The sequence below is a fragment of the Durio zibethinus genome, chromosome 7 (genome assembly GCF_047325235.1).
Source record: "Durio zibethinus cultivar Kanyao isolate XHJ-2024 chromosome 7, ASM4732523v1, whole genome shotgun sequence".
NCBI classification, from domain to species: domain Eukaryota; kingdom Viridiplantae; phylum Streptophyta; class Magnoliopsida; order Malvales; family Malvaceae; genus Durio; species Durio zibethinus.
This window is the reverse complement of record NC_143168.1, coordinates 22427598-22532923: the sequence shown is the minus strand read 5'-3', so window position 1 is coordinate 22532923 and position 105326 is coordinate 22427598. Positions and strand designations below refer to the sequence as shown.

Below are 105326 nucleotides of genomic sequence, written 5' to 3'. Positions count from 1 at the left end.
ATATTTTTAAAATTTTTAATTTATCTTTTATTCTCCATTTTTATTTCTTTAATTAAAAATTACGGGACAAATTTTTTAAATTCATAACCTTCAAAATCTTACCAGCTTATAGACTATCCGAATTAATATTAAATTAGCATGCAATCAAAATATTAAATAAATTATCTAAAAAATTAAACAAATAATTAGTAAAAGAAAAATCACAACAAAATAAATAAAAATCTATTACTCCATTTTTGGAACAACTTGAAACGAACAAAAAGAAAAATCTTAAACACCTTTTTGGACTGTGATGATTAATTAATTATAATTATTAAACAATTTTTTATAATACTATAATACATTTTTACTTAAATAAGAAAAATGTCCAATTAAAAATCTTATGTAATTTTTTTTGTTGATATTTAATCATAAGAATGAATTATTGAAACTATAAAAATAATTAAATTGTTTAATTTTGAATCACATGATTAGTTTTTATTTTGATAATAATTTTTAGAAAATAAATCTTTGAATATAATTTGATTTTTTAAAAATATGTAATATTATTTTTATAATTTATAATGACTAAATTATATTTATTTTAATAGCAATCATGTGATTTGTCAATAACATATTTAATTTTTAGTTTCAATAATAATTACTATTTTTAATGTATTAATTAGACCTAATAATTTAAAACATAACATGATAATAAGACATGAAAATAATATTAAAAGAGTCATAAATGTGATACGATTTAAAATTTTAACAAAAATTATATATAAATTTAATAAAAATATATATTATATTTTTTATCAACACGAATTATAATGTATATTTTTTATATATAATAAATTATTAATATACAAATTATTAATATTTTATACGATATGAAATCGAATTATTACTCTAATATCAAGCTAACCGTCTACTAAAAGTCTAGACAAAAAAAGATAAAGAGAGCATATATAATTGATGTTCAAAGTGAGAAAAAGGAAGAAAGTAAAGGACTAATTTAAAGCACAATCATTGGAATGTTTCCTAATATTTTCATAAATTGCACATAGTTAATTTACTTATTTTCAACATCTTCAAATTCCATTAACAAAGATTACCTTGTTTTCGTCTATCTAAAACAAAAACAATTTAAAAAAAAAAAAAAAAACTCTTTCCCTTTAGAGAAATTATCAAAAACGAATTCTTCCCTATAAAATTTTCTTATTATTATATATACAAGTTGGCATAGCCATCTTAGGCTATTAGCCATCTTCGTCTCTTTCTACATTGAGTACTTTCTCTCTTATCTTTCATCCTTTTGCTTCCTGTTATATACAACCCTAAACTTTTCGTCTCTTTTCCATTTCCCAGCAAAAAAACCAATCCGAAAGTGACCACATATCAGCAAAAAAACCAACGAAAATTTCAGAAAAGGGTCATACTTCAAGAAATCATGAGGAACCCAAGTTTATTAGGTACATCAACAACAAGCAAGAGCACACCATGTTGCAGCAAAGTCGGGATAAAGAGAGGGCCATGGACGCCGGAAGAAGATGAAGTCTTAGCCAACTATATCAAAAGAGAAGGCGAAGGAAGGTGGCGGACGCTGCCTAAACGAGCTGGATTGCTTAGATGTGGCAAGAGTTGTCGTCTCCGGTGGATGAATTATCTCCGACCATCTGTTAAACGAGGTCGTATTGCTCCTGATGAAGAAGATCTCATTCTTCGGCTTCACCGCTTGCTAGGAAACAGGTAGCTCGATCCTGCTTACAATATAATAACAATTCACATCTCAAAATACAAGATCAGCTTTCATAGAAGTTAATTTTTTTGGGGTTTAGTTTTCTCTGCTTTTTCTATGGTGCAGCTCTCTTTCTAAATATATTAAACATAAAGATTTGTATAAATTAATCATTTACAAAACAATTAAGTTAAGAACGTGCTGATATAGATTAATTTTTTTGGGTCGTGTATTTTATACGTTATCAAAATTGGAGATCATGTTTAGATTCGTTAGAAGCTATTTTTTTTAGGGTTTTTTTCATTTGTTTTAGGGTTTCTTTCAAGTTTGAATGTTTCATTAATGGGATTTTTTCGTTTACCTTTTTTAATCCTTTTTTGGGTTCTTAAACTTTGAATTTTCAGATGGTCTTTGATAGCTGGGAGGATTCCAGGGCGTACAGATAATGAAATAAAGAACTACTGGAACACCCATCTGAGCAAGAAGCTAATCAGTCAAGGAATAGATCCAAGAACCCATAAACCACTGAACCTTGTTAGCCATGCTTCATCACAGGCTAACCATGATCCTGTCCCAAAATCACACCCCAACCCCCCAAACTCTAATTCTTCCGAATTAGGAGAAAAATCTATTACCATTACTACCCAAGATTTTACACCAACTAACCAGGAAAATCATCAGCAATATCAAAGCCAACATGTTGTTGATAACAGTATGGCAAATTGGTATAATTCTGAGGGTGCTAGTGCTACTCATATCATGGGGCAACCAAGCAGCAGCCATGGAAATGAAGGAGATTATATTGAAAACTACAATGAAGATATGTTCTCTTCATTTCTGGATTCTCTGATTAATGACAATTACTTGTTTGTCAATCAGCAGCAACAGCCGCAGCCGCAGCCGCAACCTAATAATGTGGTAGCAGATGCAGCATCTGCTGATCAGAATTTCATGAGTCATGGCAACATTTGGGAAGCTGAAATCATGTCTTCAATGGTTCCCTTTGGGAACGAGCAAAACTCTTTCAATAATCATCACCAGCATCACCGGCCTTAGCAAAGTTACAAATTTATAGATGCATATTGAAATTAGATGGTTTTGATTACCCTATCATTTTTAAAGGAAAAAGAAATAGAAATGATAGGTTTCATTATAGTTTTATGCATTGTGATTTTTTTTTTTTCCTTTCATTTCTTGGGTTGTGTTAATGTTATGCGTAGAACTCTTTGTTGTAAGGAAGCATTGTTTTTACTTGTATGGTTGCACCTAAATGCAATTAATTATTTTTAGTGTCTAATTAAAATGTATCAGCCCTTAATTCTATAATCTTCTATAGAAATTAGCAAATCAAAATATTTGAGTAGTTTAATTTACTTCCTATGATTTCTATCATCCCACTGCTATTTTTTCCCTCTTTCTCCGTGAATATATATATATATATATATATATATATATGAATTTTAACCTATACAAAACGGAGATGAAGAAGCTTTGTTCTATCTATTTTGAGGAGTTCAGCATGCATGCATGCACCGTTCCATTGTTTTTGTTCTGTTGGCATGCCTTTTAGCTTTGGTTTGCTCATTTAAAATTTTAATTAATTACATATTAGAGTTAATTTCCCTTTTCGCAGTTTCAGCTAATATATATGCTTCTTAATTTGATTCCTTATCTTAGCAATTATCTAATCAAAAGCAGACAATACACTGAGCTCATGCTCAATATTCTATATTAATTATTGTACTTTATCACCAGTATTATATCATGCATGAAGTAAAATAATTAGGTACCATATGAATTTTTTTTTAAAATTTTATTTGCAATGTAAATTATATTATATATATATATGCTATTAAAATCATCACTAACTTCCTCCAATACTACATTTCTTTGCTCCTATTGTTCCCTTTCAAGTATATCTTGTCGTTTTAACTTTTATTCTCTTAATCCATATGTTGATCACTTGATTTTTTTTTTTTTTATATAGCTGGTTGTTTTAAATGTTTGAGTGAGTTATTAGATAGTTGGATTTAATTAAATTTTCATGATATAGATATTTAAGATTTTCAATCAAACGATTGATCAATTGCATGCCAATTTTCATTCCGATAATCGTCTTTTAATCTTAGTTAACACTAAAATAATTGTATTCATATATCTACTCACATTATAGGTAAAATGGTTTTTCACTCAGAAACATGTATAGTTACTTATTTTTCTTTACGTTAAATCAAAGCTAAGTGATTAAGGCAAAAATTCAACAATGTCTAGATGAATCATGAATCCATATTTGCTTAAGATCGTGGTTTAAGTTCATGGTTTATTTTGAGAAATGACATCAACGGCATCTGTAATAATTTCAACAATACCCTGGACAAACAATCTCATAATGATCAGTACATATACATGATCAGTGAGTTAATGTTTGGAAGAAAAAAATCATCAGCTAATAGTTCTCAATTCTAGTTGGAATTTTATATTTAACATGTTATATATCTATCTATCCTTTTTCCTTTAAGTTTAAGTTCTTTTAAGAAGAAAATTAAATTTTAAAATTCTTTGTTCAAAAAAAATAAATATTCATGGTTTTTAAGTGTCATGCATGTAAAACTAGAAGTAATTTTGTCATGCTGAACCCTAGCTTTAGTGGAAATTGTAATTAAGTTGATCCTCTGCCATGGTGATTGGTGAGCTTAGTTATTTTTTACTTAATTAATCGGTTTTCTACATTATTTTGCATTTCTTTAATTTTTTTTCGAGGAAATTGTCATCTACTCTAAAAAATTAATCGGCTTCTACAGGTATACATGTATGAAAGAAAATTAGCTGTCATAGAATTAGAATTTTGAACCAGGAGAGATATACTATTGATGTTGAAAAACTAAAGGATGTGCTGCTCAGCTCAAGTGGTCAGGGTAAGGTGAGATCGAAGTAGAGATTTTAGCTTCAAACCATAGTGTTTTCTTTTAGATGATGTATCACACGTGTTTCAAATGTTGCTGCAATATCTTTGAATTCAACATCAAGTACATTCATGGCTAACCAAATTTTCTTCGGTCAAAGGGAAACTCGATAGTTTAAAATATGATATAATATAATACAATATAAAATTGATATAAAATAAAAATACAAAGATAACATGATTTAAATTTTTAATAAAACCCATATACATATTTAACAAAACTGAAAAAATATATTTTATGTTTTTGTGTTATTAAAATACTACACGAATACACAAATTATCAATATTTTATTTTGACTCGTGTACTCCAATTGTCAAATCTACTCAAAAGTGAATTTGCCAAAACCAAATCATCGGATAGAATGATGGTTTGTAATTTGATAACATATATAGTGGCCAAAAAATTACACTGAACTATTTTATGTATTTTTCATAAAAAAGAAAAAAAAAAGTGGAATAGATACATGAGTTCGATAATGAAAATTATAAATATGAAAAATGTATGCATGACCCGGCTGATAGATCATTGTGAAGTACTTGCATTATAAATCAGGGTCAAGCAGTAAGATTTTATCTTGAATATATCATTAAATTTAAAAGTTTTAGCATAAATGAGAGAAGTCAAAGGGAGGGAAATGTTCAAACCTTAGACTTATATTTTTCTAAGGAATAAAAGCTTGACTATTGATAAATTAAACCTAACTATAACTATAAGTCTATCACTTTTTTTTTAATAAAATATCAAGTAAACACAAAGAAGAGAGAAACATACGAAAGTATGTTGGGAAATTCAAGCCTTTCAATATTTCTTATTAATTTGAAACCTAAGGTTATTGATTTATTTTCTTTAATGTACTAGAACCATCTTCTAAGTTTAATTTGCATTGTTTTGGGTGCTGTTCAGTTCGATATTTTTGTGGTTTTCTTGAAGTCAGTTTGGCCAAGAAAAGAGCAGAACTTGTTATTAATCAAGCTCTAAGGTGGCAAGTTTATGGGTGTGAGTTTAACTTGGAAGCATTCATACAAAGTTTACCTAGAGGCAACATTGATATATTCTACAAATCCTGCATTTGGTAAACTGGGAAAACTTTAGAGTTGGCGGGTCGGGTTCGGGGTCGGTTTTGCTTGCCCCGAACTTGATCTTATTCGATTTTTTTTTGTTTTTTCATACCCGAACCCGACTCGATGCTATATAAACAGTACCCAATTCGACTCGATCCGAAATTAATAAAATATTATTTTTTAAAATATAAAATATTATTTTTTAAATATAAATATTTAAAAATATCATTATATAAATATATATAAATAAAAATTTAAATAATTAATTAAAAAATAATTTTTTATATAATATCAGGTCGGGTTGGATCAAGTTTACTAAAACCCGAACCCCAAATCTGAATTTCAAAAAAAAAAAATCGATCTCATAAGGTTGGATTGAGTCGGAACCCGTTAGAGACGGATTCGATTGCCGTCCCTAGAAAACTTGGAGGTATTGGATTTAAGTAAAAATGAGCTTATTCCTGAGGCAGTGTCCTGTTAGTTTGTTTTTGAACTTGCACATAGAACAATGTTCTTTGCTTTACTCGGTCTTTGTTGGTTGTATAATCTCTTAATTTCTAAACAAATTCGTTTTATTTAGAAAAAAAAAAATTATCCAATCTAGATGTTCAAACCTACTTAGACCTATTTGGTGTAATAACAGCAGCTTGTGTATAGAGTTTGACAAGCAAATGGTATTTCGTTAACCCTCAAATGAATATCTTTGTCGGTTTGCGGCTTTGTCTGAATTTGACATCATTGTTCATAAAAATTTCTTAATTACATTCATTATTTATTTTTTATTTTCAATTACAATTGAGATTTCAACTTAAAACTTGCAATCTTGAAATTAATTCCATAACATCAAACTAGAAACTCATTGATCTTTTTTTTAAAGATTGCCTATTTACTTTTTCCCAAGCAGAAAAAGAGACGGCGAGTCTTCCAAGGACGGCGGAAGCGGGATATGGACGAAAAACATGGGACATCATCAATTAGCTTTCTTTAGCATCTTTACTTAAGTATGCTCTAGACTTCTAGCCAAACGAATCATCAGTTTATGGTAAAATAACAGTGTATAATTCAAATTAAGAAAAAACATGCTTTTATCATGCATTTTCCTTCACCTGAACAAATCAATAACTAATGTTTTAGCTTTATAAAATTATAGTAATAAAGGACTAAATTAATTTAATTTTTCCAAATTTTTTAATAATACAAAAAAAACTGTAATTTAAAAATTATAAAAATATTATAGTATTAATATTAAAAAAATTGTTTAAAATTTAAATACCAAGGATAAGCTTTTCTACTCCTTTAATAATTTTGCAAGTGAATTTGGTTTAATTTTATATATTAATTTGATGTTCGGTATTATGTGATTTTTATTATAAATTTTATCTGCATACGTAATTTTATTAAGAAATACGAGAACGCTCATTGGACCGATGATCTTCATGATCAGCACTAGGAAAAGACTAAAGCAATTACTTGGATTAAAAAAAAAAAAGAGCACTACTTTTCTAGGTTGCTGGGTTTAAAAGCTAAGAATGGCAGATAATGGGGAGGGCATGTGAGAGGTTGCTGTGTTTGAAGTAGGTGGCATGCAGGCAGGGCCAATGCCCCAGCACATCCAGAACCACAGAGTGAATTTTGTATTTTTATTGAAATCCAACCCCAGCCAAAAGTACCTAGCTTTTTGAACCCCCTGAAAGTGCTCCTGTATCTCCATATCTCTATGTTGTTAGGTAAACTTTGTACTTCCTTGTGGACCCTTTTGGCCATAGGGTAAAATATTTATTGTAAATTGACATAGCCAATTTCAATTGAGAAATGAATTTGGTCACTTTATACCTGTATATGGACCCAGTCAGTTTTGGTTGGCTCTTCAAAAATTCTGTCTCAAGCTGGATCAAGTCCTATTAAGTTTTAAAGGTTTAGGAATTTTAAAAATTAATTTTTATTAATTAAATAATGCATCTGATCAAACCAGGTTAAGCTTGAAAAACTTTGTCCGGACGTATAGCCTGACTCTTGGACCACATGTTCTAATATCTTTTTGAAAAGTATTTCATCTATAATTTTTTATTATAATCTTGTAATTTATTAATTAATTATAATAAAAAATTATGTAAAGGTGAATCCCTGAATTTATATAATCGTAAATTTTGATTGAATAATTGTAATGCAAGAATTATAAGTGATATGTTTTTTTTAAAATATTTTTTAATACTTAATTCTACTTTTTTTTGTTGTAAATTAAATTATCTCTATTTTTTTTCTTTTGAATCACTTCAAATATATGTTCACTTGTTTTTTACGTTTCATATTAATTTTTAATTTTTTTGGCTTTTGTGAAATTAAAATAAATAGTTTATCAATAGTATAAAAAATAAAAAATTAATTAAAGCCAATTACAATTAAAAGTTGAGAGTATATAAACATAAAAATCTATCACTTATAATTATTATACTACAATTAACTAATTACAATTTAAATAAAATAGTATCGATCAATTAATCAAGATTTTAAAGATTTTCACCTAAAATGCAAAATGAAATGACTTGGAAAATTCGGAATACAAAATCTCCAATATCAAAACACTCAAAAAGGGTAAACTTCATAAATTTTTTAAAGCCTATAATTAAGGAAGAGAGAAACATGACTATATATGCAAAGACTAACCTTCTCACTATCATGACATTATTTTCAAGTAAGAACTGAAACGAAAATATAAGAAACTGAAGAACAATATGAGCAAGCTATATGTGTGTGTGTATGTGATTGATAATTTAACTAACCTGGAAACAAGAAGCAGTCGATCAATGCCACTGCAGCTGTAAATGATCACCATTGAAGCTCCAATCAATAGCAAGTTCCAAAAGGATGAAGAGAACTATTTTATTGTGGGGGTAAAATCCATCGAAAGATGGTAAGAAAAAGTAGAAAGTAGCCAAAGATTATGTTTAAATTGCAACAGAAAAAAAAAGAGAGCAAAAATTGGAGATTAAGAGTGTGTTTTTAGCTAGGTCAAGGCTCATGAGGGTTAGATAAATTGACATACATCAACAACCAAACCTTTGGATGACCATGCATGCTTCACTGGCCTGGACCTACCCTTCTCTCCTTCCAACTCCCCTATATACATGCTTCTGTCCTTTGTCTCAACTGCCCACCCAATTTAATGGAGGGCTAGTCATGATCTTTGTGATCTTGTCAATTTCAAATTAATAATCTGGGCACAAAAAATCATACAATTATGAACATTTCATTATCATTTGATGACGACCTTTCAAAAGAATGAAATCTTCATTATTACTAATCATAACATCATTTTCAAAATCTTCTTTGATATAGAAAATGGGTTAGGCTTTTAGCCCAATCCATTTTCCTATTTGGTTGAAATGGAAAAAAAAATGAGAAAAATTGTAGTATCAGAAAATAATCAGGGAAAATCAATAGAAACTTTTTTTTAAATAAACTTTTTTTCATTATTCTTTAAAAGATGTGAGAAATAGAGGAGAAATTTTGTTGGGCCCCCTAAGAGTTAATGATCTGTGTGACTTTAAACATTTGATTCATCAAGAAATGAATGTCGTGCTTTTATTTTTATGATTGTATTTTTTATTTAAAAGATTACTACTTCATTTGATAAAAAGAAACGAAAAATTTCTTAATTTATGGTTAAATTATATTACAAAATGTGTTATTTGGTAGCTAGATCATTAAATTAAAACAATTTTTTTTTCTTCTGCCTTTCTTTTAGTACAGAAGTGGGAACCGCTTCAGTCCCAATGGAATGTTGTTTTGGCATTGAATTCATACATCTGTATAAGTATAATCGAATCCATTGTTGTCAATTATTATAATCGTATCGATAATTGTTGCTTTACACATCATGCATGCATTGGCATTTCAATGTCAAGAAAAACTGAGTCATATTTTTTCTTGTTAATTATTGTGTTATAGAAACAATAGCAAAATTATTTTAGATATACAAAGAAAAATCTGTGAAACCAAACAGAATTAAAAGATTATTACAGTCCAAAAAGAACTTACAAAAAGGAAATAAGCCAGAAGGCTCCAAAACCTTAAATAAGCCAGAAGGCTCCAAAACCTTACAGATAGTAATGATAAGTTTTCTTCCTCCAATTGAGTTATAAAATAGCAATTGCGATTATTCCAGGGCGAGAACCAAATTAAAAAAAAAAAGAAGCTAGAGGCGGGGTTCTTCACCATCCCAGCAGAACTCCATTTTCAACGATTGGCCTTTGCAACTCTCTCAATCTCATCCTTTTTCTTGATAGCATAGCTGTATATATATAGACATCCAAGAAACCATATATCAATTTTGAAAGAGCAAACAGGGAAAAAAAGAATTGAAAAAAGAAAATTAAAGAGTACTTGAATTTTGTTTATGGGATTGATATGTACCTGTTAGAAGAACCCTTTGCAGCATTGATCAATTCATCAGCCAAGCATTCAGCAATGGTTTTGATGTTTCTAAAGGCACTTTCACGAGCACCTGTTGTGAGAAGATATATTGCTTGGTTCACTCGACGCAATGGAGAGATATCAACAGCTTGCCTTCTCACCACACCGGCTGATCCAATTCTAGTTGCATCTTCTCTTGGTCCACTATGAAAAAATTTGAAGCGAAAAAACCTATCACCATTTTTGTTTATGACTAGTCATGTAAATGAATCTATCATCTTTCAGAGACTAAATTTCCTAAAAGCGATATATATAGGATAATAATCGATTTCCAAAACTAGATTTAAACTTCATAACAAATGATATAGTTTTTAATTACCTGTTTTTCACGGCATCAACAATGACTTGAATGGGGTTTTGATCAGTGAGAAGATTAATGATGTCCATGGCATGCTTAACAATTCTCACAGCCATCATTTTCTTACCGTTGTTGCGGCCATGCATCATCAAGGAATTAACCAGCCTTTCCACAATGGGGCACTGAGCCTTCCTAAACCTCTTCACTTGGTACCTCCCGGCTGTATGTGGTACATAAATAGCATGCTTGCCTGGCTGGAAGCTAATGTAATCCGTCAACGATTGATCACTTAGCTGCAAAATTAAAGAAAAAAAATGTATAATTAAACCAAAATAATCAACATCATAAAATGGACCAGCTAAGGTTTTATCTAAACAACTGAATATTTCAGATTTAACTTTAATTTGTTTTTAGACTTATTAATTCAACTGTTATAATTAAAACTCTTTAGAATTGAGAATAAGATTCAAGATTCAAATCCAAAGAAACAAAATCTGAATCAAACATTTTGAAAGCTAATTATAAAGTTAAATATTTTTTTCTCAGCCAAAATAAAAATTTTATTAATAAAATCTAGTCATAAGCATACTGAAATTTAGAAAACATGTTTATATATATATAAACAACTCATCTCGATTTTGCTAATGAATTAGCTTTCCAAAGGAATGAATTTATATATATATATATATATATAAATAGATGTAAATGAAACAAAAAAAATTGTAGGAAGACGAGCTCACAATAACTTCATCATAGCTCCATTTGTTAAAGAGCTTGACTTCATTGAAGGGTAGTTGATCAGATTGATCATCAGAGGCTTGGTTATTGTTTGAAGTAACAGCCATCGCTCTTTGGGTGGCCATGATTGATGTTTTGGAGCTTGATTTGCAAACTAGTCGATCTCTTATACCTAGAAAAATTAAGTAGGCGTCGCCATTGTTTTACAAGAGACGTGCTAAATGTACATATCTAGGCAGAGATTTTATTGAGATAAAAGGCAAACAATATTTTCTGATAAGGTCAAAAAAATCTTGTCAAACCTAGAAAATTTAGGCATAATTAAAGGATTGATGAAGATTTTTTTAATAAGATAGTTTTTTTACCAAGGCAGATTAAAAATTTATAATTTGAGTTTCATTAATTTTCGGAATTGACTTGAAAATTAATAAAAACACTACATATAAATTACATAAATAACAAATTAGAAACTTGAATTTCGGATTTGAAAACCTTGGGGATTCAAATCTTGAAGAAAGAAATTAGAGTTGATAAAACCCAAATTAATCATATTTATCTTCATTTGAATTTAATATAAGTACATAATTCATTTTTCAATGCAAATCATATATATATATAAAATATTATATTGTAATATGTATAAAATCTGATAAAGTTTACTTAGGTGGATGCATAGGTGGATTTTTTTTTTTGACACATAAGCAAATTTGTAAAATTTCTCTTTATAATGATACATAAGATATTTTTTAATTTTAAGCTATTTATCAAAAATTTTATTAAAAAATTTATTTAATTATTCAAAATTTTTAAATTTTAAATGGAAAATCAATTTAGTTTTAAAACAATTAAATAGATAAAATTATTATTATTATTTTATTTTGGTAAGATTTTATTTAAATTATTTAAAATTAATTTTTTTTTTTTTTTACTTATAGATTAAATAGATGTATTTAAAAATCACTGGTTATTCAAATCTTTTAAAGATATATTTATATAAAATTTTTTTAATTATCTAAAACTTTTCTTTTAATTGAAATAAACACATCTTTAACTGTCAAATACACATTTAAATATATCTTTTTATTTTTAAAAATTAATTTTTTAATAATTTGCTATACATACTGAAAAGGGGAAAATCCTATCATTAATGGTCCCAGCCCCACACATGTAAATTCTTATCAATCTAATCTTACTCATAAATGCAAATATAATTACTCATTAATTCATTATATTATATAAAAAAAATTTACATATTCAAACATAAAAAATTTAATATCTTTTTTTGACCATTAAAATAAAATTGAAATTTAGTATACTTTACTTTCTTATATGTTTACTTTGTTATATATAATATGATTAATTTATAATCAATATTATGTGATAGATGTTATTAATTATTAAAACTTGGTCTCACACAATCTCAAGAGGTGTTGTTCAGTTCTCCGGTCATCCTAAAAATAATAAAATAAAATATTATTATTAACAAATATCTCGATTTTTAAATGAAAACTTCACCTATCACCTTCAATCAAGGCGATAATATATATATTTTATTTTTTAAAATTAATATTTACTAATTTAGATATATATCTTTTAAATTTTAAAAATATCAAATATAGTTTTATCAAATATTTACTAATTTGATTTATTTTTATTTTTATTTTTGTGAATATTTCTTCTTTCTCCAATATTTTTTATCATATATTTTAAATTTTATCAATTTTTTGATTAAAAATTGTTTTTATTATGATTTGATATTTTAATTATATTATTTATATATTGCATATACTTTGAATATATAAATAATTAATTAAATAATTTTAATTTATATTTTTATTCACATTTAAATAAAATAAAAATAATTCGTATATCATAGGTAACAAGCTAATTAGTCATATTTATCTTCATTTGAGTTAAATTGATTACTCATATATTAATAGATATTTGTATTGAAGAAAACATACACAAAAAAGAGTTATCAAAAGTTATGCATATATTTTATCAAACAAGAAGATAAAGAATGAAAAAAAAATGTATAAGATTTTTTTAAAAGAAAAATATAGATTAATATGGATCCTATTAATAGAGATGCCAATGGGTAGGGTATGGTATGGGGAGGGTAGAGCATTCTCTATCCTTATCTTTAGATTTTTATATTATATCCATTCGTATTCTCGTACTTAATGCGTATTTCAAATTTATTCTTATATTTATTCTTGTGAATATTTAATGAGTAAGGATAATTTTTATTCCCGTATCTTTTTTTAAAAAATAAAAATAAGAATTTGTTTTTTCAATTTTTTTTATTTTTATTTTATCTGTTTAGGTAATTTTATTTATAAATATTTATTAATATATATTTTTTGATAAAAATATATTAATTCTAGTTAATTCAAAAAAATAATTAATATTATTTAATAAAAAATTTATTTGCTAAATAATTTTAAATATATATAGAGTATGAGTATGGGATACGTGCCATATTATTTGTTTTTATTCCCATAATCAATAAAAATTTAAAATTATACTCATCTTTATATCTATAATATAATATTTATTTTTTATCTCTATTTAAATAAAAAATTAAATTTCGGAATTTGATACGAATAAGATTGACATTTCCACCTACCAACTTGTCTTCATATAAAAGTGAAAATAAACAAGCTAAAATATAGTTACTTGGAGAAAAGCATGAGTGTCTTTCTAGAAATTACAAAATGATGTTCTCCTTTCTTTTTCATTATGAATCAGTGTGGGACACCCCTGAATTTGATCTTGCTACAGAACAAATTGGAAAAGTTCTTCATTATCACAAGGTTCTATCCACCTTTTAAACATGAAACCCTGGTGTAATCTCAAATCCATTCAAGATACAGCAACAAGATTCTTTGTTAATAACATGTGCAAAGGTCTTTATAAATGGTTAATTGGCTTTTATTTCTGAAAACTGCAGAAGAATTTATCATAGACATGTTTAAGACAAGTTTTCACTGCAGAATGAGAAACAAAATGTGACAATGGCTCTCAATACAGACTTTCAATTTAATTTTTCATTTTTTTTCTGATATAGACAGCTTTTAATGGATGTAGCTATCTGTTAATTTACTGAACTATATATACTAATAGATTGAATTGTCAATCTCCATTCTTTAAGCCCCTCCTGCTCCCATGGGAAAGTCTTCTTCTTTTTGCTACCAATTCTCTAAGCACCGTTTCTCAACATCTTTTGGGGGTCCTTTCTTTTTCTTACCTTTAAGTTTGGCAATTTCTACTGTTCTTCTTATTTGCTTATACATATTTTGCACAACCTCAAAAGTGTTCACCAATACACAAAACAATCTTTACCAAGAGTCTTCACCAATATCTTCTTTAATCCAGCAAATGGTTCCATTTTCACTTGAAAATGCAGCTGAAGAATTGTTCTTTTCACCTAGATCTGCTCCTTTGTCGAGAGGGAACCAATGGTCTATCGGAAGCCTTTTTGGCTTATATGGTAAGTGAGCTTGCTATAGGAATATGTTCTTTTTAGGAGATATAATGTTAGTTTAGTACCCTGTTAACTTTTTTCTCATAAAAGTTAAATCATTCAGATGGAGTGGATGATTTCTTTTCTTGAACTTATCTTTGTGATTAATATCATGCTGAAGTTTAAGACCAAAATTTCAAGATTCAGACATAAGTAATCAATTTTTTGAACATAATGCTGAGAATGATTTGAGCATAGTGTTTAGCCTGGACTCGTACAAAATCAATAATGCAACAAGAAAATACCAACCTGGAACTAGTAAACCAATCTGCATTGTTGCTATCATTTTGTTCAATGTTCCTTCTGAAAACTCTAATGATATTTCCCTAGAAAAGTTGGTTCTCAAAATAGAATTAGCAGCACATCGGCCCTCTGGTTTATGCTTTGAACTTTATGCTTGAAGACCTCTGGTTTTCTTTTAGCTGTGATCTTAGCACCTGTAGAAAATTTGCGGCAATCCAATCTAGCCTTTTATGTACTTTCCCTCAATCTGTTCAACATTCATTTTGTTTAAAATCTTGGATTTTGTGGTTTCAGGAAACTATGTAAATAACACAGAGGTCTACCATGATAAAGATTTCTTCCTAGAAGATTACAAGGAAATGAATAGGAGCCTTAAGATATATGTTTATCCTCACAGCAGAGATGATCCCTTTGCTAATGTGCTCTTGCCGGTGGATTATGATCCCAAGGGTCATTATGCCAGTGAACTTTATTTCAAGAGGATTCTTTTTAAAAGCCACTTCATCACAAAGAATCCAAGTGAGGCAGATCTCTTTTTTATGCCTTTCTCTATAGTAGAAATGCGGCATGACCCTAGGATTGGTCCAGAAGGAATGCAAGATTTCATCAAAGATTACATCCACAATATTAGTCACAAGTACCCTTATTGGAATCGAACAGACGGGGCTGATCACTTTTATGTTGCTTGTCATACCATTGGGCGTTTTGCAATGGATAAAGTATTTGAAGCCAAATTCAATGTGATTCAAGTTGTTTGCTCTTCATCATATTTTGTTGCTGGATATATTCCTCACAAGGATGCTTCTATGCCACAAATTTGGCCTAGACAAGGAGATCCTCCAAACTTTGCTTCATCAAAAAGGTTACTCCATTTATTTGGATCTGCTAGTTATTAGATGATGAGGATAATGTATTGAAATACTTTATGATCTTGAAAATTACTACAAAAGAATTCCCTCTTTGCTTGCTGCTTTCAAAGTATTCTTATCTTACTTTGACAAATGAAACTGCAGAAAGCAGCTTGCCTTTTTTGCTGGGACAATCAACTCACCTGCACGTCTAGCTCTTCTTAAACTTTGGGGAAATGACACCGACATTTTTGCTCACTTTGGCCGGCTCAGAACACCTGATGCTGACCAGCTTCTTGGTAGCAAGTTCTGCCTTCATGTCAAAGGCTTTGAAGTAAACTCAGCTCGTGTTGCAGATGCAATATATTATGGTTGTGTTCCGGTGATTCTTGCCAACCACTATGATCTCCCATTTGGTGACATATTAAATTGGGAGAGCTTCTCAGTTTTGGTTCATTACTTGGATATCCCAGTATTAAAGAATATACTTCAAAGGATTAGCTTAGAAGAGTATTCCGTACTACAAAGTAACACGTTGAAGGTTCGCAAACATTTCCAGTGGAATGATCCTCCAATAGATTATGATGCATTTTACATGACAATGTATGAGTTGTGGCTCCGCCAGAGTTCTGTGAGGGTCCGATTAAGTGCTTGGATGGAATAAATGTAAATTGCTTTAATGCTTTGGGGTCTTTAATGGCATTAGGCGATCATGTACTTTTTGTTCCCCTTTTTCATTGATCTTATTTTATTTCTGTTTTGTAACATGAGCGACACACAGAAATTTTTCCGAAATTAGACGGGGTTGATTTACTTATCGATTGGATGTAAGTAAAACTATGTTGATAACATATTACACAAGCATTTATGTCAAATGGTTGGTTCTCTGCCAGACCATGATTCTAAAAGCCACTGCCTTGTATTCTCTTTACTTGGATGTATAATTTCAAGCTTCTCTATGCCCCCTTTTACCAAGGAGTGGTTCCAGCACAAGTCTATGCCTTTGATTACGCCTTTCTTTGATGATTAGATTTATGATATCTGAGATAAAGGTTCAGCTTCTCCGGCATTTTTTTTTTTTTATTTCATTACTAAATCTCTAGACATGGTTTTACTTCTTAATGTATTCTATAGTATACATTGGTTGAAAGTGTGTTCCATTAGTTTTTGCCATATGTATTTGTTCAAAGAACTTTAACCTTCAATCCAATCATATCAGCGGAAACAAAATCAAATAATAAATCAAACACACAAGACAACAATTTAACGTGGTTCGATCTAATCAATCTACGTCCACGGATGAGAAACAAGATCCACTAGTTGTAAAAAATTACAAATATACATCAAATCATCAACCTCACTCAACAATCAATACTCATAAGAGATTATCAATCTCCTCTAGTCCTATGGAGTATTCTCAACCCAAATAAATACAAACTCAAACTCTTGTGCACCCTTTCAACATAATCAAACACATACTCGTATGCTCCCATACATCATACCTATGTGGACCCTCTCAGTCTCCTCTAGTACCTATGTGGATCCTCTTAGTCTCTTTTAGTTCACTCACAAATAAACATACACACCCATAAGACGTAAAACCCAATACTCTTATAAAATGTTTTGTTGCTTACTTGGAAATCAAATGAAAGAAATCATTGCCAACCAAGGTCCTTGTGTCCGGTTTCTCCAACTTTATGTTGACTTTCCTCCAGCCATATGGCTGCATAACTAGTTGGATTAGAGGAAAGTATTGTGGTTGTTTCTCGACCACAATATGGCTTTACTTGTAATTTATTAGAGCTTCCTTGTTTTATCTAATTCAGAAAAAGTAAAAATGAAAAATGAAAAAAAAAAAAAAACAAAAGAAAGAGAACAATTTGGGGCAGGTTATTTTTAAGTAACTGAGTGATCTAGGCAATCCTGCATTCCTTGTTTGACAATGTTCATAAGTTTCTATTGCTGATGTCAAGATGAAACCTTTGGGCTTGTTCTGCTGATCAGGTAATGAGCTATTGTTTCAAAACCAGAAATCAGAACAACCAAAAGGTTAACTGTTAATTCATTATATGCTCACTTCTTCTCCATAAAATATATGTAAACTTCTCGTTAATTCTTCATGAAAAATCGTTAGCTGGTAGGTCTTCGAAACTTCTAAAGATGCATGGAACACACACATATTTTGTTATATATATTTAGTATTAACTAATATCCTTATAGATTGCAGGTTTTCATAGAACCAGATGTTAAAGCCATCCAACTAAATGTTACCATATTTATCACATTTTATGGCAGTCTTGTACCAAGCATATGGCTTTGAGCAAAATTTTCTTATATGAAAGTGGTGCTGATAGCTTTTATCAAACAAAAGTGAGCTTCTATTGTTGACAATCTGATGCAGTAATAGGAATAAACAAATAAGTTTTACTATTTATTATGTGCTGTACTTGTTTATAAAGAGTTATGTGAGATTTGTTTTTATCTTTATTTGACAATATTTGCAAAGAAAAGACCTCTTACATTTCTCTGGGACCTCCCTTCTGTTCCAAGAAACCATTCACTCACTTCTCTCATTCCCATATTCAAGATATTGACATTTCCTCACCTGCTTCAAAAGTATGATTGCAGACAAATCAATACAGAAGTCAAAATCTTGAAACTTAATTACAAACCGGTGACTTGCTATGGACTGAAAGCTTCAACTTTGAGGTGAACAATTTGTAGTTTGAAAATTGCAGAAAGCTACACTTGCAACATGTTTTGGAAACAAGCCTACCTGATAAATATTTCTGTAAATTGTACATCATCCACATTTTTTGTCTGATTTTTTTCATTATTCTCACTTCATGACCATTTATAATTGATGTAGCTATCTGTCAATGCACCCCAAAACCATAAGATAAACTATATAAGGATATTGACAAACTTCATCTGTTCATTTTTCTTTTTTAAATGATCAACATTTGTTTAGAACCTTGCCTTCTAACTCTTCATGGGGAAGTCTTCTGTTGTTATTTACAATGTCTCCAAGCAGCAGTATCCCCCTACTTTCAAAATATTTTTCTTTTTGTTACCCATAAGTTTAGCCATTACTACCTTTCTACTCATTTTCATTTACATATACACAACCTCAAGGGTCTTCGCAAATCCCCAAGCTAGTCCTTTCCTAGAACCTGCAACAAATTTATCTTTATTTGATCTGATAATCCCTGTTTCAACTGACAATGAGGAGACTATACCATTTTCAATCGACAACACCGCTGAAGATTTATTTTTTGATCTACCGCGAACTGCCAGTTACGCAAAGCAGAGCCAATGGTCCGTAGGACTAGGAGATCTGTTTGGCTCCGGTGGTATGTAGCTTTGAGTTTTGAGCTTCATCTTGTTTAGTTTTTTTTTATTATTGTTACATATACATTTTTTGAGTTAGACATGATTTTCAGATTGCTCATTTCTTCTCAGTATAATTCCCTTAAAAAGTATATAATAGCAGACTGCTGGTATTCATTTTAGCCATAAAAATTTATGACGAGTAATATAGGGCTTTGAGATAAGGCAATCTATATAACCTCATATCAGCAAATTTAGACCCACTCCATAGTATCATTGCATAGAGACGAGAACTTTTCTCATCAGGATATGCTGGTATGGGAATTAAACTGTTGGTTTTTTTTTTTTTTTTGTTTGTTCAGGAAACAATATGAATAACACAGAGATATATCATGATACTGATATCTTTCTGGAAGACTATAAGGAAATGAATAAGAGCTTAAAGATATTCGTTTACCCCCATAAGCCGGATGACCCCTTTGCGAACGTGCTCTTGCCTGTGGATTTTGATCCTAAGGGTCATTATGCCAGTGAACTTTACTTCAAAAAGGCTCTTGTCAACAGCCACTTTATAACAAAGGATCCGAACGAGGCAGATCTTTTCTATATGCCTTTCTCCATTGCTGATCTGCGCCACGATCCTAGAATTGGCCCTGAAGGACTGCAAGATTTCATCAAAGATTACATCGTCAATATCAGTCATCAGTACCCCTACTGGAATCGAACTGGAGGAGCTGATCATTTCTATGTTGCTTGTCATTCCATTGGCAGAATAGCCATGGATAAAGCCGTTGATGCCAAAGAAAATTCCATTCAAGTTGTTTGCTCTTCAACATATTTTGTAGCAGGGTACTTTCCTCACAAAGATGTTTCTATGCCACAAATTTGGCCTAAAGAACAAGATCCAAAAAAACTTGTTTCATCAAAAAGGTGGAGCTCTTTACCTTTCTAACCATAAATTGTACACTTATAATCCACTTTAGATGAAGCATCACTTAGCTTCACAAATTAAAATTTATTGCAGGAACCAACTAGCTTTCTTTGCCGGACAAGTTAACTCCCCGGTACGCGCAGCTCTTTTAAAACACTGGAGAAATGACACTGAAATATTTGCTCATTTCGGACGACTTGAAACAGATGATGGTGAGGAGCAACTTAGAAGCAAGTTCTGCCTCCATGTCAAAGGCTTTGAAGTTAACACAGCAAGAGTAACAGATGCAATACATTATGGTTGTGTTCCCGTTATCCTTGCTAATCACTATGACCTGCCATTTGCTGATATTCTCAACTGGAAGAGCTTCTCAGTCGTTGTACATTACATGGACATCCCAGTGTTGAAAAAAATCCTTCAAGGAATAAGCTTGGAAGAATACTTATGGTTGCAAAGCAATGTATTGAAGGTGAGGAAACATTTCAAATGGAATGTTCCACCAGTTGATTATGATGCATTTTACATGGCTATGTATGAGCTGTGGCTTAGGAGAAGTTCTGTCAGGGTTCGGCTAAGTGCTTCCAAGGAATATATATAAAGATTCAGAGCTCTCAACAATTTTTTCCCACTTTTTATTTGTTTTTCTGGTCTATCATTTCTTGCCTGGGAGATGGACCATGATTGTTCAGCAGAACCTCCATAATGCTATACCTTTAATTTCATCAAAATTTTCATGTTGATTCATTTGTGTAGACATATAGAAAAAATCTATAAATTTTCAATATATGCAGCTGAAATCTATGGGTGGTATTGTGTGTATTTGAAGTTTACAACCTCACATGGCCAGGTTCGCTTTATCCAATGACAATTCTTTCCAAGTTGTCCTAAAGAAGACTGGGTCTTTGTCATTTATATCACGTTTAAATAAATGGAGACGGGTCAGAACCAGAATCTGACATTATGAATGCAGGGGTCAAATATATTACAAATTTCTTTTAGCATATGGGAAATGTGAGATGCAATCATGGTTCTGGTTCATATCAATGGCCCCTTGGAAGTTGGAACTCTCATTCAATATTGTTCTTCCATTATATTTGGTACCACTTGAATATGCGAATCAGTTAAGCAGCATTAAATTTGAGGTCCCCCCTCTCCTATAGTAATTTTTCTTACGAGTTCAGAGAATCTTTCATTTCTAAACTATTTAGTAATATCTACGTTTCATGAATTATGTCTCGTTTGTATATCTTAAGTTGTCTCAAAAAATATATATATTTCTTTTGAAACGTTGAAGAAAAAATCATTTTTATTTTTTTTTATTATCCTTTAATTATAATATCTTTTTTTTTCTTACTTTTTTTTTTAAAATACGGGTAATTTGAGAAACAAACTTTATAATAAAAAAAGTCCAAATCCAACTCAAAAAATTTTTAAAAAATTTTGTGCAAAGTCAAAATAAGACATAATAGACATGAAATAAAGTAGTATACGAAATAATAAAGATGGCAGCAAAGAAACCAAGTGGAAATGAAAATTAACATATGGGAATTAAATTTTCAGACAAGGTCGAAAGCGAATCTTAGTGGTTTGGACTTGGGGCATTGAAGACAAGATAATGACTTAATGCTGGGGCCAACACTGGCTCGGGGCCCATAAATTTGTCAGTCAGGTTGGGTTACAGGCGGACAAAATTTGTCGTATTTCCACCTTTCTTTTTCTCTCCTTTAAGAACACAAATTTCACTTGAATCTAGCTTAAAAGTAAAATTATTTTTTACACAATCGATAAAATTTTAAATTATTATATAAACAGAATTAGAGGGGTCACATATCTCATATATATATTTATAAAAAAATTAAATAATTAAATAATTTAATTTCGTTTAAACAAAAGTGAAAGATTGAATTAAGTTATTAATTCAATTGAGTAGGTGATAGGCATGCAGCTTATTTGAACTTTAATACATTGAGTTAATGTAGGTTATGGTAATAGACTGATTCGACACAAAATTAACTCATTCATTTTACTTTAAATGTAGATAGATTTGGAATGAAGTGAGGGAAAAAAAAAGAATTTGAGGTCCTTTGATTGCATGATAAGTGAAAATTTCACCGTGTTGTAATTAAATTTTATGATTGAATTTTTAATTCTTTTTGTACTAAAAATTCGGAATAGATATATTATTCGATTACCTATATTAAGGTAAAATATATTGTATCTGATAACTTAAGATAAATAACTACAAATTGTATATTTGAAATGATCACAATAAACGATAATTGATATGATTCAAACTCAAAATTTTTTTATTAAAGAAGAGGAACTTTAATCAATTAAACTAACCATTTGTTAATAATTTTTAAAAATTCAATCATAAAAACAACATGTACAACAGGATGAAATAAATCCCACCGCACAACCAAAGTATCCTTAGAAAATATCCAAAAGAGTTAAAACTAGTGATATAGATGGCATTAAATCTTTAATAGCGAAAAAAAAGCCATATTTAAGTGGTTGATTTAGAATTGTATGGATAGAGTAGAAAACTTGAAAAGAAGAAGAAAAAGATATCTTATAAATGGTTAATTTGAGGAGAGAAAATAATAAAAGCCGCATTATACAACATGTTTTTAGTTTTAAGACAAGCCTTTTCATAAATTAATGAAAGAAAATTGCTGAAAACAGCCTCTTATTCACACATTTTTTCTTTTAATAGTTCACCATCTTTTGATCTTGATTATTTTTAATGGATGTAGCTGTCCATCAATTAACCTTAACCATCAACTAAACTATACATATATAAACCATTCATTGGGAAATTCCAATCTTAATTTCTCCTTTTTTTTTGTTCTTAATGGGGAAATCATCTTCTTTTCTCTACCAAGTCTCTCAGCATCGTTTCCCTGCAGCTTTGAAGGGATTTTTCTATTTTTTACATGTAAGTTTAGCTCTTACTACCCTTCTTGTCATTTTCATTTACATTTCCACTACGGGAAATGTCACAAACGATCATGCCCAAACCACTCTTTACCTCCAAACTTTGCCTTCCACATCCTCTATTTCTTCTTTGATCGGTCAAACCATCCCAATAGTTCCATTTGAAAATAATGACAATGACGACTTGTTCGCCGACCCTTCGAGAATTGCTCGTATGACAAGGGCTAATCAATGGTTTCTAGGAAATTTGTTCGGCTTAACTAATGGTATGAACTGTTCAAGTTTTGCACTTGAAGATATATACGTTTTCAAATTCTTATAATTTTAATCGTTGAATTTATTATATTACGTATGATAAAAAAATATGAAAGAAAATGCAAAAGAGAGACGTTAATTTATTTGAATATAATTTAGCATGACCAGCCAAAGAAAGAGAAGTTTTGAATTTTTATATATTCATTCAATTTCGTTTTATTTTTCGTCAAAAATTTCAAGAATAAAAAAATATATTATTCATGCATTGGAAAATTTTCAGGAAATTACACTGATAACCAGGAAGCATACCATGACGGTGATCTCTTTCTACAAGACTACAAGCAAATGAACAAAAGCTTGAAGATCTATGTTTATCCTCATAGCAAAGATGATCCCTTTGCAAATGTGCTATTGCCTCCTGATTCTGATATCAAAGGAAATTTTGCAAGTGAACTCTTGTTCAAGAAAGCTTTGATGAAATCCCATTTCATCACCAAAGATCCTAATGAAGCTGATCTTTTCTACATGCCTTTCTCAATCTCACCAATGAGAACTGATCCTAGAATTGATGTTGATGGAATCCCGGGTTTTGTCAAGAATTATATCTCCAATATCACCCGTAAGTATCCTTATTGGAATCGAACTGGGGGAGCTGATCATTTCTATGTTGCTTGCCATTCCATTGGGAAGATTGCCTTTGATAAAGCATTTGTAGCAAGACTCAATGTCATTCAACTTGTTTGCTCTTCAACCTATTTTCCCTCCTCTTACCTCCCTCACAAGGATGCATCTATGCCTCAAGTTTGGCCTCGACAAGGCGATCCTCCAAACCTTCTTACATCGCAAAGGTAAGCAATTTACATTTACATAATTATAAAATGGAAAAGATTTTGACACTGTCAAATAAGCATTTTTTAGAATCAATTCGAACCCTAAATCATTATTAGGTCAAAACATGCATATCAAAAAATTCTTATCATCTCTTAGAATTTATAACTAATAGTACCTTAAAACCTAGAAAAATAGTGTAAGAATAGGGATATGTAATTAAAATCATTATTTGACATAGCAAAATGAAAATTATACAGGAAGAGACTTGCATTCTTTGCCGGGGCAGTGAACTCTCCGGTACGAATAGCTCTACTTAAGGTTTGGGCCAATGACACTGAAATATTTGCACACTTCGGCCGCCTCCAGACACCCTACTCTGAACAGCTGCTCGGCAGCAAGTTTTGCATCCATGTCAAAGGGTTTGAAGTAAACACCGCCCGTGTGGCAGATGCCTTATACTACGGCTGCGTTCCTATAATATTAGCTAACCACTACGACCTTCCATTCACAGATATACTGAATTGGAAAAGCTTCTCAGTCATTGTTCACCATATTGATATCCCGGTGTTGAAGAAAATCCTTCAAGGTATAAGCAATGACGAGTACTCAATGTTGCAAAGCAATGCATTAAGAGTTCGTAAACATTTCCAATGGAATGTTCCTCCAATTGATTTTGATGCCTTTCATATGTCAATGTATGAGTTATGGAAACGTAGAAGTGTTGTAAGGGTTAAGTTAACTCCTTCTATGGAGTTTATGTAAATGAGGTTTTTTTTTTTTGCCTAAGTTTCTCAATTGGGTTGTATTTTTTTTTTCATTTTTAGTTTATTTTAATCAATAAAATATCATCAATAAAAAGAAATTTTTTAGATTTTATTTAAAAAAATGGTTCAAGTTCGAAAGTAAAAAATAAAGAATAAAGGTAATATGTATTTAAATAATTTAATTTTAAAAAATTATTCAAATTATTCAAATCGTCTAAACCTATCATAATTAAGGGGAGAATATGAACCAATACGTTAATTTTAGGTTGTACTTTTCTTTAATTTTGTATAAGTGTTCTAAAAAATTCAATCTCTTATCATTTTATTTTATTTTATTTTTCTAAGAGCAATCTCTTTTTATTAAAGAAAATGCATTTATGTGTAGTTATATAAATTCTGGTTTAGTCTTTCCAGCCATTGCAGTTTTGCTCGGATCTAAAGATTTATGTGCTTTTTTTTTGTTTTTTTTGAATTTAGTCAATAAAATAAGATACGAGTATAAACTTCTTAGGGCGTTTATTTTATTAATATATTTTTTTTCAGAATAAAAAATTACTTTTCTAATAATTTAAAACGAAGAATTAGAGTTTTGTTTAGTGACATCAATTTTATCTATATTTAATGAGGAATTTGATTTTTATTCAAATAAGGACGTGAATGGATATTACATTGTGGGAAGAGATAAGCATGGGTATCTTTGCAAGAAATATTGACATCATTGACAGAATACCAACATAAAATAAAAAAAAAATTTTATTGATGGATTACCAATATAATATCAATAGAAAAATTTGTCAATATTTCGTAGGTGAAGTTGTAAATATAATTTTTTTTATTTTTTTATCATTATTATTATTATTATTTTATTATTTTATTATTTTATTTTTTGTTTCTTTTTTTCTTTTTCTTTCTTTCTCTTTCCTTATCTAGTTTAAATCTAATGCATTAAATGCATTATCACCATAGTTCAAAACGTCAGCCACCGCCGTCACCGGCAATCGCCCCATATATTGCCTAACTTGGCAGTGTGGATTTTTGGTTAAAAATATGGGATTCAAATTTCAAAAAATCTGATATTTGAATCCCATAAAGCTCTATAAATAGAGCTTGTTACTTGCAATAAAAAAAAAAGGAGGGATCGATTAAAAAAAATGAAAGGAGGATGGAAAAAAAATTGCCAAAAAAAATTTCTGAATAAAAAAAGTGTTTTGTCAAAAAGATACCCTGCAAAAATAAAAATAAAAAAAGTAAAAAAATCAAGAAAACATAGTCTTCCCCAAAAATGAGGAACCTAGTGCCAAAAGATTTTCTGTAAAAAGAAAAAAATCAGCTTAGCTATTCAAGAAAAAAAAAAAGAAAAAAAGAGGTTTAAGCTAGGGCGTTCCAGTGATATTCAAGAAAAACTAGACCCAGATCTATATTTAAGGAGTCGAGGAGAATTTTTTAAGATTTTTCAGCCGTTGAAGACGGTGACCAGTGAACGACGGTTGATGGTCTGAGAGACGGACGACCATTGTCTGGCAGGTTCTAGAGAGAGAGGGTCTGAAAGTGTAAAGAGAGAGAGGGAGAAGAGAAAATGAGAGAAATTTTTTTTTTTTATAGAAAGCCTCATAGCCAAAACGACGTCGTTTTAAGCCTTGAGAATCCACGCGTCAACCCATGACTCGATCCAGTATCCGTGCAACCGACCCGATAACCCGCGTGTCCTTCAGCCTTTGATCGATCTAGTTGAATCGACCTAGACCTAACCAGATCGGATCGAGCGTCGATCCGACCAAACCCTTTTTGATCGAATCGTTGACCGGTCCGGTTCAGGTAAAATTTTTTTTTATTTTTTTATATATATTTTTATTAATATTTATACATATTAAAATATTTATATTTGTTAGATTAATTGATAAATATATAGTTAAATTTTTTTATAATTTTGTTAATTTTTAAAATAAAAAAAAACTTAATAATAATACAAAAATAATAAAAATGTAAGAAAATAAAAATTTTTTATCCGACGATGAGATTCAAAAGTACTCCGAGTAGTAATGCCTACGAAATCTCTAGGTAAAAAGATTTTTTTTAAGTACTACCAATGTATTGAAGTATTTATAAAAGTTTTCAATACAATAATTTTTTTTGTTAATAAAAAATAAAAATTAATTTATAAAATAATAATAATAATAATAATATAAATAAGAAAAAAAGAAATTTTATCCAATGATGAGATTCTAAAAGTATTCCGAGTAGTGATGCTTTACGAAATCCCTATGTGAGAAGAGTTTTTAAAAATATTTCAGTGTATTGAAATATTTATAGAAAAACTTCAATTTAACAAAAATTTCTTTTTCCTTCAGAATTTAAAAAATAAAAAAATAAAGTAAAACAATTTCTAAAATTTCTAAAAAAGAGAATAAAATGTGTGCATCAATACGATAACATTCTACATTGCATACACGACATAATTTTTTATGAAAAGTAAATTTGAGCCTCTAAGGATAGGATTCTAAGGTATTTCGAAAAGCGGTGCTTAAAAAATCTCTATGTGAGAAAAAGTTCTTCTAATGTTACCAATGTACTCGAACATTTTAAGAATTATTTCAATAAAAAGGTTGTAATTTATTTTTCTTGAATAAAAATGAAACAATAAATAAAAAATAAAAAATAATTTTTAATAAATAAAAAAATCAAGAAAATTATTTTTCAAACATCGAAAATGAGACTGTTTTTTATCAAAATCAAAGGATAACACATAGTTAATTGGTACCATTTTACACAGGCGCTGTGGGGTGCTAATCATTCCCTACGCATAATCGACTTTCGAACCCAGACTGTTACGCAGACCCTAAAATTATCCTTTTAATAAATTTTAATTAATTTTAAGATTTCATAAAAAGGATATGTTTTAAAAGGTGACTAATCGCACCTAGTCAAAAAAAGATTGGTGGCGATTTCGTTATTTTTTTTTATTTTCAAATTCGTCAGACAGACACAAAACCGTTACAACAGCTTGGCGACTCCACTGGGAACGTCATTTTTTTTGGAGAGTCAGGCCAAAATTGACTATGTGTTATCCTCAAATTTTAATTTAAATAGTCTTAATCGGTTTCTTAGATTTTTATTTTTCACTTTCAACAAAAAGTCAAAAAAAAAAAAAAACAAATCGAAAACAAAAAGAAAAAATTCACACACGTTTCTTTTACTATGCCTTTTATGCTTTATTTTTCTATATATATTACTTTCAATAAATTAGGATATATTTGCACACACAATAACATGTTGCATCTCATGCATGAGCTCTAGACCCGAGCTTCATCCTCTATAGAAGGAAGTAGAGTACATATGCCCTCGTGAGGTGATAACCTCCACAATGGCAAGCAAAATACTTTCATTCAAATTGAATCCTTTCCACTCGTAGCCTGTAATAGATGAGGATCGGGGTGCCTTACTAGTCCAGTTGGACGACAGTGAGAAACAATTTGAGAATCTTTAGACACGTGTCAATCTAAACCCAGCATGTAATAAACCTAGGAAGCTAACCTTATGTAGAATTTTGCCCACCCTCTTGTAGAAAATACCTAAGTCCAAAGCGCATAAGAATAAAAGGTTGTGTGTAATATAAAATAAAAAATATATATCAAAACTCAAAAAATGTTTTTATTTCAAACCACATTCTTACACTAACTCAATTTTGTTTCTTTTTTTTTCTTTTTGCATTAATCATATCATACAGTTCTCCATCTAGATATTTGCTCTAGGACATATTTCTCCTAAGAAGTTTTCATGGATCTCATAAAACTACAGATTTACTTATCCTTAGTCAGTATCTCATGTGAGTCGTATAATAAAGTACATGTTTGATCCAAAGAAGCCCAACAAAAGAATGAAGATTACTTGCCTATTGGCTATATGTCTGAGTTACCTGAGAATGTGCATTTGGATTTCACACAGAATGATTTAGAAGACTTAATTGCTATCTGGAGTCAGTTAAATGAAGAGAGAAAAAAAAGCTTTTGCAAGAAGTACGAGCAGATTACATCTCTTATTTCAGTAGTAATGGATGAACAGTTGATTAGGGCAGCTATATAGTTTTGAGATCTGTCCTATAGATGTTTCACTTTTAATCAGAAAGATTTAGTGCCAACTATCGAAGAATATTCTATTTTTTTAAGATAAAACTACAATATCCAGATAAAGTATTTATTCGAAAGTTAAAATCAGGTTATCGTAAAAAGTTGACCAAGCTTATGGGGGTTAAAATGAAAACCATTGATTTTTTCACGAAGCCTAAAGGTGAACATCTCGGCATTCGTTGGGACTTTCTTTAAAACTTCATTCAAGAGCATTTAAATGATTATCAAGGCATGGTTGTGTTTGCTCTATCATTATATGGCATAGTGATCTTTCTGAAGACTTTGGGTTACATTAAGATAATTATGGTAGACTTTTTTGAACAAATTAAAACCCAAGCAATTAATCTTGCACCAGCAGTTCTAGTAGAAACTATTCGATCATTGAATTTTTGTTAATGAAATAGAAAGGGACGATTTATAAGATATGCACCGCTGTTATATGTGTGGGTTATAAGTCATTTCAAATACGAAAAGAGTGCATTTTCAAAGTCGTATCTATGAAACAAAGCACTAATTGAAGAGTTTTACAAAAACCAATGGCCAACATTGAAGACTAAAAAAGAGTGGGTCTTTTTCTTGCGAAGGCTTACCGGTGATGAAATTGAATGGATGATGCCTTGGATGCCTAGTGTGTCTTTACTGTATTGTAGAGAAAATGAGCCATGGATACCGCTGTCAGAGTTATGAGACATTGTGAGTTATGTTTCATTGATGGTGTTTGGGTAATCTGGTATAAAGCATTTTATTTCTGTCACTCATGGTTTGGTTCAGGTAGAATTCATTTACGAGGAACCAAGTTCTCTACGAACCTTAAAGTAGTTAATCCAAGCATGAAAAAAAACACGAAAAATGAGATTATGGCCTCTCATTGACAAAGTCACTCATGATTACTAGATTTAAAAAGCAAAGTAACCTAGAGATATAGTATTCTCTTCTGATGATAGCTCACACAAATCGACTAATCTTTCTACAAAAGTGTAATTATCAAAAATTGAGCTTGTGAAGAAAGAATTAGAAGCTAAAAAAAAAGAAATAAGAAGAAAAAATTTGAGACTTTGCAAGAATGTGGTACAATAAAAATATGAAGTAGAGATACAAGGGAATAGATTGGAAAAAATCATAAAAGAACGAGATATGACCAATAATGATTTGAAAGATCTTCACTAGAAAAATAAGAGGTTACAAGTCCAATTCAAGACTGGAAAGGTCACTAAGTCTTATATTAGTCGGCAATACGAAGTGGATGAGTTTCGAAAAGAAATGAACCAATGAAAAGGCAAAGCTCAAGAAAAGCAAGATGAGGCTACCAAAATTTCTCAAAAATGTCAAAATTGGAAGAGGTTATACTCTACAACTTCAGTAAGATTGGTGGAATGCCAAAAAGAAAAGAAAAAGTTGAAAGTCCTGTTTGCAAAAGAGAGAAGAAAACACTTTGAAGTACTGAATGAAAAAGAATCACTTCACCAGGTGATCCAAGGTTAGAGATACAATTGCAAGACCACAAGAGCCATATTTTAGCAATAATAGATGAGTGGCATAGAAGGAAAAAAGATTGAATCTTCACATGTGATTCAGAAAAGGATGCTTGCTTGAGATGAAAAATAAAAAGCTTAAGAAGGCAACAATATGTAAAGCACTTGACTAATCAAGTTTGCAAGGTAGTAAAAAAGGCATGAGAGATGGTTGAAAAGGTAGAAGCATTAAGACAAAAAGTCAATCTCATAGGAGAATATAGACAACGCCTAGTGAATTTTCTAAATGATGCGAATGATCATTATGAGTAAGTCAAACGCTTCTATGGATATAATTCTAGGATGATAAATCTTATGTAATCAAAATTATATGGAATCAATAAAAATTTATAGTGTTGAAATTTATCCAAGAGTAAATATTTTTCACTTGCATTCATGCATCAGTTATACCATTTTTGTTCAAAAAAATAAAATTTTTTGACATATGGTGTTCTAATTTTTAAAAATTTATGGTAATAAAGGTTCAAGAATAACTCACCCTTCAAAAATTTTGACTCAACCCACTCGCCATTCATACAACACCAAGACTCAAACAAGAATCATTGAGCAAGAACAAGCTAGTCAATTTGAGATAATCGAGAAAGTTTAAGAAGAACTAAGAGGGAATCTTAGTACAATAATGGATATGCTCAGAAAACTTGATAAGGGAAAAGCAATAGAAGAAAATCTCAGTTTTTAAGAGTAATCACCAGATATGATAGATCCTGTTTATCCTCTAAGGTTTAAGCCATGATCGGCTCAACCTTCTTAAGAAACTAGAGTATAAATTTTTACTCCCGGTGGATAGCCTAATCTTTATTCAAGAATGACATCTACACCTGTTCCAGGATAATTTTAAAATTTTGTTAATCCCATTATGATGGAAAAACCATATGAACCAATCTTGATCCTTGACTTGGATGATCCTAATGAAAGAGAAAAGCTAGGGATAAAGACACTCGAGAAAGTAGAAGATATTAGTGCCTAACAGAAGATAAAAATATTAAAAAAAAGACTTAGGCCCATAGAGAGAATGAATTTTTATGGCTCCATGGATGCGGCTGCCTTTGTTTGGTCTCAGACGTAGTTATTTCACCTAAATTCAAGGTCTCTGAATTTGAAAAATATGATGGCATAAAATATCCGATGACCCATATCACCGTGTATTATCGTAAGATGATAGCACATGCTCGTGATGAAAAGTTGTTAATGCACATATTTTAGGATAACCTTACGAGACTGCAATTAGATAGTATGTCCAACTAGATAGAACTCATATTCATTCCTAGTAAGAGCTCATAAGGGCATTTTTTACATAATATCAGCATGTCACGGATCTGGTTCCAGATCGTCTATCTTTACAAACTATGAAAAAAAAGATAGCAAAAAGTTTTAAAGAGTATGCACAAAGATGGAAAAATATGGCTGCACAAGTTTAACCTCTTCTCATCGAGAAAGAGACAATTATCTTATTTGTGAACACTCTTAAAGTATCATACTATGAAAGATTGATAGGCAATGCAACCAAGAACTTTATAGGTATAGTGATATCGGGTGAGATTATTAAAAATACCATAAAGAATAGCAAGCTTGATGCAGGAAAAATGAGTGGAGCAAAGAAATGTGAAGTTTCTAAAAAAAAAGAGAATAAAGCTCAAGCTGTGAACTATGTGGGGCAACAGTTTAGAGGTTTCACGTCTTACCTTGCACCAGTCTACCAAACCCATTAACCTTCCATAAATAATATTACATCCACTCCTCATCCATATCAGCCATACCAACCATTACTACAACCAACTTATCCACTTCAATTTCAGCCATCTTTTCAAACACCCACCTATTCCTACAACCGTCTTACTATACCTACCAGACCAGAATGAAAACCTAATAATGGTCCAAAAGCCCTAAAAACTACCTAAAAAAATCTATTTTTGACCCTATTTCCAGGACATACACAGATTTGCATCCCCGACTTATTGAGAAACATTTACTTGCTCCTATTATTGTTGAATCCTTGAAACCTCCGTTTTCCAAATGGTATAACCCCAATAGGCATTGTGATTATCACTATGAGAATCCAGGTAATTCCACTGAGACCTGTACTACTTTGAAGCGTAAAGTGCATTGGTTAATCAATGAAGGGGTGTTAAACTTTGATACCAACCAACAAGGGACTCCAAATGTTAATAAGAACCCTCTACCGAATCATATCGACCATCTAAAAAGCCACGTGAAGAAAAAAATAGATAAAGTTAATACTCCGATGGCTAAGGTGTTTGAAGTCTTGGTTAAAATTGATATATTAAAATCAGTAGAACTTTAAAATTATTCTGAAGTGATTAACTCAACTAAGAGCTGTAATTATCACAAAGGTGCTTTGGGACATTCTATCGAGAATTGTCATAAATTCTATCAAGAGGTGCAAAAGTTGATGGATATGGGCCAAATAGAGTTTTAAGAAGAAAGAAAAGAGTTGGTGAAAGCTGAAGTGTCTACCATTGATTCAAAGAATAAGTTTATGCATAGATCAGTAATAATTTATTATAATGAAAAGTCAACACCGAGGCCAGAAAAACCCATCTCTTGACCAATAGTAACAATTAAAGTTTCTAACCTTTTTTCATACCAAAATAAAAGTACGATTATGATGTGGTAGTTAATCTAGATACTACGAACATAATGGACGTAGAAGATAACTCAAAGTGAAAGATGTTATACTTCAAAAGCCTTAGAGAAAGCCAAAAAAGAGAAAGCCAAGGTAAGAGATGAAAAAAAAGTCAGAGTAATCCTATCATAGCCCCAGAAAAAGAATGTCAGAAGCCAGTATCTGAAAGTGAAACTTGTGAATTTTTAAAGTTAATAAAACATAATGAGTATAGCGTGGTAGAACAGCTTAACAAGATATCAGCTAGAATTTTACTATTATCATTATTACTAAGCTCAAGTCACACCGTAATGCTCTACTGAAAGTGCTCAATCAAGCATATATGTCTCACAATGCTTCTATTGAATATGTGAAACAACTTGTTGGCAATCTGATAATTTCAAACTATATCTCTTTCAGTGATGAAGAGATTCCTCTTGAAGGTCGAAAATGTATCAAGGCCCTCTATATTACTATTAAATGTAAAAGTCATATAATGGCTTATCCATCAATGTTATACCTGTAACTACTCAATTGAAACTCCCTATTGATGGATCTTATAAGAAGCCTAGTCATATGATAATGAAAGCCTTTGATGAAACTTGAAAAGAGGTGCTGACAGATATAGAAATGCCATTACAGATTGCCCTATGCACTTTCAACGTGAAATTTCAAGTTATGAACATCTCTCTTTCATATAGTTGCTTATTGGGTAGGCCGTGGATTTATATGACAGGTGCTGTTCCATCCTCATTACATCAAAAAGTCAAATTCATTGTTGAAAGAAAGCTAACAAGTATGGCAAAAGAAAAAAAGATTTATTGGTAACTCAACTGATAAATACTAATTATGTGAAATCAACAAATGAAGCACTAGAATACTCTTATAGATCCTTCGAGATTGCCAATGAACATATGTGACCGAAGGATCTAAATTATATTTGCCACACCTATCTACGACAACTAAAATGGTTGTCAAACAGCTTACCAAGATGAGATGGTGACTTAAAATTAGACTGGGAAAGAATCTGCAATGAATCATAAAGCCACCAACAGTATATGACAAGAAAGATAGATTTGGCTTAGGATATAAGCTAACAAGAGGGGACTGAATGAAATTAGTGAATGAGAAAAAAGATAAGAGGATGGCTAATCTTAGGAGATATGAGTCGGAGTCAAAGCCTATGGTTATCCTATATACCTCTATGTTTCCTTTCATTCATGAGGATATATTTACTCAGATTTGACTAGAGTCCTAAGTGTAAGATTCGTGGAAGAATTTTCAGAGCTGACCATTTAAATGGTGGATGATGAAGAAAAGAAGAGTCAAGTTAAAGAGATATTCGTGCACCTTTGTCCTCCAGATTTTGAGCTAGATAATTGGAAAGTCATAGACCTGCTTATTGTCTTTAAAACTTCTAAAAAGTAATGTATTGTGAAACTTTAAATCCCTAATTACTTTTATGAGCATTGGGTGATTTTTTGTGGTGTCTTTATATTTGTCGTTTTAATAAAAGACTTAGAAGATGCATCCATATTTCTTCTATTATTTTCATCTTTATTTTGCTTTCCATTTTCTCTTTCCATCATTTCTTGCCATTCCATTTTTGTGTGCCAATATTCTCATCATCTTACCCTTTATAGGGTCTTGAATAATAAATACGAAGATAATCATGGTAATAATTTCGGATTTAATTTTGAAAATCCAATTCATGTTGATGAACTTGATAATGAAGAAGATTCAGATAATTACACATTGCCTCATGATTTGTTAAAATTAATAGAGCATGAAGATAAACCAATAGAACCTCACCAAAAAATTATCGAATTAGTGAATTTAAGGGATGATGAAAATAGAAGAGAGGTCAAAGTTGGTACATCCCTTTTACCAACTGAAAGGCAGAAGTTAGAAGAGTTACTCCGATAATATGTAGATGTGTTCACATGGTCTTACCGGGATATGCTAGGACTCAGCATTAATATTGTAGAACACAAATTGCTTTTGAAATTAGAATGCAAGCCAGTACAGGAAAAGTTAAGGCATATGAAGCAAGAGATATTGCTGAAAATTAAGGAAAAAGTAAAAAAATAATTTGATGCAAGATTTTTAGAGGTGGTAAAATATCCTGAATGAGTAGCCAACATAATGTCAGTTCTCAAGAAAAATAGAAAAGTAAGAATATGTGTCGACTATTGAAATCTGAATAGAGTAATTCTTAAGGATAATTTTTCTCTGCCCATATCAATACCCTAGTGGATAATACTACTAGGTATTCCAAATTTTCCTTTATGGATGGCTTCTCAAGCTACAATCAGATCAAGATGACTCGAGATGATATGGAAAAAATTACATTTGTGACCATATGAGGGACATTCTGTTACAAAGTCATACCTTTTGGATTGAAAAATGTTAGTGCCATTTATCAAAGAGCAATAATGACTCACTTTCATGATATGATGCATAAAGAAATAGAAGTATTTATGGATGATATGATCGTAAAATCTTGTGAAGGAAAGGATCATATAGTCAATCTCAAAAAGCTGTTTGACAAGTTGAGAAGATTTCAACTGAAGTTAAATTCTGTTAAATGTACATTTGGTGCCAAATCAAAAACATTATTAGGCTTTGTGGTCAATAAAAGAGGAATCGAAGTGGATCCAGATAAGATACAAGCCATTCAAAACTTATCTCCTCCTCAAACCTTAAAAGAAGTGCGAGGTTTTTTAGAAAGATTGAACTATATTACTCGTTTCATCCCTCAACTCATCTACAAGTACGATCCTATTTTCAAGCTTCTTAGAAAACATGATCCAAGAGAATGGACAGATAAATGCCAAGAAGCTTTTGATAAGATTAAAGAATACTTGTTAAATCCACTTGTGTTGGTGCCATCAATCTCAAAAAAATATTTGATTTTGTACTTAATAGTGCATAAAAATTCAATGAGATGTGTGCTGGGACAAAGAGATAAAACTGATAAGAAAGAACAAGTAATTTACTACTTGAGTAAGAAATTCACTGATTATGAGTCCAAGTATTCATCATTAGAGAAGATGTGTTATGCATTGACTTGGACAACTCGAAAGCTTAGACACTACATGCTTTACCACACTACTTGGCTCATAGCGAAGTTGGATCCTATTAAGTATATCTTTGAGAGGCCTTCATTGACAGAAAGAATAGCACGATGGCAAGTTATACTTTCAGAATATGACATTGTTTATGTGACTCAAAAGGCTATTAAAGAGAGTGTAATAGTTGAATTCTTTGCTGATCATGCAGTCGAAGATTATGAGCTAATGAAATTAGATTTTTTTGATGAAAATGTGATAGCCATTAAAGAAAATGAGCTTGTTGAAAAGTCTTGGATAATGTAATTTGATGGAGCTATTAATGCTTTAGGCCATGGTGTTAGAGCAATTTTAATATCACCCGATGAACATTATTATCCCATCACAGCCAGGTTGAATTTCAACTATACAAATAATGTGGCTGAATACGAGGCCTGTGTTATGGGTCTACAAGCAGCAATTGAAAAAAAGATCAAAGTGTTAGATGTTTTTGAAGATTTAACTCTAGTCATTTATCAGTTACAAAGAGAATAAGAAATAAAAAATTTCAAGTTGATACGGTACCATAAATACATCTTCGAGTTGATTAAACAATTCGAAGAAGTTCAGTTTAAGCATTTGCCTAGAGAAGAGAACCAAATTGTTGATGCACTGGCTACTCTAGCTATAATGATTAAAATAGATACGAATATTGAGATTCAACCCATAAAGTTAGATGTGAAGGATGTACCAGCACATTACTTAGGCATTGAAGAAGAGTTGATAGGAAGCCATGGTATCATGACATTATGCAATACATTAAATGCTAGCAATACCCAAAAAATGCAACAGAAAATGATAAAAAGACTATCAGAAGATTAGCTATGAGTTTTTTTTTAGATGAAGATGTTTTCTGTAAAAGGGGTCAAGATCAAGTACTCTTAAGATGTGTGAGTGTAGCTAAAGTAAAGAAGATTATTAAAGAAGTGCATGATGAAGTTTGTAGGGCACATATAAATGGTCATATGATGGTTAAACAATGAGAGTTAGCTGTTATTGGTTGACAATGAAGAGTGACTGTATTAAGTATGTTAGAAGATGTCATAAGTATCAGATCTATACTGATAAGATTCACACTTCGCCATCAGCATTACACGTTCTAGCTCCTCCATGACCATTTTCTATGTGGGGCATGGATGTCATTGGTCCCATCACTCCAAAAGCTTCGAATAGACATAAATTTATTTTTGTAATGATTGATTACTTCATAAAGTAGGTAGAAGCTACATCATATGCTAGTGTGACCCGATATATGGTATGTAAGTTCATAAAAAATGAGATAATATACAGATATGGACTTTCAGAGATAATTATTTTTGATAATACTAAAAACTTAAACAGTAAAATGATGAATGAAATGTGCATTCATTTCAAGATCCATCATCGTAATTCAGTCTCATATCATCCAAAGATGAATAGAGTAGTAGAGGCTGCAAATAAAAATAACAAAAGAATCTTAGAGAAAATGACTGATACTTACAAAGATTAGCATAAGAAGTTACCTTTTGCTTTGTATGCTTATAAAAAATCAGTTCAAACATCTACTAGGGCCACCCCATTCTCTTTGGTATATGGAATGAAAGTTGTACTACTGATCGAAGTGAAAATTCTCTCGTTAAGAGTCTTGATGGAAGTAGAGTTAGAAGAAGCAGAATTCGTTTGGAATAACTACGAGTAATTGAAGCTAATTGAAAGAAAAGACTCGCGGTACTTTGTCATGGTTAATTATATCAAAAGAGAATGATGAGAGCACATAACAAGAAAATCTATCTTCATCGCTTTAGGAAAGGAGACTTAGTGTTAAAAAAGATCCTTCCAAATTAACATGACAATCGAGAAAAATCGACAACAAATTGGAAAGGTCCGTACGTAGTGAAAAGGCCTTTTTCGATAGGGCATTGGTAAAAATAGATGAAAGTGATTTACTTACTCTAATAAATTCAGATGCTGTAAATAAATATTTTACTTTAAAAAAAGAAAAAAATGAAAAATAATGACTCATTTAAGCTGAAAACCTAAAAATGTGACTTAGATGTACTTACAACACAGGAGTAAGTGTAGTTTGACGAACTCTGAAAGATCAAGAAAATCATCTGATTTAGTTTTAGAAAAAGAATTTGAGAATATTTTGTTCGTGATTATCTCATTATCATTATTTGGGGCATCTTTGTTTCTACTCAAACACTTTGCCATGTACTTATTATCAGTCTAATGAAATATATTATATTTTCTTTGGAAATAACGCCTATCCATTTGTTTATTCACATTTGATGTTTTTTTTCATCGTATAAATAGGAGAAATGTGTGATTGCATTTTGTTTGTCTTGAACTTAAAATGATGAAAAGAAAAGCAAACACGAAAGATCTCAGCATTACTTTTTTAAAAGTTGACAAAAAAAAATGAAAAAGGATGAGAAAACCATGACAAAACATTGATGTTGCAGACTTTTAAAGAAGAAAAATATTGTTAATGAAGAATATAATGGTCGGATGTTAAGAACAAATTGGTCATATGGTAATTTATGAAGAATTTTGATAAAAAAAACCTAAAAAGTGAGAGATTTTGAGAATCTTTTTACTACAATGAATAATTTTGATTGCATTACATGCATTACATTTAGAGCACTTAATACTTGCATCCATGAGCAGTTATAATAAAGACAGAGACTTTTCATTTTGATATTCGAATAAAGATAATGATCAAACAAAAGATTTCAAAAGAGAGAAATTTATTTATTCAAAGATGAAAACTCAGTTTCAAGAGCAGATGAGATTTTTAAAGTTGTTTAGTCTGAGCTTTTCCAAGATGAAATTTTAAAATTGTTGAGCATCTACTTAGAAGAGCTTTTTCAAGATGAGATTTTAAAGTTGTTGAATCTCTGCTGAGAGGAGCATTTTTCAAGATGAATTTTAAAGTTGTTAAGCCTCTTCTGAGATGAGCCTTTTTCAAGATGAAAATTTAAAGTTGTTAAGCCTCTATTAAGATGAGCTTTTTTTCAAAGATGATTTTTTAAAGTTGTTAAGCCTCTGTTTAGAGGAGCTTTTTTTTTAAATTTTTTTTAAAGTTGTTGAGTTTCTGCTCAGAGGAGCCTTTTAAATTTTAAAAAATGTTATTGAACTTCTAGAGCCTCAAAAAAATTTTGTGCTCAATGTTTCTTCTTTCAGAACAAAATGGTTATTTGTTTGTCTTTGTCTTATTCCTGATTTTCAGAAATAAGCAAAGAGGAGTAGCTGTAAACACCATTTTTTATTTTTTTTATCATTATTATTATTTTTTTATTTTTTTTATTTTTTTTATTTCTTTTTTCTTATTCTTCTTTCCATATCCAGTTCAAATCTAGTGCATTAAATGCACTATCACCAAAGTCCAAAATGTCAGTTGCTGTCACCACCAACAGTTGCCCGACACACTGCCTAACTTGATAGTATGAATTTTGGGTTAAAAATATGGGATTCGAATCCCAAAAAATCTGAGATTTGAATATTAAAAAGCTCTATAAATAGAGCTTATTACCTGTAATAAAATGAAGGGAGATCGATTAAGAAAAAATGAGAGGAAGATCAAAAATTTTTTTTTTTTAAATTTCAGAATAAAAAAATGTGTTCTGTCAAAAAGATACCCTGCAAAAATAAAAATAAAAAAAGAAAAAAAATCTAGAAAACACAATCCTCTCTAAAAAAGAGGAACCTAGCGCCAAAAGCTTTTTTGTAAAAAAAAATAGCTTAGCTATTCAAAAAAAGAAAAAGAAAAAAAGAGATTTGACCAAACCTTTGAAGTTCGATCTAAGGTGTTCCAGTGAGATTTGAGCAAAACTAGGCCCAGATCTATGTTTAGGGAGTCGAGGAAAATTTGTTAGGATTTTTCAATCGCTGGATCCGGAGGTCGATGAATGACGGTTGAAGGTCGGAGCGACGGACGGCCACCATCTGGTAGGTTCTAGAGAGAAAAGGTCTGAGAGTGTAGAGAGAGAAAAAGAGAAGAGAAAATGAGAGTTTTTTTTTTTACTTTTATAGAAAGCGTCATAGCCAAAATGATGCCGTTTCAATAAACGTTCAAAATTACGTCATTTTAAGCCTTAAAGATCTGTGCATCAATCCGTGATCTGATCGGGGGTCCACGCAACTGACCCGGTGACCCGCGCGTCCTTCAACCTCTAACCGGTCCAGTCAAACCGACCTAGATCGAACCAGACCGTCCTCGAGCCGAACCATCCTCGAACAGCCAGACAGAACCAGATCGAACCGAGTCACTGATCTGACTGAACTCGCGTTGATCGAACCATTGATCAGTTCGGTTCAGATAAAATTTTTTTATTTTTTATATATTATTTTATTAATATTTATGCATATTAAAATATTTATATTTGTTAGATTAACTGATAAATATGTAGTTAAATTTTTTATAATTTTATTAATTTTTAAAATAAAAAATAAAATAAAAAATAAACTAATAATAATATAAAAATAATAAAAATATAAGAAAATATAAGAAAATGAAATTTTTTTATCCGACGATGAGATTCAAAGGTACTCCGAGTAGTGATGTCTACGAAATCTCTATGTGAGAATATTTTTTTAAAATACTACCAGTGTATTGGAGTATTTATAAAAAATTTTTAATACAATAAAATTTTTCTTTTTGTTAATAAAAAATAAAAATTAATTTATAAAAAAATAATATAAATAAGAAAAAAGAAAATTTTATCCAATGATAAGATTCTAAAAGTATTCTGAGTAGTGATGCTTTACGAAATCCCTAGGTGAAAAGATTTTTTAAAAATATTACCAGTGTATTGGAATATTTATAGAAAAACTTCAATATAATAAAAAAAAATTTTTCCTTCAAAATTTAAAAAATAAAAAAATTAAATAAAACAACTAATAAAATTTCTAAAAAAGAGAATAAAATGTGTGTATCAACATGGTAACATTTTGCATTGCATGCACGATATAATTTTTTATGAAAAGTAAATTTGAGCCTCTAAGGATGTGATTCTAAGGTATTTCGAGAAGCGATGCCTAATAAATCTCTAGGTGAGAAAAAATTCTTCTAATGTTACTAATGTACTAGAACATTTTAAGAATTATTTCAATAAAAATGTTCTAATTTATTTTTCTCAAATAAAAATGAAACAATAAATAAAAAATAATTTCTAATAAATAAAAAAATCAAGAAAATTATTTTTCAAACACCGAAAATGAGACTGTTTTTTATCAAAATCAAAAGATAACACATAGTTAATTGGTATCATTTTAAACGGACACTGTGGGGGTGCTAATCCTTCCCCACGTATAACCGACTCCCGAACGTAGACTATTACGCAGACCCTAAAATTATCTTTTTAATAAATTTTAATTAATTTTAAGATTTCATTAAAATGATATGTTTTAATAGGTGACCAATCGCACCTAGCCAAAAGAAAATTGGTGGTGACTCCGTTATTTTTTCATTTCGTTCTCAAATTTATCGGGCGGACACAAAACCATTACGACAGAAGTTATTGTAGGAAAAATTATGACTTGGTATTTTTTTTACTAACAAAAAAATCCATCGGTAAAAGCTTTACTGATAGTTTTTTGACATATTTTTTCCATTGATAAAAATTTTTTAGTATAAAAAATAAATTTTTTTTGGAATTTAATTGAGAGAAAAAAAATTTTATTTAGCGATGGAATCTTTCAGTAAAAGTAAAAAATAGTAACGGATTATATCGATAATCCATTGCTAAAACTTAAAAAAAAATTGAATTACCAATGGAGTCAGTAAAGATAAGTTAAATCTAAAAATCCTTATCCCCCTTCCCTTTATTTCTTGATTGAAGCCTTAACTTTAGTTTCTCTTATCCCCTCTCTCTTCTCCTCTTTTCTTTTCTCTCTTAGCTCCTTACTATAAACCAATGCTTGTGCTGCTCTGTTCTTGCCACCACTAACCCTTGAGCTTGTGAGCTTGTGACCTTGAGCCTCTCTTTTCTTCTATTTCATCCTTTTTTTTCTCTCTTCTCTCCTCTCTCCATTCCTCGTTGTTAGCCCATGTCTATGCCACACTTTCCTCACTTTCATGTTGGCCTTTAGGCTTGTGAGCCCACAACCTCAAGCCCATAACCTTGAGCCCAAAATTGTGCCCATGACCGTCTGCACCTGTCTTTGACCACTGGCCTTTTAGTTGGTTTGACACTCATTTCCTTTGCCAATGTATAGTTTGTTGGCATATCAGTTTTGAAAAAAAATATATAAATTTAGCATTCTCTTTTGTCTTTTGATAGCTTTAAAATTCAATTTGTCATGATATTTATAGTCTTAATTTATTGTTTATGTGGTGCTTGATATATAACTAATTATTTTTTTTTACAACAAAAATTATAGTTTGGCGATAAAAAAAAATATTAAAAGTATTTGATTTGAATTTTAAATTTGCTTAATGCCATATCTTAAATGTCATTGTATGAAGTAATAAGATTAATATTTGAATTCAACTTAATCAATACTTTAATTATAGTCACGTCTTTACTAAAAAATATGGTTTTAATTGGGACTTGTTATCATATAATCCAAAGTTCAATAAAATATAATTTAAAGTTAAAGTTTCTGGTGGATCATGGATGAAATATAATCTAAAGATGAATTTATGTATTTATGTTAAAAAGTAAAATCTAAATCTCTAATTGTAAATAATTTTATCGCATATATTCTTGTGTCAGAGAATTTGTGTTGAAATAATTTATTATTGTTGTTTATAAAAGACTATCAATTCAAACTGTGTGACTTTTGAACCTTTGTTCATGTACATACCTCCAAAATATACTTGCGTGCGTGCATGTGTTAAAATTCTATAATTTTTTTTTAGGACTTTAATAACTTAATTTTCAGTTTAATATACTAAAAGTAATTTTTTAGATGTTTATTATGATACAATTAGGGTTGAAAAAATCGATAAAGATCATTTTTTAATGTATTCTCGTTTAGATGTAAATAGATATCTTAGTTAAAACTTCTGTGATGGTGTAAAAGAATATATTGGATATATTTATTCTTAATCATGCTTTGTAAGTAATGGAAAGATTAGGTATCCTTGTACCTAATATGAGAATGGATGGTTTTTAAATGCTGACACAGTGCGTAAGCACTTTTATTATAAGAGATTTATTATTAGTTATATGAGTTAGGTCTCACATGGAGAGTTACATGTAAGATAACCATCAATAAATAGGGATACCTTTGAACCAATTAATGAAGTTAGATTAGAAAATTCATATACTATAATGGTTATGGATGCTATCTATCTTAATTTTAGAGTAGATGCTTCTCATGCTAGTGATATAAGAGTTGAAGAGGAATGGTTAATTATAGGACGAATAGTATTGAACTATTTATTATTTTGTGCTTATTGAGATGTAATGACTTTGTGAATGTGAAAACTATTACATATTTTGTTTTGTGATTTTGGTTATGTATTGTGATTGCTGATAAGCTATCTTTATAGTATATTGTGATGATATCATTTGTGAAATATGAAAATATTGCTTATTTTGCTTTATGATTATGGTTATGTTTTATGATTGTTAATGAAATAGATAGTGTAATAATTAAAAGACTAAACATTGCAAGATGAATGGTATTGAGCTATATAATATTTTGTGCTTATTGAGATCTAATGATTTTGTGAAGGTGAAAACTATTATGTATTTTACTTTGTGATTCTAGTTATGGATTGTGATTGTTGATGAAGTAGATAGTGTAGTAATTGAAAGCTTAAACATTGTAGGATGAATGGTATTAAACTGTGTCATTGGAATGATAGTGTACTTGTGTTGGAATGATAATTGTTTTAAAAATTTTGTAGGAAAACTATGCTGCTATATTATCTCAGAAAATATAGTGACAACTCTTCCAATCATTCAGATTTTAATCCACAAGCATAGACTGAAACTATTAGAGGGACTGAAGCTACATGCACTTATGTATATAGCTTCATATATGTTGATAGATCTAAGGACTTATTTTACTTAAGTCAGTTTACTACCACAGTAGCAATATCTCACTTTATTTGTGGTCCATCATTAGTGCCTTTTCAGCCTCCATTTTCTTAGCCTCAGACACAAGAATAGATTAATGAGTTAAAGATTTAATTTAGGTCTTTTATGGATAAGATGATGCAATTGTTAGAGTCTAGACAATTTCTGCCAACACAATTTTCTAAACCTGATGATAACAAGCCCGATTTTGGATCAAGAGATGTAACAGCTCAATGAGCTTTTTTTAAGGAATTTCGTGGATGTTATAGATATTTTTATAGATGTTATGAATTTTTTTAGTATTATATTTTATTGATGTTAGAGATGTTTTAAATGTTAGCTTTATAATTTGGATTTATGAAATGGTTATTATGTGGATTTGATACATGGAATTTTTATTTTTATTAATAATAATAGAAATAATAAGCTTTTTAAATAATTTCATATGTTTTAAATTTAATTTATAAGTTTCTTAAATAATTATAAATGAAATTAATCAATTATGGATGAGATTATAATTTTATCAATGGATTTTACTAATGAAATTTGGTTATTACTGACAGATTATCGATAAATTTTTACTGATAGATTTTACTTATGAATTTTTTACTTATGGATTTTATCGATGAAAATTTAGCTTTATCGACGAAAAGGCATTATTAACTTAGTACCAACGAAATTTTTTTGTTGATAAAAGTATTATCAATGAAAAATTCCATTGATAAAAGTTATATTTGTAGTAGTATATGATTTTAAATTTTTTATCTGATTCAAGGATGACGAGGGATAATATAGCACCACGTCCTGTACTCGTACCCATATTCTACATATATATTTTTTATATATATTTAGTAAATAAAATTTTTTGGTAAATAATTTAAATTATTATTTTATATTAATTAGAACTAATGTATTTCTATTTAAAATATATATTAATATATTTATAAAAAATTACATAAAAACACAATATAAAAATTTAGAAAAAAGTTAAAAGAATAAAATTTTGTTTTTATTTTTTTTTAAAGTTATGGAGATTATTCATCCATTTTAAATATTCGTAGCAATGAATATGGTAATAGATTTGAAATATCCATTAAGTATAAATATGGAGATGGGTATAATATAGAAATCTAAAAATAGACATGAAAAATATTTTAATCATCTCATATCCTACCAATTGACATCCTTAATCTTGTTAGGACTTAATTGGATCCACAATTTTAATAAATCTCTTTATAATATATTTCTTCCAAATTAATCTTTAGTATTTTTGGTTTTTTGAATGTTTAAATTTTTAAATAAATATTTTTATTGTTTGAATAAATCAATAAAAATAACTTTGTTATTTTATTATTTTTGGAAATCTTTTTTTTTTGAAACAAATAACTATTAGATAATTATAATTTATAATTATTAGATAATTTTTCAGAATTTAATCAATCAATTTGATTATTTGAGTTTCATTGTAAACAAAAAAAATCTTATATAAATTAAATAACTATAAGAAAATTAAAACTCTATCAAATTATTTTATTTTATAATCCATATATCCCTTATCACTTAATATTAAAATTAGTAAAGATTAATTTAAACATAATAGAAAAGACTATATAAGTTTAATTAATTTTTTAACAACAAATTATTTACTATCAAACTTTTTGTAGTCTCCTAGCTTTTGAGTTTTGTTGAGTACTATGAATATTATAATTATAAAATAATCAAATATTTTATTTAATCTTATAATTAGATAATCCTCCCCATTTAACCCGATAAGCCACTAACCTCAAAATAAATGTTTTCCCAATAAAAATGAAATCAAAATCAGAATAAAAGAAATAAAAAAGAAAAAAAAAAGTCTTTTAGCTTAGATTTGGTAGGTACTTTTTCAAGTAAAAAATACCCATGTTTAGTTGAATCACTTCTCTTCTGTTCAATCTTTGCTAACACACAAAAATACGAAAAAACAAATACAAAAAACGTAAGCTTTAAACAAACCCTTGTCTCAGATTTAAGCTTCCATAAATAGCACTTAACAATCTTTTGCCTTTTTTTTGTCAGTTTCCCAGGAAAATTCACAAGTTTATTTTTTTTTTTCTCAAATTTGCTTTCCAAAGAGACAAATCTATGTTATTATATCGTAATGTGGGTCTTTAAAGTTTTGTGTTAAATCCTTTGCTTCCTATCCAGATTTGAACTTTACCCACTTCCCAATTCCCTGTTTGTCAGCCAAACAAATCAAGGTAAAAGGAAAAAGAAGGTTTAAATCTTTGATTCAAATCTGGGTTCTTTATGTTCCTAAGTGGATTTCTAAAACTGGGTTCTCTTCACTGGGAGCTTATATCACTTTCCAGGTAACAAAAACAAAAAGATTGTTTCTTTATTATATTTTATTTTAATTTGATTTGTTTTAATGTGACTTTGTTTGGAATTTTGATAGATATTGGATTTTGGATGTAGGGAGAATTGGGTGTTAAATTCAACATCCAAGAAGTAACTTTTTTTATGAGCTAATATGGTGTTCAAATCTAAGATAAAATGGGTTGCATTATTTGTGTTGACTTTATCTTTGGTGTCGTTGGTGGCTCATCTTTCAATGACAAAGGTTTCTAGTATGAATTTAGTCCAGTATAGCGCAAAAGATGCTTTAAGCCATGATTTTCCTAATATTGGATCACAGGCAAGTTTTTTTGGAGTTCGGATTGTAAATGTTATATCTTCATCTATTTGCATGTATGATGTGTTGGTTTGATGATCTTTATTTTGTTCTTGTATGTTGAAGGGTGGCAGAAATAAGAGGCTATGGGGTGCTGTGAGGTCCTTGGAGTCTTTGCAGCCATATGCAAACCCAAGAAACAGCTATCCTGGTAAAGGGTTTTGCTTAAACTACCAAATTATGTATTTATGCTTCCATACTGCCAAATTTAACTTAATGTGCCCATGTGTTTCATTAAGGAGTTTGTTCAATTGATATGATTTTAAAATGAAATGATTATAGATTTATCTTGTTGTCTAGGTGATGATAATAGTCTAATTAGAATTGCACATTCTTTTTAATTAAATTGGATCATATTTTGAGCATTCTTAATTATCATGTTGCCCTTAATTGGCATCTGAATGAGAGTTTGTGATCAATAGAAGAAGCTGGAAAGATGATGATTTGTGCAATTTCAAAAATGTTGCAGTACCATGACTCTTTGATGTAGCATCAATATTTTGTAATGCCCTAGTTCAAGTTGGTAGATTTTTATCTCCAAATCAGTTGAGAATTAAATATCATTATTTGGTTTGTGAAGGATAGCTAAATGTGTCCACATGAAGTTGACTAACCACAATTTTTTTGATATTTTTTCTTGTTATCAGCAATTGAACTCTTTTTCTTTTTTAACAGTTGTTGATGGTTGAGGTGTATGTGATATCATTTTTGTTCTTGTTTGAAACATGGAACTCTGCTATTTCATGAGTTGGGACTGGGGAATGGGACAATCTCTGTGGCACTCGTACCAACATAGCACTACATATTGAGTGTGTATAAGAAGTTTTGCTTTGATGATGGAGATTAGAGATGCACATAAGGCTTATCTTTGTTTGTTTAAGTTTAAGTTTGTGACAAAAGAGGTACATAACAGGGGCAAACAATCTTAAGAAGTAGCTGATTTTACAATTTGTTTGCAGTTTCTATGATAACTGTTAATAGGTTATGTATAAGAAAAAAGAGAGGTCGAGATCCCAATGATTTGTGTAATCTTGAAAGAACTATCAGGGGAAAAGTCAGTGATTATTGATTTTTACTACATAAATTTGATCAGAACTGCAATCTTTCTGTTTACTTTCCAATTAAACAAAAGTATTACTTGTTGTTTGATTTTGTCCTTGTTGCTTTGATAATTGTCTAGCTCCAGATAATTCTTTTAGTCTGTGAATTAGTAATTGATCAGCTCTCTTTTTACAGTTCCAAATGAAAATAATAATGGTTTCATCTATGCAAAAATCTTTGGTGGATACGAGAAGATAAGATCTTCGGTATGAACTATTAGATGCTTTAAAGTAATCTTTTGTACTGTTCCTTGTTGGCTGTTCATAACATTTTTGTCAAATTTCTAGATCTGTGATCTTGTCACCATATCCAGGCTTCTAAATGCTACTCTTGTAATTCCAGAGATACAAGAAAGTACACGTTCAAAAGGCATCAGGTATAGTTGTTTACTTTATTTGATATAAATTCATTTTCAGGCTCTATATGATATATTCTTACCCTTAATTGTTATACAGTTCTAAATTCAAGAGTTTTTCCTATCTTTATGATGAGGAGCAGTTCATTGCATCACTTAAAAATGATGTGAATATTGTGAAAAGCCTGCCTGAGTATTTGAAGGCTGCAAGAAGAAGGGATGAGTTCCCTACTTTCAAGCCCAAAAATTCTGCTTCTCCAAATTTTTATGTCAAAGACATTTGGCCTAACTTAAGGAAATTCAAGGTTGTTGGGTTGATTATTACAGATGGAGGGTGCCTGCAGGTAGTTCAAAGTCTTATAATTGTACATAATGTATTTGTCAAAACTGAAAAAAAATGTTTGACGAAGTGTAGGCCTTTGTTCCAAGATTCCTCTATATATTCCCTCTAACTGCAAAAATTGCTTTCCAAAGTGCATGTATTGTTCAGATATACATAATTCCTCTATATATATGATCTCTCTAAATTCAAGAGGCTTGGTTCTTACTTAATTGGCCCTTATAAGTTTTACACGTTAGATTATGTGTATCTCTAATATTGTGTATGTTGTTGATCTCTCTCTGTGCATTCACATTAAAACATCTCTGATGAATCATTATTTTTATGAAGGCCCCTAAGACTTATCTCTGTAAAAAAAAAAAAAGTTATGTTACCTGGGATGATGTTTTCTAGGAGCAAGAAAGATTAATTTTCCTTTTCTTGAGAAACATTTGAAGTTTATTTTGGTTAGGAGCTGGCTGTCCATGCCAGGCCTTAGTTTTCTGTTGCAAAATAGTTTTAACAGACAGTCAGAATCAATTTTATGTTTCTTTGTGTGATTTCCGTGCTTAAGAGTCTTACTAGTCATTGCATCTGTCCTTAGTATGAAAAAATTCTTCAATTTATAAGAAAGTAAACCATGCTTCATGGTTTTTCCAAGTTAGGAAAGGGAAAATATCCCACACCTCACAGGTGAATCTATTGTATCTGTTTATGTCTATTGTTTGAGTCAGTGTTGGATTCGTTTGACCACTTTCATCAGGGTTTTTCTCATCATTCCAAGCTACTGTCTTCTCAGCTTGGTGGGAATTTCATTGCTTCTCGGTTAAATTGACTTTCTAGCTCTCTGGTCTAATTTATTCTTGTAGTCAAGTTATTGGTTAGCACTCATGGTGTATTTGTTGTTGTCTAGGGGTTATAGTTCCATTTGTGGCTGAGAGGTCAGGCATGCATGATGTTTTGTGTTACATATTCATTTATCAAAAAATATTTACTGTTTCTTGTGGTTTGCATGCTTTCTGAATTAATGACAAACTATAAGATTAATATTAAAGTAGTAACCATACATCTTTCAGTCGATTCTTCCACCTAGTATGTCCGAGTTTCAGAGGCTTAGATGCAGGGTTGCCTTTCATGCACTCCAGTTTCGTCCTGAAATTCAAATCCTTGGCCGCCAGATAGTGGAAAGGTATAATTTCCATTTGCCTTTCTGCTAGTCTTAAGACACAGGAGTATGAGTATAAAAATATGAAAGTAATCCATTGCTCAATCAAGATTTATCTAATTCCTTGTGCTACTTATCTTATGTTTGTTAATGCATCTGTAACTATACTTACACAAGTATCATATGCCTACTTCTGATGAATCTGAGCTTTCTAATCTTCCTTCAGGCTACGAGCATCAGGACAACCTTTCCTAGCATATCATCCTGGTTTAGTTAGGGACACCTTGGCATATCATGGTTGTACTGAACTTTTCCAGGTCAGCTGTTTATGTCTTTTCTTTCCTGCATCCTTGTCTAGCCTAAGTTGCATCTTTTCTTTATCCCCCCTTATCATTTATTTTTCCTAAAGTCTATAACAAATTAAACATTTGACATTCTTTCATTTTTGGAAGTATTTTTCAAATTTAACAAAAAATAAAAAAGGAATTCAATTGACATGTTTTTCCAGTTCTTTGTAATTTTCATTACTTCATCTTGGAATTTGTTGCTTCTTGTAGGATGTTCATACAGAACTTATACAATACCGAAGGGATCAGATGATCAAGCAAGGGATCATTAATGACAAACTAAGCGTTGACTCACACTTGCACAAAGAAAATGGCTCATGTCCTCTCATGCCTGAAGAGGTATGTTACGAATAGAATTCACTGTTGGAGACCAGGGGCGTGGTAATGTTTCTGAAAGTTTTGCTGTACCTTCTATGTGTTTATTTGTGGACAATTCCTTGATGGTCCCAACAATATCCTTGTTTCCTTCCTTGTTGCCAGTTCTGCTGATTGAAATTTATATATCAAAGTTTATATGTCCTAATTGTTGAGGTTTTTTTTTTTTTTTTTTCATAAAAATAGTTTAGTCTTTATAATTTTCCTATCTCTAATAATTAGTCAATTTAAGCTAGCAATGTTGAAAATGAGGGAAATGGCTTTGAAAAAGAGATATGCGAATTGCTTGTAAATTTATGCTTTATTAGCATATGTTGCAACAGCCTTGGAATCACATACATATTCAGTCATGATAAAAGTAATGCAGGAATGGAGGATGAATGGAATGGAGAGAAAAGGAGGACTGAAAGAGATGGGAAACAGGCAGAAATAAAGAATCACTTAGAAACAGAAAATCTGAGTTGATTCCAATGATCCAATGATCCAATGCAGCTGTAACATTACCAAACTGGAGTATTTATGGTTACAACACATATTACCTTAATGTAAATGGGAAATCCAATGTAGCACTTTTAAAAATATAGCCTAATGATGGCTTAATGTAGTCCTCCAAGAAGACATAAGATGCTTAATGACTACAATATTGGCTTGTTGTGCTTCCCTTATATTTGGTTATTCCCGAATTTTTGCAGGTTGGACTTCTTCTTCGTGCAATGGGCTATCCTTCTAAAACAATTATATACCTGGCAGGTTCTCAAATTTTTGGTGGTCAACGTCTACTGATCCCTCTACGTGCTATGTTTGCAAACCTAGTGGATCGCACTTCTCTGTGCAGCAAGACTGAGTTGTCAGACTTGGTTGGTCCTGAAACACCTCTTCCTCCGGATATGTTTCAACTTCCTCGTCCAAAAAGTGAGGAACAACTTAAAGAAGAGTGGAATAGGGCTGGTCCACGACCCCGGCCCCTTCCTCCACCTCCTGATAGGCCCATATACCAACATGAAAAAGAAGGCTGGTATGGTTGGATTACTGAGAATGACAAAGAACCAGACCCTTCACCCATGGATCTTAGGATGCAAGCTCACAGGTTACTTTGGGATGCCCTTGATTATATCGTCTCTGTGGAAGCAGATGCATTCTTTCCTGGTTTTAACAATGATGGTAGTAGATGGCCGGATTTCTCAGGCTTGGTTATAGGACAAAGGTTGTATGAGAGGGCTTCTTCTAGAACGTATCGACCAGACAGGTTTGACATTTAGAAAGCTAAATTCATGAATTTTTGAATTTGATTAAAGCAGTGTTTCAATTTACCATTCAAATAGAACTTGTACTTTTCTGTGGTAATAAAAAGAACGAAAAATCCCTCCTAAGTTATATCTAAATTACACTGCTTGCGTTTTGAATAATCCAAATGCCGCCTCTATACCAATTTTCTTAGTACTTAAACCCTGAAATGTCTATTGAGAAATGTAAAGCTTCTGATAATAAATTGAACAACAATTTCAACACTATTTTCCTGTAGGAATGTGATAATGCTGCTTTTTATGTATTTTTAAAGTGCTATTCAACTTTTCGCTATAGAATTATATAGATCATAGTTGTAATATTCAGTTTTTTTTGGGAGGGATATATCAGTTTTTAGTTATCTATCCTTTAAATAAAGCAATGAACTTTGCTGTCTCTGTAATCCTTATATTTATGTCTGATACCATCCATTTTATTTCATCACACAGGAAAACTATTGCTGCACTTTTCAACATTACCTGCGATGATATGTACCATCCCAAGCATAATTGGACACTATCAGCTAAGGAACATCTCAACAGAAGTTTGAGTGCAGATGGCCTTATCAGGCAATCGCTGTTGTCAAAGCCAACCTCTTTTCTATCACATCCGCTTCCCGAATGTTCTTGTAGAACGTCTTCTGTTGAAATCACAAAACCAATCAAGGGTAAAGATGGCAGAATTTTATACGGAGGTGAACAGGAGTGCCCCAAATGGATGCAGTCAGCTGGGGCTGAAGGGGTTAGAAATGATGACACCGAATCAGCAGAAGATGATAATGATGTGGTTGAACAGCTAGAACCCAATGATGCGGATGATGGTGCCGATGTCATAAGTAGCTTAACTTCGCTGATTGATCATGACGAAGAATGGGACCCTAATGACTGACTGGATTTACAGATGATACAGTTTCCTCCCTATATCGTCAGCTGGTGGAATTCAGTTTTCAGTGAATTCTTCTGGAATGAAAATTCTTGGGACACGGGTAACATCCAAAGCCATTCTTTTATTTCACAGTTCCAGTCTAATCTTTTGAGATAAATAGTAAGTCAAAATTTTTTTGTCATTTTGAGTAGATTCATTCAAGCAATTCTCCAGTCACAGAGACCAAAGAGTTTTTTATATGCCTTATACATCAAGTTTTCTAACATGAGAACAGTGGAAAGATTTGATCCAGTGATGAATTACAGCCTCCTATCTCCTTCATAGAAGCTAAAGCTTTGGGAGAGAAGCTAAAACTCAGGGCTGTAATCTTTGAGGTGGTGCAATATTTCTTGTTGTGCCTCTTCAACTGCCTTTTTTTTTTTTTTCCCGTTAAAAGAGTGTAAATTTGCATAGAGAAAGGATGTCAATGAGATAGTTTTGTTTACCATGTTATCAGTTGGATTTTGTAACTTTTTTTATTTTAGTAATATTTTTTGTTTGGTGATTAGAGGGAAATATTGTTAAAGAGGATGATTATTTTTAACCATTTTGGTCAGTCATTTTACCCTGCCAAAGTAAGCTTATGAATCTTGGCAGTTAGATTTCTACTAATTTTAAGTTTTTATGAAAAAAATCCCACTTAAAATTAACACAAAATCATCCAAAATGATCACGCATAATTTAATGTTTTTTCTTTTTATTTGAAACGTTAAGATTTCAATTTTGATCATAAGAGTCAAACAACACTTTACTACGGTTCGTTGTCTGTCAATTCAATGTTTATTTTCATTAAGGCAATGAATATTGAAACCGCATCTTTACAAAAATCAACCAAGACCATGATATCATAATTTCCTATCAAAAGAATATTGTAAAATTTTTGGAATTTCAATCATAACAGTGTTCAACCAACGAAGCCACAAGAAAAAGGGGGGTTTGACCTCAAATTATTAACAAAAACAGCCGAGAGAAAGATCATTCACCGAGTTCGTACATATTTTGTACATAACAAATTAATGACACACAAACTAAACAAATCAATGACACACAAACTAAGCACCTTTGTTGCTGCTCCAGGGCTTGATCACTGCAACGACGATGATTACAACAATTAGAAGAAGGATGATGATAGCAATGCACATCCACTTCCTGGAGTTCTTCTGTAGCTTCTTTGCCTTTTGCAGGGCGGTATTCCCCGACTGCACGTGATCTACTGCACTCGAGACCTGAAAATTTGAAATGACGAGTAAAATCAGTTTAATTGCAAGGTTTAGGGGTCCCTAAAGTCTATAAAAGATTTCAATTGCCTGAGATTCTATGTTGTCCAGCATATCTCCTTGTGCATCAACCAGCACCGCCATATCCAAAAATATCTGCATAAGGAAACATTATTAATTATGTATTTCAAAAATATGGCCTCTCCATATCAACTTCGATGCAACTTCATTCCTACGGTGATTTGTATTTTCATGCATCTGCTCATATTGCACAAATGCATATTTAATGAAATGATTCTTTGTTCAAAACATTTCTGACGGGCAATTGCTCAGAAAGCATTCAAAGATCAGATAATTAAATGTCACCATTTCATAATAGACTCACATACACACATAGGACACATATATCGAACACAATGGGCACTAATTGAAGTCCGTACAGGTAGTATATATGCTTTTCACTACAACATACAAAGGCAATGATGCTTAGGAATAAACTTTTGAGATTTTTTTGGAAGTACAGGCATAGCCATGAATCTAAATTTTGATTATTTTGAACAAATCGGTGCACCTCAAAGCAACAAACTGATCAAGTACCTGTTGTAAATCAAGAAGCTTTCTCTCCAAATCTCTTACCGCTTCATGGCGCTCATGAATTTCGGACACAGTGTCCATTATCTGCAAATATACCAAACATTAATTCTTAACCAATTTCTAATCAATTATATTCCACAAAATCACAGTCCTAATAAAGTCCAACAAGTTAAGTGTCACTGCAGCTTGAGATGGGATAGAAGAAAAAACTGAAAATCAGTTCTCAAGCTATCAAATGAAAGTCTAGTTTTGAAACTCTAGAATAGTTTATACGATATCCTTCCAATTAATTCTACAAAACAAATAAGTTTTTTAGGGACAAAAGACAAATATTAGCTTCCTGAAATAGCTGAAGAAGTCAGAAAGACTAAAAGTATCAAGGAAGAAATAAGGAAAATTAAGACAAACCTGGCCTCGTCCCTGCTCCTGAATTGCTTTCTGGAATATTTGTTCACTATCTCCAGTATCGATTAATTTTTCAATAGTCTGTACATTGTTGAACAATCAGATATGGGATAAATAGGATAGAGAATTATTCATAATATCAAGAGTGATGCAAATCATACCTCTTCATCTGGTCTTGTGCCCGTCACTGGAAATCATAATAATCAGTGAAGCTAAATGTTAGCTCCATATCATGCAATGTTATAGCAATTAATAAGTATCAGGTGAGCATCTTAACCTGTGAAAACACGTCGCTCAACAACCTCCCGATACTCTTGATGGATGGTTTCCCTCAGAGTCTGCAATGGTAAATACAAAGAACAAAGTAAGATTAAGAAAACAGAATAGTACCGGCTGAGCAAATAAATAACATCTTAAAATATCTATATCTCACCTACCTGAAATTCAGCCATTTTGTCTTTCAACTTCTTTTTCATGGCACTGCAACATAAAGGTAGCCGTTATAAGAACAGTTACAAAATATGATAAAATCCCATCATGCCCAAAAGCTTGAAACTGCATTTGATAGAGGTGGAAACAAAATTGGCTATATAATTTTAAGATCATTCCAAGCCATACAAAACGAGCTTCTATAGCTTGAAGCCTGCATTCACTCCATAAGCACCTTACAAGCAAAGATTTAAAAATGCTTTTAGATATAAGATGCTAACAACACATGTTCTAATATTATACAAAGCTTTGGCATTATAACTTCAGCAAGGAATACAAATAAAATTTAGTTTTTTATTTTTGATATGATGGTTAATGAAGTAGATGAAAAAGTTGTTGAGAGAAATGAGTGGCGCAAAAAGATTCAAAACTACGACCTAACATAATTCCCCTTTTTTGGCTTTTCATACAGCCAACCCCAGAGCTATAAGATATAAGGCTTAGTTTGTTGTTGTTGCTGTTTATTTGTTTCATATTTCTAGTTAATTTAACAAAATAACACGGAAATAACTTTTTATACTACCACCAGTCATCCACATTGCAAGAAATAAAGTAGAACCAATCATTTCTTTTGAAGTATCAACTAAAATGGTAGCATCCATGGATCCTTAAAAACCTGTGTCAGATTTTGTCAAACTAATCACGGCAGCAAAAATACAATAAACTGACTTTTGCTAAACATATTTTAGGTCCACATTACTAGTAACCATAACAGCTTCGATCATTATATGAAAAGGGAATAAAAAAAAAAAAAAGAAAGGTATATTACAGAGTTGTTGCTGTCCTTGACCGGTCTACACCTGTTCCTTTTCCGCATCCAGGCTTCTGCCTATTGGCTAAATTCTGCCAAACATCAAGAAAATGAAATGAAATGAGGAATATATGGGCTGCAAATAACCAAAATAAAAGCAGCAAGTAGCATTACATCTCTGTCCAATTCCTCAATTTTCCCCTTTATAAAATGAGAAACTTTTCCAACTTCATCGACATCTTTCTCCATTCTCTGCTTGATAGCTACAGATGATAATAGCATCCGTCATGAGCATTAAGTTCAAAACAATGCAACCAAAATTCAAATACATGAGAATAAGGTTTTATATATTCTCAATAGCAAAGTGATAAAAGAAAAAGATACAAGCACAGGCCTCAAAATTTTTTTTTCCTGCAGCTTTTAGTGAAATTATGAATGTAAGAAAAAAAATAGAACAGACTGTTGCTTACATTTCATGGCAGGAGCCTTAGTCACAGCCTTTGATTCCTCATGTGCATCCTGTATTCAAGATTTGGAAGAAAATGACATCAGAAGAACATCTTAGTCAATATTCAGTACTGTTTCTACAAGATTCATCATTGACAAATCATCCCGGCAACTATGTTAGGCAAGTTTCAACTCTTAAGTAGTAACCAATGTACAATTATCTTGGGCATGGATTCATGAAACAAGAAATGGAAATACTTAACGAAATTACACTGGAATTCAACAACCTAGAATATGTTCCTTCATAAACTCACGTTTTAGGTCTTATGGCTAGAGAGAGAGTAGGATCCTAATGCTTTCACATAGCAGTCCTTTAGGAAAACATAGAAACAATACTAAGGCAGGACAAACTCAAAAATCAGTAAAGGGGCAAAAGACTAACACTGTTTTTGGCAGGGGAAAAGAGAAATGAGAAGTTATTTTCTTTCCACCCTTTCCTTCGTTGGGTAGGAAGGAAATAGGAGGGAAGGAAAATGAATGGATTTGCACCTTTCCCTTTCCCCCAAATTCAATCCTTCCAAATGTGTGAGGAAAACACATTCTACTTAAATTAATAATTTTATTTACAACTTTACCCTTAACCTCTTTCTTTCCCTCTATTTCCATGCTTCAAACCAAACACAATGAAGGAAAAATAATTTTCCTTCTTCTCCTTTTTTCCATTCCTCACTTTTTTCCCTTCATTTCATTTTCTTTCCTTCCTACCAAACATAGTGTAACCATACCAAAGCTCAGGAAAGATCCAAACAAAAATTTAACTCTTCTTCTATATTAGTCTTCTGCTTCCATAAGTAGGATTAAAAAAAGTGAGGAATCCTCAAGGTTTCAGTCAGTTTTGAGAAGAATTATATTGAACATTTTATAAAATTCAGAGTAGTCAGCAAAACACTCAAGAATGATACTTTGAGGATTCCTGAAGCTTTGATATTATACATGGAATAGGAAAAGATATTAAATCAGATACCTGAAGCTTTTTGAGTAGCTTATCCAGCTTCTCATATTGTTTATCTATCTCTTGAACCTGGCAAAGACAAAACATAGTATGAGAGCAGTGATTCAAGCTAGATTATACCACAAGGAAGAATTTAAGTCCGTCTACAAAATAAATATTAAGAGATGAAACACAAAGGGAGAAATAAAAGTTGCAATTCCAAATTGAATGTACTTCTGCTTAGCTTACAAATGACAATTACTGCATCAAGAAGTCTAGAGCACCTTTTTAAAGAAATTTTGAAGGCCCAGTTCTCCAGAATTCATTTGAGCTCCTAACTCAATATCTCCACCTCGGGATCCTTGACCTCGAGGGATCTCAAATGACTCCTGCAACAAATACAAAACAAGTAAGCACAACTAGATTCAACAAAGCTATGTAAAATTACAACGCATAATTCAAGAGGGATAAGATCATCTGGTCATTCTAAACAAACCAAAAATTTACAAAGATAGCCATCTGAAAAATATCCTAATTATAACTAAAAGCAAATTTCTATTGACACCAAGGTAAAATTATATAATACAACAAGTTCGCGTTTAGTTTTTTCTTTCAATTTTTTTGAATGTAAAAGACATTTTTTTTACAATCTTAAGCTATAAGTTCTAGTCATCTAGTCTTCAAATCCAACAACTAATTAATTAATTAGTTCTTTTAAAAGAAATTTCCAAATTAAACAGATTCCTGCTTAATTAAACGATTTCCTTCAGCTTAGTGTCCTAAACAATGAGATTCAGTATCCAAATTTCTCAATACACTTAATTTTCCTCCATTTTCACAGAATCCAAACAGAAAATAACAAATTAAAATTCCCAAATATTATTTTTTTCCTTATTTTAATCACGATCCAAACAAAATCTACAAAATGCAGCTATCATAATAAAAAACCTTAGATCCAAATAAAAACCAACACAGACAACCAAACAAACAAACAAACAAAAGAAACTAAATAAATAAACAACAAAAAATCGAAAATAAAACAAAAAAAAAAAGGAAAAGAGAAGAAAGCACAAAAATATTACCGTTAGAAGGTCGTTCATTGTGGAAAGATGAATGAGGCTCAACGAAACTTCAAAGAGAAGAAACCAAAAATTGAGAAAACTAAATGGAAATTATAAAAAGATCTAAAATAAAATGTAATTAATTATTATTACTACTATTAAGGCCTGGTTTTGAAACCAGGTCTTTTTTAGGTTACAGGTTTTTCACCTTTTCTTTACTGAATTCTTAGAGAAAAAAAAAGAGAGAGAGAGAAAATGGAGAAATTATTGAGAGATATCGGTTTCGGTGTTGGGAAAGCGAAGCCGAAACAACCTCTGAACGTGGAGACGGGTTTTAAAGTGTGATGTGTTGTAGGGAATTATTTAATCATGGACGTTGAAATTTGTGGGCTCCGGGATTTATGGATGATTAATTGTGATTATTGATAAGTTTAAGGAGAGTGATTAGATACGGCTGTAGATGAGCATGTAGATTCTCTTCCGTCTTTTTGTTTGGGTTCTTTAGGCGGAAACCGGAAAACCTTGGCTTTCCATGTCTGAAATTTTGTGATTTGACTCATTTGCCATTGGGAGCTTGGCTTCTGGACGAGCCAGGTTGGAAAGACATGGATACAGCTGGACAAGGGTGTTTCTGTCATGAGGCCGATACTTAATCAATTTCTATTTGAGATAAAAAAAAATCATTTATCAATTTCTGAAACAAATGCTTGGATATAATTTTTTAATATTAAAAATAAATATTATAAAAATAAAATCTTTAAAAATGTTTATGTATAAAAAATATATATTCTACGCCTGCCGATAGAGATGAGAAAGGCAGAGAGGCTTCACACGTTTGGCAGTTTACATTTAAACCTTCAAAGTCACAGTCAGTGTCCATTGCGTGTCACTTGCCTTGGAGGATTGCCGGTGATACAATCAATACCCCACTTTTGCTATATAAAGTAAGTGAACCTTACCATTTTTTCAGACATCACTAGACATCCTGCGAAATCGAGTCAAACTACTTAGCTCCAAAGCTTTCTTACACCAGTTCTGTCTTAAAACAAAGACAAAAAAAGCCTAAAAAACAGAACTTTGCATCTGTCTGTCTTTGCAAATTCAAGGTACATACGTGTCTATATTTCTTTTGGATGCTTCTAGAATTTTTTTTATGTACCCATTTCTTTTTTTTTTTATTGCTTGTTAATGTAAAGGCTTAATTTTATTGATTGTTTGGTGTTTTGATCTGTTTTTTAATGTTTTCTGTGGAAATTGAATCTGGGTTTTTTATATGATCTCGAGAAAAACCTCCAAGAGAGAAAAAAAAAAGGGAAGATTTTTTGGTTGATCGCATAATAATAGCTTAGGTTTCTGGAGAATGATCCAATTCATATCTTCTTTTGGGTCATTTTAGGAAGCATATATCATTTCTTTTTAAATAATCATCATAAACTTCCTTTGTAATGGCGTAGAAGCAATTTCTTGGTTTCTTTCTTCTCACAATATTCAAGTTGTATCATTGGAAATACGAAAATTGGGAGTTTCTTGGGAGGCAAAAGTGTCCACCATGGAACTGTTTATCTTAAATAATTTGAATTTACATGTTGAATAGATGATAAATAGAGATTTTATTTATCTTATTTTAGATAATTTGAATTTTCTTACATGTTGAATAGATGATAAATACTTGTTTTTCTTTAAGACCATCTTCATGTTGATGAATACATTAAATGAAATCTGGCATGTTTGGTATCATGCGGGTGAATATCAATGTCTGGTTGTTTTGAACATAGAAAAGAAAACAGTGGTAATGATAATGGAGTGACAATGGCCAACAACACTAATTAGCTTGGGTAATGATTTTGATTTGCGGTTAGTTGGTGGAGCTGTGGAGAGGCCAAAATTAGTGGTGGTTGCAATGAAGAGAGAGAAATGAGTGAAGGCAGGTTGAGTCTATTGGGGTTCAGTTGGTCTTAAGTGTGGTGGCATTGGGTTGTAATGGTTTGTTCTCTTGGTTGTTGGGGTTGTAATGATGATTGGAGTGGCAGGCGGGGGTGGCTGCATCTGATAGCAATAGTGTTATTCGTTGTGCAAGGCCACACAGGATTTTGCAAATGTTTCTGATATAAAATGCTTTTCTTATCCACATTCGAAACATCACCTTTCTATGTTAACTATTTGCCCCTTATTCTTGGAAGTGAATTAGGGAAAGTGAGTATGAAAATGCTTAGGGTATGAAACAACTTATGTCATTTTACCATACCACTGTTTTTCCTCTTGTCGTATTGCTTGAAATATGGTTTCTCTTATTCAATTGAATCAAATTAGTACAAATTTTCTAGACTTTTTATTTTTTTTCTCTTTTTGTTTCTTCCCACTGTCATCATATGATGGCAGTGGAAGTATTCAGAAGCCAGACTTTTGAATGACACAAGTACATCCTTGAATAAAAGCCAGATCCTCCTTGCTGTTGAAATTTGAAAGATCATGCTTCTACTATCGCAAAATTTCTGTTCAAATTGCTTTTAGGTGTAATGCCAGCAGTTGTATTATACCAACCATGATGCTGTGATTTTTAATGAATTCTTATTTTATTGATTATAGTCCATCCACTTTGTTGGTTGGATATTAATTTTGGTTGTATGTTGTCCTTGCTTATTTATATGGCAGAGGGTCCACTGATGCAAGATACATCTGAATCCATTGTAAGTGGAGAAGAAAAGGTGAAGAAGGAAGAACTACATTTCAAAGTCAAGACAAAGGATATGGAGCCAAACCACGAGAAGGAAGAGAAGATTGAGGTGGAACTTGAATTGAAGATGAAATCAATAGAGAAGGAAAAGCCAAAGCATAAGGAGGACAAGGAGAAACATAAAGAGAAGGAGAAAGAAAAGAAGACAGAAGATGATGATGAAAAGCAGAAGAAAGAAGAAGGCAAGGACAAAATGAAGGAGAAACATAAGGAGGACAAAGATTGTAAGAATGATGTAGGGGAAAAACTTGAGGTCCGTGAAGCTGGAGAGACGAAGAATAAAGAGGAGAAAAAGAAAGAGAAAAAGGAGAAGAAGAAGCTGCATAAGGATGAAGAAGATGATGAGAATGAAGAGAAAAAAAAGGAAAAATACAAGGGAAAAGAGAAGAAGAAAGACAACGAGGCAAAGGAAAAGAAGAAGGCTAAAGAGAACGATGTTGAAGAAGATGAAGATGGAGAAAAAGAAGAGAAAAAGAAAGAGAAGAAAGACAAAGAGGTGAAGGAGAAGAAGGATAAAGAGAACGAGGTAGAAGATGATGAAGAAGGAGAAAAAAAAGAGAAGAAGAAAGACAAAGAGGAGAAGGACAAGAAGAAAGAAAAAAAGCTCGAGGATGAAGATGAAGAAGGTGAAGAGAAGAAAAAGAAAGACAAGGATGAGAAGGACAAAAAGAAAGATAAGGATGAGAAGGAGAAGAAGAAGAAAGAGAAGAAGCACAAGGATGAAGTTGAGGAGGGAGAAGTACATGAAGAGTTAGATGATAAGAGGAAGAAGGAGGAGAAAGAAGAGAAGGAGAAGAAGAGAGACAAAGAGGAGAAAGAAGAGAAAAGCCAGAAGAGAGAAATGGATGAGAAGGAGAAGAAGAAACATGAAGATGGAGCAAATGACATGAAGTCTCAGACTGATATAACCTCCAGGGAAATTGAAACAGAACATATTGAGAAAGAATCGGAAGGTGAAAGACAGGAAGAGAAGCAGATGGGTAAAGCAAAAGAAGGCAAAGAGAAAGAAATAGAAAAAAACAAAAAATGTAAGAAGAAAAGAAAACTTGAGGGGAAGGACAAAAGCAAAGATCTTAGCAAGCTAAACCAGAAATTAGAGAAAATTAATATCAAAATAGATGCCCTACTTGAGAAAAAGGCAGACATCATGAGGCAGATTAAAGAAGCTGAGGACAAGACCACTGGAGTTGCTGTGTAAGTACAGATATGGACTGGCTATGGCTTAGTACTATATGGTAGATTTTGTCATTTCCAATTTTTCTTTATAATAATAAATACTAATGGGCTCATAGATCCCGCCTCCCTCCAGCAAAAAAAGTTCTTATATCCATCATTTTGATGTGAAAAAGATAGCTACCAATTTACATTATAGAATTTGTAGAATTTAGATTTACTTGAATATGATAATAATATAAAGTTCCAGTTAGCATGGTTTTATGAAGATGATCATTTCGATTTATCCTCATCAGAAAAGCTGATGAGATTTATATTTTTAATATCTAACTGTCTTGAGTTTATCAATAATAGCATTATTCGAATCTCTTAGGCTAGCAGATACTAGTTGGCTGGTTTCCTGATGCATACATTGAAGCAGATCTTTTAAAACTGACTGGAACATGTTATCTGGCCACTCACAAAATCCATTGCAAGGGTTTCAAAAAATCTTAAACTTGCAGATTTGAGGGGTAAGGTTGCAGTATGTCAAAAACCGCTGTTCAGATTCCTGAGATTGAAAACTGTACACAGGGCCTTGAATATGCACATATGATAAGGATTCTTTGTAACAACTATCTTTTATTCTTTTATGAAGTTTGTAAAAATTACTGTAGACAAACGTAATGTTCTTGATCAGGTGATAAATGTAATTGACAATGGCTTCAAACTACCTGAAAGTAGATATCCTCTAGAAATGATTGCCTAGCATGCTTTGGTAGGTTTAGTGGTCAGGCCGAACCCAAATGGGAAGAGGGGATCATAATGTGGATCTCCAACATTCATCGGCAGCTGATCAACAGTCTTGAACCAAGTGAATGGAAGCTTGCCAGTGAACCCATAATCACCAAATAGTACATCGGCAACACCTTGACCCTCACTTCCCGGAAGCCAAGCAGCCACAAGAGCATCCATGGAGGCAACATAAGGTTGGATCACAACAGGACGACCGGATACTATGATAACAACACATTTCACAGTCCCACAAACGTTTGTGATTGTGCTTGGCCCAGGCTCTGGAATTGTCAAATTCAAACTGTCCCCTTCTGTCTCTGCATATGGATGCTCGCCTACTACAACAATGGCGTAAGAGAAATTGTTGGACTTGACAAATTCAGCATCAGGATTCTCATTGTATACAACTTTAGTATTTGGATCAACTGTGTTCTTGATAGCAGTGAGGATTGTGGTACCTGTTAATGAAAAGGATCTTGCAAAGGTTAATGCATAGGTTCTTAAGAATTCTTCATCAAATCAAAAACAAGACCAAAAAATGTAAATAGGCGGACATGTTTATTACCATATGTGAGGTTGTTGCCACTTAGTCCCTGCCACTCAATTGTCCATCCACCACATTGGTAACCCAGATTATCAGCGTGGCTACCAGCTATTAGTATATTTGATGTCTTCTTAGGTAAGGGAAGCAATGGAGAATCAGCAGATTCTCCATTCTTTAGCAGCACAAGTGATTTTCTCACTGCTTCCCGGGCCAATTCCCGGTGCGCCTGTCGAATTGATAGGACAAAATCAGGTACTATATATAATCATCTTTGTATTGTAAAGCAAACTAGCTAGTTGTCTAACCTGACTTCCTAGATGGTCAACTAAGCATTCATCTGCTAGTGGGTTCTCAAATAGACCCATCACAAACTTAACTCGCAAGATTCTCTTCACTGCGTCATCAATGCGGCTCATGGGGATGATATTATGCTTCACCAGGTAGGTTAATCCGTCAATGAATTCTGTATAGTTATATGGAACCATAACCTGAAAGATAAGGAACAGTGAGCATTAGAATTTAAAAGATAAAATGAGTAAACGTATAGAATTCAGCAGTTAACAAACTTACCATGTCAAGGCCAGCATTGATCGAAGCTTGAATAGAATATGTATAGTTAGCATGGGGTGGAGAAGTGATCCTGTCAATACCCTGAAAATCCGAGATGACAAAGCCCTGAAACAATGTCGAACATGTATGAAAAATTGCTTCAAATTCTTCTGTATGGTAAACTAGAGACAGAAACCAGATTGGAAATACTACAGGAAATAGTTGTACCCTAAAACGAAGTGTTTTCTTGAGAAAGTTGGTGATCATATCATGATTAGTATGCATTTTAACTCCATCCCAGCTTGAATACGAAACCATGACTGTTGAAACACCATTGATAATTGAAGTGTAGTAGCCAGGCATATGAATGCTAAGCAAGCCATGCCTGTCTATCACTGTGTTGTTCTCATTGATTCCATTGATTGTTCCACCATCACCTACAAAGTGCTTGGCACAAGCTGCAACATTTTTCCTGGATAGCAAAAGAGTGAGAAAAGACAAAAGGAATTAGCTTTTTATATACTTATGTTCAGACAGGAACTGCAAATTGATAGTAATTGAACAATTGTAGTCCTACTTTGGAAACTTGCTTACTTTCCAGCCACAAATGGAACACCCTTACGAGATTCAAAGGAGTTGTCTCCTTGTAAACCTAGTATAATCTCAGTCATTGCTTCAACAATCTTTGGATCTTCACTGTAACTTTCATAACATCGACCCCATCTTGGATCTCTACAAACCTGCCCAAATATATACTGGGATTTGCTTAAAAATTTCTATTAGGTAAACACCCAACGATTAAAACTTGAGATTTCAACTTGGAGATCTCAGGAAAATGGGAGGTAAAAGTAAATGAAAGGTACCGCTATACAAGGTGCAAAAACATATTGAATGCCTGTGGCTCTGACTTCACGTGCTGTTGCAGCTCCAATCTTCTTAACAAGTTCAGGGTCCCTGGTTTTAGTCAAAAACAAGAATGTTTCCATAAATAGATGCATAAAATCAAATTACAATAGATTCTGAAACCTCTCCAGGTTTCTTAATTTTAAGGTCATGGACTGAGGAGAGAATGGCTAGTAAGAATGAAAAAAACTAGCTCAAGTATCTGGACTTGCCTGGTAGCACCTAGACCAATGTTGTGAGGAAAAATGGTTGCCTTGTAGACATTGTTGTGGCCATGAACAGCATCAATCCCATAAATCATTGGAATTCCTAATCTGGTAGATAATGAACCCTTTTGGAATTCATTGATCATGTTGATCCAAGCCTTTGCTGAAGCTTGTGGACCTGGGGTACTCCCTCCTCCACTCAATACACTACCTGCCAAATTAGAAGAATTCTTTGCGACTTTAGTCTATAACTCACATAAGATCTATTAAATTTGCTACAATTCTTTTCTTTTCTTCTTTCCAAATAGAAGAAAAAACAGGGAAATTATTGCATTATAAAAGAAACTTGATGGAGAAAATGAGGTTTTGTTTCAATAACCTTTATGTTAATTTAGATTCAATTAGTCTCATATACTCGTACACGTATTCTCATAAAAACAAATTGATCATGGATGATGATGCTTACCAATGAAATACTTTCTCATCACCTCAGCTGAAGTAACATTCCGCTCAATCTGGATCATTTGTCCAATTTTTTCCGCTAATGTCATCCTTCTCATCAGGTCCCTGATTCGATTATTCAATGGCTGTTTCGGATCTTTGTATTTCATATATTTATGTGCCTTTGCTGAGGCTGCCAAGCAGCTCCAAAGCAGCAGAATTCCCATGAAGAGAATGGGAAGTCTTGCTCTTGCCATTCTACTCTTTCAATAATTTCCTTCAAGATGAAACAAGAGATGCAATGCTCACCTAGAATCCCAAGTTTCAGGATATAGTTTCTGAAAAACCTCAACCTTTCAAGTGCAATTATGACAAATTGACAATAGATTCATAGTTTGTCAAACGTGGAAATGAATGCATACGAGAAGATAATACAATTAATAATATGATGTCAAGTTTGATCATTCATTTCATCAAATGGAATTAACTGCATTTAGATACTCAAACCACAAAGAAAATCAGTACCATTCAGAAATCAACCATGCCAATTCACATTGGTCCATGGCAGATATTTTTACTAGTATTTTTTTTAATTATTTGTTCAAAAGATAAAATCAGATTAAATGATAAATATCAAATCATAAATAGATTTAGTGAATCAAAGTGTGAAAAGAAAAAAAAAATGTATGCTTCCAATTATCCATATCTCATGTCCTTTCACAACTATACTCCATAATTTTACTTATTAAACAAAAAAAAAAAAAAAGAACATTTCTAAAGACCAAACCAAAAGAAAAGAATCAAATCTACCACGCACTATCAAACAAAGCAAATTCCAAAAAAAACAACCAAATATGCAAACAAGAATCATATTCATCCAGTTGACAGAAAACTCAAAATAACAAATAATTAAAAGCTCTAAGACAATCCATATATTAAGGGAAGAGAAAGGATGAAAAAAGGCTTGTTCTGTCATGTCAACATGAATGTTGCAGCTATCTGTTTGGTTTTGCTGCTATGGCACATACATATGAAAGAAAAACATTTTTTTTTATCGAAGGAAGCAAGAAAGAAAGAAAAAAAGGAAGCTTAGAATTAGAACATACAGAAAAAACCCAGAAATCCAGAATGATTTAAAATGTGAAAGGGCGGTTTGGAATTGGAAAAGAAAGCAGGAAAGGGTGTGGTATTTATAGAGATTATTTTCCTTAAATTATGAGTTTGCATTAAAACATGGGTAAGAACAAGAAATAAAAATCGATGTGGCAGTTAAGCAATCACTTTCCACCTCAGCATGATTTAATTTAATTACTACCTATTAAGAATTTTTTAATTTTTAGATTCTATCATATTTACTCTTCATAAAATAGGATAAAATCAAAAAACAATATTCTAAATCAGTTCATAAACCAATTAAATTGATGAGGTCATATATCAGTTTATGACTTGATGATTCTGTATTTGTTACATGATTTATTAGTGAGAAATATGGAAAAGTAATGCTAGTTGTCTTATTATTTTTGGATTGGTAAGGGCCACTTTTACTATAAATTCTTTTCAAATTTACTGCTGTCTTACCAAATAAGGCTGTATTAAAACTTGATTGCCTAATATGCAAACTTTGAATTTTAGGGGGGGAAAAGGATCAAGTTGAATAAATTTAACTTTTTGAAAAGTGAAATTATTTCATCCAGTGTTAATAGAGAAATTAAACTTCACAAGTAGATTAATAAAGTGACACGTATTTTTAATATATATATTTAAAAAATTAATTAAAAAAACATGTGTTAATTTCATAACCCTATTTGTAAAATTAAAAAATTAGAATTATAATGTATCAAATATTAACTCAAAAAAATCCTAATTATATGTTTGATGGGAGGATTCACAATGAGGCAATCTTGGAGCATACATTTACTCTAATTAGAAGGAAATTAAAAAAAAAATCTCTTATTCATGAAAAAACAAGAAATAAATTGAGTCTAGGAAACAATCCCACAATAAAAGGAATAAAAGAAAGATAATACCTTAAATAAAAAAGGAGTGCATGTAGAGGTGTCCATAGGGTTAGACACGACCGACTTTTAACTTTTAATTTTATATGTTTGTTCAAATCTAATCTTAATATGGGATTTATGGAGTGAATAATTCCTTTCTTTTTTTATAAATTAAGAATCTTAATGTGGGATTTTAATTAATTATTTTGTTATGGTAATTTGAGTAAGCAACTTTTCAAGTACTCGATTTTTTTTTCTTTGGAGAATAAAGTGCTTGATCTTTTTCTTGGTTGAACACTTAATGCATATTCTTTTATTAAGAAAATTTTAACAATATAATTTTGTAATTAACCATATATAAAGGAGAAAAAAAAAGGTCTCAAAGTAAGATGTAAATGATGGTTGTTTCTCCATTTCTTTTTCTCTATGTTATGAAATTACTGATGCGTATATCAAAAATTAACCATTGTATTTAATTAATAATAATGGGATTTTAGTTACTTTTTTGTATAAATATTTTACTGCATATCAAGAACTGCTAAAGCTAGTTCTGACAAATGTAAATGATGATGAAAATGAGTTTAAAACAATTAGAAAGCCTTAGGGGTGCTCTCCTCTTAGCTTTTAGTAGGTTCAGTAGTAAGGCCAAACCCAAATGGGAAGAGAGGATCATAATGTGGATCCCCAACATTTATCGGCAGTTGATCAACAGTCTTGAACCAAGTACGAGGAAGCTTGCCTGTAAAACAGTAGTCACCAAACAGAACATCTGCAACGCCTTGGCCCTCAGTTCCTGGTAACCAAGCGGCAACAAGAGCATCGATGGAGTCAACGTAAGGTTCGATAACGACAGGGCGACCGGATATTATGATAACAATACATTTCACGGATCCACAGACATTTGTGATTGCGCTTGGACCAGGGTCTGGAATTGTCAAATTCATACTGTCACCATCTGTTTCTGCATATGGATGCTCCCCTACTACAACAATGGCGTAGGAGAAATTGTTGGACTTGACGAATTCAGTGTCAGGATTCTCCTTGTACATGACTTCAGTGCTTGAATCAACTGTGTTCTTGATGGCAGTTAGGATTGTTGTGCCTGTTCATAAGAAGAGTCTTGTAATGGTTAATGCTTAAGATTTTATGAACTTCAAACAAAAACTTGAAGTAAATTGCAGAATACCGAACGAATTCATTATCATTACGTCATATGGATGTTATCTTCAATTTGCAACTTTTCTTCCTTGCAAATGAGGATACTAAAAAAGCCCGAAGCTTAACTCAGTTAGTTCATGCAATCATTATGACATCCAGCGGGACTGGAGTTCAAATTCTAAAATTTACAACCCTTTCCCTGACAGCGACCTCATTCATAAACAAAAATGGGGATACTAAAAGTACTAGTAAAAAGATAAGGGGTAAATTGTTTGTTTACCACTTGTAAGGTTGTTGCCGCTCAGCCCTTGCCACTCAATTGTCCATCCACCACATTGATACCCCAAATTGTGTGCATGACTACCAGCAACTAGTATTTTTGATGTCTTCTTAGGTAGGGGAAGCACTGGATGATCGACAGATTGTCCATTCTTCAGCAAAACGAGTGATCTTCTCACTGCTTCTCTAGCCAACTCTCTATGCTTCTGTTAAATCGATCGGTTGGGAAAGTTAGGACATTAATATCATCTTAATGTTTGAAGAGCAACCTAGCTAATAATGAACTAACCTGACTTCCAAGTTGGTCGACCAAGCTGTAATCTGCTAGTGGGTTCTCAAATAGACCCATTACAAACTTAACTCGCAAAATTCTCGTCACTGCATCGTCAATGCGGCTCATGGGGATGATATTGTTTTTCACCTGGAAGGTTAGCCCGTCTATGAATTCAGTATAATTGTATGGAACCATGACCTGAAATTAGTAAGCATTATTAGAAGTCAAACACTTAAAAAACAGATGAACATAAGTTTAAGCATAAATTCAACATTTTAAACCATGTCAATGCCAGCATGGATTGCAGCTTGAATTGAATACGAATAGTTAGCATGAGGTGGAGATGTGATCCTGTCAAGACCTTCCCAATCCGAAATGACAAAGCCCTGAGACAATGTGCAAAATCTGTATTATGTTCACAGGTTTTTTGTATGGTATGCTAATGACTTGGAAACTTGATTTCAATCCCTTGAGCAAGAGTTATACCCTGAAACGAAGTGTGTTCTTGAGAAAACCGGTTACTAAATCACGATTAGCATGCATTTTAATCCCATTCCAGCTTGAATAGGAGACCATGATGGTTGAAACACCTTTGATAATTGAAGTATAGTAGCCTGGCATATGAATGCTAAGCAAACCATGCCAATCTATCACTGTGTTGTTCTCATCTATGCCATTAGTTGTTCCACCGTCACCGACATAGTGCTTAGCACAAGCTGCAACAGTTTTCCTAGAACAACAAAAGAGGAGGAAAAAGACAGGATTTAGTTTCAAATCCTGCAATTAGAAAGTTGGAAAATGGTCTTTTTTTTTTTTCCTACAAATAGGATAACAAATTCAAGTTCAATACTGTAGTTTTATATATGAATATTGTAGAGAAATAGGCATCACTTAGACAACACACTTTCACCAAAGTCTTATTCAACATCAACAAGCAACATGGAATAGGACCATCAAATCCTTTGTCATACTCTAATGCGAAAGTTTGACATTTGTGCTTTTGCGTGACATTCGATGGAGCAAAAAGAAGTTATACGCATGAATTTGTGTTATAGCTTACTAAGAAAAGTTTGTCTCAATCTGAATTTCAGTTATACTTGTAGTTTGTAAAATTGCATACTTTCCAGCTACAAATGGAACGCCCTTAGGAGAGTTAGCTGGGATGTCCCCTTGTAATCCTGGTACAATCTCTGTCATTGCTTGAACAATCTGGGGATCTTCGCTGTAACTTTCATAACATCTACCCCATCTTGGATCTCTGCAAACCTGATTACCACTTCACTTTGCTTAAGTATACCATTACAAGAAGTCATACATCCCCAAAAATGAAAAAGGGAAGAAGAAAAAAAACAGGAAATGGTAAAATGAAAGCTACCGCAATACAAGGTGCAAAAACATATGGGATTCCAGTTGCTCTGACTTCAAGTGCTGTTGCAGCCCCAATTTTCTTAACTAGTTCAGGGTCCCTGGCTTATAAGAAAAATGTTTCACCAAGGATGTCAGAAATAGCAGTGTATAATCACATCAAGGAACCAACTAAAGCAAAACTATTAATAGATTAAATCTAGAGCTTAACTCAATTGATTCATGCAGTTATCCTTAAAAGGTGACATCCAACATGTGTACCAGCACTAGCAACCCCTTCCCTATCTATACGGCCTCTTTTGTATAAAAAAAATTATTAAGAGATTCTTAAACTTCAATCGCATAAGTATAACAGCTAAAAGAAAACTGATAAAATCTTTAACCAAACTTTTTAAAAAATATATTATTACACTAGTACTGTGTGATTGACTGAAGAATGGCAGGTGAGAATGGAAAATATTAGCAAAGTGCATCTACATGCCTGGTAGCACCTAGTCCAATGTTGTGAGGAAAAATTGTTGCCTTGTAAACAGCGTTGTGGCCATGAACAGCATCAATTCCATAAATCATTGGAATTCCTAATCGGGTAGATAAACAACCTTTTTGAAAGTCATTGACCATGTCGATCCAAGTCTTTGCAGAAGCTTGTGGAGCTGGGACACTCCCTCCTCCACTCAATATACTTCCTGCCAAAGCAAAATCCTTTTTCAAAATTGCTATTTGTGGTATAATTATTGTCTTTGCTCTAAAGGGTTACAAAAGAAGAGTGATGGATGATGCTCACCAATGAAATATTTCTTCATCACGTTAGCTGAAGCAACACTGCGCTCAATTTGGACCATTTGTCCTATTTTTTCTTCTAATGTCATTCTGTCCAATAGGTCCTGAATTCGAACAGGCAGTGGCTGTTTTGGATCTTTATATTTCATATATTCTGATTTTGCTGAGGCTGTCAAGCAACACCAAAGCAGAAGTCCCATCAATACGATGTGAATTCTTGCTCTTGCCATTCTGCTTTTCTTCCAATTGCCTTCAGATTAGAGAAGAACATAGCGCATAGTTAGATCTCATTTCTTCCAAAATGAGGTAATAAAAGTTGTTGTAACATCAATTCTAAGCAATAAAGATGCAGGAAAAGTTTGACCTTCAACTATAACTCTGAGAAGCATGAGGCAACTAAGCAAATAGGAGCAGGAACAGATAGGTGAACAATATATAATAAAGAGGAAGAGTATATTACTCCAAAATAAAGATTTGAATAGATTAGCATTAGAAGAAAAAGATGAATAATTGGAAACAGAAAGTTGAATAAAAGTATAAGCATCATTCCATGATGGTTCACATTCAAATACCATAGATGCTTAGAAAAAGAAAAAAAAAAACAAAAGAATGAGTACCTACCCAATATGCAACACTGGCACTAAGAATTGCAGAGCACCCATTTATGAAACAGCTCAGAAATAACATGCAATGGAAACTACATATGGAATTGACAAAAGCACTCAGTTATAAGTATTTGAAGCTCCAAAAAAATCTCAAAAAAAAGGAAGAAAAGATATGAGCTAGGCTCTCTCTCTCTCTCTCTTTTTTTTTTTTTTTAATGTGATTAGAATTGAAACTACATGTTTGATTTCCAAGGAAAAAGAGTTTAAAAGAATATGATTTTTCTTGGTTTTTGCTGCTATGGCATATATAAATTGAGAAACATTAATATGACAGAATGTAAACAACTAATCACGTGAAGTTGACTGATACATTTCCATTCTTTTCCAGTTCAGAAGGAAAGAAAACATTCCAGTGGCTGGTTTGCTTCTTCAATATTTTCTCAGCTAAAAGGCAGAACATTAAAAAACAAACCCAAACATTGAGCAGGAAGAAACAAGAAATGGAAGAGAGTTTGCAACATACAGAGAAAAACCCAGAATTCCAATGGCTACTGTTCCTTACCGAGAGACACAGACAGACAAAGAGACGGTTAAAATGTGAAGTAGCAGTTGGAAATGAAAGCAAGGACAAGGTGGTATTCATAAAAGATTTCTTTCAACTTTTTTCATATTTTTTTTTCTATTCCATTTTTGAGTTTGTATTAGAACAGAAAAAATGACTAAAAAAGAAGAATTGAATTGAAAGGAGAACAAATTGGAGATGTGACTGGTAAACCATCACCTTGATAATAATGTATGTTTTGGTCTCATCAATTTTTTATGGGATACAGCAAAATGATTAAACCTTTCAACAAAATCTCTTTCTTCATGATAATTTTTTAATATTTTCTTTTTATTCTAAAGTTTGTTTTCCCTATTCTTTTGATGAATTTAACAATCATAATTTTTAAGTAAGAAATTTTTCAAGCACTAAAATTTATTTATTTTTTCCTTAAAAAAATTGAGCAGATATAAAGTAACAAAAATAAGAGACTTGTTACCAATTGTTACATTAACTAAAGCCAATAATAACTATAGTCAACTTACATGAATATAATATAAAATTAATGTCTTAATTTGCTGACATAGTGTTATACTTTTAATTTTATTAATTAAAATTCAATATCTAATTTTTTCAAATATAAAAATACTCCTCACAATGGTTAATGCAATAGTTTTGGAATTGAAGATTGAATCCTTAAGGATTTGCTCATTTGAATTAAAATTTCTTTAAAAGGAAAATAAAATTTGATGATGGCCTCCCCAATTGCCTTTCAGTTCCAAAATAAATTATAAAGTTGACACAAATTAGTGACCAATATGATGCATATAAAATTAGATTTAATAATTTATATTATCATGTTGTGTAAAATATTATGTTCGTGTTATTTTTATACGAAAATTACATATTACAGTTCATATCGATACAAAATATAAAATATAATTTTTTTATTTTATTAAAAATTTTTTTAGTTTTTTTAAAATTTTAAATTGTATTATCTTTAAATTCATTGTTCGTATCATTTTTATATTTTATTATTGTATCGTGTTTCAAATTATTAAACCTACATAAAACCAATCAAATGATCTAAAAAATTATTGGTATGCCCATATGTATTTGCGTGTGAGATCGATTTCTTAAAATCTGTACTAAAATATATCTTAGTGTTGCATATTTTATATTTTTCTCCAGTTTTTTCATTCTGTTATGCTCTGCATATTATTATTTTTTAAAATCAAACTTTTATTTTTTGGACTTTCGTAACTATGAAAGTGACCATTTAGCCAAACATATATGTTGAGTATAAACAATTAATTTCGTGATTATTTTTTTAATGGATTAACTAATTGTAATTAAAATCAAATGGACAACACGATTAGAGGTGTTTATTGCCGAGTTCAGATCCAGCCTGACCGCTCCTAGGCCGGCTGTGGGAGGCAAGAAAAGGGAAAATTAAAAAAAAAAAAATCAGACTAGCGATCGAGATGATGACACTTGTAAGTAAAATCTTTTTATGTAAAATTAGAAGGAGAGTGTATTATTTATAATAATTGTATTATAATTATTCAATTAAAATCTAAATTATGTAAGATCTATTAAAATATTACATGGACTTCACATTTTATTCCTTACAAGAAAAATTTATATGAGATTTTTTAGGTAAAATTTGTGAAGTTTTAAATTAAAAATGATTAAATAAAATTAAAATCGAAAATCAAAATTGATATATTGAAATGTCTCATTATATAAATTAAGTGTGTACAATTTAAAAATTTTTTAATAAATTTATGTATATTTTAAATAAATATTTTTAGTAAAAATGTTGACAAAATTTTAATCAATAAATTAAAAAGTCGAATTACATAGATCAGAGTGTAAAATTTAAAAATTTTTGAAAAAAAAGTTTATATATATTTTTAGATAAACATTTTAGTAAAAATATTAATATAATTTTTACTATTAAATAAGTATTGATTAAATTTGAATTATAAATAATATTTTTATTTTTTTACATAATATTAATATCATATTAAACTTTATCAATCTATCAATTTAAATTTTTTTATTAAAGTTCTTCTTAAATCATTTTAAAAAATAACTTTACAAATTTCACTTTAACAACTTCACTTAAGTTTTCTGCATACTTCTACATACTTCTTGATTGGGATTGAAAAATTATAGGATTGTCACTAAAAGAATGAGAGTATTTGACCAAAAATTTTTTTATTACAATTCTATAATTATTTAATCATTATAAAAAATTATGTAAAATTCATCACTTATAAGTGTGAATTGCATATTAAAATTTTGATGACTCAGCACAATTTTAAATTTTAATTGATTAATTACAGTGCAATTATTATAAGTGATATACTCTAAAAAAGAATTAATAGGTGAAATTAATGCTCCAAAATACAAAATAATTATCATATATTAAAAATAATCTTTCATTTTTAAGAGGATTGAATGATTCCACCAGCATAAAGTGATTCATCCTATTAATAATCTAATCTTTATCTTAAGCGCATACCAAACATAAAATACATTATATTCTATATCTTATGCATGGAGATTTTAGGTCATCAGTCACTTTCAAAATTGCTTATAAACATATAAAAAAAAAGTGATTCTTTGTTTCTAATTTGAGACGAAAACAAATTTTTTTAGAGGTTTATCATGCTCATTAAGAATGTGTATGGTACATAAAATTATATAAAATAAGATAAGATGATATTATGAATATGATTAAATTAAATAATATCATCTTATCTTATGTTTGATGTCTGCAAGAATTGTAATAAGATAGTTTATTTATTGATCAAAATTATATTCTCTCAAAATTTATACAATTTAAATTATTGATGTAATTTTTAAAAGTATAATAAAACATGTAAGTTCAATTTCATAGATTAAAAATATTCATATTCACTTTGAGAGAATTAAATTATTTTATACTAAGATGATGATTAATTCTCCTTATAATCTTATTCTTTTCTTTAGATACAAACGAAATATAATATTAAATAATTATTATTCTATCCTATTTATCATCTAGTATATCAAACATGATCTAAGAACTTCAGTGTTTATGCCGAGAAGAGAGAATAAGGATTAATGAAATAAAACTTAGAAGAGTTAAGCAATCACACAAATGGTGTTGAGTCTATTAAACTTTGCTTACTTTAATTTGTGTTAATTTTTTGAAAGAAAAGTTATTAAGAGTTTTGTACATTACTTGTGTTTTTAAGACCAAATTAGTGTACATTAATTATAAATTGGCTGAGATTCAATTGTCTTAATTATGAGGTACATTTTAATTAGATTTTCCCTTTGGAAAATGTTTTAGGAAATTAAAGTACTAAGAGATTATTTCTTTTATAACTATATTCTTTGCACAACATATACATGAATAAACTAAAATACTTGAGCCGTTGAGTGCAAATCATTCAAGGTGACTTTTATAAGTATTAATTGTGTTACAAATTCATAGAAACAAGAAATTGCTAATTAATAAACTATCCATGAATGCAAAACCCCATCTCAATTTATCAAAGCCAATAAAAACATTCTTATCATTAAAAAAAAAAAAAAAGAGTTTAATTTTACTATGTTTTACTACAAATTAGAACTTTCTGTACAACAATTATCTTGCTTGCATGCTTCATACACAACTGAACTTTGACATCAATATTAAGAAATAGGTTTGAATTTAATATATCTAACAGCTTTTACAATTTTTTTTTTTTAATTATAGATATAAAAGAAATCTCAACCTGAGAGATTAACCGTAATTATAAGTAGAGATGCTTATAGGTCAGATTAGGTCATGTTCGGGTCAAATTTAGCATGATATTTTAATATTTTAAGTCCTGTCTTGGTTTGATTTTTTGAGTCTCATTTTCTATTAAAACCCGTTTTTACTTGTAATAATAAAGCTTTAAGCTATCCAAAGCATTAGTATTTAAAATTGAGAAAAATAATTTTTTTTTTGTAAATTATTAATTTAATTAATTTAAATAAATTTATGTGTTATTTGGATTTGTATTCAATTTAATTTTGTTGAATGTAATTTAAAATTAAATTATTGCTTTGATATTTGGCATAAAGAAAAAATTGAGTTTCATCATATTATAATTATTAAAATAAATGAGCCTTGTTCATTATAAAAAAAATAAAGCAAATGGATCTTATACCATTATAATAAAAATATTTTTTTAATTTTCGAGCTGGGCTTGAGCCTTAAACGATTAAATCCAAGCTCGACCTTATTTTTTGATCGGGTTTCATTTATTTGTGTAGGTCTTTTTAATGGACTTCTATTCATGTCCAAATCTTTTAAAATTTCGGACAAGCTTTCAGGTTTAGATGAACAACTTGATCCATGAGTAGATCTATCTACAAGGTTGTCTAGTCTATTTGACATATTTACAGACTTCCATCAAACAAAAATATCTTAATCTGATACGTTTTCTTGTTCAAATTGTCTCAGTTTGGACAAAATAATTCTACAATGGTTTGGCAAAGATAATGCTGTTTTTGCCTTCAAAGAATCATAGATGGCTGGCCCAAGTTTTTGCTTGGAAGGGATGATTGATGAACAAGTTAAATGTGTCGTACGAGTCAAAAGCCAAGTATTTAGCTGTCAAGGGAGCCAAAAGTGGGACTTTTTGTAAACAAATTGGGCAAGCTGGGACAAGATTTTGAGCTCAATTATTAACTCAAGTTTTAGTTTAATCAATGGAATTAAACAGGGTGGTAATTGACTTATTGTTCAATTATGATTAGCTGTTTCAAGGGGCTAAGACACAAGAAAGGCTAAAAGATAAAAGAAAGGCCAGAATAAAATCAAAATACAATTTCTCCATATTTACCCTCCAAATTTGACATAATAATGGACTTCCGGGCTTATGAGATGTATTTGAAATGCAATTAAGACAGGCATTAATGTATTTGGCAATCTGGTTTAAAACAGAATATCAGGCTGAGTTTTCTGACTATTCAGCTTTTGCTTCTTTTGTTACCAAAATGTGAATAAATAAATGTAGCTGGAACAAGCTGGCTTGCGGGAAATAGGAGCAATAAAATTGCTCTTCAAAGAAGTTTTTACCTAGACTAACTCAAATTTCAAAGTGCCAATCCAATCCTGGCAAGTTGGAAGTAAATGAAGTTGCCAGGATTATTTAAAGTAGCTTCAAGCAAGGTGTAAAGTGTATTAAAAATCACCATCTCACCAACTGCCAGTCCAGTCTCAGCGGATCAGACCAGACTGGACTGGTTGATCTAGTCTGCTGACTGGACCGGATGTTGGTGTAGTCTGCTGATGTTTATAAGAACAATGACAAGGTAAATATGTAGATTTGCCAGCTGATTTTCCATTCTTTATTGAGATGTGTTAATTAATGGCATTACGCAAGAAAAAAAGACATTGCCCCCATCTCACTTTATCAGCATTTAAGCATAAAGACAAGCAATATAGAACAAGGCCATTTGAACTCTTTGAAGTTTGACGACATTGAACTATGGCTTGGCATTTCTTTTTCTTTTGGATTGATTGTAGAATTTCATACATCTGATGGAAAGAATGAAACCCTGTTACAAGTACAGCTGTCACAAAGGAAGTAAGACAACAAAAGCTGAAAGATAAGAGGCCAGAAGAAACTAAAGAGTCCAAAACAACAAAGAAAGAGCAACAATGCTTCAAAACAACAACTGATGTGCTAAATTACCAATGTTTGGCATCCAATTTTAACATAAATGTCGATATTCAGGCTTATCAGATATATATATATGCCTGTAGTGTAATTAAGACAGGCATTAATATAGCAATATGGTCGAAAAAACAAAACTACATAGTCTGAGTTTTTCAGACAATGCTTCCTTTCTTTTTCCTTCTCCAAGTAAGACGTGCGTAGCTGGACCAACTTGGTTTGATTTGAATAACAACAAATACTTGCCTTCCAAAGCAGTTTTTGCTTAGAGAAACTCGATGTTGAATTCCAATGTATCAGCAACTTTTACATTTACCAGACTTTGAATGATTTTACCCCACAATGACTCCCAAAAAGGTGGAATTCATTGAATTAGTAGGTGCAGTATGATGTATTTACACCTTTGGAGTGGCTAGCAAAGTTATTTATTCTGAACTTAGTTTAATTAATGTCAAATTATCAATATCGATTTTAATAATACTCGAGTCGAATAGTATGATTTAGATTAAATGTGACACCAAAGTTAATTTTATATTTAGATCTATAATAAATGTGCCAATATTTAGACTTATAATAGTTATTTAGCAAAAAAAAAAGTTATTTATTAGTTATTCATAACCCCATTTTTGCTTAGCAGAAAAAGCTAAATAAGTTACATATAAAACTAACAAAAAGATCAGGTGCTGTAACTTAACTAGTTGTAGAGAAAAAACTGGCCCTTCCCTATTGACCTACATGATTCTGTCGGACAAAGCTGGAAGCCTTCGGAAGAAGTTCAATGCCGGCGAAGGCATTCGGTCCCGGAACAGTGGATGCCGGAAATAGTAGAATCCAAATGCCATTGCAACCATCTTTAGTGGTACCAAGTACAACAGGAATGCCACGACGAAACATAACCCTACAAAAATCCCCGTGGCACGCGGGTCTTGCCATGTCACCAAAGCTTGTACACGTTCACCTTGCGTGGCAAAATCACCCAATATGTTCTGCACACGTGCTCCTATTGCCCTTAGCTTATCGTACCTCATACGTACGATGTCCAGTGATCGGTTGGTTGGCATTGTTTCAAATTCTTCATCAAGTTCATCACGATCAACGGTGCCAGCCAATGAGATCTTGGGACAAAAGTGGGGCAATTTGTGCCTCGATCTAAACCTATAGTTCCAACTTCCAATCGCAAACACATAGAATGCTAATGTGGGGATGATCAAATCAGGGAACCACACTAGCATCGCTAGCAATGCATGCACAAGTATTGTAGCCGTTGGATTCTTCCATGCACGTGTATTCTCTATCCACCGTACGACATCAATCAAACTCGATAGCACGTTGACTATCCTTGACCAATTCGCACGTACTTTCCTCATGCTGAACGTGTGTGAGTCCGCATCGAGCATGTAACACACCACGTCACTCCCAAGTGGCGGCTCCGATCGTGACAAGTGCGCAGCCAATAATTTCACAGCTGTGCCTCTTAGCATCCCTTGTTGGGCCACTCCTAAAGGCTTTATATGATGCATCAACGGTAATAAAGGCTGGGAGTACACGTGTAAGAAATCTAATGTTGGAACTGCACGAACAAACCTTACAGCTACCTCTAGCTCACCCATATTTTGCACCCCACTATTACCCAGCATCAGCAAAGGATACGTATTCCTATACACTTTACCTGTCTCCAGTGTAGATATGCGTATCCGTACTTTCCCCATACGAAAATCTGGACGCGTGGCCTCTTTTTCACCGTTGATATCGAATGCTCCCCGACTATCAAACACGCCAATTGTCAACACGGTACATGGATCATACACCTTCCACGTGTACTGCTCATTCCATTTGGGATCCAAACAATCCGACACTGTACGAGTTCGGACCCACTTCGACCCATATTTTGCCACCATGTATGCATCCGTGGACCCTTTACTGTTCACCGTTTTCATCGGCAGCAAATTCTTGCAGCCAATGATTCCAAGCTCAAGTGTCCCAACCGGCGGCTTCCACAACTGTCTTGCTGTCGGTCGATAGTCGCTGCAAACGTGCGCCTCCTCATCCATCACGTGATATCCACCGTCGAAACATAGGCTCAAATGTAGTCTACCTTTGTAACCTTTTTTATCGTTTTTCGGATCCTGTAGATTGAACCATCGAGATATCACTTTCCGATCATCCACGCGACGTTCAATGGCGGTAAGCTGTATTCCGACTACCCCCAATGTCACCGGTCCTTTTGGTTGTCGATTCTCGAGATAGAATATTAAATGATCCCCAAATTGCTCGGCGGCAACGAACATGAGATCTTCATTCCATGACGGGTTGCCGTTACGAGAAACGGAAACTTTAGTTTTCTGCACTTGAAATCCCAATTGAGCTTTAATTTGAAACGAGCCTTCTTTTAACGCCGTTAACGGCAAAATATCTTGCGCTTCTAGGACGGAAGCTCGAAGGTACCAAAGCTTAGGGGAGAGATAAATTTTGGCGCGTGAATTGACACGGCTACCGGCGGTATCCGATTTCCACGAATCAGGGAATGCCTCGTCAGCTTGGGTCCCGATCCACGTGGCAAGCATTAGATCACCTCTGTGGGCTCCACCTCCTTCCAACCTATACCATTGCGGTGCCAATGGGCTGTCTGGTGGATCTCGTAAAGGTATCTCCGTCGCGTCGAAGCAAACTCCACCTAAGAAATTGGCTCCACCCGCATCCGCCCAAACGGAAACTTCCAGAAATGAGGAGGTTTCCGGTGTGTCGCGGGCGAATGCAAACGTCAGGTCCCACTCAAAGTACTTGGCTCTTCGAGCGGGTTCTGATGTGACGTGGGAACTGGAGATGGCGATTTTGACCACTGGGTTGCCATTGGTGGGAAGGGAGCCGGCTTTCACCACTTTGACGAAAACATAATGCATTTTTTCAACAAGATCAAATGAGGATCGTTCGATTGGGGTGTGATCAGGTGGGTCCACGGAGGAAACATAATTGGTGGGGATTGCCGGCCGTGAGAGTGGCGGCGGAGCAGAGGTGGTTCGGGCAACTTTGATTTCCGGAATAGATCCCGATGTTGTTGATGCAATGATATCCGGTGGTGGCGCCGGTGGGGCCCAATTTGCTGATGTAGGCTCAAGCGCAATGTCATTATCATGATCATTAGGTTGTACAGATTGTGAATCTGCTTCTGGCTCCACTTGATCAGCTCCTTCTGCTGGCATTTCACCTTTAGCTGCACCATTCTCTTCTCCCGCTGGCTCAGCTTCATTAGCTTTCTCAGTCTCACTACCCGCAGGCGGCTCACTCGGCCCCATCTCCGCCGCTTGCTCTCCCTCCACTGCACTTGCCGGTGTCTCATTAGGCTTCACCTCAGCAGGCGCTGGTTGTTGGTCAGAAGAAACCGGGGCCGCTGCCTTATCCGAAGGCGGCGGTTCCGCCTTCTCCTCCTCCGCTTTCGCCTCCTCCACAGCAGGCGCAGCCACAGCCGGAGGTGGCGCAACCTCATCAACATAATAAATCTTCAAGCCTATCTCACCTCGAATCCAACTAAACCAATATTTCTTCTGCAAAGGATAATAAATCAAAGCTTCTTCACCTTTCTTAACAAACTGTCCAGAACTCAACTTTATTCTTCCCAAAAAATTGTTCCTACTGGTTGGCCCATGATTCTTATCATGGTAAACATCGAGTTCAAGCATGTCACTGAAAACATCAGAGGATTTTTCCACGTTGAACTGAAGAACCTCGTTCCATGTAGGGTTTATATCCCTCATAACTGCCCTTGTCCGCTTCCTTTGTCCATAGTAGTCGATCACAACATAAGGACTCGACGTCCCATGACCGTCTTTCGGTAACAGATTACGTGCATCAATCACTTCTACGATCAGTTTCTGAGTTGTTGTTGCCATTGAAAAACAAAGAAACAATAAAAAAACTTGTTCAGAAGGGTATTTTAAATATTTTTTTCTTCAATTTTGCATGTTTGCATGAAAAAAAACAATAGGATTTTCTGGGTTTATAGAAATATTTCATACAATGTGAAAGAAAGGGTAGTAGGAGGTGAATGGTGGGAAAATAAGGAGATTTAAAGGTGCTTAACTTAACCTACAAGGAGGAAATACAGACATTTTTTTTGCTTATTTTAACTGATACTTTTTCTTTTCTGTATGTATTATGGCAGTGAAGATTCTTTGGCTTTTTTTTTTTTGAATAATTTTGTTTAGCTTTTGCTTTTGGCTGTCCTTTAGCAATATTTTAAACAATCCCTAGATTTGATGATGAGCTGAGTAGCATAAAAGAAGGGGAAGGAGGCAAGGGATGGAAGCTCTTGTCAAAGCTGAGGCTCTTTCTTTTTGGAGATAACACCGACCAGGGTATATTTTGTCATTCATCCTCTTCCAGCAGGTATCTTTCTTTTATAATAATTGGGTCATTTGACAAAGATGTGGCAATTACCAGTGAAGCAGTCAGCACCACCACCCTACTTTCTCACAATTCAATGAAACCCTGATTGCAACGTGTGGGGCATTCTAGCTGGCCCATGCCTGGTGGGGATCCACCTTGATCACTTTTTTGAAGCCGAGTGGAGAAAATGTTTGCAAGAGATGGATGAATTCTTGAAACCAAAAAAAAAAACCCTTTGCTTGTAATGGAAATGACATAATAAGTAAAGAGATGGACTTGGCATGTGAAAATGGTTAAATTTTGTTTGACAAAGAGTCCTTTCCTTTGCTTATGTAGAAGAAAAGTGTGCAGCTCTTAAACTTTTATGAAGAAATTGATGATGTAAGCTACCTGTTGCTGGTTTTGAGAGAGGAGAGTGGGTTTTTATATGAGAATGGTGATAGCTAAAGTTGGCAAATTTTATTTAAATTAAAGTCATTTGGTTTTCATGGTGTTGTGACTTAAATGGAGGTTGATAAATTTGAAGAATTTCTTTCTTGGAACCTAAGTATTACCATTTTCTTTCTTTTTTTATGGCATTTTCATTGCATAAGCAACAAACAAAAAGTAGCAATGTAATTGACATGAAAAGCACAAATTTGACATGTAAAGTAAATAATTTATTTCAGCTTGAAGGGGGGACTAAAGAGAAGAAAAAAAAGAAGAGGATAAGAAGTAGAAGGCTCCACCAAGCCACTAGGAAAAGAGGAATTCACAGGAGGGAAAAGAAAAGGAAGCAGAACATGAACAAGTGATGAAGTGTATAAGAAATGAAATAGATGAGGAATAGTACTTCTTCCAATAAATTATTGGGAATTCAAATATTAAAGATGGAGAGATTTGGAGAACCAATGGATGAGTAGACTAATGGGAATATTTAATTTGGTCCTTTTCTTCCTTCAAGATTGGAATTACTTGAGCTTTCAATATGCTATAAACCTGATGGAAATAACAAAGAAAAAGCATAATTCCAATCTGTTGGAAGCAATATAGCATAAATGAGCATGATCAATGGCTACAAGGGTAGCTTTTTGCGGAAGATGGTGAAGAGTTTACAATGTCAATGTATAAATTTATAATATATATTATTAATAAATCAAATACCGATCATTTATTTAAATTTTTATATATTTATTTTAAAAGTTTATAAAAATTATATTTGATCATTAATAATTAGTTATAATTAGATTCATTAATAATATATAAAATTTATATATCGATAATATATTAAATATAAATTTATAAAGTAAAAATACTTTTGAAACATAAGACAAAAAAAAAAAAGTAATTGTTAATTCTAAGTTACCAATGTTCTAAGCATTAGGCCATAGGTGTGTATTGATTCTTTTGACAATGTGTTGAACCAATAACATAAGATTGATTAGAAAGATACCATCAGCAATGTATAACTTGAAAGTGATTAGAAATAAAGCGACAATAATATAACTTGATAAAATATTAAACTTTTAATTTCAGTAATCTGTTTGTAAAATTTTAAATTCTTAGGCTCTGTTTGTTTTAACCAAAAATTATTTTCAAAAGTTGTTTTCAGCATTTTTTTGGTGTTTAAATATTTCAGTCAACTAAAAATAATTTTTGGATCAAAGACAAATAACGTCGTTTTGGGAGAAAATATCTTCCTATCCTCTAGTCCGAAAGAAAATTTCCACAACTCGTCTCCTCTGTCTTCCTTGTGGAGATCCCTGGGAAAACAACCTAAAACCTTCGTAAATATAATACTCACAATTCAACAGATTTTCCATAGCTCCTTCTCTTCTTTTGCGAACAGCCACCAAAGCAAACCCAACAGCTTTTGCTTCGGAAAATTTATAAAAAAAAAAAAAAAAAACTTGATCTTTCCAAATCCAACAGTTCGAACCTCTGTAAAAAAAAACAAAATTGAAATTTGGTCTTCAAGAGTGAATATGATGATGAAATCTGTAAAGAAAGACCTTGCATGCTTGTTTTTGTTTTGATAAAAATAAAAAATTTTGAACTGGGTTTTTTAAAAACAAGAAAATCAAGAAATTTAAAGCAATACCCATTTGACAAGACAGATTTCTTGCAAGGATAAGTTGAGAGCTGATCCTCCCTTGGTGGACTACCGCTTTACGTGGGTTGTGGTGGAGAGGGAAGAAGCAAGAAAAGTTGGCATGGTGGACTGCTACTTCATGTTAGTTGTGGCGGACAGAGAAGAAGGAAGTTATTTTTTTTAAAACAATCCAAACAAAAAAAAATGAATTCTTTTCTGGAAAGTATCTTACATGGAAAACTTTTTATACTTTGAAAGTTTATTTCAGTTTATCAAACGGAGTCTTAATTCAAATATTAGAGTTTAAATTTTAACAATCTTAAATATTAAAAGAAAAGGTAATTAGTAAGATTCTTGTAACCATACTCTGGCCTAATCCCATTCAGACAGAATTTGCCTGAAAGTAAAGAAGTATGAAAGTAGAGTACTGAACTTTCTATTTAAACCAAAGAAACCAGAGAATACTAGGATCAAGTATAAAAATGGTGGTTTACTTTGGTACATCAAAACCGTGTAGTGTTTTGCATTTCTAAAAACTAGTACAATCTTTAAGTAATGCTAACAATCAAACCTTGTAAAGCTCATATGTATGGTAATGGAAAGCAAGATTCTAGAATAGAAAGTGACAATTTCTTAAAAACTCAACTCCGCCTATGGACGAGAAACTGATCATCAATCAAACAACAGAAAGACAGGGATAAAAGATTGATATAGCAATGATTAATAGCACAAATAAAACATCAATATCTATACAAACTTTCATTATATCAAACACATTCTCTTTGGTAAATATGTTCATCTGTTCTTTCACAAATGTTCAACCTATCAAAGGCGACGAAGAGCAAAACTAACAATGAAATCAACTGAATAGTTTCAATATGTCCTGTATCTGCTTTCTAGGGAAGCGTTACCTGCATTAGCTGACCCAACACCTCACAACGAGCACCTGCACCAGCATTCCAGTAGTTTGAGGAGCTGTTTATTTGGCAAGGGCACAAGTAATGCTGGCTTTTCTCCTTGCGAAATTCATGGCAGCCATAAAGCAAGCTCTAGATGCTATGAATAATAGGATAAAGGTTACGGTACTTGTAAATTGTAATACCCTCCTGAAGCATTTCAATTTCGATGCTTCCTCTAGAAATAACATTACAAATAACAAATCCACCTAATGATATAAAACAGGGCTAGAGCTAGAGTTGCTAGATAAACTTCTGTTGCATAAGTACTGTGAAGGTAGTACATTACTTGAGACGTGAATATGGGGGTTCTAATTTGCTCTGGGAATTATATGCGGCCAACAATATTTTTTTTCTTAACAGCAAGGTTTGCCATTGACAGACATGTGAGGCTGCTGCACAAGAATTCACATTTCATTGGCCCTGCAACATGGTTAAGACTGCTTAATGTGTACATCATGAGAAAATAATTTTTCCAGATCAAGAAGAGTATTCTTCTTCCATGGAGGCACAGCCTAGGATAGAGCCACCTGCTGGCCTACACATGGGCCCGATTTCGCTCCAGCTTAATGGCCTCTGTAAAGGATCACAAACTCTCACCCCAGCTAACCTCACTACGTCAAACCTCCCAACTCCAGAGTCTTCCCACTTCAGAACCTTTCCTCCAAGAACATATAATTCATGTCTCAGTGCAGCAAAACCATAACCAAAAGCCTCAAGTTCTCGGGAGTGGTCAGGAAGATGAACTGGAGGAACAGCACCAACATTGTACCACTCACCTTGTACAGAATCTCTTGTTTTTACCAAGCTCTCCCCCCAATCCACCACAGTATAAACTTGATCACCCCCCATCACCTGAACTGCAAATTGAATTGCCCTAGAGAAAGGCCATATGTTGTTAACTGTGCACCATGTTTTATTTGATGGATCGAAAATTTCAGATGGGTTCTGCTCTGCCAAGCCTACCTGGTCACTCAATACATGAAATTTACCTTTATATGATATACCTAGGCAGTCCATTTGGGGGTTGGGCATATCCGGCAATTCCTCCCACCTGCAACAACCATTGAGTCATAAACAAGCCAAGCAATTTTGCAAATAAAAGAAAATTTTACATAATTTATAATATATTTTTCTAGGTAGATAATCAGTCTTCTGTCAAAGAGAAATAACACAAGAGGGGGGTTAATGCGAGACTAAAAAGGTCAGAATCAATAGATGCAAACACAATTTCAACAATTAATCCACCATAAGTCACGAACAATGCACCAGACAAAAGCCTCAGAGATTTACGGTGACATTTCAGTTGTTTTATAAATCACTCTAAGATTTTTATCTTTGATGCATCTTGTGCCTGAAGGTAGACTACAACTAAAAGTAGCTCTGATAAACCAGACAGCACAAACATGAAAAGCATTTGCAGTAGTAATGTGTTTTCAGAAAACAAAAACATATCATCCTGGAAGAAATAAAGCTTACCCGTCGCTTATTGGATCATAAACCTCAGCAAGAGAAAGCCCCCGGGGGTAAGATAAGTTGAGCCCCCCGACAACATAGACCTTCCCAGATATAACACAGCATGCAAAATGAGATCTTGGTGTTTGCATGCTCTTTAATCTGGTCCACTGTTTCTTAAATGGATCAAACTGCATAACAGCATTTGTTATCACAGGCATTTGATGGGGAGAAGCAGTATCACGCGGTGCATAAGAGCCACCAATCACAAGGAGACGATTACAGACACACACACACACGAAAATCCAAAATGCTGCAAGCCATCATGCTCAGTTGGAATCTTTGGCAAGGGATGCCATCTATCAGCTTCACGATCATAGGCAATCCACTGATTATTAGAACGCTCAGTGACGACAAATAACCAATCCCCACACCATCCTTGATTAGCTTTATAATTTGCATACTCACTGCTGCGAACCAAATCTTTCCACTTCTTTGAGACAGATTCAATCACCCCATGGTAACCATGTGACGACTTGGCCAGACATCTCAAAGCTAAATCATCAGGCAATCCGGGAAGAACACCTTCTTGAACAGATTCCCTAAAGTGAAATTCAGCAGTTAATAAGCTTAACAAAACTTCGAAACAACTTCAGAAAATAAAAGAACCAAAATAATAATAATAATAATAAAGAAACTATTGGTACACAAAGATGAAGACTATCAGGTTTTCACCCCTTTTTGTGAATAAGGTAAGGGGCTGATGTCATTAAAATTGCAAAACAGTTTACAGTTTTAATTTGAAATTCCTGCCAGCAAAGGATAGAGGACTTTGCAAGTTTGTGCAAGACTACATAAATAACCAACAGAAGATACATATTCAAAGACGTTAATCAATTCTTTTACAACTTTCAAGCTCTCTTTAATTTTGACATTTGACATTTACTTTGTCTTAGGCAAACAAAAAGTAACAAGCAAACCTTATAAGGAAAAAAAAAAAAAAAAAATATATATATATATATATATATATATATATATATATATACAGAGAGAGAGAGAGAGAGAGAGAAGCATTAGCTTTTGATTCAACCTATTGGATAGTCACTACTTTGTTAAAAAGAAAAAAAAAACAAATATTGAACGGTTCGTGTGATTAATCAAAATACATATAACAATAAAATTATCAAAGAAACAAACTTCAATTAAAAATAATAAACAAATAAATAAATAAAAGAACAAAAACCCATATTGGTAACTAAACTAATAAGACTTACATGCTTCAAAAAGCCGACCAAAATCAACTTCTAAGATTAAGATTATTAAAAAAAAAAAGGGAGCTTTGAACGTTCACCTGCACAACAGAGTGAAAAACAAAAAGATAAAAAATACTTTTTTTATAATTTGACTAATGATAAGCAAAGGGGAAAGTAATGAAAATGGGATTCTGGGTAATGGTTAATGAAGAGTTTTGTGATTTTTTAACCTGACGATTGGATCAAAAAAATGCTGAACTTTAGAAGGGAAAGAAACGAGGAGAAATAGAAAGAAACAGATAAAAGGAAACCCGAACGTGGCATTGACATTTCCGAAATCCTTGTTTGGGCCTCCAAAAACTAAGGAAAAATATATGTAAAATAGTAGTAATGTTTAAATTCATATTTTAATTTAGTAATTTTCTTAAATTTCATTAAGTATATTTTCCATATTTTTTATTTACATTTTAATAAATTTTAATCAAGTAAAAAAATATAATTAGGTTTCAAAAATAATAAAAATAACAATCCACTTAAACTTGTATAACTTGTAATATTGAGATTAATATCTAAGAATTTTATTTTTTACAAAAAAAAAAAATCACAACTTGGGATAATGAAAAATATTGTTATGCGAGAATTTAAATTTTAAATCTATTAGATATCACATTTTAAAAGTGATTGTATAAATAGAATGATTTAAAGTTTTGGGTTTTATTTTTTATCATATCAATGCAACAATTTTTTTGAATAAATGCCTTTTATTCATCTAAAGAGACGGACCAAATCTGCTATGGTAAACTTGTTAAATTAACACATTACAAACTCATAGAACATTTAACTAATAAGTTCCTAAGAAAAAGAAACTATATATAGTTCCTAGAGGATATGACTAGCTGAGAGGAGCTACAAATCCTTAGTTGAGCTTCCTCCATGATATAAACAACAACAGAATCAACACTGCAGGCAGATGAGCAGCTAAGGGGGTAAGCATGGACCATGGCCCCTAAAAAATTTTAGCAACCTTATATGTATCATGAAACTTACTATTTGATCCTCTTCTCCCGTTAAATTAACTATCTGGTCCCCTTTCTACTTATACCTGGTTTCGCCTCTAATTGCATGGGGATCGACCAAATTTTCTTCGATTTCTTTCCATCCAAACAAAATAGATACAAGCTGTGAGTGATAGATTTCAAATACTTGCCTTTGAGGAAACAAATTGCCCATTGAAGTTCTGAGAGTCGTTGCAATATTTTGGGATTCCATTTCGTCGCTGCAATATTTTGGGATTCCATTTCGACATAAGATTAAGATTATGTAATATTTTTGTATCATATATATAGTTATGTATGATTAAGATTGGTTTCAAGCAAAGGGGATAGAGATGAAGGAAAAAGAAAAGAAATTTGGTCTAATTGTATCTCTGTTTGCACATGAGTTTTATTTTTATAAATGGAAATGCCAGTTTTTTGTCAGTTGATAGTAGTACAAAAACTTCAAAAAAAAAAAAAATACAGTGTAAATTAGTTATGTAATGTATTGCAAAGTAATTTTTTAGCACAAAACTTGAATAGGAAAACCACTAATCATGAACTGTACTATAACTTGATAAACTTGAAACAGAATACTACTAGGGTTTATGTTATATCAATCTATTCATTGATATAACAGGTGCAAGAGACCTCAAGAATTCAAATTAAGAGAATATTATTGTTTTTAGTTTTTTGGTCTGACAAATTGTTTTAGAATAACTGAATATTGAAAGACAAATAATATTTCATGAATCCCATAAGTTATTATCAATTTACCATACAGCAAAATACTATGTATAATATAGCAAGGAAAATGATATATATATATATAGCACATGTGATGCATCATTTGTTTTGGAAATATTCTAAAGAAGGAAAATGGAAAAGGGATTTTATTATTTGTACATATACGATAAAATTTAATGAAAATATCACTAGAAATATGCAGAAATCAGAGTTCTTAATGGAGATTTAATAAGAAAATAAATTAATGAAAACAAGATATTATATAAAGCTGTTTCTTACATATGTATATCTATATGCCAAACCTGGATTAGAGATCATAGCCTTGGCTTGATTGTGTGGGATCAAGGAAAAGCATGGTGTGAGGAATGAAGCCTGGTCCGAGATCGATTGATCAATGATCAATCCCTCAAGTTATCAAATAATTAAGAACATAAGGAGAATTGGAGAAGTGGAGGGATCGATCCATCTTGGATCAAACTTCATTCCACAAACCCTCTTTTCTTCAAAGAAAACACTCTTTTAAGTCTTACCCTCCCTAGCCAGCTCTGATCTCCCTCTTCTCTCATATCTGATATCATCCTTTCTTGCTCTCTCTCTCTCTCTCTCAAACACACACAAAAACACCCTTCCCTTCCTCAAGGTAGGTATGATCTTTATCTCTATTTCTCTTTCTTTTCCTTCATGATTTAGCAATCAAAACTGAAGAAGGTTTTTTATCTTTAATATAAATATATAAAGGAGACACAAGCAAGCATGCACACACAAATCAAGCAAATATAAAGGAGAGATAGAGAAAAGAGAAAGAGAAAGAGACAAGGATCTTGGATCAAACTTCATTCCCAACACCCCTTTTCCTTCTTTCGATGACCCTATACTTTCTCATGATTCAACAATCAAACAAGGCTGCAAAACACTCAAGTTTTCTGCCTCTGATCTCTCTCTTTCTTTTTCTCCCAAACTCACAGAAACAAGTGAAGTGAATGCGAGCATGATATAGTTAATAGTTATATCAAAGAAAGGGAGAGACAAGGAAGGAAGAGAAGAAATTAATAAAAGAAAAAGACATAAACGTAGAAAAGCACATGATTGACAGGTCACTACAATCTTAAAATAATAAAAATGCTGGTAGGTTTTGGAAGTATGGTATTGTCTTCTTCTAAGTCTTTTTTGAAGAGATAAAAAAAAGAAGAGTGGTTAGAAAAATACAGGGCTTTTACAGCCTATCTCTGTGAAAAAAAAAAAAAAAAAGAATCATGAGCTTACCACTGAAAATAACGAGAAAGCTACGAGACATTCAGAAGTGACAATATGGGCCTCCACTACAATAAGATTTTAATATATTCGCCCTTCATGTTTTATGCATCAAATTAGGAAGGAAATGGAAAATCGAATCCTACTCTTTGAACAACAAGATCATACGTTAATCATTATGTTAAATGATGTTGCTTGTAATTATTGGTATTCATGTTTTTTTCTTTATTCATTTTTGTTTAATCTTGGCCTGTCTTAAAATATTTTTTTCATTCATAGACATTTAATATTTTTATTTTTTAAACCATAAATTTATTTTTTATAAATGTTTTAACATTGTAATTCATACATTTTTTTATATCCAAATTAAATTTATGACTAATTCGAATTAAAATAATATTTTTAAATTTAATAATTTTGATCTCAAAATTAAAAAAAATGTAAGAGTTACAATAATTTAAATAAATCTCTCTCTCTCTCTATATATATATATATATATAGACACGCGTGCGCACACACACACCAAGTAAAATGGATTCATCAAGGTGATAATTTTTTTTTTTTTTTTTGGCCAATGGTGTAATATGCTAGTTAGGGTTAAACTAAGAAAAAAATGGTTAGCGTATATATGTATAAAAGAAAAACCCTCCTACTTAATTATTAATCCTATCAATGATCTTAACTAGTACTACATATATAGAGGCAAGATTTGATTTAAAGCTTTGACATGTACATGCATTTGAAATAATTAGCTAGCACTTCAAAATCCTTAGATCCTTCATTTTATGATGTTAAGTTGCACCAAGACTTATAATTAATGTATCTTTAAGAGTGAAACTTACCAAAATGAAATGATGCATGGTTTTCTTGATTAGCACATGCATGTTGTTTTGAGTCTTAATTAGTCTTAAAGTAGGATTAATTAGTCTTGATTATATCTTGAATTCTAATTAATGAATCCTAGGCAACAAACCTTAAAAGATTGTAGTTTTGGTTGTTTGTTCTTGTCTACTCCAATAATTCATCCAATTGAAAAGGCTTTGAACCTAGGAAAGATGTCACCAAAGTGCATAATGTTGACAAAAGTATAAGAGAAATGGGTCCAACTTCTCCAAATGGTAATGATCACCTAACAATGTATTAAGAAATTAATTATTGGAGTTAGTTTAACTATTTGCTACAATGCTATCCAAGCTGTTATACCTGCTACCACTCAGAAAGGCTAGCTCAAATTATATACCTAGTACAGCCTTAAGTAGGTTAACTTTAAGAAAGTCCAATTAGAAATCAATAAGGGAATAATAGGGATTTTAAGAGACTTACAATCCATTTGAGAACACTTAATTGGGTTCGAAATAAGGTTATAATTGTTTTAACTTGAGAGATCGGATATGAAAAACTCCATAGGATATAATTAATGGGAGGAGATTGAGCTCCTTTATATGTTCAGATATAATTAACTTAGTTTTACAGTTAGATGAATCTTTATACATAATAACCATTTGACACTTTTGGGTATATGATCTTTTTTATTCATTTTTTTGCTCTTGTAAAATTCTGTATAGGCAAATTAAATTAAGTTTTTAATTAATGGATGAGTTCATATATAGCCTTCTTCAAATATTTATTTGTTTAAATTGGGTGTAAAACCATGATTAATATTAAGATTAATCTCTCAGTGGGGCCATATGGGATGGCATTGAACAATTTTCTTGCTTGCAAAGAAATGTTAGAATCCCTTGAAGCCAACAATCCCTGCAGGCAAAATGGCAGCAGAGAGTGTAGGAATATTGCTGGTGTGTCTCACAACAATTGATCCTAAAAGCTCATGATATCAAGTTTTATTGTTTTTCAATTGCAATGCTGAAACTCGCATGTGATGTAGGGTACCCTTAACGCCAAGATTTACAGGCCATCTTCATCAAACAAATAATTCCTATCATTTTCCATAAGTATTAATCATCAGATGGCCCATCCACCATTCTACAGTGACCATTTTCTCTGTGGATTATTTTTCTTCCTTTTCTTCTTTTAGGACTTCCTTTTTGTATCTTTCTAATCCTTGACAAGTTTTCCTATACTTTTCTTCATTTCATGCAATTTTCTGTACTAATTACCAAAGGGTAGCAAAAATTTATGCCTATAGACATGTTCTCTTTCTTTTACTTTTCTCAATGAGGATAGAACATTTCAAATTCAACTTTTGTTTTAACCATCCCCATAGCATGTTACGAACAGCATTAGTACTTGGGTGAAAATCATGTTAATTCTCATTTCTAATAGAATATATAGCTAGAAAGATTCAACCCTAAGAATGTAATTAGGAATGTAATTAGGCACTTAAGTACTTCTAACTGGCCTTCTAATCAGTCTCCCTCGAGCTCGACCTATGTATTAATGACAGAAACATTTCTTATCTACCAAGGATGAAGTAAATTTTCCAACTAATGACTTTAACTTTGCTTCTTGAATGATAATGAAGTATTGAATTCCAATTCTTGCTTCAATCTCAAAGGGTGGGACAGATCTTGATGGGCTTGCCAACATTTAGTTGTACTTTAGTATGGAGTTGAAATTAATATCCAAGGTTAGCTTCACGTAAAATTACCTAATGCTTATCAAAGTCGATTATCTAATCATTATATATAGATCATATGATTTTTGAAATAATCACCTTGTACCAAACATAATATCTTTAGAATTGCATGTATGTGAATATCTTGATGATTTTGCATTGCTTTGGAAAATAAATCATATCCCTTCAATACCGTGTCTGTACTTCATTCATCACATGAGAATAATTCCAACCATATGAGCTTGTATCCATGCAAGTTTGAACAATCTTATGTTCTTTTTCCACTTTTACTGTTATGGTTGAAATTTGAGCTGAATTATTATCAGGGTGATTCTCAGGATCTAAGTTTTGGAAAAGTAGGGATGCTTTTTTTATGCAAATAGTTGAAAATCTAGTAAATCATATGCATTCAAATCTTTTGTGATTACAAATAGTAAAATCTAAACTTCATATACACTTCGAAGCTTAATAATTTCAGCATTACTATTTTGGATGAGATGCTCCTTAGCTATCTTTCTTATCTTACCCTACCATCCTACGAAGTGAATTGAGTGACAAAACAGCACAACGTTAAGCATTACTAGAAAATTAATTGCAATGTTCACAAATCTTGTTTTCTTTTCTCAATTCACAGCCTCAAACAGTGACACACCGAAGTATTGGCGAAGAATTCATGCCATATATTGACAAGTGAAATTATGGGATTCTCTTTCCAAAAACACAGGCCTTATTCTTCATGGGGTTGTCACATCAAAGTGGGTTTTTCACCTTTCGCTTTCCCTCAAGTACTCAAGTCTCGACCCAACTTTGCCCCCATCATGGGTCCACACGATTATCTTTTCTTTTTCCTCTCTTTTATTTTCTCAAAAGAAAGGAAAGAAACATCTTCATGTTCACAAGATTTTTGACTAGACAATGTATCTGCTCTTTTTGGCCCTGAGGGTTGGAAGAAGTATGGCTATTTGTGTTGGGCAAGAAATGCTTCTGGCATGGTCCCAGCCACTGATCTCTCCCCTATTGAGAACCTGAATGATTATGTGTGTAGAACCCATTACAACTTTGCTTGATTGACACGTGTCCCGAAGATCATGTTGCATACTATCCCCTCATTTCATCAAATATGATGCATTGATTATTGAGCATAGCTGAACACCAATAAACCGATAGAATAAAGAGAAGATTATTAATTCTGAAAATTTCAGGTCCAAACCTAATGACGGATTGTGAACTTCCTACTCATTCATGGAAAAGAAAACTGATTTCATGAAAAACGTTTTTGTTTGATGGGGCTAAAAGACTAGGTTATTGCTGATTGTACAATAAACATCCATAAGAACTTTCAATTCTTCAAGATGAAAATTATTCTAAATGGTAAGATCAGCGAAAGAATGAAAGAAAGTAAAGAAACTCCATGATAAGAAAAAAAAAAGGTGATGCTGAAACTAACCTAAAAGAAGAAAAAGGTTAAATGTACATGGTCATGGAGAACATCTGTACAGCCGAATTTACATTTAACCAAAGAAAGGGGAAAAAAAGAAAGCCTTTTGCCACCTGAAAAAGAAAATATCCTCTTCTTTCCTCTTATGACTGGTTTTTGACAACTTTAACACTGCTGTAGAAGCGTTTGAGGTCCTTCATAGCCCTCTCTTCAATCTGAATTGAACGAATTGAAGACGGTCCTTCAACCTCTGGTTTGAACCAGCGGTTCATCCCAGGGGAATCGGATGGTGAACCTTGAGCAGAAGCTGTTGAAAACCCAGCCATTTTCGTTTTTGGACTATGAGAAAGACTGTGCTGTTGTTTTCCCTGCTTTTAGTCAAAAGGACCAACAAGAAAGTGAGTCCTGCAAACTTCGAGAACAAGAATAAAATAACATGCAAGAACAAAAGAAATGACAGCATTTTCAGGCTACAAACAAAGCTCATAGTTAGATAATATAAATTATGAAACCAGTCAAGGATGGATGTATGACACCAAGAGAGAAGGAGAGCAGTAATTTCACTCACCTGCTGCATCTGGATGTCCCTGAGAGATGGCCGAGAAAGATAAGGAGGAGTACCGGAGGCAGCCCAAGAAGGTGTGCTTCTTTCTACATCAGATGCCTGTGACGATTGAACTGAGACCACAGGAATAGGCTTGGATGGCAAAAATGAACTCAGCAGCATTTTTCCTTCACTTCTACCATCAAAAAGATCTTCCACCTGATTTTTGCTTCCACTTAGCTGGGTCACCTGTATTTTGCTCTGTTCATCCTGAATTTCTCGAAGTGACGCAGATCCCTTTGAAACCTTTGCACCACCCCATGCAGGGCCCTCACTTCGGGGTGTTGGTGGAGAGGGAGTAGCATGTTTGGCGGTGTCATCAAGGGCACCACTCAGAAACAAAGAAAGTCCACCTTTCCTATTCTTCTTCTTGGTTGCTATATGTGAAGTACTCTTATCTTTTGCTGGCACTGAACTGTCCTCTTTTCGAGCAAAGAAAGTAGCCTCTTTGGAGACTTGGTCTGCTATAGTTGCTTCAGACATAGCATCTTCTTCCTGTCAAAAGTCACAAAGACTTCAACAAATATGATTACTTGTTCAAGTAATTTTAACCTTTTTTTTTTCATTTCAGTAATTTATAGGAAATAAAGAAAACACTCGTCAAGATCCAACAGTATGAGACCCTAAATAGCAGACCTTATTAAATCATAGAAAATTACACATATTGACGTTTACCTGGGGCATTTGAAATCCTTAACCCACAGAAACAGTGCATAATGCAGTTCTTGACGCTACTTTTCACGAGTATCAAGATCATTGACAGAAAAAGGGCTTCACTTTTTCATTTCAGCTGTTACCTAGAAATCCTAATTAAGTTGTTGCAGACTTTTGAACCTCAATATTAGAGCTACTAATTGAAAAACTCGAGAAACTCACAACAAAAAAGAGTTGGCAGAAGGAGAAATGATAGACACCAGAGGAGGTGAAGTGGACTAGATGAAATTTTATGGTGAGTATGTTACACAATTAATGCAGGATAGAAGAAAGAGTAGGCAACGTAAATGTTGCAGCGCTTCTTTCCTCAAGGACTTAAAATCTCACAAGTAACACTCTTGCAGCATTCAGAAAGCAAAAGAAAGAAACGCACTTGAATCCATCCAAACAGTCCCTAGGAATAGTGATGCACCGAGAACAACAACCAAGCAACTCTTCAGTTCAGTAAAGTGTACACACAAAAAAGATACGTTTAGAAAGATCTTTACATGCCCAAAAGTATGAGTTTAAAAAATCAAACCTTATTCATTAAAACTTGGGGCATTTCAATATCAGAAAAGTCCTTCACAGAGTTTGGCTCTATGCTACTTGTACTAAAACCAGAGACTGTCTCAACTTGAGCTACCTTCTGTTTGCTCTTCTTCCTCTGCTTTCTTGAAAGCTCAGCCTTTTTATTTCCTTTTCCATCTGGTAAAATCAAAGATGATCCATTTGATTGTGATTTTTCAACTGGTACACCAAGCTCAGCAAGAGAATTTTCAAGAGCAGATCTTGTTTGCAGCTTTGCAATTTGCTGGTCATCAAGTATGCATCCACCCAACTGCTTCATTTCAAGCACCTCAATCTGCTGCAGCTTCTTCCGTAAAGCTCGAACTTGTTTTGAAATGCCTTGATTAGGATCAACTCTAGGTTGCAGAAAGGAGTCCAATCTGTCTCCACTTTCCAAAGGAGTTTTGTTCTTGCAGTTGTCACGGGTCCTTGGAACCTCACTTTCACTATCCTCCTCTTCACTATTGATGATAACCGGAAAGGTAGCTGTAGGAGTGGGAAGCCGACGGTAACTCCATGATTCTGATGATCTTAAGTCTAAGGAGTTCTCAAGATTAGCTAGAACATCTGGTGATGCATTTGCACAAGCTTGTGATGAGACTGTTAAGATATAGTCCAAGTTTCGAATAACAATATCCTGCATTCAAGAAGTCAAGACAACTTTGTTGTTAGAGTATATCTCCATGCAAAACATCATGTCAAGAAACCTTAGTGGAAACTGCTGATATAATTGACAAAATCTGATCTGCCAGGTGATCTTTTAGGTCAGAATTGGTCCGAAACTACACAACTTACATCAATCATATACGTTCTTCCAAACAAAGAATATGACAAGTAGCATGAAAAGTAAATCTACATCCCAGGGTAGTAACTGTCATATTAAAGACTGAAAAAGAAATTAGTATATTCTAGAGAAAAATGAAGAGATAAAACAATCAATGTACCTGTTCAACACAATGTCTAAACAACCACATAAAACCTACACTGAGCTGAAAATAAGTGACAGCAGAACTAGAAGTTTGGCATCTTAAATTCTGTTTTGATTCCCATTTACAAAGTGAGGGGAAAAAAGAAAAGAAACAGGAACTTACTTCTAAATTATCAGGCAACTCTATTGAAACAAGAGAATGAAAGAAAATATAACCACCAAACTTTTTTACACATAAGTTTAAAATACAAAAATTGTATTTTCATTTCCTTTATATTTTTTCTTCTGGAAGAAGTTCAGAATTAAAGTGATAGATATTGACATGTAGGATAATACCTAAAATATGAAAATTACAGAAGTAAAGATTCTATATCATGTAAGACACTCATTGTGCTCAAAAATGTCCGGAGGCCCAAAAAAAAGAAGAGATCGCTAACATGGGAGGTCACAATAACAAGAAGAAAACCAATACATTACGGGTTTTGTCTTGTAGATCTCTCTTACTATTTTCTTTTTTCAAGCTGAAGTTTGGTACATTAAGGGAAAGCATGAATATCTAGTATTGTTAGAAATTTTAAAGTTAGGTATACTATCATAAAAAATCCAAGGCAAAGTCACAAGTTAGGCACAAATGAAAGCACATGGAAGAATATAAGAAAATTTTCTCCTCATAATTGCTAATGCCTTTGAGTAGAATACCTCGCAATGCTTCCTTAGATCATCAGCTCCAAGCGAATCTGCAATTTCAAGTAGTTGAATTGCATTCCGTGGCTCCACTAGACACTCTGCAGCCACTTTCTCACAAAGACTCTTTAAGCTTGGTATGGGCTTCTCCTCAGAAACATTTTTATGAACAGATGATCTCATACTACTTGACTCTGAATCAGTAAACATAAATTCCTCATCAAATTCTTCTACTTCGTCATTGACTTCCAACCTTGGTGCTTGATCACTTCTGGGCATATTTGGAGGATAGACAGGGTGATAGAGAGAAACAATAGTCAAAAGATGAGTTTCACCAACTGAAACTGAAGTAGCCTTCTTAACGCCATATAACCGAGTTGCAACCGGTGGTTTTTCCTCACCTTTCTTGCCATTCCACATGTAAACATCACCTGTAGCAGTAGCAGCAGCAGTCCAGTACTTACCAGCAGAAATGCCTACTATTTTTTTTCCACACAGCGAGTATAGCTGTACAATTCATCCAGAGGAAGTAAATAATATGTTTCACTTGTGAGGGAAAGGAAAAATCAATCAAAGACAGTGGAATAGAACCTGTTGGCATCTAAGATCAGGATCTGAGGAAACCCAATAGAATAATGCTCCATCTTCAGTCATAGCCATGCTATGTACCATCCCAGCAGCTATTGCAACCACATGAAGTCGCTCCTTTCGATGGAATTTCATAGGGGTGCTTCCAGTCTTTTTTATATTTCTAGTAATGACAACTCGCCTAGGTGTAACAAGTCGATGACCCCAAGTATACACCTGCCATACAAGTTTTACGGTGGTTAGCCCCATATATACTCTCATTCCACAATAGCAGGTAAAAACAACAATGAAATTAAGATGTTGGCACTCACTCTGATTAGAGCTAGTCTACAAAATATTCATCCAATTGGAATCCAAGTATTTGGGATTAAGGATTCGTGCAAATAGAGATCACTTTAATTACAAAAAATAGCAGATGCTAGCATATTTACCTCTCCATCAGCTCCCAACACAATGGTTTGATATTTTGCAGTCGCAACACCTATAAAGATCTTGCCTTTCAAGCACTCAACTATTCTTGGTATGTAATTTGATGCTGAATTAGAGGTTCCATAACCAAGTTGCCCCTCTCTGTTGCAGCCCCATGTGAAAACTTCACCAGACTCAGAGACAACAGCAGTATGCTTATTCGCAGCAGCAACAGCAACTATTCTTGATCTAAGTGAACTTACTCTACGTGGTGTTGGTTGGGTATCCACAGACGTATAGCCCAACTGACCCTCTGCACAACACAAGATGAAGTCTAATCAGGCATTTCTAGTCAATAAGTCCTTGATTTGGTTTGAAACATAATGCAGAACATCATTTTTCTGATAAAATAGTAGAAGGTAAGTGATTTTGAATCAAATAATAGAATAAAGGGAAAATTTTCACTTGAGGAAACAACTATCTCATATGGTCAGCAAATCTTGCTAGCATAACCCATAAATTTTTACCTCTATTGGATCCCCAAGTGAACACTACCCCACCCTCGGTAGCAATTACAGTGTGATGTTTAGCTGCAGCAATTGCCTTCACCCGACGAGCCCCTAAACCAGAAGTCACTTGGCGGGGAGTGATAACTGCAGCTTGACCACTGAAAAGTATAAAAGACAAAATAATATGTTCATGATTGTTGATTCACGTTATCCTAAATATAATAAATAATAAATAATAAATAAAACTATCCCAAACTTTTACAAATTTTCAGTATGGTATTCCAAACCAGAAAAATGTGACGAAAATTTTGAACCAACAAAATTCAATGTCTAGAGCTCCCATAGCTTAAATTTAAATTTAGAGTTCCTGATTGAAGTATCATTAAAGCTGCTAAGACCCTGTCTTATGCAAAGGCACAAGAAATCTCTTACCTATGGATGTCAAAGTCAGGATGCCCAAGACGGCCCCCCCTTCCAAAACCCCAGGTGTAGAGTTTTCCACTATCAGTAACAGCTACACTGTGGAACTTAGCAGCAGAAACTAACTTGATAATAGAGCCACTAAATGAATCAAGCTTGCATGGTAACTTTTGTATGTGGGCGTTTCCTGTTCCTAGTTGATAGTTTACACCACTTCCCCAGCTAAACACCTCAGTAGCTACTAAAAACAGAAAGAAAACTATGTTATGCTTTAATACAGATAGATTTCGTTTGCATAAAGCAACTAGATGCTTTCCAACCATGTCAAGACCGTAGCAGGTACCTGAATCTTGCCCACATCCAAAAACCTGCAACACAGGCCCAGATAGGAGATCTACAGGTGTTCTACATTTTGAATCTTCCAATGTAATAGAAGCACCATACTGAAGGAGAACACTTGCTACAGCAAGATGACCAAAATGCAGAGCCCTGTGAAGGCTGCTCCATCCTGATTCTCCATCCTGAAAGATAGATTCTGAGGTGTCATGGAAAGAGGATTCAACCTAATTGGACCATCATAACATCTCTATGGCCTTATGACGTTTAACACAAGATCATAGACATTATAGAGCAGGATGCTTGATAGGCATCCATGACGAACGTGAAAGCATTCAGATCAACTAAGGGATGAAAAGAATTACAGACCCTAGCATCAGGATCAGCACCAGCTGCTAGAAGCCTCCGAATAATGGGAATGTGGTTTCTCCAAGTTGCAATATGAAGAGGAGTCAGACCAAAACTGTTCCTTGAATTGATATTACCTCCAGTCTTCTTCAATAGCATCAATGCTGAATCTACATCAGGCAAGGATCCTTCTCGCACAGCAAGCCACAAATCTTTATGTGAGCCATTAGGTGGAATTTTTTGCATGGATTTATGGAGGTTCTGCTTCTGTCCTTGAGGTGACGTTAACATCTCCACTACTCTTTATATACTGAGAACAATCTACAAATACATTTTTTAAGTTATTGAAATTTACTATTCAGAGATCACAGCTGATGGCTGCTGCTTAACACTATGCCTTCACCACATTATGTCGAGAGCCAAAGATTCTCCAAATGCCAATAAAGAAGTTAGCACAGGCCAAACAAACTGCCATGGCCTCCTAGGTAGTTTATTCCATCTAGTCCATATTATAATCGAGAAATCAACAGGGTCTAGAATCTATTTCCATTTAAATAAAGAGTTGAGTTAAACTGTCAATAGCATATCAGCCCACCATCATCTTCACCATCTTTACTATGAAGACGTACCAGTTTCAACAACCATCCACACACCCCCATTAGCATTCATGAAGAAGAAAGATATCTCCCATAAAAAGGTGAAGCAACATTCTGCATTTAAAATTTCATCTGTCAGCATAAAGTATCTTGTAGAACAGATATAATAACTAAAGAAAAATGAATGAACAACATAAAAACAACTCCATCACTAGAAAGACAATCAAAAATTGCAAATTTCATGATGTAAAAATGAAAAGAAATTACAAACTCAAATGCAAAGAGCCAAAAACAACTTTGCTTGCACATTAAAAATGAAAATACATTTGATCTCAAAAGCTGTCTCAAATTTACTGCAACAGAAACTAAATAGAGAGAGTAACAATGGCTTTAGACTGATTCATTTCTGGGAAGCAAATGATTGATCTAAGACAAAGTACACAATTGAAAGCAAAGCTATAGAGCTAAACCAAAATGCAAAATTTAAAATTAGAGCAAAAGAGAATAACAGATCAATCATAGGAAAATCAATCTCCAGATCCAAAATTACATGAATTTAACCCATACCCATCATTACCAACAAATCAAAAATGAAAACTTCCAATCAAAGACAATAGCTACCCAAGTTCCCAGCTTCACCAATGACAACTCAAGAAAGCAAAACACCAAAAAAATAAAATATACTCATCGTCAAATTCTCAGTGAATTCAACAAAAACAACACATAAATGAAGAAAATACATTTTTTTTCAATTGGAAATTGAATATCAAAGAAAACCAAATCTGTTTACCACACCTTAACGAAAACTCCCCAAGAGAAATTGTTGGCAGTTAGAAGAAGAGAACTTGGAATGAAAACGTAAACCAAAGGCATGTTTCTGTTACATAGAGAATCAAAGCTAAGGAATATACCCAAAGAACCAAAGGCATAAAAGCATGACTGAGAGAAAATTAGAGAGAGAAAGAAGTGTTTGAAGACGAGACAAATGGGGTATTTTGGGAAACTGAAAATTCATATTGACGATTTCGACCTTGTGCTTTTGACGTCACGACACTCTTGGGTCCACGTAATTCTTTGTGTATGGCCACCTGGTCTTGAACGGTACTTTAGTAGATTTAATTACGCATTAAGAAGTAAGACTGCTTTTTTTTTTCCCAAGCCGTTTTGGACTTCTCCTTGTCCTTTTATTTGGCTTTCAACGCCTTTGTTAATTTGTCAAACATTTGTAAATGTACGAAGTAAATGGATGACATTGCAAACAGATATAATTTTATGAAACAGTAATATTTGTTAATATATATATTTTAAATTATATTATATATTTATTAAAAATTTAATTAATTATTATATATTATATGTGATAATTAAATAATTAATTTAATTTTAATAAATAAATTATTTATTTATAATATAACTATATAAGATAATTTAAACAAAATAAATATATGCTGACATAATATAATTATTTTATATAATTTTTTGATAAATATACGCATTTTCTTTTTAATTAAAAGACAAACGATATCTCTTCCTTATTTTCATTTTGAAAAAGATACCTTTTTTAATTCTTTTTTTTTATATATATGAAAAAAGAAAATGCTTTACTTAGGATTTTGTCAAAGAATTTTATAAGAATTAGTAGTAAACACGCTAAAAAAAAGTTATAAATGTTGACGTGTAAGCTACAAATTGTCTATTTTTAAAATAATAAAATGGAATCCTATTTATTTTTATTTGAGAAATAAAAATGAAAGATAATTCAACGCCTTTTTTTTAATTCTATCATTTTGAAAATTTATATATTTATTTATTCTTTTGCTTAACAACTTTTTTTGAGCATCTGAGTTTTCTCTCCTGGTCTCTTGTTTTTAATTTATTAAAGTAATTTCCCCTCAACTCCAATAATTGACTTCAGCTCATATTTTGAAAAATAATAAAAATATTTGCTAATTTAGTTTATATTTTTTAAATATTTATTTATTGTATCCCTTTATAGTAAAAAAAAATAATTTTTTTAAAATTAATGATTAAAAGATGAATTAAAAATTATGTAGACATGAATTTGACCCTACCACCTTCTTTGTCCTTTGTAGAAACATTAGCCCTCTTTTACAAAAATAAATAAATAAATAAATCTCCGAAGTGATGAGAACTATAGAGAAAAAAGGGAAGTCCAGTCCAAAGGCAGAAACGAGAAAACAGCGGCTTCTTCAAAGAACTCGCCGAAAATGCAAATTGCATCGTTTGGACTTTGGCCATACTCACATGCTACCCACATGCATGTCTGTAGCTGGACGTGATTGCCAAGATTTCATGCTTTGGCTTTGTTTACGAAACAAGAGTTTCTTTTTTAATTATTTTCTTTTATTTAAAATAAACCAACAGTAAAAAATTTTAATTTTACACGAACATATATTATTATCACAGTTTTAATTATAATTTTTATAATATATTTTGAAATATCTAAATTTTGTTAAAATTTTATTCTTTTTCAATATGAATCTCTTTTTTATATAAAATAAATTTATAATTTTATTTTATTACAGTTAATCGAACTGTTCTTATTAATTAAAATAACTTTTGTGAGTTTA

General features: G+C 32.3%; 13 protein-coding genes across 30 annotated transcripts; 6 read left to right on the top strand and 7 right to left on the bottom strand.

Moving 5' to 3' along the window:
* The first annotated feature begins 1049 nt into the window (after positions 1–1049).
* Positions 1050–3087, top strand: LOC111277034 (transcription repressor MYB6-like). Its single transcript, XM_022863139.2, has 2 exons — positions 1050–1731; positions 2125–3087. The coding sequence occupies exons 1-2, from the start codon at positions 1433–1435 to the stop codon at positions 2774–2776; spliced, it is 951 nt and encodes a 316-aa protein (XP_022718874.2). The 5' UTR covers positions 1050–1432; the 3' UTR covers positions 2777–3087.
* Positions 3088–9666: 6579 nt separating this feature from the next.
* On the bottom strand, positions 9667–11542 carry LOC111277494 (small ribosomal subunit protein uS7-like). The gene is made up of 4 exons (XM_022863927.2): positions 11256–11542; positions 10537–10808; positions 10158–10361; positions 9667–10035 (listed from the first exon to the last, which is right to left on the bottom strand). The coding sequence occupies exons 1-4, from the start codon at positions 11376–11378 to the stop codon at positions 9981–9983; spliced, it is 654 nt and encodes a 217-aa protein (XP_022719662.2). The 5' UTR covers positions 11379–11542; the 3' UTR covers positions 9667–9980.
* A 2869-nt stretch (positions 11543–14411) lies between these two features.
* LOC111277807 (putative glycosyltransferase At5g03795) lies at positions 14412–16894 on the top strand. Its single transcript, XM_022864224.2, has 3 exons — positions 14412–14746; positions 15317–15884; positions 16036–16894. The coding sequence occupies exons 1-3, from the start codon at positions 14422–14424 to the stop codon at positions 16532–16534; spliced, it is 1392 nt and encodes a 463-aa protein (XP_022719959.1). The 5' UTR covers positions 14412–14421; the 3' UTR covers positions 16535–16894.
* A 1910-nt stretch (positions 16895–18804) lies between these two features.
* On the top strand, positions 18805–20949 carry LOC111277806 (putative glycosyltransferase At5g25310). Its single transcript, XM_022864223.2, has 3 exons — positions 18805–19223; positions 19563–20130; positions 20225–20949. Exons 1-3 carry the CDS (start codon positions 18863–18865, stop codon positions 20727–20729), a joined length of 1434 nt encoding a protein of 477 aa, XP_022719958.1. The 5' UTR covers positions 18805–18862; the 3' UTR covers positions 20730–20949.
* A 2017-nt stretch (positions 20950–22966) lies between these two features.
* On the top strand, positions 22967–25034 carry LOC111277805 (putative glycosyltransferase At5g03795). Its single transcript, XM_022864222.2, has 3 exons — positions 22967–23334; positions 23604–24171; positions 24412–25034. Exons 1-3 carry the CDS (start codon positions 22986–22988, stop codon positions 24914–24916), a joined length of 1422 nt encoding a protein of 473 aa, XP_022719957.1. The 5' UTR covers positions 22967–22985; the 3' UTR covers positions 24917–25034.
* A 21103-nt stretch (positions 25035–46137) lies between these two features.
* On the top strand, positions 46138–53410 carry LOC111277030 (protein EMBRYO SAC DEVELOPMENT ARREST 30-like). Of its 2 annotated transcripts, none has more exons than XM_089763893.1 (12): positions 46138–46670; positions 46777–46996; positions 47099–47183; positions 48269–48339; positions 48421–48509; positions 48589–48832; positions 49884–49996; positions 50199–50289; positions 50530–50658; positions 51387–51940; positions 52428–52963; positions 53055–53410. In XM_089763893.1, the coding sequence occupies exons 2-11, from the start codon at positions 46832–46834 to the stop codon at positions 52864–52866; spliced, it is 1980 nt and encodes a 659-aa protein (XP_089620019.1). In that variant the 5' UTR covers positions 46138–46670; positions 46777–46831; the 3' UTR covers positions 52867–52963; positions 53055–53410. The 2 variants fall into 2 exon arrangements, with proteins under 2 accessions (XP_089620019.1, XP_089620020.1); XM_089763894.1 differs by having other exon boundaries at positions 46232–46670; positions 46757–46996.
* A 410-nt stretch (positions 53411–53820) lies between these two features.
* Positions 53821–59410, bottom strand: LOC111277032 (syntaxin-132-like). Its single transcript, XM_022863135.2, has 14 exons — positions 59066–59410; positions 58879–58925; positions 58081–58185; positions 57830–57886; positions 56829–56877; positions 56533–56621; positions 56377–56450; positions 55556–55598; positions 55396–55456; positions 55280–55305; positions 55122–55199; positions 54717–54797; positions 54210–54275; positions 53821–54128 (listed from the first exon to the last, which is right to left on the bottom strand). The coding sequence occupies exons 2-14, from the start codon at positions 58894–58896 to the stop codon at positions 53955–53957; spliced, it is 921 nt and encodes a 306-aa protein (XP_022718870.2). The 5' UTR covers positions 58897–58925; positions 59066–59410; the 3' UTR covers positions 53821–53954.
* A 415-nt stretch (positions 59411–59825) lies between these two features.
* LOC111277029 (uncharacterized) lies at positions 59826–64107 on the top strand. Of its 5 annotated transcripts, none has more exons than XM_089763900.1 (3): positions 59826–59963; positions 61510–62785; positions 63268–64107. In XM_089763900.1, the coding sequence occupies exons 2-3, from the start codon at positions 61521–61523 to the stop codon at positions 63278–63280; spliced, it is 1278 nt and encodes a 425-aa protein (XP_089620026.1). In that variant the 5' UTR covers positions 59826–59963; positions 61510–61520; the 3' UTR covers positions 63281–64107. The 5 variants fall into 5 exon arrangements, with proteins under 5 accessions (XP_089620026.1, XP_089620025.1, XP_089620024.1 ...); XM_089763899.1 differs by having other exon boundaries at positions 63138–64107; XM_089763898.1 differs by lacking the exon at positions 59826–59963 and having other exon boundaries at positions 60867–62785.
* Positions 63366–67342, bottom strand: LOC111277028 (uncharacterized). Of its 2 annotated transcripts, XM_089763896.1 has the most exons (10): positions 67288–67342; positions 66207–66458; positions 65747–65951; positions 65495–65585; positions 65226–65371; positions 64860–65103; positions 64653–64757; positions 64388–64570; positions 64104–64308; positions 63366–63996 (listed from the first exon to the last, which is right to left on the bottom strand). In XM_089763896.1, exons 2-10 carry the CDS (start codon positions 66436–66438, stop codon positions 63509–63511), a joined length of 1899 nt encoding a protein of 632 aa, XP_089620022.1. In that variant the 5' UTR covers positions 66439–66458; positions 67288–67342; the 3' UTR covers positions 63366–63508. The 2 variants fall into 2 exon arrangements, with proteins under 2 accessions (XP_089620022.1, XP_089620021.1); XM_089763895.1 differs by lacking the exon at positions 67288–67342 and having other exon boundaries at positions 66207–66578.
* Positions 67343–68630: 1288 nt separating this feature from the next.
* LOC111277804 (uncharacterized) lies at positions 68631–73426 on the bottom strand. Of its 3 annotated transcripts, none has more exons than XM_022864219.2 (10): positions 73163–73426; positions 72039–72284; positions 71736–71940; positions 71265–71355; positions 71010–71155; positions 70376–70619; positions 70171–70275; positions 69905–70087; positions 69617–69821; positions 68631–69280 (listed from the first exon to the last, which is right to left on the bottom strand). In XM_022864219.2, exons 2-10 carry the CDS (start codon positions 72262–72264, stop codon positions 68796–68798), a joined length of 1890 nt encoding a protein of 629 aa, XP_022719954.2. In that variant the 5' UTR covers positions 72265–72284; positions 73163–73426; the 3' UTR covers positions 68631–68795. The 3 variants fall into 3 exon arrangements, with proteins under 3 accessions (XP_022719954.2, XP_089620018.1, XP_022719955.2); XM_089763892.1 differs by having other exon boundaries at positions 73202–73337; XM_022864220.2 differs by lacking the exon at positions 73163–73426 and adding an exon at positions 72656–73124.
* A 6039-nt stretch (positions 73427–79465) lies between these two features.
* Positions 79466–83721, bottom strand: LOC111277803 (C2 calcium/lipid-binding plant phosphoribosyltransferase family protein). The gene has a single exon (XM_022864218.2). The coding sequence runs from the start codon at positions 82773–82775 to the stop codon at positions 79620–79622; it is 3156 nt and encodes a 1051-aa protein (XP_022719953.2). The 5' UTR covers positions 82776–83721; the 3' UTR covers positions 79466–79619.
* A 2326-nt stretch (positions 83722–86047) lies between these two features.
* LOC111277493 (F-box/kelch-repeat protein At1g16250-like) lies at positions 86048–91882 on the bottom strand. Its single transcript, XM_089763891.1, is given in 5 exon segments — positions 86048–87352; positions 87778–88034; positions 88037–88355; positions 90214–90282; positions 91090–91882. Coding segments are annotated over 4 exon segments (1212 nt in total). The 5' UTR covers positions 90276–90282; positions 91090–91882; the 3' UTR covers positions 86048–86778.
* A 4043-nt stretch (positions 91883–95925) lies between these two features.
* On the bottom strand, positions 95926–103676 carry LOC111277027 (uncharacterized). Of its 10 annotated transcripts, none has more exons than XM_089763884.1 (12): positions 103531–103676; positions 102769–102849; positions 102161–102460; positions 101799–101976; positions 101468–101696; positions 101054–101193; positions 100550–100839; positions 100122–100334; positions 99546–100037; positions 97890–98555; positions 96620–97150; positions 95926–96422 (listed from the first exon to the last, which is right to left on the bottom strand). In XM_089763884.1, the coding sequence occupies exons 3-12, from the start codon at positions 102428–102430 to the stop codon at positions 96195–96197; spliced, it is 3237 nt and encodes a 1078-aa protein (XP_089620010.1). In that variant the 5' UTR covers positions 102431–102460; positions 102769–102849; positions 103531–103676; the 3' UTR covers positions 95926–96194. The 10 variants fall into 10 exon arrangements, with proteins under 10 accessions (XP_089620010.1, XP_089620012.1, XP_089620016.1 ...); XM_089763886.1 differs by having other exon boundaries at positions 95926–96419; XM_089763890.1 differs by having other exon boundaries at positions 95926–96419; positions 97995–98555.
* Between the last annotated feature and the right edge of the window lie 1650 nt (positions 103677–105326).

Coding starts and splice junctions, on each gene's coding strand:
- LOC111277032 (XM_022863135.2), bottom strand. Junction 56,622..56,828: donor TAAGGCTCCTGCCATGAAAT/GTAAGCAACAGT, acceptor TATCATCTGTAG/CTATCAAGCAGAGAATGGAG. Junction 55,599..56,376: donor TCAAGGACAGCAACAACTCT/GTAATATACCTT, acceptor TTTATGTTGCAG/TGCCATGAAAAAGAAGTTGA.
- LOC111277805 (XM_022864222.2), top strand. CDS start 22,986: ATGGGGAAATCATCTTCTTTTCTCTACCAAGTCTCTCAGCATCGTTTC. Junction 23,335..23,603: donor TTTGTTCGGCTTAACTAATG/GTATGAACTGTT, acceptor GAAAATTTTCAG/GAAATTACACTGATAACCAG. Junction 24,172..24,411: donor AACCTTCTTACATCGCAAAG/GTAAGCAATTTA, acceptor AAAATTATACAG/GAAGAGACTTGCATTCTTTG.
- LOC111277807 (XM_022864224.2), top strand. CDS start 14,422: ATGGGAAAGTCTTCTTCTTTTTGCTACCAATTCTCTAAGCACCGTTTC. Junction 14,747..15,316: donor AAGCCTTTTTGGCTTATATG/GTAAGTGAGCTT, acceptor TTGTGGTTTCAG/GAAACTATGTAAATAACACA. Junction 15,885..16,035: donor AACTTTGCTTCATCAAAAAG/GTTACTCCATTT, acceptor ATGAAACTGCAG/AAAGCAGCTTGCCTTTTTTG.
- LOC111277803 (XM_022864218.2), bottom strand. CDS start 82,775: ATGGCAACAACAACTCAGAAACTGATCGTAGAAGTGATTGATGCACGT.
- LOC111277028 (XM_089763896.1), bottom strand. CDS start 66,438: ATGGCAAGAGCAAGACTTCCCATTCTCTTCATGGGAATTCTGCTGCTT. Junction 65,104..65,225: donor GTTCCATTTGTGGCTGGAAA/GTAAGCAAGTTT, acceptor TTTGCTATCCAG/GAAAAATGTTGCAGCTTGTG. Junction 64,758..64,859: donor AGAAAACACTTCGTTTTAGG/GTACAACTATTT, acceptor ACATTGTTTCAG/GGCTTTGTCATCTCGGATTT.
- LOC111277030 (XM_089763893.1), top strand. CDS start 46,832: ATGGTGTTCAAATCTAAGATAAAATGGGTTGCATTATTTGTGTTGACT. Junction 48,340..48,420: donor ACGAGAAGATAAGATCTTCG/GTATGAACTATT, acceptor TCAAATTTCTAG/ATCTGTGATCTTGTCACCAT. Junction 49,997..50,198: donor GGCCGCCAGATAGTGGAAAG/GTATAATTTCCA, acceptor ATCTTCCTTCAG/GCTACGAGCATCAGGACAAC.
- LOC111277806 (XM_022864223.2), top strand. CDS start 18,863: ATGGGGAAGTCTTCTGTTGTTATTTACAATGTCTCCAAGCAGCAGTAT. Junction 19,224..19,562: donor AGATCTGTTTGGCTCCGGTG/GTATGTAGCTTT, acceptor TTGTTTGTTCAG/GAAACAATATGAATAACACA. Junction 20,131..20,224: donor AAACTTGTTTCATCAAAAAG/GTGGAGCTCTTT, acceptor AATTTATTGCAG/GAACCAACTAGCTTTCTTTG.
- LOC111277029 (XM_089763897.1), top strand. CDS start 61,482: ATGTTGTCCTTGCTTATTTATATGGCAGAGGGTCCACTGATGCAAGAT. Junction 62,786..63,137: donor AAGACCACTGGAGTTGCTGT/GTAAGTACAGAT, acceptor CGAATCTCTTAG/GCTAGCAGATACTAGTTGGC.
- LOC111277027 (XM_089763884.1), bottom strand. CDS start 102,430: ATGTTAACGTCACCTCAAGGACAGAAGCAGAACCTCCATAAATCCATG. Junction 100,840..101,053: donor CACTTGGGGATCCAATAGAG/GTAAAAATTTAT, acceptor TGTGTTGTGCAG/AGGGTCAGTTGGGCTATACG. Junction 100,038..100,121: donor CTGATCTTAGATGCCAACAG/GTTCTATTCCAC, acceptor TGAATTGTACAG/CTATACTCGCTGTGTGGAAA.
- LOC111277034 (XM_022863139.2), top strand. CDS start 1,433: ATGAGGAACCCAAGTTTATTAGGTACATCAACAACAAGCAAGAGCACA. Junction 1,732..2,124: donor CACCGCTTGCTAGGAAACAG/GTAGCTCGATCC, acceptor TTGAATTTTCAG/ATGGTCTTTGATAGCTGGGA.
- LOC111277804 (XM_022864219.2), bottom strand. CDS start 72,264: ATGGCAAGAGCAAGAATTCACATCGTATTGATGGGACTTCTGCTTTGG. Junction 71,156..71,264: donor TTTTTGCACCTTGTATTGCG/GTAGCTTTCATT, acceptor AGTGGTAATCAG/GTTTGCAGAGATCCAAGATG. Junction 69,281..69,616: donor CGGCAACAACCTTACAAGTG/GTAAACAAACAA, acceptor TCTTATGAACAG/GCACAACAATCCTAACTGCC.
- LOC111277494 (XM_022863927.2), bottom strand. CDS start 11,378: ATGGCCACCCAAAGAGCGATGGCTGTTACTTCAAACAATAACCAAGCC. Junction 10,809..11,255: donor GGAGCTATGATGAAGTTATT/GTGAGCTCGTCT, acceptor TTAATTTTGCAG/CTAAGTGATCAATCGTTGAC. Junction 10,362..10,536: donor GTTGATGCCGTGAAAAACAG/GTAATTAAAAAC, acceptor ATTTTTTCATAG/TGGACCAAGAGAAGATGCAA.